The sequence below is a fragment of the Balaenoptera acutorostrata genome, chromosome 5, assembly GCF_949987535.1.
Source record: "Balaenoptera acutorostrata chromosome 5, mBalAcu1.1, whole genome shotgun sequence".
NCBI lineage: Eukaryota > Metazoa > Chordata > Mammalia > Artiodactyla > Balaenopteridae > Balaenoptera > Balaenoptera acutorostrata.
Window position 1 is genome coordinate 137,432,647 of NC_080068.1, and position 144,179 is coordinate 137,576,825.

The following is a 144,179-nucleotide window of genomic DNA, read 5'->3' on the forward strand; positions in this document are numbered from 1 at the left end:
TCTCCTCTGGGAAAATGTTTAGATCTTCTACCCATTTCTTAAGTGGGTTATTTGCCTTTTTGATTTTAAATTGTATGAGTTATTTATAAATTTTGGATATCAACCCCTTATTTGAGATATCATTTGCAAAAGTCTTCTCCCATTTGGCAGATTGTCTTTTTGTTTTGTTACTGGCTTCCTTCAGTGTGCAAAAGCTTTTTAGTTTGATGTCATTCTATTTGTTTATTTTTGCTTGAAGAGACTTTTTTTTTTTTTTTAAATACTGTTAAGACTGATGTTAAAGATACTACTGCCTATGCATTCTTCTAGGAGTTTTATGGTTTCAGGTCTTACATTTAAATCTTTAATCCATTTTGAGGTTATTTTTGTATATGGTGTGAGAAAGTGTTCCAGTTTGATTCTTTTGCATGTAGCTGTCCAGTTTTCCCACCAACATTTACTGAACAGACTTTTTCCCATTGTGTATTGACTCCTTTGTAGATTAATTGACCATTTAAGTGTGGGTTCATTTCTGAGCTCTTTGAAATGAAACTTTTTTTTGTTATCACCATACTGTTTTGATTACTGTACCTTTGTAGTAGAGTTTGAAATCAGTTTGAAATCCAGGTTGGTTCTTCTTTCTTAAGATTGCTTTGGTTATTCAGGGTCTTTTGAGGTTCCATGCAAATTTTAGGATGATTTGTTCTCATCCTGTGAAAAATGCCATTGATATTTTGATAGGGATTGCACTGAATCTGTAGATTGCTTTGGGTGGTATGGATATTTTAACAATATTAATTCTTCCAATCCATGAGCATGGTATACCTTTCCATGTATTTGTACCATCTTCAATTTCTTTCACCAATATCTTATAGTTTTAAAGTACAGGGTTTTCACCTCCTTAAATTTATTCCTAGGTATTTTATTCTTTTTGATGAAATTGTAAATGGGAGTATTTTCTTCATTTCTCTTTCTCATAGTTCATGATTAATGTATACAAGTTTCTGTATATTAATTTTATATCCTGAATATTACTGAATTCATTTACTAGTTCAAATAGGTTTTTGGTGGCATCTTTAGAATTTTCATATCTGCAAATATTAACAGTTTTACTACTTCCTTTTCAATTTGGATGCCATTTATCTCTCTTTCTTGTATAATTGCTATGGTTCAGACTTCCAATACTATCTCAAATAAAAGTGGTGAGAATGGGCATCTTTGTCTTCTTCCTGATCTTCGAAAAATAGCTTTCAGCTTTTCACAGCTGAGTATTATGTTAGCTGTGGGTTTGTCATATATGGCCTTTATTATGTTGAGGTACACTTCCTCTATACCCACTTTATTGAGAGTTTTAATCAAAAATCGATGTTGAATTTTGTTAAAAGCTTTTCTGCATCTATCGAGATGATCATATAATTTTTATCTTTTGTTTTGTTAATGTGGTATATCATGTTGATTGATTTGAAGATGATAAATCATCTTTGTGTCTCAAATAAATCCCACCTGATTATGGTGTATGAGCCTTTTAAAGTATTGCCGAATTCAGTTTTCTAATATTTTCTTGAGGTTTTTGCATTTATGTTTATCAGGGATATTGGCCTGTGATATTCTTTTTTGCAGTGTCTTTGGCTGGTTTTGGTATCAGGGTAATGGTGGCCTCCTAGATGAGTTTGAAAGCATCCCCTCTGCTTTACTATTATGAGTAGTTTGAGAAGAACAGGTATTAACTCATCTTTAAATGTTTGGTAGAATTCACCAATGAAGCCATTTGGTCCTAGACTTTTGTTTTGTGGGGAGTTTTTGATTATAGATTAAATTTCATTAGTGATTGATTGGTCTGTTAAGATTTTCTACTTCTTCCTGATTTACCCTTGGGAGACTGTTTCTAGGAGTTTATCCATTTCTTCTAGGTTTTCTAATTTGTTGGCATACAATTTTTCCTAGTAATCTCTTACGATCCTTTGTGTTTCTCTGGTGTTGCTTGAAACTTTTCTTTCATTTCTGATTTTATTTATTTGGGTCCTCTCTCTCTCTCTCTCTTTTTTTCTGATGAGTCTTGGCTAAAGATTTTTCAAAAAATTTTTTAAACTATTCAGAGAACTATCCCTTTGTTTCACTGATCATTTCTATTGTGTGAGGGTTTTTTTTTGGTCTCTATTTCATTTATTTTCATCTTGATCTTTATCATTTCCTTCCTTCTACTAACTTTGGGCTTTGTTTTCTCTTCTGTTTCTAGTTCTGTTAAATGTTAAACTAGATTATTTATTTGACGTTTTTCTTGTTTCCTGAAGTAGGCCTGTATCACTATGAACTCCCCTCTTAGAACTGTTTTTGCTGTATACCATATATTTTGGAACTTTGTGTTTCCATTTTCATTTGTCTCTAGGTATTTTTTTATTTTCTCTTTGATTTCTTCATTGACCTACTGGGTGTTAAGTAGCATGTTGTTTAGTCTAAACACATTTGTGTTTCTTTCCAGCTTTCTTCTTGTACTTTATTTCTAGTTTCATACCACTGTGGTCAGAAAAGATGCTTGATATGATTTAAGTCTTCTTAAGTGCATTCAGCCTTGTTTTGTGGCCTTACGTGTGATATATCTTGACCAAATTTCCATATGCACTTGAAAATAATGTGTATTCTTCAGTTTTGGGATATAATATTCTGGACATATCTAATAAGTCTAACTTAAGGCCAGTATTTCCTTATTGATTTTCTGTCTCAGTGAAATACCCCATTGATGAAAATAGAGTATTAAAGTCCCCTACTATTATTGTATTGATGTCTATTTCTCCCTTTATTTTTGTTAATATTTGCTTTATATACTTAGGTTACTCCTATGTTGGGTGCATATATGTTTACAAATGTTATATACCCTTGTTTTATTGACCCTTTATCATTATGTAACACCTATTCTCTGATTCTCATTTCAGTCTTTGTTTTAAAGTCCATTTTGTCTGATATATGTATAGATATACCTGTTTTTTTTTGGTTTCCATTTGCATGGAATGTGTTTTTCCATGCCTTATCTTTTAGTCTGTGTGTCTGCTTACATTTAAAGTGAGTCTCTTATAGAGAGTCACATACAGAAGTATCTTGTTTTTTAATCCATTCAGCCATCCTATGTCTTTTGGTTGGAGAGATTAGTCAATTTATATTTAAAGTAATTATTGATAGGTATATACTTATTTCCATTTTGTTAAGTGTTTTCTGGCTGCATTTATATTTCTTCCCTATTCATTTTTTTTTTTTCTCTTTTTCTCTTGTGGTTCGACTGATTTCTCTAATTTTATATTTAGGTACCTATCTCGTTTTCTTTTATGTATTTACTATAAGTTTTTTCTTTGTGGTTACCATGAGATCACATGTAACATCCGATGTATATAACATTCATTTTAAGTTAACAGTAACAATTTTAAAGACATTCCAAAATATTATATTCTTGCTCACTGCCCCCACACACATTTTATGTTTTTGATGACACATTTTGCATCTTTTTATTTTATTTATCCCTTGACTAATTATTACATTTTTAATTGATTTTACTACTTTGGTCTTTATCCTTCGTACTTTTTTTTTTAATATTTATATATTTATTTATTTATTTTCTTATTAGTCATCCATTTTATACACATCAGTGTATACATGTCAATCTCAATCTCCCAATTCATCCCACCACCACCCCCACCCCCCGCTGCTTTCCCCCCTTGGTGTCCATCCGTTTTTTTCTCTACTTCTGTGTCTCAATTTCTGCTCTGCAAACCGGTTCATCTGTACATTTTCTCGGTTCCACATATATACACTAATATACTATATTTGTTTTACTCTTTGACTTACTTCACTCTGTATGACAGTCTCTAGATGCATCCACGTCTCTACAAATGACACACTTTCTTTCCTTTTTATGGCTGAGTAATATTCCATTGTATATACTGCTTTATCCATTCATCTGTCGATGGGCATTTAGGTTGCTTCCATGACCTGGCTATTGTAAATAGTGCTGCAATGAACATTGGGGCGCATGTGTCTTTTTGGATTATGGTTTTCTCTGCATATATGCCCAGTAGTGGGATTGCTGGGTCATATGATAATTCTATTTTTACTTCTTTAAGGAACCTCCATACTGTTCTCCATAGTGGCTGTATCAATTTACATTCCCATCAACAGTGCAAGAGGGTTCCCTTTTCTGCACACTCTCTCCAGCATTTGTGATTTGTAGATTTTCTGATGATGCCCATTCTAACTGGTGTGAGGTGATACCTCACTGTAGTTTTGATTTGCATTTCTCTAATAATTAGTCATGCTGAGCAGCTTTTCATGTGCCTCTTGGCCATCTGTATGTCTTCTTCAGAGAAATGTCTATTTAGGTTTTCTGTCCATTTTTGGATTGGGTTGTTTGTTTTTTTAATATTGAGCTGCATGAGCTGTTTATATATTTTGGAGATTAACCCTTTGTCTGATGATTCTTTTGCAAATATTTTCTCCCATTCTGAGGGTTGTCTTTTCGTCTTGTTTATGGCTTCCTTTGCTGTGCAGAAGCTTTCAAGTTTCATTAGATCCCATTTGTTTATTTTTGTTTTTATTTCCATTACTCTAGGAGGTGGATCAAAAAATGTCTTGCTGTGATTTTTGTCAAAGAGTGTTCTTCCTATATTTTCCTCTAAGAGTTTTATAGTGCCCGGTCTTACATTTAGGTCTCTAATCCATTTTGAGTTTATTTTTGTGTATGGTGTTAGGGAGTGTTCTAATTTCATTCATTTAAATGTAGCTGTCCAGTTTTCCCAGCACCACTTACTGAAGGGGCTGTCTTTTCTCCATTGTATATCCTTGCCTCCTTTGTCATAGATTAGTTGACCATAGGTGTGTGGGTTTATCTCTGGGCTTTCTATCCTGTTCCATTGATCTATATTTCTGTTTTTGTGCCAGTACCATATTGTCTTGATTACTGTAGCTTTGTAATATAGTCTGAAGTCAGGGAGTCTGATTCCTCCAGCTCCCTTTTCTTCCCTCAAGACTGCTTTGACTATTCAGGGTCTTTTGTGTCTCCATACAAATTTTAAGATTTCTTGTTCTACTTCTGTAAAAAATGCCATTGGTAATTTGATAGGGATTGCATTGAATCTGTAGATTGCTTTGTGTAATATAGTCATTTTCACAATAATGATTTTTCCAATCTAAGAACATGGTATATCTCTCCATCTGTTGGTATCATCTTTAATTTCTTTCATCAGTGTCTTATTGTTTTCTGCATACAGGTCTTTTGTCTCCTTAGGTAGGTTTATTCCTAGGTTTTTGGGTTTTTTTTTTAAATTTTTATTTATTTATTTATTTATTTATGGCTGTGTTGGGTCTTCGTTTCTGTGTGAGGGCTTTCTCTAGCTGTGGCAAGCGGGGGCCACTCTTCACATCGCGGTGCATGGGCCTCTCACTATCGCGGCCTCTCTTGTTGCAGAGCACAGGCTCCAGATGTGCAGGCTCAGTAATTGTGGCTCACGGGCCCAGCTGCTCTGCGGCATGTGGGATCTTCCCAGACCAGGGCTCGAACCCATGTCCTCTGCATTGGCAGGCAGATTCTCAACCACTGCGCCACCAGGGAAGCCCCATATTCCTAGGTATTTTATTCTTTTTGTTGCAACGGTAAATGGGAGTGTTTCCTTAATTTCTCTTTCTGATTTTTCATCATTAGTGTATAGGAATGCAAGAGAGTTCTGTGCATTAATTTTGTATCCTGAAACTTTATCAAATTCATTGATTAGCTCTAGTAGTTTTCTGGTGGCTTCTTTAGGATTCCCCATGTATAATATCATGTCATCTGCAAACAGTGACAGTTTTACTTCTTCTTTTCCAGTTTGTATTCCTTTTATTTCTTTTTCTTCTCTGACTGCCGTGTCTAGGACTTCTAAAACTCTGCTGAATAATAGTGATGAGAGTGGACATCCTTGTCTTGTTCCTGATCTTAGAGGAAATGGTTTCAGTTTTTCACCATTGAGAATGATGTTTGCTGTGGGTTTGTCGTATATGGCCTTTATTATGCTTAAGTAGGTCCTCTCTGTGCCCACTTTCTGGAGAGTTTTTATCATAAATGGGTGTTGAATTTTGTCAAAAGCTTTTTCTGTGTCTATTGAGATGATCATATGGTTTTTATTCTTCAGTTTGTTAATATGGTGTATCATATTGATTGCTTTCCGTATATTGAAGAATCCTTGCATCTCTGGGATAAATCCCACTTGATTGTGGTGTATGATCCTTTTAATGTGTTGTTGGATTCTGTTTGTGAGTATTTTGTTGAGGATTTTTGCATCTATATTCATCAGTGATATTGGTCTGTAATTTTCTTTTTTTTGTAGTATCTTTGTCTGGTTTTGGTATCAGGGTGATGGTGGCCTCATAGAATGAGTTTGGGCGTGTTCCTTCCTCTGCAATTTTTTGGAAGAGTTTGAGAAGGATGGGTGTTAGCTCTTCTCTAAATGTTTGATAGAATTCACCTGTGAAGCCATCTGGTCCTGGACTTTTGTTTGTTGGAAGATTTTTAATCACAGTTTCAATTTCATTACTTGTGATTGGTCTGTTCATATTTTCTATTTCTTCCTGGTTCAGTCTTGGGAGATCCTTGCCGGGTAGAGTAATCTTGGTTGTAGGTTCTTCCCTTTCATCACTTTAAGTATATCATGCCACTCCCTTCTGGCTTGTAGAGTTTCTGCTGAGAAATCAGCTGTTAACCTTATGGGAGTTCCTTGTATGTTAATTGTTGCTTTTCCCTTGCTGCTTTTAATATTTTTTCTGTTTATTTAATTTTTGCCAGTTTGATTACTATGTGTCTCGGCGTGTTTCTCCTTGGGTTTATCCTGTATGGGACTCTCTGCCCTTTCTGGACTTGGGTGGCCACTTCCCTTCCCATGTTAGGGAAGTTTTCTACTATAATCTCTTCAAATATTTTCTCAGGTCCTTTCTCTCTTGTCCTTCTGGGACCCCTATAATGTGAATGTTGTTGCGTTTAATGTTGTCCCAGAGGTCTCTTAGGCTGTCTTCATTTCTTTTCATTCTTTTTTCTTTATTCTGTTCCACAGCAGTGAATTCCACCATTCTGTCTTCCATGTCACTTACCTGTTCTTCTGCCTCAGTTATTCTGCTGTTGATTCCTTCTAGTGTATTTTTCATTTCAGTTATTGTATTGTTCATCTGTTTGTTTGTTCTTTAATTCTTCTACATCTTTGTTAAACATTTCTTGCATCTTCTCGATCTTTGCCTCCATTCTTTTTCTGAGGTCCTGGATCATCTTCACTATCATTATCCTGAATTATTTTTCTGGAAGATTGCCTATCTCCATTTCATTTAGTTGTTTTTCTGGGGTTTTATCTTGTTCCTTCATCTGGTACGTAGCCCTCTGCCTTTTCATCTTGTCTCTCTTTCTGTGAACGTGGTTTTTGTTCTACAGGCTGCAGGATTATAGTTCATCTTGCTTCTGCTGTCTGCCCTCTTATGCTCTGTACTTGCTTTATAAGTAACAAAGCCTCTACCTTTATTACTTTATTTGCAATTTATGTTGAGATTTTTTACTTTTCTGTGTTTTTTTTTTTCCCTTCCAGTTTTGAGAAATGATTGACATGCAGCACTGTATAAGTTTAAGGAGTACAGCATCATGTTTTGGCTTACATACATCATGAAATGATTACCACAATAAGTTTAGTAAACATCCATCACCTCACATAGCTATAAAAGAAAAAGAAAAAATATTTTTCCTTGTGATGAGAACTATTAGAATTTACTCTCATAACAACTCTTGTGGTTTGACTGATTTATCTATTTTACGTGTAGGTTCCTATCTCATTTCCTTTTATGTATTTACTATAAGTTTTTTCTTTGTGGTTACCCTGAGATCGCATGTTACATCCTAGGTATATAACATTCATTTTAAGTTAATAGTAACTTAACTTTGAACACATTCCAAAGCATTGTATTGTTGCTCACTGCCCCCACACACATTTTATGTTTTTGATGACACATTTTACATCTTTTTATTTTATTTATCCCTTGACTAATTATTACATTTTTAATTAATTTTACTACTTTGTTCTTTATACTTCATACTTGCTTTATAAGTGTCTTTCATATATAACATGTAGCAGGGTTAATTATGTTAGTCATGTTGTACATTACATCCCTAGTACTTACTCATCTTATAGCTGGAAGTTTGTACTTTTTGACTGCCTTCATCCTATTTCCCCTCCCCCACTCCCTGCCTCTAGTAACCACAAATCTGATCTACCCTTGCCATCAGAACCAGGCACTTTGTGGGCATCACTCATGTGGGCTGCATGCATCTGCTGGCTGTGATATGGCTATGGCTGCTATGTGGGGAAGGCAGGGTTTGGGACAATTGCCTGGCAAGGTTGTGGCTTGGCCTTTGTGCAGGGTGGGCAGAGCTCAGGACACTCACTAGACCCAGTTATGGGTCAGCTACTTTGTGGGGATGGTGAGGCTCAGGGCACTTGCTGACCCAGTTGTGGCCCTCTACTGCACGGAAAGGGTGGGACTCAGGACATTTACCCACCCCAGCTCTATGTCAGGTGCCACCTAATTAATTCTTGATATGCTCCTGCTGTTGAGGGCATGCTGAGGCCTGTCAGTGTCCCAAAGGGGGAAATCTCATTGAGCACCTAGTTTCAGGCTGATTAAATACCACACACTCAAGCAGCAGCTTTTAAAGTATGCGATATATACAGTCTTGTGCAGCTTGTCTGTGCATGTGCACTGACTTTAGTCCAGAAGCAGAATGCTGCAACTGCTGGAGCAGTTCCCAGGTTCCTTTCAGAGGGAACTGATCCATATGTAGGAGTGTATTTGTTGTATCCATGAGGGGAAGTAAATTCAGGCTCTTCCTACACCACAGTCTTGAACCTTCTCTCCTTGGCTTTCAGATGACCACATTTTCTCTGTGTGTTCACATGGTCTTTCCTCAGTACACACACACCTCTGGTATCTGCATGTATTAATCTCCTCTTATTATAAGGACACCAGTCAGATTGGGTCAGGGCCCACCCCAATACCCTCATTTTAATTTAATTACAGCTTTAAAGACCCTATTTGCAAATAGTCACATTTTGCATCTGACTCTGGTTAGGGCTTGAACATACGAATTTTGAAGGAACACCATTCAATCTTTAACACTAACTTAATGCTTAGTTACATGATTTATTTTAATATTTCTTTTATACATCAGGAGAATAATAGAAATTTATAGAAACCACTTGGTAACAGATCTTATTATATCCACTTATTTGATTACACCACAACTATTCTCATTTTATAATGTGCTATTTGACCACATACCTAAACAAAATTTTAGTGGCATTTCAAAGTGTTTTATATGTGAACTATATCTTTCATATCATTTAATTCTTATATGAATGAACTATTAGTGAATATGTAAATAGCAAAAAATGTAAGAAATATTTTATTTCACAATTATACTGTACTGGAAATCTCATATAACTTTATATTCTAGAATTTCCTAAGGCTGTTTCATCTTCAATATAAAGTTAGCTGGAGGAATTTCAATGAAATACTTACATGAAACATTTGTATGTAATTATACCTCTTCCCTCCTAGATTTTAAGTCTTTGATTTAAAAATAGAAACTCATTAAAAGAAAATATGTAAGTTATGTTGAAAATACATCAACTTTTGGAATAATGAAAACCTGCTACCTTGATACTATTTCCTCTTAGTTATTAGTGATAGAACTCTTAATATTAGTGTTTTAATACGTCACTTGAGATTCTCGAGGTTTAAATCAATCCCTAGAAATTGTCTGCATAATTAGTGTTTGCATATGTGTGTTTCTGTTTTTTCTTCTTTTTGGTGAGTCTCTAGAAATTATTCCATCAGCAAAAAGATTTGAGGAAAAAGATTAAATGCCTCTGCCTAAATGTGAAAATGACTTGTGTTCTTTTATTTGGGGGCTGTCAGGAAACTGAGAATTTTGGGGGAAAATGGCTTATTTTTTTAAACTGTGGGTTGGAGAGGGAAAAGGATAAAGGAAAGAGAGGATGGTTGCTGCTCCAAAGGTAGCAGCCCTTGAAGGTCTATAAGTAAGCTATGTCACCTTCTAAGGTCCACTTAAATAAGGAAAGTGGCCTTATCTGCAGAAAAACAATACTTCAACAATATAAATATCATGAGCCTCAGGATCTTTGCACATGCTATTTCTACTTTCTAGAATATACTCATTCCCCATAATATATCCATTATTTCAACTCCTTTATTATTTTCTACCACATATATGTTCAATTCATCATAGTGTCACAACTAATAACCATGTATTTATATATGTTTATTGAATGAATGATAATAACTAGTATGTACACAGTAAGAAAAAGATATTCTACTTTATAATATTAGCATTTGCATCTGGAGTTAGCAATGATTATCTGTACCCACAATCAATTATTTATAGTGTAACCACAGATATCTTCCAAAGATGTAAATCTGATTTTTTCACTGTCAGATTGACCTACTTCAGTGATTTTTGAATAGGCTTTAAAGTAAAAGCAAAGACCTGGGCTTAGCACACCACACTTTCAATTCAGACTCATATGTTAGAACTCTAAAACTTGGCTCCCCCAGAGAGCTCTCCCAGACCTCCCCTCTTCCTGTAATGTACCTGCCCATTCCCTGTGCTCCAACTGCATCCTATGCCTACCTCTAGTATAGTATTTACCTCACTGAAATTTCTTTGGACAAGACCTGTCCTTATTTGCTCCTCTACATCCACTGCCAAGATCCAGCACTTTGCACATCGTTATTATTCAATAACTTTCTGACGAATAAATGAACTAATTACTTACACCTACATTTCAAATGTAATTAAAATATGAATTAACCATCTTGCTCCTCATAAATCAACTTCTTTTACCCACCCTTGTTATATTAAAGATATTCTCCTTATCACTTAGAATAGAAAATTTGGGAAAATTTTCTTTAACTCTCCCAAACCCCCATTCAAACAAAATCACAATTTTACTTGTAAATAATCTCTCTCACTATCCTCTTCTTTTTACATTTATTTCCACTTCTTTAGTGCTGTACCACTTGGTACCCATTGTATCATATTAAAATAAATTTGACTATCATGATCTTCATGTTATTGTATATACTTCCAGACCCATCACAAATAGCTTTGCCTTACAAATATTCCTTAAATTCTCCACCTCCCCACTCAACGTGTTTGCCAATACTGAACTCTGCTTCTCAGTCTCCATTTTACTAAATGTTAAGAAATCAGCTTAATTACTAAATTCCTGAACCATTGCCTTTTCTTTTTAGCTTAATCTGTTCAATTTAATCTCTTCTCTCTAATCTGAAATCCCATAATTCTCTGTTGTATCACTGCATATATTTTAGTTTAGTTTAAGGGCTGTTTTTCTTTCTTTTTTATTTTTTTATACTTGTCCTTCCACTTACAATGTTATAACATCTTGAGGAGTGAATATGCAGCATTTTTATCTATCTACCCACTGCATTGTCTAGCATTTTCCCTTGCACATAGTAAGTCTGAACAACATCACTCAAGTAGGAACATGCGAATGTTTTGTGTATATTGTAGTTGACACAAAGTGACTTGTAAGAAAAAAGGAGCAAAAACAGCAGCCATTTTTCTGGTAACTTTCACCTACTCAGCTATAAATATTTCTTGGCTTTATTTAAATAAAAAGCTTTAAATTACTGCTATACAGACATGTATATTTTTTGACTGTAAAATGTTTAAATAAGTCAAATAAATAACTAGTTACCAAATTTAAAATTGGTAGACTTCATTTAATTTCCAAAATCTTTTGAAAATTGAGAAGCAAATATGGCAGTACTGGGAAAGTATTATTACATAGCCAGAATTTGCTGGAGGTGACTGGCAATTGACCTATTTAGCTGAGAATGCTGTATTTCCATTTTTGAGACTTTCAAATGGCCTATTTACCTTACTTAACACCTTATTTATTTGGGCAGGGGTGGAGTCTGGCCTGTGTAAACATTTAATTTTGACTTTTTCTTCTGTATTCTTGACCTCTTTACTGATAAGCAATAAGCTTTCAGGACTTTCATTTGGAACAGGGTTTAAATACACATGTCCACCAGCTATGCCAGCCAGCTGAGCAGGAGCAGAAAGAAACTGACAACAGTGAAGGTAATGAAGAAACAGAAAAAGAATGAACCAAGTAAAGGCCACATGCCAGTACATTAAGGCAGAAAAAAAATAACAAAAATATGAAAATATGACAGACTCCAGGCTACACACTTAGCATATATTATCACATTAGTTAACCTTTACTATAACTCTGTAATAAATATTCTCTAGTTCTTTCCAGTGAAAAGGCCCGGAACAACTGACACCCCAATGACAATGACTATGTCTATTACTCATATCTCAATTTCTATATACCATTTTCCACCAAAAGGAACCAGCATTCCTCAGAGAAATCGCTGATCACAAGGCTGGTTCAGCAACTTTTTTCATATGAAACTGGAATAACTTGTTCACAAAAGAAGGAAGTGTTTAAAGAATAACTGCATGTGAAATTAGGTCAGAGAAGCCAGATTGAAGGGTTCCACTGCCTAAATCTAAGACAATTTAGCACCCAAATCAATAATGATAGTAAAAGATTCTAACATACTGAACTAAACAGAAAAGCTTTAGCCCATATGAGTATCAATTTTTAAATTAACTATTTGAAAATTCAATAAGAAACGGCGTATTAGAGGTATTTAGGTTCCTCCCTACAGAAAACTTATTGAATACCAGGGAAAAGAGATTAACTTTACAGTGGAGAAAATTTACTGATACCACTGTGATTGTATTATCAAAATTAACATCACCATAATGGCACAAATTGGTATAGAATACAACCTAAGAAGATGCAGTAAGTGGAGAAGATATCACTTCTGTAATTATTCTGTGGAATCTAATCAAGAGAAAACATTAGAAAGCCCAAACTCCAGGGACATTTTTTTAAATTACCAGCCTATAAGCCCCAAAAGTGTCATGAAAGTCAATGAAAGACTGAGGACCTGCTCCACATTCAAAGAGTCTAAAGAGATACAGAATCTAAATTCAACAAGTGATTCTAAACTGAATAATTTTACTATAAAGGACACTTTGGGACAGTTGGTGACATCTGAAAAAAGCTTGAGGATAAATGACAGTAAAATATCAATGATGACTTCCTGATTTTGATTGGTTGTATTGTGGCTTTATACAAGAATGTTGTTGTTTTATAGAGTATCAGATTTGGCAACTTACTTTCAAATGTCACAGGAAAAAAAATCTTTTGTGTTGTGTTTGAAAATTTTCTGTAGGTTTGAAACTATTTCAAATTATCTAGAAAGAGTATTATTTTTATTGTAAATGAAGAATAATACCTAAATTTTAAAAAAACATGAATTTATATACATGGAAGGGAATAATTTCTAATTGAAACAAAATATATATATATATATATATATAAAGGGTAAAAAGAGAAGGAGACTAAGGGTATGTGCAAAGTAATTATTTATATTTAACTAATTGAAAAATGGTATTCAAGTGGATCTCAGTGCATATATAAAGAAGTCACCATGATTAATTATTTTAAAACTCTTCTATTGTCTTTTGTCGCACACGTGATTTAATATTTTATCCTTTGAGTAAAAGACAAATTCCCTTAAGGTGTCTCCCGGGAGAAGTCTGTTCAGAAAACCAAGCTTTTGAGAAGCTTTATCTTATGCTTCTCAAAACTGGCAGAAATACCAGAAAATAATATCAGAAAGAAGCATAATACCTTGCAATTAGTGGCATTTAAAAGAATTTTATTGTTGAATCAAAGAAACTGACAAAGTCCGTGGCAAATGGCAGAGGATGACACAAAGAGTCATGAACTTTGCAGTTTGACATATACGAGTTTGTTTTACTACAAATTGTCCATCATATTTAGCTATGAAATTATGGGCAAGTTGACAAACCATTCTGAGTTTGAGTTCACGTCTGGCAAAACAAAAATATAATCTGTCAAAGAAATGTTTAGAGATTTAATGATATTATAAATGTAAAGCACAGGACTATTTGATTTGTTGATTTTCTGTTTTAAATGGATGTGAATTACTGATTAACTTTCAGTTCAATAATCTATTTGACAAATAGACTGCATTTCCTCATGAACTACTGGGCTGTGGATCAGTGGAATGCCAAAATTGAGGATTATGCAGAGTTTGTCAGATAAATTATATACAGATACTTTCTTAGTACTGGAGATTCAAATGCATGATCTCAATGGCTCCTGAAAAATCTGGTAGGATGGTTTGCTAAACAAGTGCTATAAAAGTGCCATAAACATCACTGCACGCTTTCCCTTAAGCATTTAGCCTAGGCTCAAGGAATATACGTTGATCTTCATTTTTCATGGATTCTGTGTTTGCAAAAGCACCTATTCACTAGCATTTATTTGTAACCTCAAAATTAATTCTAATGGTATCTTGTGGTCATTTGTGGCCCTACACAGTGAAGCGACAACCTTCACACGCTTGAAATGTACGATTTCAGCTGAGGACAAACAGGGCAAAGCTCTGCCCTCCTGTTTGAGTTCTCATATTATAAACAAGTGTCTTTGTTAAGGTCAATTTTTTACTTTTTTTTCTCACAGTATTGTGTCTTTTCTTGGTGATTTTGTTGTTTAAAATGGCTCCCAACTATAATGAAATACCCCTCTAACTCACTCATATACAGATACATGTATTGGATTTAGGGCCCACCTGGATAATTCAGGATGTTATCCTCATCTCAAGATCCTTAATATAATTATATCTGTGGAAATTCATTTCCAAATAATGTAAAATTCACAGGTTCCAGCAATGAGGACATATCATTTGAAGGACCACCATTCAACCAATTACAATCTTCCTTGTGGTCCCTCAAATTCACACCCATTTATAAGTCACAAACTCTAAGCTATTATATTGTATTCAGTTAGTCATGTATATGACAATCTCTAGATCAGAACTTCAACAAAGAGATAGAAAATACAAAATGAACTAATCAGAGCTGAAGAATTCAATAGCCAAAGCAAAAAATACACAGATGGAAGCAACAGCAGAATAGATGATGCAGAAAAATGGATGAGTGATTTGGAAGACAGGGTAATGGAGATCACCCAAATGGAACAAAAAATTTTAAAAAGAATTGAAAAAGTTAGAATAATTTGATGGAAAAACATCAAGCATACTATATTCACATTATAGGAGTCCCAGAAGAAGAAGAAGAGAGAGAAAGAGACAGAAAAATTACCTGAAGAAGTAATGGCTGAAAACTTTCCTAACCTGGAGAAGGAAATAGGCATCCAAGTCCAAGAAGCACAGAGTCCCAAACAAGGTGAACCCAAAGAGGCTCACAATAAGACACATTATGATTAAAATGTAAAAATTTAAAGATAAAGAGAGACTCTTAAGCAGCAAGAGAAAAACAACTAGTTACATACAAGGGAACCCCTATAAGACTATCACTGGATTTTTCAGCAGAAAGTTTACAGGCCAGAACTTTAAAATGCTGAAATGAAAATTAAAAAAGTACAACCAAGAACTCTCTACCCAGAAAGGTTATCAAAGAGTTTCCCAGATAAGCAAAAGCTAAAGGAGTTCATCACTACAAAAAAAAAAAAAAAACAACAGAATAAATGTTAAAAGGTCTTATTAAAATGGAAAAGAAAAGGCCATAACTAGAAATAAGTAAATCATGAAAGAAAGTACCTCACTAGTAAGGGCAAACATATAGTAAAGGTAGTGGATCAATCACCTAGAAAGCTAGTATGAGCAATAAAAGACAAAAGTAAGTTCATGTGTATCCAAAATAACTACTTAAGCAGTACAAAAACACAAAAAGATGTAAAATGTGATGTTCGAAACATAAAACATAGAGAAGTGAAAATATATTGCTTTTAAAATGTGCTCAAACTTAAGCGACCATCAACTTGAAATAAACTGATATATACATGGATTGTTATATATGAACCTCATGGTAACCAAAAATCAAAAATCTATGAGAGATACACAAAAAATCAAGAGGAAGAAATAAAAACAGTACTAAAGAAAGTCATCAAATCACAAGGGAAGAGAAAAAGAGAAGAAGCAAGAAACATAGAATAACTACAAAAACAACTTGAGAACAATTAACAAAATGGCAATAAGTAAATACCTATCAATAGTTATTTTAAATGTAAATGGACTAATTGCTCCAACTGAAAGACACAGAATGGCTGCATACATAAAAATACAAGGCTCATCTATATGCTCCCTACAAGAAACTCAGATCTAAAGACCACACAGCCTAAAAATGAAGGTATGAAAAAAGATATTCCATGCAAGCAAAAATGAAAAGAAAGCTGGGGTAGCAATACTTATATCTACAAAATAGACTTTTTTAAAAAAGCTGTAACAAGAGAAAAAGAAGGGCATTACATAATGATAAAGGGACTGATTCAACAAGAGGATATAACACTTGTAAATATTTCTGCACCCAACATTGAAGTACCTTAATATAAGAAGCAAATATTATCAAATATAAAAAAAAGAAATTTACAGTAATGCAATAATAATAGAGGACTTTAATACCCCACTTACAGTAATGATTAGGTCATTCAGAAAGAAAATCAATAAGGCAACAATGGCATTTAATGACACATTGGACTATTATAGATATATAAAGAACATTCCAACCAAAAATGGCAGGATACACATTTTTTTCACATGCACATGAAACATTCTTCAGGGTAGATCACATATTAGGCCACAAAATAAGGCTCAATAAACTTAGGAAGATTGAAAGTATATCAAGTATTTTTTCCGATCACAAAAGTATAAAACTAGAAATTAACTACAAAAAACAATACAAAATATACAAACACATAGAAACAACATGCTACTAAACAAACAATAGGTCAATGAGGAAATCAAAAAATACCTTAAGACAATGAAAACAGAAAAACAAAATTCCAAAATCTATGGGATGTAGCAAAAACAGTTCTAAGAGGGAAGAGCATAGTGATACAGGCCTACCTCAAGAAAACAGAAACATTGCAAATAAACAGCCTAACTTTACACCTAAAGAAACTAGAAAAAGAAGAAAAAACAAAAGGGAAAGTTAATAAAAGGGAGGAAATAATAAAAATTCGAGAAGAATAAGTGGAATAGAGACTTAACAATAAAAATGATAAATGAAATTAAAAGCTGTTTCTTTGAAAAGATAAACAAAATTGAAAAACATTTAGCTAGACTCATCAAAAAACGACCCAAATAAATAAAATCAGAAATGAAAAAGGAGAAGTTACAAGTGACACCACAGAAATAAAAAGGAACATAAGAGATTTCTATGAATAATTACATGCCAATAAAATGAATAACCTAGAGAAATGAATAAATTCCTAGAAATGTGCAATATTCCAAGTCTGAATCGGGAAGAACTACAACATATTAGCAGACTGATTACCAGTAGTGAAAGTGAATCAGTAATTTTAAAGACTCCCAACAAACAAAAGACCAGGACCAGACATCTTCACAGGTGAAGTCTACCAAACATTTAAAGAAAAATTAATGCCTAACCTGCTCAAACTATTCCAAAAATTTGAAAAGAACACTTCTGAACTCATTCTAGGAAGCCAGCACGACCTTGATACTAAAACCAGACAAGGACATCACAAAAAAAGAAAATTACAAACCAATATCACTGAAGAACACAGACACAAAACTCCTCAACAAAATATTAGCAAACCAAATTAAACAATACATTAAAAAGATCATACACCATGGTCAAGTGGGTTTTATCCCAAGTATGCAAGGATGTTTTAATATCCACAAATCAGTCAATATGATACACCACATTAACAAATTGAAGCATAAAATCACATGGTCTTCTTAATAGATGCAAAAAAACGATTTGACAAAATTCAACATCCATTTGTGATTAAAAACTCTCAACAACGGGCTTCCCTGGTGGTGCAGTGGCTGAGAGTCTGCCTGCTAAGGCAGGGGACACGGGTTCGAGCCCTGGTCTGGGAGGATCCCACGTGCCGCGGAGCAGCTGGGCCCGTGAGCCACAACTGCTGAGCCTGCGCGTCTGGAGCCTGTGCTCCGCAACAAGAGAGGCCGCGATAGTGAGAGGCCCATGCACTGCGATGAAGAGTGGTCCCCACTTGCCGCAACTGGAGAAGGCCCTAGCACAGAAACGAAGACCCAACATAGCAATCAATCAACCAATTAATAAATAAATCTTTAAAAAAAAGAAAATAGGCTTACGGTATTAAAAAAAAAAAAACTCAACAAAGTGGGTGTAGAGGGAATATACTTGAACATAATGAAGGCAATATATGACAAACCTACAGCTGACAAAATACTCAATTGTGAAAAGCTGAAAGCTACTCCTGTAGGATCAGGAACAAGTCAAGGACACTCACTCTTGCTGCTTTTATTCAATATAGCAGTGGAAGTCCTTACCACAGCAATTAAACAAGAAAAAGAGAAGAAAGGCAACTAAATTGGAAAGAAAGAAGTAAAAATGTCACTGTTTGCAGATGAGATGATGCTATATATAGAAAACCTCAAGACAACACCAAAAAAATTTAGAACTAAAAAAATATGAATTCAGAAAAATTTTAGGGTACAAAATTAATATACAAAAAAAGTTGCATTTTTATACACTAATAACAAATTATCAGAAAGACAAATGAAGAAAACAATCCCATTTACAATTATTTCAAAAACAATAAACCTAGGAATAAGTTTAACCAAGAAGATCTGTACCTTAAAACTATAAGACACTGAAGAAAGAAACTGAACACAACACAAAAATATGGAAAGATTTATCATGTTCATAAATTGGAAGAATTAATATTGTTAAAATGCCCAAAGCAATATACAGATCAATGCAATCCATATCAAAATACTAATAGGATTTTTCACAAAACTGGAACAAATAATCATAAAATTTATATGGAACCACAAAAGACCCTGAATAGCCAGTGCAATCTTGAGAAAGAAGAACCAACCTAGAGGCACCACGCTCCCTGATTTCACACTATGCTACAAAGTTACAGTCATCAAAACAACATAGTACTGGCACAAAAACAGACACATAGATCAATGGAACAGAACTGAAAGCCCAAAAGTGAATCCATGCTTATATTACTCTACATCAAAAGAGGCAAGAATATACAATGAGGAAAAGGCAGCTTCTTCAATAAATGGTGTGGAAAAAACTGGACAGCCACATGCAAAAGAATAAACTGGACCAGTAGCTTACACCATACACAAAAACTCAAAATGGACTAAAGACTTAAATGTAAGATCTGAAATATACCTCCTAGAAGAAAGCATAGGCAGTCAGCTCTTTAATATCAGTCATAGCGATATTTTGGGGGATTGATCTCCTCAGGCAAAGGCAGCAAAAGCAAAAGTAAACAAATGAAATTACATCAAACTAAAAGTTTTATCCACAGTGAAAGAAACTATCAACAGAGTGAAAAGGGAACCTACTGAATAAGAGTAGATATTTGCATATCATATATCTGATAAGGGTTTAATACAACTTAATATCAAAAAAACTAATCAGATTAAAAGTTGCATAGGGGACCTGAACTGATATTTTCCCAAAGAAGACAGACAGACTGCTACAAGAACATGAAAAATGGCTCAAAATCATAAATCATCAGGGAAATGAAAATTAAAACCCCAGTGAGATACCACCTCACACCTGCCAGAATGGCTATTATCAAAAAGACAAAAAATAAGTGTTGGCGAGGATGCGGAGTAAAAGGGACCCTTGTTTCTTGTTCACTGTTGGTGGGAATGTAAATTGTTGCAGTTGCTATGGAAAACAGTATGGAGGTTCCTAAAAAATCAAAAATAGAACTACCACACAATTCAGCAATTTCACTTCTGGGTAATATTTACATGAAGATAATGAAGAAAACTAATTCAAAAACATGTATGTGCCTCTATGTTCATTTCAGTACTATTTACAATAGCCAAGATCCAGAAGCATCCTAAGTGTCCATCAATAAATGAATAGACAAAACAGAAGTTTTGTATTTATATATATAAAGCAATATTACTCAGCCATAAAAAAAATGAAATCTTGCCATTTGCAACAACATCAATGGAACTAGAAGGTATTATGCTAAGTAAAGTAAGCCAGACATAGAAAGACAAATACTCTACGATTTCACTTATACGTGGAATCTAAAAACCAAAACATACGAAGAAACAAAACAAAACAGAAACAGACTCAAAGATACAGGGAACAAACTAGTGGTTGCTGGTGGTGGGGAGAGGAGTGGGTGAAATAGGTGAGGGGACTTAAGAGACAAACTTCAGATTATAAAATAAGTGTCATGCGGATGTAATACACTCAATACGGAATACAAGTAATAATACTCTAATTGGTAACAGACGGTACCTAGATCTATCGTGGTGATCATCTCATAATGCATATAAATGTTGAATCACTAGGTTGTACTCAAAAACTAATATTATATTGTATGTCAATGATTCTTCAATAGGAAAAAAATTTTTAAGCAAAATACATGAAGCACTAAACTGATATAACTGAAAGGAGAAATATAAATATTTCCAAATTTAGTGGGAGACTTCAACACACCTCTCAAGAATTGAGAAACAGAAAATCAGCATGTATTTTATACTCTGGGATGTAGTGCCTGTAGTAGTGACAAAAAGTTGAGGTAGGAAGAGTCCCATTTTAGCAACCTAAGAAATATATGTTTGTATAATTATGTGTGTATGTAAATGTCTATGTTGAGATAGGAAGATGAAAAAAAATGAGGGAATGAAGAGGAGAAAAGATAAAGGGAAGAAAGAAGAAAAAAAAAGAATGAATAATAAAAGAAAGATTTTTAAAAGCATAACTACCAAAATATTAAAAGTAAGTCTGGAGACAGTGATAAAATATTTGTTCCATTATTTATTAATCTTTGTATCACATGAACATTTTATGGTAATTATAGAGTTGTATAAATTCTGAGAGAAAATCTATTTCCCTTCTGAAAACTGTTGATATGACTGTTATCTTCTGGTGATATTATTAAATTTAATAATATCTTGCAAGTGTTAAAAATGATCTTTTTCCCATGTTAAATTTTAACTAATAATGGTTTTTTGTAAAGAAAACTCAAAATTATACTAAATGGATATTAAGAATGAAAAGATTCATTTTTTGTTTTATTCTACTTCCTTGGAAATACATGTATTGAAAAGACATTTACCACATAAGGTAAGTATGCTTCTCAACCATTCTCTGTGAAACATTTAATCAAATATGGAACAGAATAGTCCTTAAGCAGTATAACATAGTTATTTTAAGCACGGGATGATTTTTCCTTTTTTTTTCTCCTCCTTTTGTAAATTTCTACAGAAGAGTATTTGCTTATATCAAAGTTAAAATTCATTCAGTTTCTAAAATGTTTGTTTCACTTTTGTACAGCCCATGCTCATTGGACTAGAATACATGATTGATTGTCCATGAAGACAATGCCTAATGGAATAATTAAGAAATATTCATCATGTCTTATGAACAAGAATGATGTTACATTAGAAGACAAAAACAGCAGGAATAAAATTAATTATATGTAAGATGTTTATCTTATTTTAAAACAGAAATGAAGCTGCAATATACATCATTTTTGCTAATAACTCCAGTTAACACCACTACAGGGCTGATACCAGTTTTTGTTAAAATTAGCACATTTTTTTTTAACATCTTTATTGGAGTATAATTGCTTTACAATGTTGTGCTAGTTTCTGCAGTATAACAAAGTAAATCAGCTATATGTATACATATATCCCCATATCTCCTCACTCTTGCATCTCCATCCCACCCTCATTATCCCACCCCTCTAGGTGGTCACAAAGCACCAAGCTAATCTCCCTGTGCTATGCAGAAGCTTCCCACTAGCTATCTACTTTACATTTGGTAGTGTATATATATCGATGCTACTCTCACTTCATCCCAGCTTACCCTTTCCCCTCCCTGTGTCCTCAAGTCTGTTCTCTACATCTGCATCTTTATTCCTGTCCAGGCCCTAGGTTCATCAGAAACTTTTTGTTGTTGTTGTTAAGATTCCATATATATGCGTTAGCATATGTATTTCTTTTTCTCTTTCTGACTTACTTCACCCTGTATGACAGACTCTAGGTCAATCCACCTCACTATAAATAACTCAATTTTATTTCTTTTTATGGCTGAGTAATATTCCATTGTACATATGTGCAACATTTTCTTTATCCATTCATCTGTCGATGGACACTTAGGTTGCTTCCATGTCCTGGTTATTGTAAATAGTGCTGCAATGAACATTGTGGTACATGACTCTTTTTGAATTATGCTTTTCTCAGGGTATATGCCCAGTAGTGGGATTGCTGGGTCACATGATAGTTCTGATTTTTGTTTTTTAAGGAACCTCCATACTGTTCTCCATAGTGGCTGTATCAATTTACATTCCCACCAACAGTGCAGGAGGGTTCCCTTTTCTCCACATCCTCTCCAGCATTTATTGTTTGCAGATTTTTGATGATGGCCATTCTGACCGGTGTGAGGTGATACCTCATTGTAGTTTTGATTTGCATTTCTCTAATGATTAGTGATGTTGAGCATCTTTTCATGTTTGTTGGCAATCTGTATATCTTCTATGGAGAAATGCCTATTTAGCTCTTCTGCCCATTTTTGGATAGGACTGTTTGTTTTTTCTGATATTGAGCTGCATGCGTTCCTTGTATATTTTGGAGATTAATCCTTTGTCAGTTGCTTTGTTTGCAAATATTTTCTCATATTCTGAGGGTTGTCTTTTTGTCTTGTTTATGGTTTCCTTTGCTGTGCAAAAGCTTTTAAGTTTCATTAGGTCCCATTTGTTTATTATTGTTTTTATTTCCATTTCTCTAGGAGGTGGGTCAAAAAGGATCTTGCTGTGATTTATGTCATAGACTGTTCTGCCTATGTTATCCTCTAAGTTTTATACTGTCTGCCTTACATTTAGGTCTTTAATCCATTTTGAGTTCATTTTGGGGTACAGTGTTAGGGTGTGTTCTAATTTCATTCTTTTACATGTAGCTGTCCAGTTTTCCCAGCACCACTTATTGAAGAGGCTGTCTTTTCTCCATTGTATATTCTTACCGTCTTTATCAAAGATAAGGTGACCATATGTGCGTGGGTTTACCTGTGGGCATTCTATCCTGTTCCATTGATCTATATTTCGGTTTTCGTGCCAGTACCATACTGTCTTGATCACTGCAGCTTTGTAGTATAGTCTGAAGTCCGGGAACCTGATTCCTCCAGCTCTGTTTTTCTTTCTCAACATTGCTTTGGCTATTCGGGGTCTTTTGTGTTTACATACAAATTGTGAAATTCTTTGTTCTGGTTCTGTGAAAAATGCCAGTGGTAGTTTGAAAGGGATGGCACAGATGTGTAGATTGCTTTGGGTACTATAGTCATTTTCACAATGTTGATTCTTCCCATCCAAGAACATGGTATATCTCTCCATCTGTTTGTATCGTCTTTAATTTCTTTCAGCACTGTCTTACAGTTTTCTGCATACAGGTCTTTTGTCTCCTTAGGTAGGTTTATCCCTCAGTATTTTATTCTTTTTGTTGCAATGGTAAATGGGAGTGTTTCCTTAATTTCTCTTTCAGATTTTTCTTCATTAGTGTATAGGAATGCAAGAGATTTCTGTGCACTAATTTTGTATCCTGCTACTTTACCGAATTCATTGATTAGCTCTAGTAGTTTTCTGGTAGCAACTTTAGGATTCTCTATGTATAGTATCATGTCATCTGCAAACAGTAACACTTTTAGTCTTCTTTTCAGATTTGGATTCCTTTTATTTCCTTTTCTTCTCTGATTGCCGTGGCAAGGACTTCAAAAACTATGTTGAGTAAGAGGGGCGAGAGTGGACATCCTTCTCTTCTTCCTGACCTTAGTGGAAATGCTTTCATTTTTTCACCACTGATGGTGCTTACTGTGGGTTTGTCATATACGGCCTTTATTATGTTGCGATAGGTTCTCTCTATGCCTACCTTCTAGAGAGTTTTTATCATAAACAGGCATTGAATTTTGTCAAAAGTTTTTTCTGCATCTATTGAGATGATCATATGGTTTTTAATCCTTCAATTTTTTAATATGGTATATCGCATTGATTGATCTATGTATATTGAATAATCCTTGCATTCCTGGGATAAACCCCACTTGATCATGGTGTATGATCCTCTTAACATGCTGTTGGATTCTGTTTGCTAGTATTTAGTTGAGGATTTTTGCATCTATGTTCATCAGTGATATTCGCCTGTAGTTTTCTTTCTTTGTGACATCTTTGCCTGCTTTTGGTATCAGGGTGATGGTGGCCTCGTAGAATGAGTTTGGGAGTGTTTCCCCCTCTGCTATATTTTGGAAGAGTTTGAGAAGGATAGCTGTTAGCACTTCTCTAAATGTTTGATAGAATTCGCCTGTGAAGCCATCTGGTCCTGGGCTTTTGTTGGTTGGAAGATTTTTAATCACAGTTTCAACTTCAGTGCTTGTGATTGGTTTGTTTATATTTTCTATCTCTTCCTGATTCAGTCTCGGAAGGTTGTACATTTCTAAGTATTTGTCCATTTCTTTCAGGTTGCCCACTTTATTGGCATACAGTGGCTTGTAGTAATCTCTCATGATCCTTTGTATTTCTGCAGTGTCAGTTGCTACTTCTCCTTTTTCATTTCTAATTCTGTTGATTTGGGTCTTCTCCCTTTTTTTCTTGATAAGTCTGGCTAATGGTTTACCAATTTTCTTTAACTTCTCAAAAAAACAATCTTCAAGTTTTATTGGTCTTTGCTATTGTTTCCTACATTTCTTTTTCATTTATTTCTGATCTGATCTTTATGATTTCTTTCCTTCTGCTAACTTTGGGTTTTTTTGTTCTTCTTTCTCTAATTGCTTTAGGTGTAAGGTTAGGTTGTTTGAGTTTTTTCTTGTTTCTTGATTAGGATTGTATTGTTATAAACTTCCCTCTTAGAACTGCTTTTGTTGCATCCCATATGTTGTGGGTCATGGTGTTTTCATTGTCATTTGTTTCTAGGTATTTTCTGGTTTCCTCTTTGATTTCTTCAGTGATCTCTTGGTTATTTAGTAGCACATTGTTTAGCCTCCACGTGTTTGTATTTTTTACAGCTTTTTTCCTGTAATTGATATCTAGTCTCATAGCATTGTGGTCAGAAAAGACACTTGATACGATTTCAATTTTCTTAAATTTACCAAGACTTCATTTGTGACCCAAGATATGATCTATCCTGGAGAATGTTCCATGAGCACTTGAGAAGAAACTGTATTCTGTTGTTTTTGGATGGAATGTCCTATAAATATCAGTTAAGTCCATCCTGTCTAAAGTGTCATTTAAAGCTTGTGTTTCCTTATTTATTTTCTGTTTGGATGATAAGTCCATTGGTGAAAGTGGGGTGTTAAAATCCCCTATTACTACTGTGTTACTGTCAATTTCCCCTTTTATGGCTGTTAGCAATTGCCTTATGTATTGAGGTGCTCCTATGTTGGGTGCATAAATATTTCCAATTGTTATATCTTCTTCTTGGATTGATCCCTTGATCATTATGTAGTGTGCTTCCTTGTCTCTTGTAATATTCTTTATTTTAAAGTCTATTTTGTCTGATATTAGAATTGCTACTCTGGCTTTCTTCTGATTTTCATTCACATGGAATATATTTTTCCATCCCCTCACTTTCAGTCTGTATGTGTCCCTAGGTCTGAAGTGGGTCTCTTGTAGACAGCATATATATGGGTCTTGTTTTTCTATCTATTCAGCCAGTCTGTGTCTTTTGGTTGGAGCATTTAGTCCATTTACATTTCAGGTAATTATCAATATGTATGTTCCTATTACCATTCTTTTAATTGTTTTGGGTTTGTTTTTGTAGGTCTTTTACCTCTCTTGTGTTCCCTGCCTAGAAAAGTTCCTTTAGCATTTGCTGTGCACCTGATTTGGTGGTGCTGAATTCACTTGACTTTTGCTTGTCTGTAAAGGTTTTAATTTCTCCGTTGAATCTGAATGAGATCCTTGCTGGTAATTTTGGTTCTAGGTTTTTCCCTTTAATCACTTTAAATATGTCCTGCCACTCCCTTCTGGCCTGCAGAGTTTCTGCTGAAAGATCAGCTGTTAACCTTATGTGGATTCCCTTGTATGTTAATTGTTGTTTTTCCCTTGCTGCTTTTACTATTTTTTCTTTGTATTTCATTTTTGATAGTTTGACTAATATGTGTCTTGGCGTGTTTCTTCTTGGATTTATCCTGTATGGGACTCTCTGTGCTTCCTGGACTTGACTGACTACTTCCGTTCCCATGTTCGGGAAGCTTTCAACTATAATCTCTTGAAATATTTTCTCAGACACTTTCTTTTTCTCTTCCTCTTCTGAGACCCCTAAAATTCGAATGTTGGTTCGAATGTTGGTGATTTTAATGTTGTCCCAGAAGTCTCTAAGACTGTCCTCAATTCTTTTCATTCTTTTCCTTTATCCTGCTCTGCAGTAGTTATTTCCACTATTTTATCTTCCAGGTCACTTCTGCCTCAGTTATTCTGCTACTGATTCCTTCTAGAGAATTTTTAATTTCATTTATTGTGTTGTTCATCGTTGTTTGTTTGCTCTTTAGTTCTTCTCGGTACTTGTTAAACACTTCTTGTATTTTCTCCATTCTATTTCCAAGATTTGGATCATCTTTACTATCATTATTCTGAATTCTTTTTCAGGTAGACCGCCTATTTCCTTTTCATTTGTTTGGTCTGGTGGGTTTTTACCTTGCTCCTTCATCTGCTGTGTGTTTCTCTGTCTTCTCATTTTGCTTAACTTACTGTGTTTGGGGTCTCCTTTTCACAGGCTGCAGGTTTGTAGTTCCCGTTGTTTTTGGTGTCTGCTCCCAGTGGCTAAGGTTAGTTCAGTGGGTTGTGTAGGCTTCCTGGTGGAGGGGGCTGGTGCCTGTGTTCTGGTGGTTAGGGCTGGATCTTGTCTTTCTGGTGGGCAGGGCCGCGTCCAGTGCTGTGTTTTGTGGTGTCTGTGAACTTAGTATGATTCTAGGCAGCCTCTCTGCTGATGGGTGGGGTTGTGTTCCTGTCTTACGAGTTGTTTGGCATGGGGCGTCCAGCACCAGAACTTGCTGGCCGTTGGGTGGAGCTGAGTCTTAGCCTTGCGACGGAGATCTCTGGGAGAGCTCTCGCCGATTGATATTACATGGGGCCAGGAGGTCTGTGGTGGTCCAATGTCCTGAACTGGGTTCTCCCACCTCAGAGGCTCAGGCCTGACACCAGCCTGGAGCACCAAGACCCTGTTAGCCACATGGCTCAGAAGAAAAGGGAGAAAAAAATAAAATAAAAATAGAAATAAAAAATAAATAAAATAAAAAAATAATTATTATAATTATAAATAATAAATAATAAATAATAAATTATTAACATAAAATAATAGTTTTTTAAAAAAAGAGCAACCAAACCAACCAATAAACAAATCTACCAATGATAACAAGCACTAAAAACTAAAGCAAGATAAACATAAATATCAGAAACAAATCAGTCGCAGACAGCAAACGCCAAGTCTACAGTTGCTCCCAATGTCCACTCCCTCAATTTTGGGACCAATCGTTGCCTATTCAGGTATTGCACAGACGCAGGGAACATCACGTTGATTGTGGAGATTTAATCTACTGCTCCTGAGTATGCACAGAGAAATTTCCCTTTCTCTTCATTGTTTACACAGCTCCTGGAGTTCAGCTTTGGTTTTGGCCACGCCTCTGCGTGTACGTTGCCCTCAGGCATCTGTTCCCAGCTCAGACAGGAGGGGGTAAAAGCAGCAGCTGATTAGCAGGCCCTGGCTCACTCAGGCCAGGGGGAGGGAGGGGTACGGTAGTCATAATTGGAATGCGGGGCAAGCCTTCGGTGGCAGAGTCTGGCATGACATTGCAACAGCCTGAGGCGTGCCATGTGTTCTCCCAGGGAAGTTGTCCCTGGATCACGGGACCCTGGCAGTGGCAGGTGACACAGGCTCACGGTGGGGGCAGGGAGAGTGACCCGCGCTAGCACAGAGGATTCTTGGTGGCAGTGGCAGCAGCCTTTGTGTTTCATGCCCGTCTCTGGGGTGCAAGCTGATAGCCGCGGCTCACGCCCATCCCTGGAGCTCATTTAGGCAGTGTTCTGCCTTCTATGGGCAGATGAGGAAGGAATCCCCTCTCCTCGTGCACCCTGAAACCATGGTCCCTTGTCTCTTAGGCAGGTCCAGAATTTTTCCCAGACTCCCTCCGGCTAGCTGTGGCACACTAGCCCCCACAGGCTGTCTTCACACAGCCAACCCTAGTCCTCTCCCTGGGATCTGACCTCCAAAGCCTGCTCCCAGCCCCCATCTGCCCTGGTGGGTGAGCAGACAAGCCTCTCAGGCTGCCAACCAAAGGGTCTGACATTTCTAGAACATTTCACCCAAGAACAGCAAAATACGTATTCTTTAAAAGTCCCATTGAAAATTATATTTTCTATCCTAGTGGATCTAAAGGAGCTTCCATGTTCTTCAATGTCCCTGTTCATTATATTTGAATATTTGACCCCAAATGGGCCAATCATAATTCCCTTAATGCCTGGAATTTTGGACATTGAAAGAGCCTTGAACTCAAGAAATAGCAAAGTCAGTTATTCTTGAATAAACAAGTTGATTTAATAAAGGTTGATTATGTTTTACAGAAAAAAAAAAAAGTCCCATTGAAGCAGTCAACAAGATAGGTCACATGACAGATTCCAAAACAAACTTAAAAAAACTTTAAAAAATTGAAACTATACAAAGTATGTTATCTGAATATAAAGTAATCAATTGATCACTCAATAAAAGAAAGATAATGCAAAAATCTCCAAACACCTGGAAATTAAACAACAGACTTCTGAATAGTTTGTGGGTCAAAAAAAAATCTCAAGGGAAAAGGAAAAAAATAAAATTGAACTGAATGGAAATGAAAAGTATAACATACTAAAATTTGTGGGATGTAGCCAATGCAGTTCTGAGAAATTTATAACACTAAATGTTTACATTAGAGAGTACGAATGGTATCAAATCAAAATATAAGCTTCCACCTCTAAAAACAGGAAAAGAAGAGCAAAGTAAATCCAAAGCAAACAGAAGAAAGCAAATGTTCATTCAAGGTAAAAGGAATCACTAAAATTGAAAACAGAAAAACAAGAGTAAAAATCAATCAACTCAAATGGATCATACATCTAAATGTAAAATTGGTGAACAAACTGTGGTTTATCCATACAATGAAATATTACTCACCAATAAGTAAAAACCAACTCTTAATATATGATACAATTTAGATGGATCTCAAGGGCCTTGCACTGAGTGAAAAAGCCAATCTCAATATGTAACATATTTTAAAATTCTTTTATACAGCATTCTCAAAATGACAAAATTACAATATGGAGACCAGATCAATGATTACTGGGGTAGAAGAGATTATAAAGGGGAAGTGTGACAGAGTGCCTTTGGTGAGGTGGAACAGTTCCATATATTGGGTCTAATGTTGGTTATAGAAATCTAAACATCATTGGGGAAGTTGAGTGAAAATCACACAGGAGATCTCTGAACTATTCTTGCAACTTTTCAAAATAAAAAAGGATCCAACACACACACTCACACAGACACCCCACAGATTAAAATGTTTGGATACACATGCATGCACTCAAGGAGAACACTATCTGAAGATGAAGTCAGAGACTGGGGTGATGCTTCTATAAGCCAAGGAATGCCAAAGCCTGTCCGCAAATCACTGGAAGGTGGGTGACAGGCATGGGACAGATTTCCTCTCACAACCCTCGGAAGGAAAGAACTCTGTTGACACCTTGATCTTGGACTGCTAGTCTCACGAACTGTGAGACAATAAATTTCAGTTGTTTAAGTCACCCAGTTTGTGGTGCTTTGTTAAGGCAACCCTAGAAAACTACAGTCGATGTAAGAGGCAGTCAGGTTTTCAGACTATACCATATTCCCAGGGTAAGACTGGACACATATTTTCTGGTGAGGATAAAACAGAAAATCTGTGTAGTGGCCTGTCTTAGTCTGCTTGGGCTGCCATAACAAAATGCCATAACACTGTGTGCTTTAAACAACAGAAATGTATTTTCTCACAGTTCTGGAAGCAGGAAGTCTGAGATCAGGGCGCCAGCACAGTCCAGTTCTGTTGAAAACTATCTTCCTGTCTCTCAGATGGCCACCTTCTCTCAGATGGCCACCTTCTCTCAGATGGCCACCTTCTTGATGTCTTCACGTGGCGGAGAGAGGGAGCTCTCTGATGTCCTTTTTTCATAAGGGCACGGACCTCATTATCAGGGCACCAATATTATGACCTCATCTCAACCTGACTATCTCCCAAAGGCCCCATCACCTTAAACCATCACACTGGGAGTTAGGGCTTCAACATATTAACTTAGGCGGCACCGAAACATTCAGTCCATAGCAGGCTCAACAGGCACAACTGAGTTAAGCAGGACTATACGGAATGCTGGAAGACTAAGTGACCATTTATAAAGGGAAAGGATTTACTCGCCACCACATTAATCCCCAAGGAGATTTTAACAATGTGTGACAGCCATAAACTTGATTTGATCCTTGCTGCCAGGCTAGGATTAATTGGTTTTCATCTCTCAACTACCTTTTCAAATTTATGTCCTATGATTTAAAGTCCTGAAGGAGTTGCCCTTTCCAGTCCTGCAAAGCCTTCCCTTTCTTGCTCTACTCTCTTTTTTTCCAGGCAATTGTTTTCTGAGTTCATCTTTTTTCATAGAAAACCTTGACAAAAGCAGCCAAAAGCATCTAACACACACCACTAATATCCATTTGTTACAGAGTCGTCTACTTCCCAAGTTATTGCTGAACAGTTTTACCAGATGTTTTGCTACTGTGTACCATACTCACTATTTTTCCAACCACCACTACCCAACTACTAAGTTGATGACACATGAGAAGGTATTTTTTAGGGTACGGCCATAACTCTATGTACCGATGTCCATATCAGTCAGAACAGGCTTAATTAGGCTGTGATTATATAAACAACCCCTGAATCTCACTGGCTTAACAATAAAAACAGCAAAAAGTTTATTTCTTGTACGTACTGTGTGTATAATGTGGTTGAGGTAAGGGTCTCAGCTTCAGACACTCACAGGCTAAGGCTGATAGAAGCTTTTGCAGCCTGTGACTGCACCATCTGGAGCACTAGACTGACTCAGGCCAGTTCTTAAACTATGTGTTAGATTTTACTGCAGACATAAAACATATTCTATATTTCTTGTGTATTTCCCATAGCACAAAGAAAATACTGAATATAATTACTGCTTTATTGAGCAATAACAAAATAAAAGCCAAATGAAAACAAAACAAAAAATATTGAAACCGCTCCCTCCAAATATGAAATCTACATGCTTAAGTTGCTTATATAGTATTAGATAAAAATAATTGCCTACGTTTTCCCAAATAAAAGTGAAATGTTTCGATTTCTCTTTTCTGCTCTGTTTAGACTAAATAATAAATTTATTTATGAATTTATCATCGGTAGATAATAAAACCATGCACTGATCACCCGTCATATTCCAGATATTATATTACAGGCACTATAAATACATGAAGAATATAGAGGAGTATTAAGACATTACTTCACAAGAAAAAAATATGAAATATATATCCTAATTCTCAATTCCTAAAGACCTTAAATCATTATACTTGTTTTATTAAGAAAAGAAGGTAAGTATAAAAAGTATACAATTAATCTGTGATTTTAGGAAGGGCTAATCTTAGGGAAAAAATCACTAAGTAAATAAAGGTTATTCTTGTATCATCTTTTCTCATTTTCCCTTACTGAATACTCTTCCTGCCTTTCTACCCCATCAGCCTGGATTCCCCAGAATTATATCTTATTGTCCAAGGTAATTACTGGAAGCTGTGCTAGACATTACTGCCCTGCAGTGAACCATTGTGAACTTTCTTTAATTCTAACCAAAACATGCCCAGAAAAATTCCAATTCCTACCTTATGACATAAATCCACAAGAATGCGAGCAATTGCAATGTGATTGCTCATGAGTTGCTTTTGATTAATTTAAACAAAGACCATCTATATTATTAGAAGAAAATATATCACAAACATAAAATATATATATAGGTTCTCTCAATCTAAAGAAGTCACCAAGAGTTATGTTTAGGGTAGTAGGGCAGATAATTTTGTCCAGAAAAGGAAGATGAAAAGGAAATTGATTTTATTATGCACATGTGTTTCAAGTTGTGTTATGCTACTTTTACACAGATTCTATCAATTCCGTGTAGACATTATTGTCACCAAATGACAGATGAGGAAATTGAAGATTAGAAATTTGTGCAATAATTAACAGAGCTAAGTTGTTTAACTGTTATTGACAAGTTTTAAAACTTTTATTTCTATTCCATTACACTATCTTTCGGCCCTTATGAGACTATGTTATATAGGCAGTTAAATAGCAGGCATTTTATAGCAAATAATTCAAGATTATAATATGTACCAATACCTCCTTAAAATTTTAGCCAGTAGAAAATACATTTTGATACAAGAAATTCACATAAGAAAAGCTGAAGAAACGTATTAGTTTTCTATTAGTACTGTACCTAATTACCAAACATTCTGACACTTAAAACAACACAAATTTATTTCTCACAGTTTGGTAGGTCAGAAGTCCGGCGTTCTTGGTTGGTTTGTCTGCTCTGTCTCACAAGGCCAAAATCAAGATTTCAGCAGAGCTGTGCTCCTCTCTGGAGGCCCTCAGGAAGAATCTGTTTCCAAGCTCATTCAAGTTGTTGGCAGAATTGCACCTTGCAGCTGAGGTCCTGTTTCCTTGCCGGCTGTCATCTGAGACCCACCTTGGCTCCCAGGGGCCTCTTTCCCTGTACTTATAAGTGGGTCCCTACATTTCAGAACTAGCAACAGTGGGTGGAATGCTTCTCACAATTCTCTGTCTCCTCTGCCTCCCATTCTTCTGCATCATCTCTCTCAACCTCAGCAGGAAAAGGTACTTCACTTTAAGGGCTCCTGTGATTGGATTGGATCCCATAACAACCCAACTCAAATTCTATCATCTTAATCACATCTGCAAAGTACCTTTGGGCCTGTTTACTGTATTAACAGGTTTCAGGTATTAGGGTATGGATATCTTTGGGAGATGAGTATTATTCAGTCTAACACAATTTCACTAATAACCATAAAATGGGAACAGTGCAATCTTTTCACACTGCAAAGAAAATCACCATTCAGAATTATTCCAATTCTCCCTCTATAATAGCATAACATCCTATTCTTGTGTCTTTGGACAATTCTTTTGAATCAGTTGTCATGATTACAACTGAAACTCATTTAAGTGAATTAAAAAATAGTTTGGCGTTTGCTAAATATATTCAAAACAGACTTGACTACATATTATTGTAATGAACTCTTTAATGTGCTAAATTCTGGGTCACAAATATTATTTTTTCCTTCCAAGTATGTTTAGCACCCAATTTTCTACATTGCCATTTAAAAGGAAAGGATTTGATTAGAACTGTATTATGATTTCTTTAGATGTAAATTTCAAACATAACTTCTGTTTAGTCTGAATGAGAGATGTATATGTCATGAAAGTTACCCATCTTCATTCTATAAATAAAAGGGAATAACACAACTATAATGGAATAAATGCCAGAAGATGTTGCTTTCAAAAACAGTAGATTAGTAATTGACCTTTTTCTGAATTTATCCTACTATTTATCATTTCAGCAGTTAGCTACCTTTCTGACAAGGGAATTTCTTAAAAATGTGTATGACATTTAACTGGATAGAGTTATTTGTCATTGAATAATTTAATGTCATTTCTTATTGCCTCAGTTTAAATGGTTGATCTAATTTTTATTTGCAATGTACAATTTAGATGACTCATTATATTGGTTAATGTCTAAATACTTTAAAGATTTAGATAAATGTGCTTTCAATTGTCAACATAATCTAATGGGGCATATGGTAAAGAGATTAAACAGTTGATTACATCCCATGATAGAATACATTTACTTTATACTCTCCCTTCCATCTTGTTTATTCACATCTCCTCTAAATCTTTTCTAGAGCCCACTTTACACCTCCATATCTACAGCAATTTCATGAAATTATCAGTTGAGCTCCTTGGATTGATATCCCAATTTTTTTCTTTGTTTTATTCTAAGTTCCAGGGTTTATATTTATTTCCTCCTTTTATCTTCTGCATTCAAATTACACCTCCTTTCGTAGATTGCACTGAAAATGAATTTCAGTGTTCTTTATGAAAGCTATAGATAACGCTCTCTTATTTATGTACCTTTTACTCACTATAATTTCCATGGTTTATTAACATTTATGTATATTAATAGGTAACTTACTTATATCTATCCATTTCTCTTGACATTAACTTCTTCAATACTTTTCAATAGTTTGTATACTACTTTTCTGAAGATAACACACATCTCTATCACCCTTTTCTGATGTATTTCCCATTAAATATAGTTTTTTAAATTGCAGATAAATTGTCACAATATTAAAAGTGTGTATGTGTGAGAGAGACAGAGAAAGAGAGAGAAATTGCTGAATAAATCTGATTAATCAGTTTTGTTCTGCACAGAGAATGCTGCTGTAAGTTATTTCACTACTAAATATGATAACTCATTCATTTATTTCCTCTTTGCTACTTTGCTTATATCCAGTAACATTCAGGCCAAATCATAATTTTTCATGGCACCATTACATTCCTCTTTCAACTTTTTCTTTCTTGGAAGACTGACTTATACTGGCCACTCTCACTAAACCAAATCATCATTGGTTGCTAACATGAACTATGTCTGTAACTCCCAAACGTGACTTGACATTTCTCTTTCCTCAGTCTTCACCCCTACCTATTAATTTGCAACGCAAATAGCTATACCCTCCATATGGGAAGGATCTTATCCCTATTTATCCTCACACTCTCTGTCCATTCAACCTCTCATTTTTCTCATATTAGTGGGTGTATATAGTCACATATATTGAGAAAAATATTATTTTATAAGGTGTTATCTTCTTACACAAACGAAGAGAAATGGCTTACAAAAAATATGTATGAGCATTTAACGAACCACAAAAACACAGAAATAGTAAGTTGGATCAAAGGAAAGATAAGTTGCTAAGGTTAAGCTGCAAATTTATTTCTGATTTCCTGAAAGTCAATATGAAAAAAAAAATTCTATTAGTTAGTGGCTGTATAGCCTAGGACTTTGTCCTCAGAAATGTCCACTGTTGACCATGAAGTTTTATCTCTTTTTTTGGATAAAACTCATGGACTTTTTGCATATATGATGGGTTGAAATCCATTTATTAATTATTCATTTTTATTTTGCTGTAATTATCCTATTTTAGTTTAGCAGGAATATCATAAAATTGTCATTTTGATTTCTTTCCTTTGTAACTGGGCTTTCCTTTGCACATCTTTGTGTTGGGTTATTTACCTTTTCCTTCTTAATTAGTAGGCTCTCTTCATCCATTAGGAATATTAAATCTTCATTTATATTATGAAAGTATATTTTCCAGTTTGTCAAATCTTATTTTTATTTTTGTGTACTTTTGTGTACTCCTCTTTGTGTATTTCTTCCCATGCAAATGTCTTTTTTAATGTTCTACACTGTCAAATTTATGTTCTACACTGTTTTCTTTAGTTCCTTCAAGTAGGATAAAAGTTATGGCTAGAAAAATCCTCCCTATACCTAGGCTGTAAACAATTTCAGTTTACTATTATGATTATTTTTAATACTTCTACATTTACTTTTTAATCTCAGATCTATTTGAAATTTATCACAACATGTTTAACAAGGAATGTATACAACTTTCTCTTTACCATATGGCCAGTTACCACTTCCAATATTATTTATTACTGAAGAATTGATCATAGCACCAGTTAAATATTGATCTGGTAGGTACTCAGACCCACCCTATAGGATGCAATATATATTTACCTGAATCTGCAAACAATATATGATACCATTTCTCCTTTAGTTGGAATACATAGGTATAGGAACCAAGAGATGGAAAAGAAAGTAGTTCCTCTCACCTGTCTCTCCAGTGTCCCTTCACATTTATTTCCCCGTTTTTATACTTTCACCTCTGTTAGTTTAGAGATCTAGTTCTAAGAGAATAAAGTTTCTGCCCAGGGGCACAATAATTGTTCCATTTAGCTTAAAGTCAAGACTTCCATCCTAGCCATTTGAACTTTTTGAGTCTCTGAGTCAGGGTAAGAGGAGAGTTTACTACACTGATGTGGGTGATCAATCCCTATTATCAAGGGGAGTTTGGGTTTCTGCTACATAATAGAAAAAAAAGAGAACAGATGGATTCTAGAGGATTCTCTAGGGTACCTTTGGTACTGTACATCCAATGGTCCAAGTTAGTGGGAATCTATATCAACTCAATACAGGCAGGAATACTAAAGCTCAAAAGTTTTAGGAATAAGGGTTTTGAGTCACCCTATCAAGCACAGAGCCCTGAGTTGGTATTTTGCTGAGAGCAAAGGAAAATATAAAGGTTAGTGGATGAAAGAAGTCATAAATAACCGTGGGAAGATGATAAGAACTGCCTCAACGTCCAAATTCAGGGTACTATTTAGACACCACTCACACTGAATTCTATGTAAGTGGCACACACTTGGAGCAGAGGACTCGTCATAGAACAGTGTGAAAGGTAACCCCTGAACTATGATTCCCTAGCTAACAAGGACTCTGATGACGACACAATTTTCTTCCTTGTTGTATATCGTGTATATGCCACACTGGTGCCAATAAAAATTAAATTAATAGGTCACAAGATAACAATTTGAGATTGTACCTGAACCATAGGAAAAATGATTACCACCAAAAGGTGAATGCACTCTTTCGTAAGGACAAAGTGAACCATCTCTGTTTGTAGGATAAATACAGACATTATGTTGCTCTTGCCATTTTGGCTTCCTATTAAACTTTTTTTTGTTGAGTTTCCTAATGAGTGAATTTGGGCAGAGTCTGTGGAATGGTTCATTCAAAGATGATTCCAACTCCTACTAAGTATGCCTTCCAGTGTTGCAGATTCTGGAATGCTAATTTCTATCTTTCCCAGATTCCCACGTAGCTAGGGTCATGGATATGATTCAGAGTCCACAAATCAAATACTCTCATGGGGGCATTTAGCTGTAAAACGGGGTTAAATGTGAAGAAAAGCAAGACGTGAAGCATTGCTTTGCTGGGACTGATACTGTCAGAAGTGGCATGGTTCTGCTCTCAGTACATGCCTGAAGATTTCATACCTTTCCAGAGGGGTTATGGAGGCTTTAACCATCCTGCACAGGCAGAGTGACACTTGGGTCTGAAAGCTATTTCTGGAGGCATGAACTATAGCCTACTATTCTGACCTTCAAAAAATTCTGTGAAAGACCTAATATGTGACACTAAATATCTTCAAGCTTACTAGTCACTATGATTTCTGTTGTGTGAAACCAAACCCTGAGTGAAACAGACAGTATTTTCTCTTTATAAAATTTGTACAGCCTTTACCAAAACAAATTTCTTCTAGAGATACCATACTAAGCAAAGGAAGAAAATATTAACTATTAAATTCTAATTTTAAAAAAATAATAAAATACACTGAAGAAATTAAAGAGGAAATTACAAAATACCCAGAGACAAATGAAGACAAAAACACGATGATCCAAAACCTGTGGAACACAGCAAAAACAGTTCTAAGAGGGAATTTTATAGTGATACAAGCTTACCTCAGGAAACAAGGAAAAGCTCAAATACACAACCTAACCATACACCTAAAGCAACTAGAGGAAGAAGAAAAAACAAAACACAAAGTTAGCAGAAGAAAAAAAATCATGAAGATCAGAGCAGAAATAAATTAGAGACTAATAAAACAATGGAAAAGATCAGTGAAACTAAAAGCTAACCAGCTTTATCTGAAAAGATAAACAAAACTGATAAACCTTTAGCCAGACTCATGAAGAAAAAAAGGGAGAGGGCCCAAATCAATTAAATCAGAAATGAAAAAGTTTAAGTGACAACTGACACCACAGAAATACAAAGAATCATAAGAGACCAGTACAAACAACTATATGCCAATAAAATGGACAACCTAGAAGACATGGACAAATTCTTAGAAGGTACAATCTCCTAACACTGAACAAGGAAGAAATAGAAAATATGAAAAGACTAATTACCAGTAGTGAAATTGAACCAGTCATTTAAAAACGACTGACAAACGATAATTCCCAACAAACAAAAGTCCAGAACCAGATAGCTTCACGGGTGAACTCTACCAAACATTTAGAGAAGAGTTAATACCTATCTTTCTAAAATTATTCCAAAAAACTGCAAAGGAAGGAACACTTCCAAACCCATTCTATGAGGCTACCATCACCCTGATAACAAAACCAGACAAAGATATCAAAAGAAAAAAGAAAATTACAGGCCAATATCACTGATGAACATAGATGCAAAAATCCTCAACAAAATATTGGGTGGGCCAAAAAGTGCCTTCAGTTTTTTAAGTAAAAATAAAACACACATTTTTCATTTTCACGAAGAACTTTATTGAACAATGTATTCACCCTTTTGTTCCACTACCTTCTGCTATTTTTCAGGCAACTTCCATTATTCCATCTTCCAAAAACTTTTTATCTTTTTCAACAAAGAACTGTTCCAGGTGCCTTTTACAGTCCTCCGGGGAATTGAACTGTTTTCCATTAAGAGAATTTTGTAAAGACCGAAATAAATGGAAATCGGAAGGTGCAACGTCTGGTGAATAGGAGGATGAATCAGAACTTCCCAGCCAAGCTATAACAGTTTTTGCCTGGTCATCAAAGAAACACGCGGTCTTGCGTTATCTTTTTTTTTTAATTTAATTTTATTTTATTTTATTTTTCTTCTTGCATTATCTTGATGGAAGTTTTCTGTTGAGTAACTCTGGACGCTTTTCGTCAAGTGCTGCTTTCAGTTGGTCCAGTTGGGAGCAGTACTTGTTGGAATTAATTGTTTGGTTTTCTGGAAGGAGCTCATAATAGAGGACACCCTTCCAAACCCACCATATACACAACATCACCTTCTTTAGATGAAGACCAGCCTTTGGTGTGGTTGGTGGTGGTTCATTTTGCTTGCTCCATTATCTCTTCCATTCCACATTGTTCTACAGTATCCACTTTTCATTGCTCATCACAATTTGTTTAAAGAACGGAACATTTTCATTCCGTTTCAGTAGAGAATCGCATGTGGAAATATGGTCAAGAAGGTTTTTTTCACTAACTTATGTGAAACCCAAACATCAAAGCTATTAACATAACCAAGCTGGTGCAAATGATTTTCAATGCTTGATTTGGATATTTTGAGTATGTTGGCTATCTCCTGCGTGTTATAATGTTGACTGTTCTCAATTAATGTCTCAATTTGATCGCTATCGACTTCAACTGGTCTACCTGACCGTGGAGTATTGTCCAGCGAGAAATCTCTAACAGAAAGCTTCTCAAACCACTTTTGACATGTTCAATCAGTCACAGCACCTTCTCCATACACTGCACAAATCTTTTTTTTGTTTGTTTCAGTTGGGTTTTTACCTTTCTTGAAATAATAAAGTATAATATGCTGAAAATGTTGCTTTTTTTCTTCCATCTTCAATATTAAAATGGCTACACAAAAATTCACCAATTTTGATAAGTCTTGTTTTAAATGCACGCTGATATGACAGCTGTCACATACAATCTAACAAAATTGTTTCGAGTGAAGTTAAAGACAACTAAGTGCTACCAGAGCCATCTTATGGAAAAAATGAACAAAACTTTTGGCCCACCCAATACTAGCAATTCTAATAATACATTTAAAGGATCATACACCATGATCAAGTGGGATTTATCCCAGGGATGCAAGGATTTTTTTTTTTTTTAAACATTGTTTCCTTTTCTTTTTCTTTTTTTTCTTTTTTTTAACTTTTTGGGTTTATTTATTTATTTATTTATCTATCTATGGCTGTGTTGGGTCTTCGTTTCTGTGCGAGGGCTTTCTCTAGTTGCGGCAAGTGGGGGCCACTCTTCATCGCGGTGCACAGGCCTCTCACTATTGCAGCCTCTCTTGTTGCGGAGCACAGGCTCCAGACGCGCAGGCTCAGTAATTGTGGCTCACGGGCCTAGTTGCTCCGCGGCATGCGGGATCTTCCCAGACCAGGGCTCGAACCCGTGTCCCCTGCATTGGCAGGCAGATTCTCAACCACTGCGCCACCAGGGAAGCCCCACAAGGATTTTTTAATATCCACAAATCAATCAATGTGATACACCACATTAACAAATTGAAGAATTAAAACCATATAATCAGCTCAATAGATGCAGAAAAAGCTTTTAATAAAATTCAACATTGATTTATGATAAAAACTCTCCAGAAAGTGGGCACAGAGGGAGAATACCTCAACATAATAAAGGCCATATATGACAAAACCATAGCTAACATCATACTCAATGGTGAAAAGCTGAAAGCAGTTCCGCTAAGATAATGAACAAGACAAGGATGCCCACTCTCACCACTATTATGCAACATGGTTTCAGAAGTCCTAGTCACAGCAATCAGAGAAGAAAAATAAATAAAAGGAATCCAAACTGGAAAAGAAGAAGTAAAACTGCCATTGTTTGCAGATGATGTGATGCTATAAATAGAAAATGCTAAAGACACTACCAGAAAACTACAAGAGCTCATCAATGAATTTTGTAAAGTTGTAGAATATAAAATTAATATACAGAAATCTGTTGTAATTCCATATACTAACAGTAAAGTATCAGACAGGGAAATTAAGAAAACAATCCCATTTACCATCACATCAAAAAGAATAAAATACCTAGGCATAAACCTAAAAGGAGGTAAAAGACCTGTACTCAGGAAAGAATAAGACGCTGATGAAAGAAAGTAAAGTTGACACAAACACATGGAAAGATAGACCACATTATTGGATTGGAAGAATCAATATTGTTAAAATGACCATACTATCCAAGGCAATCTACAGACTCAATGCAATCCCTATCAAAATACCAATTTTTCACAGAACTAGAAAAAGTAACTTGAAAATTGGATGGAAACACAAAAGACCCCGAATAGCCAAATCAATCTTGAGAAAGAAGAACAGAGCTGGAGGAATCATGCTCCCTGACTTCAAACTATACTACAAAGCTAATGTCATCAAAACAGTATGGTACTGGCAAAAAAAGAGACACATAGATTGATGGAACAGAATAGAGAGTTCAGAAATAAACCCACACACTTATGGTCAATTAACCTATGGCAAAGGAGGTAAGAATATACAATGCGGAAAAGACAGTCTCTTTAATAGTGGTGTTGGGAAAACTGGACAGCTACATGAAAAAGAGTGAAATTAGAACATTCTCGAACACCATATACAAGAGTAAACTCAAAATGTATTACAGACTTAAATGTAAGACCAGATACTATAAAACTCCTAGAGGAAAACATAGGCAGAATACTCTTTGACATAAATCGCAGCAATATTTTTTTGGATTTGCCTCCTAAAGCAAAGGAAACAAAAGCAAAAATAAACAAATGGGACCTCATTAAACTTAAAAGCTGTTGCACAACAAAGAACACCACTGACAAAAGAGACAACCTACTGAATGGGATAAAATATTTGCAAATGATATGACTGATAAGGGATTAATATCCAACTTATATAAACAGCTCATACAACTCAACATCAAAAAAACAAACAATCCAAATAAAAAATGGTCAGAAGAACTGAACAGACATTTTTCCAAAGAGGAAATGCAACAGGCCCAGGGACAGGAAATGCAATGGCCAACAGGCACAGGAAAAGATGCTCAAAATCGATAATCATCAGGGAAATGTAAATCAAAACCACAATGAGATATCACCTTACACCCTTCAGAATGGCTATCATCAAAAAGAACACAACTAACAAATGTTGGTGAGGATGTGGAGAAAAGGGAACACTTGTACCCTGTTGATGGGAATGTAAAGTGGTGCAGCCACTGTGGAAAACTGTACGGAGGTTTCTCAAAAAACTAAAAATAGAACTACCATATGACCCAGCAATTCTACTCCTGGATATATATCTGAAAAAAATAAAAACACTAATTGAAAAAGATACATGCACCCCAATCTTCATAGCAGCATTATTTACAATTGCCAAGGTATGGAAGCAGTGTAAGTGTCCATCAATAGATGAATGGATAAAGATGTGGTGTATACACACACACACACAATGGAATACTACTCTGCCATAAAAAAGAACAAAATTTTGCCACTTGCAGCAACATGGATAGACTTGGAGGGCATGGTGCTATGTGAAATAAGTCAGACAGAGAAGGACAAATACTGTATGATATCACTTATGTGTGAAATCTAAAAATTACAACAAACTAGTGAATAAAACAAAAAAAGAAGCACACTCACAGATACAGAGAACAAACTAGTGGTTATGTGGGGAAGGTGGGAGGGGCATTATAGGAATAAGGGAGAGTGAGTTATAAACTATTGGGTATAAAATAGGCTAAAGATGTACTGTACAATACAGAGAAAATAGCCAACATTTTGTAATAACTCTTAATGGAAATTAATCTTTAAAAATAATGCAAAAATAAAAGATTTTTTAACATAAATTTAAAAAAGAAAATACAGTAACTACTGGAAACTGATATCTAGTAAAGAACTGCAAGGTGCAATAAATATTCACTAAAACTTTCATACTGACACAGTCATTAAAGTAATATTTTTAACAAAGCAAAGGATATATTATTTGTAAAGCATATTATTATTTTGCTAGGGGTAATATACCAAATAAGGCTGTTCAGCAAAGGATTTTTGTTATAACTTATTAGTGTCAAGTCATTTTTTTTTCTTTTCCAAACTTTTACATTTTTATTTATTTCCCAAGCCATCCCTGATTGTTTCTCCCTCCATTGATTCCTAGTTGATATAAGAGTTGGTTATACTGTGACAACATGGATGAACCTTGTTGAGGGCATTATGCCAAGTGAAAAAAGTCAGACAGAGAAAGACAAATAGCATTTGCTCTCACTTATATGTGGAGTCTAAAAAAAAATTAACAACAAAAAGCCAAGCTCATAGATACAGAGAACAGATTGCCGGTCGCCAGAGGCAGGGTATGGGGGGTTGGGCAAAATAGGTGAAGGTGGTCAAAAGGTACAAATTTCCAGTCATAAAATAAATAAGTCATGGGGATGTAAGGTATGGTACCTTGACTACAGTTAATGATACTGTATCACATATTTGAAAGGTGCTAAGAGAGCAATCTTTAAAGTTCTCATCACAAGAAAAGACATCCTGTAACTATATGGTGACCGATATTAACTAGACTCACTGTGATGATCATTTTGCAATATATACAAATATTGAATCATTATGTTGTACACCTGAAACTAATATAATGTTGGATGTTAATTATACCTCAATAAAAAAGTAAATTAAAAGAAGAGTTGGTTGTAAATTTGTATTACTTTACCTCTTAACTGTCATTTTATGAATCAAATTTTCCAAATGTAAAAAGGCAAAGCATTCTCATGAAAAAAAAAAAATCAAGCATCCAAATGTCTCCTGAAAATCACGGATCTTTGCCAGGTATTTATAACGCATTTGTTTTATAGGTGGAACCTTCTATATAGGCTTTAAAATGGCATTCTATATTAGAAAACACTTATTTGGAGGGAAGTTGTTCATTCTTTCCAAGGCTGATAATTCAGCCACTATTCACCAGCACTGGCATTTATCCTAGGTACTCAATGTTTTACCAGTTGTTATTTTGAATATACCCCTGATCCTTTCTAACTATAGCAGAACCAACCTGCTACCCATGATGATACGATCTATTTATTATGGCTATTGCTCATAGTTTCACTTTTAACAGATTTTAACAAAAATATTTATCAAAAATTTTGAATTAAAAAAAAATACTCAGAGAAACTTAAACTCTGGAACATTCTGACAAGCAAGGGTTTGTTGATCCCACTTTCTGTATTTATTTGGGTTAGTTTCAATCTTCATCCAGGGATTCATCCTATTTTTATTCCATAAATTCCTAACAATCCACTTCTCAATTCAGTGACCTGTGAAAAATATTCAGCTAAGATATCACTAGTGAAATGATCCACCTTTGCTCTTGACATCATACATCAGTTGATGAAAACACTGATGGATTTTGGCCACCATGTTCTCATTCCTGGCAAGGGTGCCACACTCTCCAGTACGCCAGAGGGTACAGTTTTATATGACATTTTTGATGATGTGAACTCATGGAGTTTCCACATTGATTAGACTGGTCAACACTCCTGAGCCTTGCCTAGGGTCTCTTCAATAATATTATAGGTGCCAGTAGATGACTGGCCCCTATCAGGAGTTCAGGCCACCAGTCCATGACTTGCTGCACAAACAGAAAGGAGAATGGTCACACATTTCCTTTTGATGTTGACCTGACCCACTATGCTATGGCCCTGGTTCTACAGCGGGCATAACATATGCCGAGGTACCTTCCACAAACACAAACAAGAGCAGCAGTCATTGGGTCCACCATGCCATAGATCTTGCCCCAGATCCCACTCAGGACCACGCTAATCTCAAGTTATTTTTTGCATAATAAAAATACCACTTTATGTAAATGGCAAAAGGGATTTTTAAAACCAGATAGCTATATATACTTTGAAATAAGTTTAATATATAATAAGCAAAATTTAATATCACACATTTCTGCTGACTTCAAGCACCTCAATATTAAGGGAAAAAAATATAAAACAAGAATCATCCTGCAAACTGCCCCCAAAATGCCTGGAAAATACAAGAGTTGTCCATATTTTTTAATTTATAAGCATAAACCCATAAGTATCCTCCAAAACTTGAGGAATCTGTTAATATTTTCAGAAGGTGTATTTTAAACTCAGACAAACCTTTTAAATGGTTCTCTATTCCATCTACAATGCAAGGTAATACATCAGAATTCTACCTTGTTGGCTACATTTAGTTTCTCCTTCTTTAATCTCAAGAATCACAGAAGAGAAAAAACACTGAAAGCAATTCACATAAAAATATTCCAGAGAGTATTAACAGATTTACACTATATTTTCATAGACTTTAGGGTGAAAAGTAAAAAATCAAAATTATTTTAATTGTATGATGAAAAGGTGAGACTTAAAGTGCAAAACTTGAGTATTCCTCATCTCATCTCTGGGACTGTACTAAATCCATACACACACCTATGCTATTTTGTTTATCTTTAATATGATTTGGATAATAATACAGACTTCTCCTGAAGTGTTGTGAAGAATAATTAACAGAAAGAACTCCCTGAAGATTAACAATATGCTTGGGTTCCCAGCTAAAGTTACATAAACACCACATAGAAGGAATGCAAATAAATCTATCATACATATTTTATACTGGACAACATAGCCATCTGGGAAGATGCAGGATTTATTGTACCATAGTTTCTCACCCATTGTAGTTAAATGTCTAAGTTATGATCTAAGACATCTGGATTAGACATTTATTACACCATTCACTCAGGTTGTGGACATTTTTTATTGCTTTGAAATCTATTGTAATAAGCATTTATATAACAAATTTAAGCCCTAAACGTTTTACTTATATTCTTTCAATAATCTGCTCAATTTCCCTGTTTGTATATTATTATTCTTAGTGTTTTCCTGGTTTCAGAATTCATAGATAAATTTATGAAAATCACACTTAATGAATGTTCTTAATAAAATGGAACTTTAACTTCCATTAAGATTTCATTTTCTATAAAGGATTTTAGAAAAATGGTACTGTTAATTACTGTTTAAAGCAAATCTTAAGTTATGTTTTTTACACTTTATGTATTTTCCTAATTTTTCAAAGAATGTATATACCCAAGAAAAAAATAGAAGTCTTTAATGAGTATCTTTTACTCACTGATTCCTTTTATTGTATCACTAGTACTAGAACTAAATACTAAAAGAGATTGATTTAAGGTAAATCTAGGAATCTAGAAGAGATGACTACTAATTCTATTAAAAAAGAAATAGATTGGGGATTTCACTCTGGTTTATAAGCACACCAACTTTCTTAAATTTGTGTCTTTTTTACAGTTTATACTGACATGCTCAAAGGTGTCTGTTAATAACCATGGAGAAAAAAGACAATACTTTTAAAAGAGCTGAAGAATTTTAAAAACTTGTATTAAAACATAAAACCATTTCTAGAGTGACAAATGAATGTATCTGCACACACATCTTGCATTTCATTATTTTTTTCTTGTGTGATGACTAGAAAGACGAAAATTCCTCTCTCCTATAATCATGAAGAAAAGAGCATGTGTCTTGTAAGAAAAATAACAGGAGGCGGAGTCAAGATGGCGGTGTGGGAAGACACGGAGTTAGCGTCTCTCCACAACTAGAGCGCCTGCGGGCCAATGGTGGGGGACTCTGACGCCCAAGGAGGCAGGAGGAACCCGCAAATGAACTGGTAGAACGTGGGGGGACTGAGGGGGAAGGAGAAGTGGAGGCCAGACAGGATAGGCACCACTGAGGCCGGGGAGATCAGGAGAGGAAGGCGAGAGGGACTCTCCAGGAAGAGCGGGTGAGGAGTGGAGGGCGATCTCCTGGCCCACTCGGGCCAGGGAGCCTGCTGAGCTCCCAAGCCAGTAACACCCCTCCAAAGCCCCATCACACCACATGGGTCCTGGGGGCATAGGAGGGAGGCTGGGGTGATCAGGAGAGGCAGGTGGGAGGAGCCATCCAGGAGGACTGGGAGAGAAGCAGAGGGCAACTGCCCCACCCACTTGGGCTCAGGGAGCCTGCTAAGCTCCCAGGCCAGTCCCCTGCCCTCCAAAGCCCACTCCAGGTTGCGTAGGTACTTGGCGGCATAGGAAGGAGGCCGAGGGGAAAACAGGAGAAGCAGGAGGGAGGGGCCCTCCCAAACCAGAGGAGCAAGAGAGGAGACAAGGGTGTTTGCCCCATCCACTTGAGCCCAGGAAGCCTGCTGGGCTCCCAGGTGAGGTCACCTGCCCTCTGAGACCAGGGGTGTGGGGCACACCTGGGCCCGTTCTGCTCCTTGAGCCTAAGCCCCACCCCCCATAGCCCCCCGGGCCTTTTCTAGCCTGAGGGTCATAAGCATAGGCCCCGCCCACCACCCAACCCGCACCCTTGCTTAGGCCCTGCCCTCAACAGCCAAGGCCTCTCCACTCCTTTTTTTTTCTTTTTCCCGCCTCCTCTTTTTTTACTATTGTGGTACTGATGTACCTTCCGGTTATTGATTCATCTGTATTTTTATTTTTATATTCTTTCCAACATATCTGTTACTTTCCTAACCTAATTTTATTTTTTACTTTGCTATTGTTCTTTTTTGTTTTTTGCTGCCCCACACAGACTGTGGGATCTTGGTTCATGAGCCAGGGGTCGGGCCGAAGCTCCCGTGGTGGAAACTCTGAGTCCGAACCACTGGACTAACAGAGAATCTCAGACCCCAGGGATTATCCATCGGAGTGAGGGCTCACGGAGTTTCCCATCTCAGCACCAAGACCCAGCCCTACCCAATAGCCTACAAACTCCAGTATCAGAAGCCTCAGGCTAAACAACCAGAAAGACAGGAACACAATCCCACTCATTAAATTAAAAAAAAGACAGCAAAAACATGTCACAGATGAAGGAGAAAGGTAAAAACCCAAAAGACCAAATAAATTAAGAGGAAATAGGCAATCTACCTGAAAAAGAATTCAGAGTAATGATAGTAAAGATGATCCAGAATCTCGGAAACAGAATGGAAGCATGCATTGAGAAAATACAAGAAATGTTTAACCAAGATCTAGAAGAACTAAAGAACAAACGGAGATGAACAACACACTAACTGAAATGAAAAATACACTAGAAAGAATCAATAACAGAATAACGGAGGCAGAAGAACAAATCAATGAGCTGGAAGACAAAATGGTGGAAATAACTGCCAAGGAGCAGAATAAAGAAAAAAGAATGACAACAAATGAAGAGAATCTCAGCGACCTCTGGGACAACATTAAACGTACCAGCATTTGAATTACAGGGGTCCCAGAAAAAGAAGAGAAAAAGAAAAGGTCTGAGAAAATATTTGTAGAGACTATAGTCGAAAACTTCTCTAACATGGGAAAGGAAATAGTCACCCAAGTCCAGGAAGCACAGAAAGTCCCATACAGGATAAACCCTAGGAAAAACACACCAAGACACATATTAATCAAACTTAGAAAAAATTAAATTCAAAGAAAAAACATTAAAAGCAGCAAGGGAAAAACAAAAAATAACATACAAAGGAATCCCCATAAGGTTATCAGCTGATTTTTCAGCAGAAACTCTGCAGGCCAGAAGGGAGTGTTACGGTACACTTAAAGTGATGAAAGAGAAAAACCTACAACCAAGATTATTCTACCCAGCAAGGATCTCATTCAGATTTGATGGAGAAGTCAAGAGCTTTTCAGACAAGCAAAAGCTAAGAGAATTCAGCACCACAAGACCAGCTTTACAACAAATGCTAAAGAAAGTGGGAAACACAAGAGAAGAAAAAGACCCACAAAAACAAACCCAAAACAATTAAGAAAATGGTATTAGGAACATACATATCAATAATAACCTTGAATGTAAATGGATTAAATGCCCCAACCAAAAGACACAGACTCCCTGAATGGATACAAAAACAAGAACCATATATGTGCTGCCTACAAGAGACCCACTTCACACCTAGGAACACATACAGACTGAAAGTGAAAGGATGGAAAAAGATATTCCATGCAAATGGAAATCAAAAGAAAGCTGGAGTAGCAATATTTGTATCAGATAAAATAGACTTTAAAATAAAGACTTAAAAATAAAGACAAGAGATAAGGAGGAACACTACATAATTATCAAAGGAACAATCCAAGAAGATATGACAATTATAAATGTTTATGCACCCAACATAGGAGCACCTCAATACTAAGGCAAATGCTAACATCCGTGAAAGGAAAAATCGACAGTAACACAATAATAGTAGGGGACTTTAACATCCTACTTGCACCACTGGACAGATGATCCACACAAAAAATAAATAAGAAAACACAAGCTTTAAATGACACACCAGACCAGACAGATTTAATTGATATTTATAGAATATTCCACCCAAAAGTGGGAGAATACACTTTCTTCTCAAGTGCACATGGAACATTCTCCAGGATACATCACACCTTGGGTTACAAATCAAGCCTTGGAAAATTTAAGAAAATTGAAATCGTATCAAGCATCTTTTCTGACCACAACGCCATGAGATTGGAAATCAATTACAGGAAAAAAACTGTAAAAAACACAAATACATGGAGGCTAAACAGTGCGCTACTAAATAACCAAGAGATCACTGAAGAAATCAAAGAAATGAAAAAATACATAGAAACAAATGACAACGAAAACCCGATGACCCAAAGCCTATGGGATACAGCAAAAGCAGTTCTAAGAGGGAAGTTTATAGCAATTCAATCTCACCTCAAGAAACAAGAAAAATCTCAAATAAACAATCTAACCCTACACTTAAAACAACTAGAGAAAGAAGAACAAAGAAAACCCGAAGTCAGTAGAAGGAAAGAAATCATAAAGATCAAAGAAGAAATAAATGAAATAGAAATGAAAAAACAATAGCAAAGATCAAAAAAACTAAAAGCTGGTTTTTGAGAAGATAAACAAAATTGATAAACCCTAGCCAAACTCATCAAGAAAAAAAGGGAGAGGACGCAAATCAATAAAATTAAAAATGAAAGGAGAAATCACAACTGACACTGCAGAAATACAAAGGATTATAAGGGATTACTACAAACCAACTATATGCCAATAAAATGCACAACCACGAAGAAATGGACAAATTCTTGGAAAGGTACAATTTCCAGGAAGAATTAGAAAATATAAACAGACCTATCACAAGTAATGAAATTGAAACTGTAATTTAAAATCTTCCAACAAACAAAAGCCCAGGACCAGATGGCTTCACAGGCGAATTCTATCAAGCATTTAGAGAAGAGCGAACACCAATCCTTCTCAAACTCTTCCCAAAAATTGCAGAGGGAGAAACACATCCAAATTCATTCTATGAAGCCACCATCACCCTGATACCAAAACCAGAAAGAGATATCAAAAAAAAAATAAAATTACAGACCAATATCACTGATGAACATAGATGCAAAAATCCTCAACAAAATACTAGCAAACAGAATCCAACAGCACATTAAAAGGATCATACACCATGATCAAGTGGGATTTATCCCAGGAATGCAAGGATTCTTCAATATATGCAAATCAATCAATGTGATACACCGCATTAACAAATTAAGGAATAAAAACCATATGATCATCTCAATAGATGCAGAAAAAGCTTTTGAAAAAATTCAACACCCACTCTCCAGAAAATGGGCAAAGAGGGAACCTACCACAACATAATAAAGGCCGTCTATGACAAACCCGCAGTAAGTATCATACTCAGTGGTGAAAAAATGAAAGCATTTCCACTAAGATCAGGAACAAGACAAGGATGTCCACTCTCGCCACTCTTACTCAACATAGTTTTGGAAGTCCTAGCCACAGCAATCAGAGAAGAAAATAAATAAAAGGAATACAAATTGGAAAAGAAGTAAAACTGTCACTGTTTCTGGATGACATACCATACAGAAAAAATCCTTAAAAATGCCAACAGAAAACTACTAGAAATAATCAATGAATTTGGTAAGGTTGCAGGATACAAAATCAATGCACAGAAATCTCTGGCATTCCTATACACCAACAGTGAAAAATCAGAAAGAGAAATTAAGGAAACACTCCCATTTACCACTGCAACAAAAAGAATAAAATACCTAGGAATAAACCTGCCTAAGGAGGCAAAAGACTTGTACTCAGAAAACTATAAAACACTGATGAAAGAAATCAAAGATGACATAAACAGATGGAGCGATATACCATGTTCTTGGATTGGAAGAATCAATACTCTGAAAATGACTATACTACCCAAAGCAATCTACAGATTCAGTGCAATCCCTATCAAACTACCAATGCCATTCTTCACAGAATTAGAGCAAAACATTTTACAATTCGTATGGAAACGCAAAAGACCCCAAATAGCCAAGGCAATCTTGAGAAAGAAAAACAGAGTTGGAGGTATCAGGCTCCCCAACTTCGTACTATACCACAAAGCTACAGTAATTAAGACAGTATGGGCTGGCACAAAAACAGAAATACAGATCAATGGTACAGGACAGAATGCCCACAGATAAACCCACGCACATATGGGCACCTAATTTACGACAAAGGAGGCAAGAACATACAATGGAGAAAAGACAGCCTCTTCAATAAGTGGTGCTGGGAAAACTGGACAGCTACATGTAAGAGAATGAAATTAGAACACTCCCTAACACCACACACAAAAATAAACTCTAAATGGATTAAAGACTTAAATGTAAGACCAGACACTATAAAAGTCTTAATGGAAAACATAGGAAAAACACTCTTTCACATAAACCACAGCAAGATCTTTTTTGACCCACTTCCTAGAGTAACGGAAATAAAAATAAACAAATCGGACTTAATTAAACTTAAAAACTTTTGCATAGCAAAGGAAACCATAAACGAGACAACCCTCAGAATGGGAGAAAATATTTGCAAATGAAACAACAGAAAAAGGATTAATCTCCAAAATATCATGGAGCTCAGTATCAAAAAAAAACAAACAATCCAGTTAAAAAATGGGCGGAAGACCTAAATAGACATTTCACTAAGGAAGACATACAGATGGCCAAGAGGCACACGAAAAGATGCTGAGCATCATTAATTATTAGAGAAATGCAAATCAAAACTACAATGAAGTATCAGCTCACGCCTGTCAGAATGGCCATTATCAAACAATCTAGAAACAGTAAATGCTGGAAAGGATATGGTGAATAGGGAACCCTCCTGCACTGTTGGTGGGAATGTAAATTGATACAACCACTATGGAAAACAGTATGGAGGTACCTTAAAAAACTAAAAACAGAGCTACCATATGACCCAGCAATCCCACTACTAGGCATATACCCTGAGAAAACCCTAATTCAAAAAGAGACATGTACCACAATATTCATTGTAGCACTATTTACAATAGCCAGGACATGGAACCAACCTAAATGTCCATTGACAGATGAATGGATCTGATACAATGGAATATTGCTCAGCCATAAAAAGAAACGAAATTGAGTTATCTGTAGTGAGGTAGATGGACCCAGAGTCTGTCATACAGAGTGAGGGAAGTCAGAAAGAGAAAAACAAATACTGCATGCTAACGCATATATATGGAATAAAAAACAAACAAAAAAAAATGGTACTGATGAACCTAGCTGCAGGGCAGGAATAAAGAGGTAGGCATAGAGAATGGACTTGAGGACATGGGGCGGGAGGGGGAAGCTGGGGCGAAGTGAGAGTAGCATCGACATATATACACTACCGAATGTAAAATAGTTGTCTGGTGGGAAGCAGCAGCATAGCACAGGGAGATCAGCTCAGTGCTCTGCGATGACCTAGAGGGGAGGGATAGGGAGCATGGGAGGTAAGCTCAAGACGGAGGGGATATGGGAACATGTGTATGCATATATGGCTGATTCGCTTTACTGCACAACAGAAACTAACACAGTATTGTGAAGCAATTATACTCCAATAAAGATCTACTAAAAAAATAATATAGTCTATGTCTTGGGAAAGGGATTATGATGCATGATTTGAGAGGGAAAGATAAGTATATGGAAGTGTTTGAGATCTGAATTGTGGTTGGATAAATTGGAAGACATCACTTCACACGTCACAGAGAACTGACTCAACCAGAGCTTGATAATTTATTGCATTACTCTCTCTCAGATGGGACTAGACTTTGTGGAACAAAAATGAATACAAGATAATTCCTAATTTCAAGGAATTTATTATCTGATCATTCATGTACCCACATTTCACAATAGATTAGCTTAGTATCACAAGAAATATACAAATAGAGAACTACAGATTAGAGTGCGATTTTATTTTTCTGTTGATGAGGAAAATATCAGGGAAAACTTTAGGTAAACTTCAAATGACCTTGAAAGATAAATTAGATTTTGGCAGAGAAAAGACTTTCCAGGTGGAAGACTCAGCACGAAGATGAACAAAAGATACTGTCTAGAAAGAAATATGGTCACAGGTGCATAATATAGCAGCAACTTGAATAATGAATGTGGATATACTTCTGGGAAACCTGTGCATTTTATCTTATTTTCTGAATTAAATTTAAAACCTTAAGAATTACAAAAGGCCTACTATGAAATGTAAGTCTCTCTTTTACATCCCAAGCCAGAGAACCAAGTCACAAGGTTCTTATATAGCTTTCCAATATATTCTTTGTACACACAAGCACATACATTATTAATTCCTGTTTTAACTTTTACGCAAACAGTAGCGTAAGACATGTTATTCTCAGTTGTGATTTTAAATACAATATCTCTCTCAGATTGATTGTTCCTTATCAGTTACAGTCTTCTATAATCTATGTAAAATGAAAGTTGAGTTAACTAGTTTTAGTTAAGTAGTAAGAGTTACAGTCTGATTGCAAGGATCTGTAGACTGATTATTTGACCAGAAAGTGGAGGCATCTTGTGTAGACTACTATCAAGTTGTGGTGGTGAAAGGGAGAGGCAAAATGAGATAACTGCTCAAAGAGCTATTTTAGAAGATAGCAAATACAATTGAAGTAAACCAGCTTTGGTGGTAAAAAGGCTTCTATCCAACTCCAGATTCCACCACTTATTAAGTCTACAACTTTGGGATAATTACCATTCTTGAGCTTCAGTTACAACGTGTGTACAATGGAGAATAATAATAGCTAATTCGGGACTTCCCTGGTGGTCCAGTGGGTAAGACTCTGCACTCCCAATGCAGGGGGCCCAGGTTCGATCTCTGGTCGGGGAACTAGATCCCACATGCATGCCGCAACTAAGAGTTTGCATGCTGCAAGTAAGAGTCCACATACCGCAGCTAAGATCCTGCATGCCACAACTAAGACCCGGCGCAGCCAAAATAAATAAATTTTTTAAAAAATAAATAAATAAATAAGCTGTTTAAAAAATAATAACTAATTCACAGAATCTTTGTCACGTTTAAGTGAATGTTTAGTTCCTGGCCAATAACAGGCATTTTATGTATTTCATCATTATTTACTAATTATCATTTTAAAACAGAAGCCTATGTTATTAATGTCTCTTAATTATATATGTGATATACTCGTGTTTAGCTTTTAATATTGTTTTATATATGTAATTTTTTATTTAATGTTTTCAGTTATATAAAGTAGAATACAGTGATTCCTGGTTTCATTAGGGTGATGTTAGCTGCTGGAACAAGCAAACTCCAAGATATCAGTGTTTTCATACAATGGTTTATTTTTAACTTATGAAGTAGCCTAAAGCAGCCCAATGTTCCTGATTAGTGAGTGCCTTTCCCCCACATAATGACTCAGAGACTCAGATCTTTGACATCTTGTGACTCCCCAATCTTCTTGGCCTTAGAGTCCTCTGCTTCTAAACAGCAGAAACAGAAGCTGTGGAGAAGCCTCATCTGATCCTTAAATGCCCTCTTTAGAAAAAGATACTCTTTATTGCTGTTCATACTTCACAGGACTATAAGTGCATGTGAGAAGCCTAGCCACCTTTCAATGACACTCTGCACTCTCCTAGAAGAAGGATCATACGTTTTCATCAACAGCTAGCCATTTCGATCATAATAGTCCAATAACATCATTCACAAATGAAGAAACTTAAGACCTAGCAATTGTTAGTTCAGCAGAGATAGTTGTTTGCTTATGGTGTTTCCTTGATCTAATGTTCTTTGGTAATGCAATGGGTAGAATCTCATTAAACCGTGGACGGTATGAAAGGAGAAAAGGTTAGATTATTGTAATAGGCAAATAATAATGTTGGTCAATATATTTACATTTAATTATAGGATATGGAGTTTCATTTTTCCTTTTTAAAAATAATTATTTAGTTATTAAAGAATTATCATAAAATATGACATTGTTAAGAAGCTCTGTGATTTTGGTGCTGTGTCTTCATTTAGGAATTTAGCACCTAGGTTGCATACATCATGATAATGAAAAAGCATTATTCTTTTTTATGCTGCCTGCAGAATAAACAGTAGAAAAATGGGAATTGCCTGTGCTGCATGAGCCATAATGTAACTATGAACAGTACAATCTAAAAGGAGGGAGTTTAACATTTTCAAAGCCATATTTTTAAAATTTATCCCGAAGTTCTCCATTTGTCAGCACAAATATTTTTCTAAGTATACATTTGAAAGCCTTTACATCTTTGCATCTACAATCATTGAGGCAGCAGGAAAATTATGCTCTACATGTACAAAATAATGCTATGTTATTCAAAGAAGACACTATAAAGCTATTTAAAGAGGATATTATGATATAGGAAAAAGATCTCTTATGTACAGGTGTCAATCACTGGTATCATCACTATATCTATTGAGTTATTTATTATGAAGATGAAATTGTTTTCAAATCTTGGTTGAAAAAATGGACAAGGAATACTGAATTGTATAAACAGAAATATTTATTTATTCAACCACCAACTGAACACTCACTACATGCCAGGTACTTTTTTGGACACTAGGGATACAGCAGGGAACAAAATACATGAGCTCCCCACTTGCCCATTTTCCTTTTATTTTATAAAACTAGAACTCTTTCTTTAAGTAACAAACTAAGAAATACTAATCAGACAGCTATCTTTGAGGAATGAATTTTCTTGGGTTACCTACTTTGAACATCAGAACTTTCACCAAGAGTGAAAACAGAGATAGACAACATTAATTAGAATAGCCACCAATGCCAGCAGAGAGATTGCACCAAATGGCGAGGGCCAACCCTGTCATACAAAGGCAGAGCCAGAAGAGGGAGATGAAGCAGGTTTGTGAGATGCGCTGAGAAAATATCCTTGAACATACTATGCTTCCAAGTACTAGGACTTCCAGAAATACTTATTGTGGACTTTTTAAAAACTGTAAAACATTATGAATTTTTGATTATAAGAATTTACCAGTTGCTAAATATATAATTTTTAAGTTATTTTTCTTTGAAGACATTGTCTTATGATATATGGTAGGTAGTGTATTTAGAAGTTAAGTGAGTTGGTGCCAGGTTTCTAGTGGAGAATTTAGTCAAGACATGTGTTACCTCTCTATAAAGTAATCTTGGCTTTTTGAGTAATGAGTTACACATATTTGGGTTATAATTCAAAATTACTAGGCAATTTAAAAGTGAATTATCCAAAAAAAAAAAAAGTGAATTATCCTTTAACAAAACCAATTTTGAGGGGATAAGTCAGTTTTTAAAGTTAGTAACATAAGGGCTCAATATATTTTTAGAAAGTGGAAGACTGGGTGAATGAAGGATACTATAATTTCTACAAAATTCATAAGTATAAAAAAATGTTCCAATTGTGACTTGGCTTACACTTAATACATACAATTGAAAAATCTTTTATACATCAAAAGTTTATAAATACTTTTCACTCATATATTATGCTATTGCTTATATATTCTATTCCATTATTCACTGGTAAACTTTAAGTTTATGTGCCTGTGTGGAAAATAAATACAAGTGATATTTAACTATAAAATGATATTATATATATTGAAAAACATCTACTTGTTTGGTTTATGGGTCTATTGTTGCAAAGGAATTTACATTATTATATTGTGGTTTTTATATCTCCACATCATCATCAACACCCTACATAATTTGAAAACATCACTAACAAAGCAAAAAGGGAATATCATAGGATTAGTATCTGAGGCGCTATAGTCCATAGTTTGTGTCCTTTCTATTTTGTGTGATCCACAAATTAGCAGTATCAACATCACCTGGAAGCATATTAAAAGTAAAATCTGCATTTTAACCAGATCCCCAGGTGACTGTGTGACCATTAAAATTTGAGAGGTCCCAGTCTGGTCTATGCAATAATCTTTCTGTTTCCTCTTTGCTAATAGGACCCATATTTTGTTCACATTTTGGGTGGTCATGTTAATCATGATCCCTTCCTAGCCCTGGGCAACAAAGGTTGATTAGACTAAGCCAAGCATGATAATTTAATTTCCTTTTCCTCTGAGTACAGGCATGTGACGCAACCCTAAACAAAGTGCTGTAGGAAACATTCTGGGGGCTTACAGTAAAACAATGTCATTACCCTCAAAAAGGTACACAAAACAAGGACATGGCTACTCTTTTGCTTCAGATATTTTCTTTCTGCAAACAATGTCTGCAATGGCCATCACCCTCTTAAGACTGTGAAGAGAAGACAAGGAAATAGCAGAGAAGCTGAGCTCCAGTCTTTAAGATCTAGAGTTCTTTCATCCAGCCCAGGAACCCCTCGGCTGCTAGCATGCTTGTTAATGAGATAATGAACACTTTCTTGTTGATGCACCTTCAGTGGGCCTCTGTTACTTATCCAAACAGATATATTAACTTAAAATAACCATTGGGATCAATAGCTTGATAACCACATTACTTGTCTTTAAATCTCCACTTCTAAATCCACAGATAGGATAATTTTTGTGGATATGTGTTAGTGAACTACACACAGATCCTGAGATACTCCCAAAAGAATGTCAGTCTCTAAATCAGAAGATTCAGTTGCTGGGTTATGACTGAACTAGAAATTCAGTTTAAATTTCCCTATGTGGATTTTCCTGCTATTTAAAGATTAAAATTAATTGGTGTTCTATATTCTGTTCTATCGACTTGGAAAAAAGAGCAAAACAGTAGCCCAAATTTAGATTATGTTAGTTTTGATTGAATAGATTAAGTTTTTAGTGACTTCCCTAAATAGCTCATAATAATTTAATTATTGCCAAATTTACTTTCTTATAAAAATCATTCTGGGAAAGCTCAATTTAAGAGCAAAACTAGGGCTTACTTTCTACTTTTACTGTACATAGCTGATTAGGGTTTTTCAATAGAAATATGTTTTCATTAGATGTATGTTCATTAGATACGTATAATATAAATTCTACTGGACAGTATTGATCTAATTATTATACAAGGCCTTTAGGACATATTTTATTCAGGAAAACTTCATAAATTTTTAGCACACTAGGCCACTGCATGTTCACTTAGTATTTATATATGTATCTGATTTGATTAAAATTATTATTATTTATAAAAGTATGGCAGATGGTATCCTCCAAAATTTGCCACAGGATTATTTCTGGTCCCAAATGCTAGTTCAGAATATTTTCACTTCCCTTTAAGAGGTACAGTTCATCTCCTCTTCCCTTGAACTCAGGTGTGCTTGCGACCGCTCCAACCAATAGATTAAGGAAGAAGTGATACTCTGTCACTTGTGAGGCCAGGTCAGTAGAAGGACATGCCTCTCTTTGACCCTCCCTCTTTCTTGATATGCTTACTCCAGGAACTCAGCTACTTACTGTAAGGAAGTCCAGGCTACCTAGAGGGACCCCAGGTAGGTCTTGGACAATAGCCAGCATCAACTGCCAGAAAAGCGAGTGAGCAAGCTTTCAGCTGACTTCAGCCCTCAGCTTAGCTGTCTTGCCCACTGACTGAAGCCCCAGACATTTTGGTGCCCAACCCCACGGAGTGTGACCTGACTGAATTCCCGACCCACAGAATCTGTGAACATAATAAATGGATGTTATATGCCACTAAATTTTGAAATGCTATGAATGAATTAAATGCACTCATTCAAATCGTAAAAAGAAATTTCATTCAATGTGTATGTTAATCTAAGACCCCGCTAATAGTGAAATCAGTTGGTCAATAGAAAGAAGCTAGGCTTATTGTCAGATGAAATCAGATATGAATTCTGATTCTATGGGTCTTGTTCAAATTACTTCAACTTTCTGAGCTACAGTTTCCTTACTTTAAAAATAGAGATAAATATTCCTATTTCAGAGTTGTGATGAGATTATGATTAAATATACAACATATAACTTAGTGCCTAGCACACAGTAGATAATTAATATATGTTTGTTACTGTAACATGTTTTGGATAACTAGGAACTTTATAAGAATAACATCAATAGTAAGTCTGAGCGTTGACTTGAGTGTTTACTATGTGCCAGGTACTAGGCATGATGCTCGGCATGTGTTGTCTCAAGTAGTAGTTAATTTATTTAATATATTACAGCATTTTATACACATTTGATTTATGTCTTAGAAACTCATACAATTAATTAATTCAATAGATAAGCATGGTTTTTTTTCCAAATGCTGTGTCAGCTATTGCTAATTAAAATTTATAGGATTATCTTTAAAATACAATTGAAAGATCAAAATATAGAATACTGACAGAAAATCTTAAATTAGTTTAAATATCCTTTTTACAGACAAGGAGTTCCAGTTTAAAGAGTAAATCTATATTTCTAGTAACATAAGAGAGTAAGTAATACTAAATAATTTCAATGTGGTACAGCCAGTGGCTGTCTTGTGCAAAAAATATGTATTACATAACCTGTAAATATTTGGGTTTAAAATATATAATTAAATACCAAAAAACAATTGGTTAAGTTTTAATATACTACATATATTAGTATGGACTCTATTGATAAAGACTCAAAATACTGCACTAATGGTCCATTATTCCTTCATTTCACATTTGAAAGCATAGGCTGAGAAAACTAATCACATGAGCACAAGCGTTTTCAGAAACTTGTAACCATCTGGAGTACCTTAAGCAGCAGAAACCGATATCTGTGATGTTATTTTCATCACAGGTCTTTCAACGACACTCTCTCCAGACAAGCCGGGAACTAAGAAGAGAAATTAGTGGCCATTCAAGGACATGGCTCAAAGACAATTCTATTCCATTAGTGTATGTGTTGCTTTTCTTAAAGTTGTGATAAATTTCCCCAAAATGTGGTTTGTTGAAGACCAACATCTACTCAGATCATAAAATGGAGGAAAAAAAAAAAACTCTGCAGTTCATTTAAACAGCCTTCTTAATGTCAGAGAATGTTTAGCTGGAGAAAGACATTGCCTTTATTGCTAGCTTATGTTGAATGAATAATTCAGAGTGAAAGCAGTTGCGGCATAATGATAAAATTACATAAATCAAAGGGTAGATGTTCAATCCAAATATCTGTAGAAAAAAGTCACATTTCCTATTCTTCTGTTTACTTACAAAGTTATTTTGTTTATACAGATGTTCCAAAAACTATCATCACATTTCTTTGCAATATTTATAACCTACTCGAAATGCTTGCTCTAAGAAATTTTTCTTCTCTATTCAATACATCCTTAAGCCTGATTTGTCTCCTGTTGTCCAGCAGAATCTGTATATTAACGACAGGCAAAGTTCAACGTAAATGACCATTTGATACCAGAATAGAGAGTGAGAAGAAGGGAGGGAATTGATAATTATCAGATGCCTCTTTTGTGCTAGGTGGCAGGTGGCCTACTATTTCATTTTTTTTCCTCACAACAGCTTCCTGGGTTATAATACTTATTCTGATTTTTAGATAAAGATAGCTTAGTGTAATTTTTATTGTCTAAAATCACACAACTACAAAGAGGTGGAATCACATTTGAAATAAGTCTGACCCAAACCTCCTGCTCTTTCCAATACATGAGAACAACCTGAACATTTTAAGTCATCATATAAGCAGAGTAGCTTTAAGACAAAATGTTTTTTAAAAAACAGAAATTACAAAGTTTTTAGGCCCAGAGTTTAAAAATAAAATGTCCAATACTTGGATGATTTAAATAAAGTTTATTTTAAATGTCATGACTTTTGGGGGTACTTTTCAACAACATGATTTTTCCCCTTGTTAAAGCAGAGTCACATTTTAATACATGGATTTCTGGACTTACCTGCACAAGAATCTTAGCCTGAAACTCGCTGCTTGGAAATGGGCCTCTCCTCTGATTAGAATCACGTTAAAATCCACCACATGTTAAATTGACTTAAGAATAAAAAGTCATATCTGCACAACTGCCTGAATAGCTTATTGATTCAGATTTTTTAAAATAGTGAGTTCAGCAAAATCAGAGGGGCAACAAAACCAATCATTTCAGCCCAAATGGTTCATTCCCTAGCTGCACGCAGTCACAAATAGAAGAGAGGGCTATCTCCATCAACATAAGGCTGCGCATTGTCACTTGCTGTGTGCATTACCTATTTCCTTACTGAGGAAGAAATCAATGCTGCTACATTTTGCCCAGCATTGCTTGAAATATTCATAGAAATTTATTTTAGAGCAGGTCAATTTTGATGTGCAAATTTTTATATTCTAACTGCTTACATATTATAAATTATACTGTTTCTGCATAAAATAGTCGTTAGTAATAAAATATTATTGTAGTCACTCTTGGTTTTTAAAATATACTAAGTTCTATACTGTGATTTTCTTTTCATGAGTCTGTAACAAGGCAAATAATCACACAGAATTATTAAGCTTTCAAGTAAAAGAGTGTATTAAAATTCACCAGAGCCAAAATTCACATGGGTGCATTAAGTAAAGAAATATCTTAGAAATTATCTCTATTATATATTTTTTCAACTTCTGTACGATGCTCCATGTAAGAAAGTATGTTTCTACCTATATAGCAAACAGATTCTTTGAGTGACTTTTGAAATCTTTAAATCCTTTCCCTCATACCTCAACTCTTTAGACCTATAATGTATTTACCATTAAAGAGGTCTACATCCTGATTTACATGCCAAAATATACTTGATTTGCTATAAGCTAAAAATAAGAACTTATTGGGGTTGGAAAATTACCATATTTTTGACCTGATAAACAAAATACTGACATAAGCCACTTTCATTATTTCAGTACAGAAAATTATTATTTTATACAGAGGACCATAAGCAGTAGAGGATCGTTATTTAGAACATTAGGCATCTGAGTGTCAAAGAAAAAGCTAGAAAACAAGGGGGAATTCAATTTTCATTTAATATATGACATGACTGTAGCTAAAATAGAACTAGACAAAATCATAATTTCTTTATCTTCAAAAAACCTCAAGCAATTATTGCCCAGACAGTTAACCTTTAGCAGAAGATAGAAATGACTTTCTGGCAGCTAATATGTATTTTTTTCAAAATTTTGTTGTTAAAAATTGGTGTAGTTAATAATAAATAGACTATTAGTCCAATTCTAAATTATCACCAGTAAGAACAGTTATCCCTTTAACTGATCTATATTTTTATATTACATGAGATACATTTATATCTGCTACATCAAAATAAAAAATAAAGAAGCCAGTATATAACCTGTTATTTTATACATTCTTGTCATTTGAAAATTCATAGAAAATGAAGACTTGCTGCTCTAAATTTGAGATGCAGTTTCCATGACAACCAAGAGGCACAATACTGCATACCACTATTCAAATGGTATTTGAGTATCAGAAAGAATCTACTACGTTATGTATTATTCTTTCTCTGGATTTAAATAATAATAATTTAGTCCTTTGTTTTTAAATAGGTATATTTGTTATAATTTTAGCACAGGAGGTTGGTTTAAGATAAAGTATGTAGATAGGTAACAAATGAATCATTACAACAAATTCTATGCTTTTTCTGAAATTTCTGATTTGCATACATAAGCCACAGTGAAACATTTCTTCTTTGTATAAGATAAAGATGTAAATAAATATAATATTCAGTGATTTAAATGGTTCTGTGATATGATATTCACCATTATGTAAAGTTTTCAATGCACATATCTAAGCCTAACCTCTCCTCAAATCTTTATGATCACACTTCCAACTATGCTTCGTTGTCTCCACTGGAGTGTGCTCATAAGCACTTCAACCTATTTCCAAACTGAATATATTAGCTTTCCCTAAACCTGCCTCCTTGCATATTCCTTAGATTTTGCTACTGGCAACACTGTCTTCCCAATTACTCAAGCTCAAATATCAGAGTCATATTTGACTTTTTCTTCTCCTTGTCATCATTATTTAATTCATTGACTAATCCTATTGAGTCTACCAGGAGAATAATAATCTATTGTTCTTTTAATTTCAATATTGGTTCAATATTTATCTTGTACTGTCAGAAGAAAAATTAGTTTTATATATTAATAAAAGTTTACCTATTTTATGTTAAATACATGTACTCCCTAAAATAGGAGCTATTGTAGTGACACAGGAATGGAGAGATGGAGCAGTGGAAGAGGTCAGAGGGGCAGGTGACCACAAGGCTGGAAAAGCATCCATATTATGCTGCTTGGTTTTATTCTGTGGTTATGAACAAACCAAGAGAGATTTTTCAGAAGAGAAATTGCTTAAGAAAATTTTGGAGAAATTAATTCTCATAGCAATATGGAGAATGACTTAAAGAGAGAGTTTAGTGGCAGAAAACCAGACAGAAGTCTCCTACTATAGTTCAAGAAATAGACAATGAGGATATGAAAAAGGTATTAGTAGTGAGATTTTTAAAGATTTGATGAATTGAAAACTTGTCTTGGTGCTTTAAAGCAAGAAGACACATTGAGTAAAGAAAGGAAGAGAGCAGTACTGTATCTTGAAATATAGCATTTTGATAGAGAAATGGGGAAAATGGAGAGTCCTTGATACAGAAAGGAGAAACACACAAAAGAATTGAATGAGCAGTGCAGTGCTTATTTAGGGACAATAAGATTATTTTTATAAATGAGGAACCTAGAAAAATAGGTAAACTGGAAAAGTAAAAATACACTTAATATCTGTATTAAAAAGTCAGATCATAAAGAGACTTCTCATAAAAATCAATTGTGAAATATCACACACTCTTCTTTAGGATTCTGAATTATTTTAATATAACAGAATTTGATTAAATGAATAACTGGTAATCTAATTTTACTAGGCAATTTTGATATTTTGAAATTTTGATAATTTGAAATTTTACTAGCTATATTCATGTAAAATAAGAACTGTACAAAATAAATGTGTACAGTTAAAATTATCCATTTTATTTATGGATAATTTTAGAATAAACATGAACACTGAACACAACTACAATAGATGAAATTTCAACATTTTTTCAAGATGAAATGAAGAATAAAGAGGAAAGGAAATGGAGAAAAGCTGAATACCAACTGACTACAGAAGGGGAAGTCAGTGAGAAGCATGGCAATTCATACAGCCGAATTAGAGAAAGGCTTAGGAACTGAAGGCACTAGCTAAAGGTACAAGTAGAGGAAAAGCTAGATACTGAAATGAGGATTGCTCAAAATTGTGTAATAAGGATTATTTAATGGAACAAATATGTCTTAGTCATGATACTAGAGTGTGATAATTATTGTTTTATTAAAACTACTTCTGACATCACTTTGGATATCTAAACACAATACTTATTATTGTTGAAAAGGCATCCTAAAAGATGGAGTCATTTTCCTTAGGCATTATATATGCGCTCATTAATGAAAAACTAACTCCTTTGAATAAAAATTTTGTGATAAGTAAATTAAGATTATTCTGTTCATGAACACAATATCACAGAAGTGGTAGTACTAATGATAATAACAATAGTAAAAGCTAATATATAAAGATTAACCACTATGTTCCAGTAATACATTACTTCAGGGGTCCCCAACCCCCTGGGCGGCGGACCACTACAGTACGCGGCCTGTTACGACCCGGGCCGCACAGCAGGAGGTGAGCGGCGGGGGAGCAAGCAAGGGAAGCTTCATCTGCCACTCCCCATCACTTGTATTACCGCGTGAACCGTCCCCCCCACCCCCTGTCCACGGACAAATTGTCTTCCATGAAACCGGTCCCTGGTGCCAAAAAAAGGCTGGGGACCGCTGCTTTACATGCATTATAAACAATCCATAATAAGATATTACTATCTTCAGTTTACAGAAAAAGAAACTGAGGATTAAAATAATTAAGTGAATGGCCCCAGATCACACAGAATTTTAAATACCTGCAGTTCAACTTTAGAAAGGTCTCTAAATAAACTTTTATTGATTGTCAGGATGTCATCAGATTTATTTTTTGTTTCAAACTTTTAAAAAATCCAGAGCAGCCTTTAGAACAGGACATACCATGTCATTTCTACATGTTAAAAGATACTATTTTTTTAATGTATGTGATTGCCCAAGATTCAAAATTTAATATGCACTGTTTTGGACAAAGGAAACAGGTATTGTCCTGCATTGTCAATGAAGTGTAAGTTATTTAGACTACAACAGGTGGCAATTTGGCAATTTGACGTAGCAATGTTACTTTTTAGTACTACATTTCATTGATTCTAAGATGCACAAATTGTTACCATATCTCATTGATTCAAAGACATATTTTAACATCTCTAAAATCCAGGTGCATTTTATAACTGATATCATATATTATTTTTATGATGGTGTCTTTCTCTTTCTTCATGATGCAAAAATTAGCAGCTTATCTTACAATCAATAGTAAAGATTTGGTGAAATGTGTCATTTACCTACAGATATATTTACCTAGGAAAACACATACACACACAAATACAAGTTAGTACCATCATCAGTTGTAATGCCAGAATATTAGAAACGATAGAACTCTAAAAAACATTGTGATATACACAATGGAGTACCTTGCAATCTTTAAAAAGAATAAGGCAAAACTATGTGACCTTTATGTAAATATTTTACATTATAATATGTGGAAAAATATGTCAAAAAACAATGTTTGTATAAAAATGCTATCATGACTCCTTCTGGGAGGGGAGAGTTTAGGTGATCAGAACAGGGGAAAAACTGATTTTCAACTGTATACCATTCTGTAAATACTGAATTTTTCTCCAACTGCAAGTTTACCTTTCAGGTAATCAAATACATATTTTAAAATACTTTTAAGCTATTATATCCATAACAACTTACTTCTAATTTTTAAAATTCCTTCTAATTTTGAGATTGATTACTGTCACATGCTCCTGAAGAAGTAAAATTTATTCTTCTTAAAATTAGAGTATAAAATTATTACTTTTCTTCTTCTTTGCATGTTTTTCTAAAGCTAGGTTAAATTAACTGTATGTGATGTATACTACTTATCCCATAAATATTTGGAATGCTTTGTTACATATAGTATTGGGTTTTATTTGTTCAGTTAGTCAGCTAAGTATGATGACATTGTTTGATATGATTTTATTTGGAAGAGCAAAATATTTTTCTTAAATTATTTCTGTTATGACTATCCTTTGGAGATAATTAAGTTTTTATTTCAACACTGGCCAATGTGATATCACTTTGCCTTTAAATTATCTGGGATACATTTTATATCTACGGCTTTTATTGACTTTCTCCCAGATCTCTGAGGAATGCCTACTTCATTTTTTTTCTCTAGTTTTAAATTTTACTTATAATGTTTCACTTGGAAATAGTCTGATGGTCCTCAAAGGGTTTTAATACATCTTTTTGAAATCTACTCTGTGGTATCTGGGAATCACTTATTTTCTTTGAGAAAGTGAAATGTACAGCACTGAATGATTATCAATAACTTCAGGGCCAAGAACCTCAAGAATTAATCATGTATATGATGTTAACCCCAAACAGGCATCAGCAAGCTTCTAGAGCCAGAGAAGCTCGAGAGCAAAGTCTTTATACATGGAAAAGAACGGATGTTGTCTCGGCCACACTGTTGCCTTCCACTTCTATTGCTTGTCTAGGAAGTACTAAAAAGCCTCTGTGGATACATCCTGGAGCTGTTTACTATCCCCTAAGAAGACAGAATCTTAGTTTACAGACTTATCTAAACTTCTTCATTGACACTTTATAGTATGTGCTCCAGTGGACAATAAAAATGCTCAGTTCATTGTAAAAAGACACATCTGCTTCTTTAGGAGGTTTGTTTTACCCAGAGTTTTATATGACTATCGTAACTTTCCTCATGTTGTTCAGTGCTTTCCATTTTTATTTTTCCTTTGGAATCCTTTGGAAAAATAGAAGTTGGTGTCCTTAGGTTTCTTTACATTTTTACTGTTGGCTTCCACCAAAAAGTGGCAATGATAAAATCATGCTGAGGTTACTTATTTGGAAAACTAGAAGTATATATAATATTTAAAAGTTTAAATTAAATCTGAGGAATCTCGCAGAAGTGACTTAGCACAAACAGAAAGCTATAATCACATGTTGAAATGAAAAACACAAAGAAAATGTCATGCACTCCTCTGCTGTATTTAAGTGTAAGTGTTCCACAGAAAATGAAGTGCTGGCATTAACATCATCAATGTGTTTATTCTTGTGAAGAGTGAACATCTTAATGTCATCCTGAATAAATAATGTGGTTTGTGCTGAATTGATCTCTGAAGAAAGTACAAGGAACATAGCTAGAGGGGCCTCATTTACTCTGGTGAATAAACTTGCATGCTTGTGTGAGTGTCATATTTATATGCAGATGAACTGAACACCTGGAATGTTAAAAATAAACCTTAAGCTACTTACAAACTTCTCATTGCATTTAGTGTACTGGTATATAAATATCTGCTGAGGAAAAATCATCCCTTAGAAACTAACATTTTGTAATTAGATTTTCTAGTATACAAGAACAGAGACTCTCACAGGATTCAGAGGAATTACACCATAAAGGTTTAAGTATAACCTTTCTTTCATGTCCTCCTTACTTATTTTTTAATTGAAGTATAGTTGATTCACAATGTCACGTTAGTTTCAGGTGTACAACACAGTGATTCAGTTTTATATATATATATAAAATTTTCCAGACTCTTTTCGCATATAGGTTATTAGGTATTGATTAGCGTTCCCTGTGCTATACAATAGGTCCTTGTTGGTTATCTATTTTATATATAGCACTATGTATATGTTAATCCCAACCTCCTAATTTATCCCTCCCCCACCTTTTCCCTTTGGTAACCATAAATTTGTTTTCTATGTCTTTGGGTCTCTGTTTTATAAATAAGTTCACTTGTGTCTTTTTTTTTTTAAGATTCCACATACTTATTTATTGAATTATATATAAATCCTTCATTTTCCAGGAGTGGTACAGAACAAACTGTATGATACTGACCTTTCCCTTTTCTAAAATTCCTAATGCAACTTCAGTAGAATGATTCAGAAGCAGGGACAAAACCAGTCCTCTAAGATGTCTGAATGCAATTCAAAATAGTCACCATCAGATGGTGATGGAAGCTGAAGAGCCAAGGAGTTTACTTTTGATACTAAACATACAGAGCTCTGGATATACAGGCACCCAAATTATAAACAATCTGTGAATAACAAGACATGTCAGGTAAGCCCAAGGTCTATTGTTAGTCATATTTGGAATTGGTTACATCCAATTGGATACTCCAGTATCTACATTTGAATTTGATGCTTAGAAGATGTTAGCAAGATGGAGTTTCTCTTTTCCTTGTTTTCCTTGTTTCTACATATTGATTTGTATCTGCTAATTTACATTATCAGCTGAAGAGTCCTTTGGAGATAGAGAGGAACTGGACTCAACCCACAATGAAGCTGTATCATATAAACATTTTGGAGGTGAACCTGAACTGACACCAGTTAAACATACTACAAATTAGGGCTCTGTTCTGATGACTGAAATTCTACCAAGATTAGAAGGTTTAAAGAAAACCAGTAATATGTCCAGTATCAAAACTAAATGTCATCAAGTCACTGGGTGACATATTTTGGTGGTGATGCCAGTGCAACTTTGGGATAATATCTGTGTCTTTTTTTGTGTGCCAGTGACTCTGTGAATTGAAAGGAATGCACCATTTACAGCTGTAATTTTTTGGTCCCTAGGCAATTTTGCTGTGGAATGCTTCCTGACTGTGTGTGACACAGACCTACACAGCTTTCAACCTCTTTCATTAAAGGTAGCGGTGATGTGTATTAATTGAAACACCTCTAATATTCATGGTTTTTGGGCTTGGTAAGGGGGTTGCCGGGGGGGGGGGTGGGGTGGGGGGGGAGGACCAATGGCTCCTAGTTCTGCCACATTACAGAAGAAGCCTGGAGCAGCTAGTATCAGTGAGATCAACAGTGTCTTGGGGGCTCATTGTTCCTTCAAGCCTTTGTGAAGAAGCTTGCTTTACCACTGTAATCAAAGCTGGTAAACAACAGCTTAGTTTCATTTGCAGCAATTTTGGAGATTTCCAGAAATTTAAAGGCAGAAGTTTCTGGTTAAGGATTGCATCCCTATTGTCAATCAGGTGGAAGACCAGCACATAGAGATTCAGATTATTTCTGTAGATGTAGCTTCTTCTACATCCATGGACATGTGAAACTTGGGATTCAGAGGCTATCCATAAATACAAATAATGATTAAAATATTCAAGTGGGGAATTTTTTCCTCTATATCCCAAGTGAAACTATCTTCTGTTTCTTAATTCTGAAGCACCAGTGAACACAACTTAATTAGGTTTTCTTTCTTTCTCATATCTGTGAGTACTTTTGTTGTTTGAATTCTGAATGTTATTTGAATGAAGACCAGTTTCTGTTCCAACTTAAATCTCACACATCCTTTACCCCTTCCCTCACCTCCCAAATGGTGAAGACACTAATTTCCCTGCTAAAACTTCCCAAACTGAGTATCAGAATATGTTTAAGTATTAAGAAAAGGTTGATTATTTGCCTTTAAAATGCCACTGAAATAGGGCCACAATGGACACATATGCTATAGATCTAGCTAAAGAGCTAATTTTAAAAGACCAACAAAAGAAAGACAGGATTAGAAATACATAGGACATAAAGAATCAGACATGAAGAGATCTATGGGGGCAAGAGGAGCTGGAGCAACACACAGTATAGGACAAAATGCCCCAAGTGAGATAACTGAGAGAAAGAAACAGAATCTCACAAAGTACTAAGATTCTAGTGTTGAAAATGAAGAAACAGAACAGAACTAATAGGCATACCCATGAAGATTATTGGTTTCAGAGATAAAGTCAGAAAGGATGATCATATATGGGTATATAGGTGAACAGAGGAAAAAAGATATCAATCAATCAATCAATCAATTTGAAGGAGGAAATTACTGTGAATTAGAAATTAGAATTAAAACTTTGCACATATTTATATATTAATCTATATATAAACATTTGTAAATAACTAGCACTTTATAATGACCATAATGTACTTTTAGGATGTAACAAGCTCTATATAGACTATAATGAATATTAACTATTATCTGGATATAAGTACTATTAAAAATGGTGACAAGAGACACTAGGAATTACTTTTATATATAAAAAATGGAAGATTCTTCTATTTATAAGATATTCATATAATTATAGGCTCAAAACGTATGAATTTAGTATGAAGATTCCTTTTACTATAGTGCCAAAGAACTTGCCAGAAGTAACAATGTAATGTTCACACCAGTGAATACTGCCAAAACATGTTTTTTAGCATCTAGTAATGTATTTTAAAGTTTTTCCAATTTCTGAGGTGAACGTGATCTTGTGACTATTTATAACAGCATTTCTTTAACTCCTAGTGAGCTTGAAAAATTTCTCAAATGCATATTGGTCATATGTATTTCATCTTATAATTGTATGCTACATATTTTATCTTTTTAGATTTTCATATTTAAAGTGTAGCAGATAAGCAATCATTAACAGTATCTACTGTTTTTGGAAATTTTTCATTTAGCAAAATGTCTTGAAAGGTCACCCAGACAACACGGCTTGGAAGGTAACAATAAAATGATAGTTAAACTACTCTGCATAAGAAATGAACAGTTAATAAGGGGAAGGTAAAGCAAAGAAGAAAGGAAGGGGGAGTAAAAGAGAGAAGGAAGAAAAACAGGATTAGGAAGCTCTAGCTTGAAAAAAAGGTGGCAAGCAACAATCTTCTACTATCAGGATGACCTAGGACTCTTTTAAGAATAGAGAACTGGGGCTTCCCTGGTGGTGCAGTGGTTGAGAATCCGCCTGCCAATGAAAGGGACACGGGTTCGAGCCCTGGTCTGGGAGGATCCCACATGCCGCAGAGCAACTAGGCCCGTGAGCCACAACTGCTGAGCCTGCGCGTCTGGAGCCTATGCCCCGCAACAAGAGAGGCCGCGATAGTGAGACGCCCGCGCACCGCGATGAAGAGTGGCCCCCACTCTCCGCAACTGGAGAAAGCCCTCGCACAGAAACGAAGACCCAACACAGCCATAAAAAAATTAATTAATTAATTTTTTAAAAAAAAGAAAAAAAGAATAGAGAACTGTTCTCATATTCACAGCTTCTGTTGCCATACGGAATACCACTTCAACGAATCAAAAGCAAATAATAAGCGCCCCCAAATTTGCGTAACATTGGGGACAGCATTGGCCTTACCATTAGAAGCAGGATTATAACTTTAATCTCTAGCTGATTATATTTTTATCATGAAGAGTAATCCCAGTTAACCTGTAAATTGGCACAGTAATTAAGGTTCTGGACTCTCACTACTTTGTACATATCCTGGATTCCACAATAAGTAGTCTTATGAACTTTATCTTTCTAAAACTCATCTTATCTGTCAAATGAAGATAATATTGGTACCTACATTATAGGGTTCTTATGAGGATTTAGTGAAATAATCCTGATAAAATCCTCAGCTCAGTGTCTGAAACAAAGTAAGCACTCATTAAATGTCAACCATTATTTACATCTTTCTGCATACATGTTTATATTATATAATTGGGAAAAAAGAATTTGTCACAGAAGAGAATTTTGTATCCTCTGTTTTTCCCTAAATATTCCAATATGTGTCTTTGTTATGTGTTTCAACATTTTTCAAAACTACAATTTTGATATTATATGGATATAACTTATTTAAATGTTGTAAAAACTAACTTACTTCTCCAACTTTTATTATGTGTGTATATATATGCAGACATAGACATATATATTTGCTTGTAATATAAATTAAATTATTTCAATATGTATTTGTTGGATAACTAATAATAATGAAATGTTTTTATCAATTACTGGCATGGGATTACTTCATTTTTGAATTGGCTATTCATATTCTGTTTTTGTTACTTTTTTAAGTTGGGCTATTGGTATTTAATCAATATTTTTAACATTACCGAAATAAGAAAATATGTATTATGCTCTAAACAAATAACTAACAGATGTACTTGCTGTATTCCATCTGCTGACAATGTGAGGATTACCTGATTTTCTCTTTCTTTATTCATTTATTTATTGGTTTGTTTATATTCCAGAGATTTTTACAGACATAATTAAGGCAGCTTACAAAAATGTTAGCATTAAAATTATAGATCTATTTTTAAAACCTTTCTTCTTTTGTTCTCTTCTCTTGTGATTTGATGACTATCTTAATGTTAAGTTTGGATTAATTTTTCTTTTTTGTGTGTATATCTAGGACAGATTTTTGGTTTCTGGTTACCATGAGGTTTTTATATAGCAATCTGTATATACATGATTGTTTTAAGTTGCTGATCTCTTAATTTCAAATGTATTTTTAAACTCTGCATTTGTAAAAAAAATAAAAAAATAAAAAAAAAATAAAATAAAATTATAGATCTAAAACCAAGTTAGGACTGAGTCTAAAATGAATAACATATAATATAACAAATGGATCTAAACTCTGGCAGCCAAATTGGGAAAAAAAGTTCTGATCAAGTAGAAAACTTGCAAACTGTATAAAGCAAAAAGAAAACAATTCCTGTAGATGAAAACAAATATTGAAAAGCATATAATTAAAAAAATATATGCTCTATTTTTTTCTAAAGGATTATACATTTTGCTTTTTTTATGCTTCTTGTTTGTCTACTGCAATAGAATGCAAGCTCCATGAGAGCAGGGAATCTTAGTGTATTCAGTAATGTATGCCAAGATACTACAAGAATGTGTGACACAAAATTGTTGCACAAAATATACTTTTGAGTGTAAATTTTAATGCAAACAAAAAATAGAGCAATGAATAAACATATATGCACCATCCAGCCACAACTGAGCTGAAGTGTCTAGTATACACAAACACTACTGAATCCTCCTCCTTCTCCTGCAGAAGAAAGGACTATCTCAAATGTTTTATTCTTATGCAGTTATTTACAAGTTTACTACACATTATTTTATTCCTAAGCAATAAATATTATATATTATTTCCCATATCTAAAAAATTTATGATACTTGTTTTTTGTGTTTAACATTTATTTTATTTGTTAAGTTCATCTTTATTGATAGTTCATTTACTGTCACTGCTCTACAGTAATCCACTACATGAATATGTAAATGTTATGGACTGAATCATGTCCCCCCCACCAAATTCAAACCCTAACCCCTAATGTGACTGTATTTGGAGACAGGGCTTTCAAAGAAGTAATTAAGTTTACTTGAAGTCATAAATGTGGGACACTAATCCAACAGGAGTGATGTCCTTATAAGAAGAGAGACAGACATCAGGGATGCACACACACAGAGAAAAGGACATGTAAGGACACAGGAAGAACATGGCCATCTGTAAACCAGGGAGAGGCCTCAGGAGAAACCAAACTACCGACCAACTCCTTGATCTTGGACTTTCAGCCTCCAGAATTGTAAGAAATAAATATCTGTTGTTTAAGACACCCAGTCAGTAGTAATTTTTTTATGGCAGCATTAGGTTAACTAATACAGTCACTATTTTTCTATTTTCATGTTACCAGACATTGGTATTGGATTGTTTCTAAGTTTCATCACGAAAAACAATAGTATAATTATCTTTCTTTTACTTGTTATTTTGTATATTTATGCAAAAATTTCTCTGGGCTGGGTACCAAGAGGTGAAATTGTACCTTGGAATCTAGTCATCTTCAATTTTATCCTATATTACCATATGTTTTCTAATGTGATTGTGTCAGTCTACACTCTCATCATGAGCATATGATTTCCCTGTTGCACCATATCTAAAACATTTGGTATTGTCAGAATTTAATGTTTTCCCAATCTAATGACTGGGGAATAGTATCCCATTGTGCTTTTAATTTGTATTTTCCTAATTAGCAGTAAGATTGAATAATTTTACATAGGTTAGTGTCCATTTACAATCCCTCTTATGTGAACATCTTTCTCTTTTGTCCATTTTACTACTGTGTTATCTTCCCTTACTGAATGGTCAAAGTTTTCTGTAATCTGAATACTAACCGTTGGTCAATAATACAATACAAAGGTTTTCTTTCTGTAATTTGCCTTTTATATTTTATGAGGTCTGCCACAGAATAGATACTTTAAATTTTGTCATAGTTATATTTATCAATAATTACCTTTGTTGTTTATACTTTTAATGATTTTAAAAACCTTTTATTATACCCAGTAATAAAAATAATCAAATTTATTGATAACATTTGTTAAACTGTGATTTTAATTTAAGACTTTCATCTACCCAGAGACTGTTTAAATATTGTATGAAGTGGGGGACCCAATTTTATTTTTTAACTTTCTAATCTAATACATAGCAACATTTATAGTTCATATTTTCCCACAATTGTACATTTAACATTTTTTTGAAAACTACAATTCTTGTGTTGCTGCTTTCTAACTACAATTTATTTTTGAATATTTATTTTGCATCAAAATCTCTTAATCAGTATTAATTTATTAATTTTCATAATTTGTCCATAGAGCCCCTTAGTTTTTCCATATTTGCAATTGTTTGCAAATAATTAAATTTTTGTTTTATTTATTACAAAACTTTTGTTGAGATCATATTATGTGAGATGATACCATGAACTCCATAATGATCAACAGTGATTAAAAAACAACAAAAAGGGGCTTCCCTGGTGGCGCAGTGGTTGAGAATCTGCCTGCCAATGCAGGGGACACGGGTTCGAGCCCTGGTCTGGGAAGATCCCACATGCCGCGGAGCAACTAGGCCTGTGAGCCACAACTACTGAGCCTGCGCGTCTGGAGCCTGTGCTCCACAATAAGAGAAGCCACGATAGTGAGACGCCCGCGCACCGCGATGAAGAGTGGCCCCCGCTTGCCGCAACTAGAGAAAGCCCTAGCACAGAAACGAAGACCCAACATAGCAATCAATCAATCGATAAATAAATAAATCTAAAAAAAAAAAAAAAAAAAAAAACATAAAAACAACAAAAAGATGAAAGTCCTTTCCTGAAGATTACATTGACTTCTTTTTTCTGGTTAATTATGCAAGGGTTTTTCCTTACTTTATTAACCTCCCCTGCATCACTTCTCCTATTAATAATCCTGACCTTCCTTTGGGGTTCCAATTGTTTATGGTTCCATTTGTTTCCATTTATTTCCAGGAATAAATAAGAGAAGAACCAATCAGTGTTTTCAGTTTCCTAGGAAGCAGTAATTGTTTCACAGGTTGCAGAGAATATATCTAAGAATTCATTTTCACTCACTGACTTAGCTGGTGTTTACTAAATCCTTACTAGTGAAGGAAGATACAAAGATTTTAAGTCAAGATATGTGTCTTGATATTAATCTCTATAGTGAGAAAAGTAAACAAGTATCAATAACGTTATTCACCAACTGAAATAGGAGCCAAGCAAGTGGGGCTACAAATGCTGCCTGAGTATATCAAGAAATGTTTCAAATAAGGGGTGACAGAAGAATAAAAATTCATGCATATTTTAGATATCAGGAACACTGAGAGGGAAAAAAAAGACACCTGCTTTTAAAAATGCCCTAGTGGGCTTCCCTGGTGGCGCAGTCGTTGAGAGTCCGCCTGCCAATGCAGGGGACACGGGTTCGAGCCCTGGTCTGGGAGGATCCCACGTGCCGCGGAGCGGCTGGGCCCGTGAGCCACAATTACTGAGCCTGCGCGTCTGGAGCCTGTGCTCCGCAACAGGAGAGGCTGCGATAGTGAGAGGCCCGCGCACCGCGATGAAGAGTGGTCCCCGCTTGCCGCAACTAGAGAAAGCCCTCGCACAGAAACGAAGACCCAACACAGCCATAAATAAATAAATAAACAAAATACTTAAAAAAATAAAATAAAAATGCCCTAGTAACTCAATCAGAAGACTTTTCTATTAACTATGAGTAGAAACGATGAGCTGTGGAATATACATATCTTCAACTTTACTAAATTTTGTTCAATTACTTTCCAAAATACTTTATTCTTTATTTATTCTCATCAGCCTAATATCGAAGTTTTCTTTGCTCCATATCTTTGATAACAGTTGGTACTTTCAGAATGTTAGTATTTTGTTTCCAGCCTGACAATTAAATATTTGACATTACTTTGAATTTGCAATTTTGTACATCATTCATTTTTTTTTTCATAAATGTACTGGCTCCCATAGTTTCTTCTTCTCTGAATTCCCTTTTAATATGTTTGCCAATTCTTCTACTACTTTTTTTTTTTTAATTTTCTTACTGGTTTATAAGATCTATATACACTTGACATTTAGATCCTTTTTGCTTTATATTTGTGTAACACATATTGTCTTTAAGCAGTCATTTAAATTTGTATTTGATGGTGTGTTATTTTAATAGTCATATTTATCTATTCTCTCATTTATGGTGTGCATTTCAAAATTTGTTAAATAAATTTATCATAGGATATATAAAAGACATAGGTTAGATTACACAACAGTAAAAAAATAATCCGCAATGATCTAACACTACAGTGGATATTCCATACTCACGTAAAATACACTGTGAGACACAAAGATACTGTGGGTAGTTCTCTGTGTAATGACTGCGATGCAGGCTGTTTATGCCAGCTAAAATGACATTATTCTTCTGTAACTCCTTTGTTACATTCACACCTCATGACCTTTTAACCAAAATACTTCATTGTAAAAGAAAAAAACACTATAAATTGTTGCCTAAATCTCTCAAATAATAACAAAAATAGCTCTTTGCTATGTACAAAACACTTTCAAGTAAACCATCTATTAATCCTTTCAAAATTCTCAGAAACTAATGCTACTTCCCCATTGCATGGCTGGAAAAATTGAAGCTAAAATCATTTAAGCAACTTAGCACAGGTTATTCAGTTGTTAAGTAGCAGAGTTATGATTCAATCATGTCTTCTGACTAGTCTTTCTAGTACGTCGTAGATGAAATAAATAGTCTAACACTTATATCTTCTTACAAAAGAGTGATGTGGATTTGCGGGATCCAAAGTAGTAACTCAAGAAAAAAAATTCCGCATTTTTATAATTGAACAGTACGTAAGATTATGTCAAATATATTTCCTAACTATATTTGTTGGCAGGTACATAGCCTGCCCAAGATGTTATTTAAAACAGCAAAGCATATTTCAATTGTGCTGATTTAACTGAGAGAGGCAGGAACCACCCATTACATAGTGTAACTCTACGATCCTTAGCAAACAAAAAAATTGAATATCCATTTATCCCAACTAGCTTGTCTTTGCTGTGCTGAATCAAAGTCATAGCAATCACTGAGAAGAACTCTGCCTCTTCAAAGTATATTAGCAGAGAGATACAAGCAGACCATGAACTGAAAAATGGTTGGAAAAAAATCAAAGTGGTTAGTCCTACATAGTAATTTTTTTTTTTTTTTTTTTTTTTTTTTTTAGTTAATTTATTTTTGGCTGTGTTGGGTCTTCGTTTCTGTGCAAGGGCTCTCTCCAGTTGCGGCAAGCGGGGGCCACTCTTCATCGCGGTGCGCGGGCCTCTCACTATCGCAGCCTCTCCTGTTGTGGAGCACAGGCTCCAGATGCGCAGGCTCAGTAGTTGTGGCTCACGGGCCCAGCCGCTCTGCGGCATGTGGGATCCTCCCAGACCAGGGCTCGAACCCGTGTCCCCTGCATTGGCAGGCGGATTCTCAACCACTGCGCCACCAGGGAAGCCCCATAGTAATTTTATTTATCTATATTTCCTTCATTTCAAATGTTCCCTCCAACATATAACAGAAACATGAACAGCATGTGAATGTTATCATATGTCATGTTTCCATTCTAAGAAAAGGTACTGATGATTTTCCTTTGATGAGTAAGAACACAATATATTTTATGCTCTATATTTCTCCTTTATACTCTATAACTGAGTAACTTTTAGTCAGAAAGAGTTGTAAAACGGTTTCAAAGCAATAGTCTGAGGTTTGCTAACACATACTGTTTCGTGAGCTTTGGAATCAGATATTTTTTAAAAAAACAAGACAGAAAAAAATTCAGGCATTCCCTAAAATTCTTCAAAATCTCTAAAGAGCAGGTGAACTTTCCTATAAGGTAAAAAACTGAGGGGTATTTATTGCAAATTATAGACTTCAGTATATTTACACAGAAATATTTGTTTTGCATCTGGTGATATTACCCATTCACTTTTCTCCTGAAAATTATCCCTCATTTCCCAGATCATAGTGGTCAGATGATATAAGGGCTAATAAAACAATTTAAGAGTGTTTAACTTCATCCTAATGACAATGAGAAGTCACTAGAAGGTTAAAAAGTGAGTAACATGACTGGATTTAAGTTTTAAAAATATCACTTGGGACTATCTAGAGTATAGAAATCGGATCAGCGGAGCACCACGCAGTTGTGAAGAGCCCGGTGAAGAGGTATGCCTTCAGAAAAGATGGCTACCTGGGGGAAAGAGGCTTTGCCCCGGAGTTGGAAAGGCTTGAAGAGAACTGAAAGCAATTCAGTTATGCCCCCTATCCTCATCCCCTGCTCTCTGACTGTATAGAGATCAGTGATTGACACATTTGGTTAAATCAGAGAACAACTTCTCAAGCCGCATCCTTCAGTATCACAGAAGGACTGGCTGTGAAAAAATTCTCCCTCTTCCTCTGCCACCAATTTCAGTGAGCTGTTGGTAACAGTCTACAGGTTAAGTCAGAACCCCTTTTCTTTCCATTAGAACTTCAAATAATCAGATAGGATCTAGTGATCACAGCTCACAAATGGTAGAGATGAAGAATCTTAAAGTCTCAAAAAATACTTCATATCCTAGGGGTAATATATATTTAATTTTCTTAATTTCTAAGTTTTTTGTGTGTCTTGTGTATGTGTGCGTACACATATGTGTGGTCTAAAAAATAAAGAACACACACCTCATAAAATTACTGTATTCATTTTTTTTAAATGTAAAACATATAATACAGTACCTGGTACAGTGGAGATGTTCAATAAATACCTAATCCCTTCTTCCCAACTAACCTTTTCTTAGCTAACAGCCAGAAGATCAGGGTTCTTGTAGAGATACTAGGTAAAAATATATACTGGTAATCCCTAAAGAATAGAGACCATAAAGAACTATAACTTTCAGTTTGCCTTAGAAGTGTCCAAGTCTAATTTATCATTCTAAATATATCTAGATTCTTTGTTTTAACCAAATACAGAGTTGATGTTCTTTCTTCTTTAAGCCCCTATATTTAACTAAGGAGTAGCAATGCTATAGCGACCTTTTCATATATTGAAATCCTGGAGTAAAATATTTTAACTTCTCTTCCCTGGGAGTTTTAAAACAAAATTCTAATGAAAGAGAATGGAATAGAAAGTTAAAACCTAATCAACCTCCGTACACGGCCAAAAATCCGATTCTCAGACACATTATTATCCTCCATACTCAGGGAGTTCCCAGAAAATCCAAGTAGAGATACTAATTCGCCACAGATCATAGAGTAACTCTGGCAAAAAATTTTTAAAAGTCACAGGCAGATTGCAACTAGGCAATATAAAGAAAAGTGAACAAAATAAGGCTGTCATTTTTTAACAAGATGGCAAAGACACTGATACTCAGTGATTTGGAGATGCCATAACAGTTTGCTTCCTCTGCTCCATCCCATCTACACCCCTCTGTTCCAACTCAAAGGTAATCAGATCACTTCCTTGGGGGATGTGGGTAATGGGACAGAGTTTCCATCCTATTTATACCAGATAAAACGACCTCTATTCCACTGTCACTGTGATTAAACTTGTTATAGCTATGAAACAAGAGACCAGACTTAAGTACTAGAAATTGGTAAGAAATTCTTCTTTACATACCACTTTACTCTTGAGATTCTTTGACACTTCTTTCCGTGAATTTCTTATGCCTATTTTCAAATCATTTACTTTTCCTATTAAAATAATTAAAGAGATTACTAAAAAGGTCATAAGGATTTAACAAAAGAACTACTTGTCCTCCATTTCTCTTGTTACTGTGGAGTGGATAGGCTCTGCTTCTGTGCAATGCTGAAGAGATACTCAGGAGGGAGTGGATACTGAGTGCCATTCACTTAGCATAAAAAACATGTCCAGGCAGCTTGCAATTGGACTTCTGCCCCTTTATTTACACTCTCCTTCCCCACCCCCCAACGCCGTCCCCACTCTCTCTCTCTCTCAGGCTACATCTTAAAGGGTACTGGGGGCATGATGTTTATATCCAATAATTTCTTTGTTACAATATAACATATCACTCCTGTAAATTCCCTCAGAATGCTGGGAATTAATTAAAACCCTAGTCTACAACACTTAATTCTCACAAAAAGTCCCTTCAATCTGAACTGTGAAGAAGAGAAAGGGGAATTTCTAAGCTAGACCCATCCTCCCAACTGCATCTCATTACCACTCTGTTCTTTCTTGGGGGTAGGATTACCTCACTGTTATGAACTCCCCATCCAATATATGAATAATTTTATATCATAGTGGGGAAAAAAGTCAAGAAGTACCACTAGGCATACAAGCACTAGGAAACTAAATAAAATATGCAATTTACATCTAATAAAAGCTAACAATGACCTTGAACAAGTCATTAACTCATTGTTAACTGCCTCTGCATCTGAAAATGAGTTTGACCCTGGCCTCTAATATCCCTTCAAAATGTTATAACACAAACTATATCATTAAATTTCAGTATCTTATTGATATATTGGCAGTTTCCTGAAATGGTTTTCTTTCCTTTGGTTGAAAATTCATAGTAGGCCAGAAGTTTATCACACATCCTAATATTTAATAATGGTCAGTCTCTAGTGTGAGAAAAAAGCATGGCATATAGAACTAGAATTCAATCTTCAAATCAGACATGCTTAACTCAGTGTGCAATCCTTTCTCATTTCTCAGTCTGATTTGAAAGCTTCCCTTTCTGCAGCTGATGTCATTTGGGAATTATCTGAAGAAGTGAAGAGGAAGATAAAGAAGCTAATTTGGTGTTTATTAGTTTACAACACTCTGTGCTGCTAGGTGAAAATTCCCACATTATCCCTGCCTCCACCACTACTACCATTTCCCAGATATGCGGTTGAGTTTGAATACAATAAAAGAAGCGCTTTGACTCCTTTCTTTCGTATTTAATTCTTATGAAAAAATCAGTATTTTTTTTCTGACAGTTAAGGGAAAGGAATGCAGATTATGATAAAAATATTTCCAACACAGGGCTTTTCTGAAGGTCACAATCTTCTCTTATGTTACATGAATATACATGAGAATTTATTTTTATACTTGTCACATGAGACTACTTTTATAGTGCTAATATATGCTACACGTATATTCAAAACATGTATCTTCAAAACTAGTTATGTAGTGGTAAACTGTTAAGTAATATTTATATTTTAACCCTCATGGATACATATTTTATGTTACTTCTTAAAGTGATAAGAAAGTACTAAAAATGACTTCCATTGTTAGGATCAAAAATAAAAATTCTTATATAATTATGTTTGAATAATTAAATGGCATGTTGTTGGAAATGGAGCATGGTGGGGAGAAGTGTGTTCCAGAAACTTTTTTAAGAAGGAGGAAGATTAAGTGTCTGAAGTCATATATGTGAGCTTTTTACAAATTTCCTATTAAGTATATACATAGTTATAAAAAATATATATTTATCCACTATAAATACTCCTTCAACATAATTTTTTCACATATATGTACATTTGAGGGCAAGAAATACTCATTTAAATTTCTACAAAGGACTTTAAAAAAACTTAGACTATTCTAATGATGTGAGCTTATACCAATCTGAAAATGCAAACATTTGTAAATTTTTTAAATGGTGCTAAAGATTAAAAAGAAGTTTTGTAACAAGCAAAGTGAAATATCTAGGGTTTAAAAGATCCTATATAGGGGCTTCCCTGGTGGCGCAGTGGTTGAGAGTCTGCCTGCTAATGCAGGGGACACGGGTTCGAGCCCTGGTCTGGGGGGATCCCACGTGCCGCGGAGCGGCTGGGCCCGTGAGCCACAACTACTGAGCCTGCGCGTCTGGAGCCTGTGCCCCGCAGCGGGAGGGGCCGCGATAGTGAGAGGCCCGCGCACCGCGATGAAGAGCGGTCCCTGCACCGCGATGAAGAGTGGCCCCCACTTGCCGTAACTGGAGAAAGCCCTCGCACGAACTGAAGACCCAACACAGCCAAAAATAAATAAATAAATAAATAAATAAAGTAGCTATAAAAGATCCTATATAGCACTGTAACCTATCTATACTTTTAATTTTCTTTTTTTAAAGTGGTATGTAACAAATAATTCTACCATTATAAATAACCTTCTATACAGAGTCATGCTAAATGATGTCGTAGAAGTATTACTTGATATATTTGCTACATTTTTCTCTCCTTTGTTTTTGAAAAGATTTACAGTTATTTCTCTATTTAGCCAGCAGATGTGAAGTGATTTCAGGATGATCTGTATCCATCAGAAAGTGCCACATGTTTCTTATTTAACTCCATTTCCGTGGAAACCTGAAGATGCCTCATGCATCGTCTCTTCAGTTTCCTGAAGAAAAATAACTTTCATTATTTTGGCACAAGACACCCTTAGAATGTCCTATATCAAGAATAATTAGAATTTCACTTTTCAGCATCTCTCCTGCAGTATATTGACTGTCTAAAGGAGCCCTGCTCTCTGGTGTCTGATAAATGTGTTCTTGAGTGTATGAACTGAAGCAAATCTGAATCAAACCAGTTAGAGCTGTCCATGTGAAAGTATTTAAAGATGCACAAATGTACATACTGAGACATTCATTAATTTACTTCATGACTATTCTACTTATTAAAATAGAGGTTACTTTGACAGACTAGCTCAAATGCTATGTCTATAGAGAATAAGAAAATATATCTAACTACATGGTTACCACGGTGTTTGCAAATTGAGTTTTACTATCATTTCATGAAAAATAAAGCATCAGATTAGTATTGGTTCTAAAGACTTCTGCAGACTGTAAGGGTAACAAAGGAAAGTTCATATGAAATACTGGAAGAAACAAAGACAGTAAGGGGGAGAGAGCAAATACTTCATACAAAGTCATACTCACCACGCCTGACCTCACACTGCTTTTCCACAAGTACCTGCCATTTTACAAGTGATCATTCTGCCTAAAAGGTTTGTGCCGTTTCTCCTTTCAGACAATCCCATCTTCTCTTTTCCCCTTATAGCATTTCAAAACTTCTGAAGGTTATTCTTTCATAGCATTTCCACCATACCTTAACTGTGATATTTATCAGCACTGCATGTTAATTTTATATTTATTTTCTTGCCCCATTACACTTAAGCATTTTGAATACAGTGACATCTTGTTTTTACATACATTTAAAAGGTTTTGATATAGAGATCACCCTCAAAAAACTGCTTGATGAATGAGTGAATGACTGAAAAATGATTGAATGAAGAAAAATACAACCAACAGCACCTTTACAACACTGGATAAAATGAAAACTCCGCATTCAGTGCTACTGTCAGAATGGATAAAGAGATTCCACTGATCCTTAAGTCAGAGATGGACGGCAAATTCTTAAGAAATTCATCCCAGATATTATTTTAACATTAGACCATATTTCTGTAGAAAAACTGTTCTCCATTTTTATTATTTAATTTGTAAAATTACAGCACTTACAGATATGGCAAACAAAACGATGCTGGACTTGGCTGAGCAATATAACATAAGGATTGTGGAGCATATAAGATACAATTGATAAATCAAACTAAGGAGCCATTGGAGAGAAAAATGGAAAGAATTTAATAGCTGAATCTATAAGTAAGTATTGAAAAGTGAAGGGCTTTTAAATTAAAGAGGTTAGAACTTAGAAGTAACAGGACAGAATGGAGGAAGAACATATGGAAAGCAAAGTTTGTTTAAGGAATTCTAAGATGTAGCTATATTACAATAAGGTGAGAATAGAAAACAAAAAAGATTAGCTTTTATCAATTAGCCGAATGTAAATTATGATGACTGATGAAAACAGTATCTGCTTAAGTAGAAAAGGAAGAAGAAATTAAGATCCTTATCTGAAAAAGAAAAAGTGGAGGTTGAAACTGGTATGAACACAGCAGAAGTAAAAGAAGGTAAGTCAAAATAGCTCCAGGGTTGCTTTCAACCCATGCCACTCTGAGTAGAGACTGGCATTATGGTAGGATAATCCCAAATCAAGAATTTTCAAATGATATATTTCTTAGAGAAGCTAAAAAAAATCAGTCTTGACTTGCTAATTTTGAGGAAGAATTTACAGATAAAGGTGGAGAAACCCTGATGCATTTGAAAGCTCCATCGTAAAGAGAGGATAAGAATATTTGACACTTTTTTTATTTTTTAATTTATGTAGTTAAACCATTATGGATTTGACCATCATTAAGAGCTGAAAGTTGCAGGCTAAAATACATCGGGCCAGAGCAGAGGTCTAGGTGACTTCCAAAGTGCTCTCTTTTTGTAAAACATGCTCTTGCTGCTAAACACCACACACACACACGTACATTCAAATGTGAAACAAAATACGTTGCAAGCAATGCTCCATATGGATTGAAAAAGTTCTCAAGATCATTTCTAAATGGATCTGATGCATTTTTAAGTACCAGGTTCATTTAGAAACAAACCCCCAAAATAGTTAATTAAAACCTTGCCTTGCAAAACAGAAAAATCTGCAATAAGATCAGTACCTCTTTAAAATAAAAAATGATGTCAGTTTTGAGAAATGATGTCCAGATTGGCAATGTGTTTCATGGTGGGCCTTCCATGGGGACAGTTCCAGGGATGGTCTATCTACCGCATGTGGGTGATGAGCTGCTTCATCTCATTTGTGTTAACAGCTTAAAGTACACACTTGAATATATGAATGGTATAAAGGAAAGAATTGGAAAGAATAGGAAGTAAAACAAACATAGACTTGAATTAAATATGGGGCTAATTAGTAAGGCAACAAACAGAAAAACAAGCCAAAAAAACACACGAGGCAGAGAAAGAAGATCTAAGAATCATGAAAGTATAAACACATGTTTCCAAAGAAACATCCAAGTAGAGGAGTTAGACAACTTTCAAATGAGAAGAGGAGCTAATCCTAATAAGAACTGAGTGAGCATAGTAGGTATGTCTACGGTATCATTGATAATTAGTGCTAGAATAGACAAAATTAAACATAAAGGAAAAAAAAAGAAGAGAGGAAATTGAAATCTGGTATGTGCTCAAAAGGGGCTTAGCCAATATATATACTTATTTAATTCTCACAACTTTATGGGGTAAGCATTGGTTAAGACTGAAGGCCACAATTACCCACACAATGGATCCTCTTATGTTGCTGGACATATGGAAATCAACAGGGGAAGACAGGCTCTCTGTGGCTTATCAAAATTCAATTATGAAGGATAAGAGAACTTAAGATATAAATTATCCAAAACTATCACAAGCCCAAGTGAAGTTTTTGTTCTGGACTTTTTAATTTAAGATAAAGCCAAAGTTGGCGAATACCGGAAGGCAAGTAGACATTTGGTAATACAATTCTGGGACAAGAGGGAATAACAATTTATTGTTCTCACAAAAATAGTTCTTGAAAACCTATAGTTACAGAATAAACTTTGAAAAGAAAGCTAAATGCAAAGGCTTTGCAATTTAGACAGAGAAAAATGTTTTATAGCAAGACATTCAAAATGCTACCTCATATCTAAGCATGAGCAAGTCATATTGCTGAGGTATGTAAGAAAGCCAGCTCCATCAAGGCTTCTGTTTTTATAAAAAATAAAACTGAAAACAACAAAAAAATGAACAAGCAATTCCTGGCTTTTCGTGATAAAGTAGATGATTCTGAAAGTTGTTCAAAATACCAGCTAAGGTTGATAGGTTCACTGGAAGGTTGGAAGTTAGGAAGCTGGCCAGTTTTATAGAGGTATACCATTAATGATATACCAGCAAATTCTCCACAGTTATTTATGTTTTTTGTTGTCAACAGAATGTGTACATCAGATGCCAGCTTCCTTCATATCACTGAGAACTTTCCTAGGATATTTCTTTTATAGTTTACTTTCTGGTTGATAATCAAAACAATTAAACCAAATTTACTATACTGAAGTAGATGATGAGTGATAGTATTAATTATTTGCATTTTGGAGCTTTAAACATTTTGAAGAGTTAACAAACTTTTACTAAGGGTACAGGCATTAGAAATAGCTTAATCATGATTTTGCCACTTAGCATCTTGAAAATTTAGTTCATTACGCGTAAAATGAACATAGTAATACCTACAGTGTTGAGTGGCTCTTAGAATTGAAAGGACCTGTAAATCTACTTGAATAGAACCTGCTACACAGCAGAATTTGAAAAAAATGACACTAAGGGCTTGAAAGACAAATTGAAATGATATGTATGTCAGTAACATAAAAGCATAATCTTGAAATAGGTAAAACCATGACTCTCATCTAAATATAATATGAACAAATTTCAAATATGTAATTTAATTCATTAATTAATGAGAGAGCTTAAAAGATGTTACAACTGGTCAATGGATTATCCTAAAAGCAGATACATATATTGTATAAGCAAACAGGAATACTGAAATTAATGATTAATAGATAAAAGAATTTGACTCGTCCACAGGGTTTGTAGAAATCAACTGCACCTCCACTCATCAAAATGCATCTGTATGTATATGAACAAGAATTATTTGCACCACTAGCAGTTATCTACAATTTACAAGGTTGTAAAAATAGCTCAAAGATAATAAAAGACAGAGTTAAGTAGGATCTGTGCACTAAACAAGACATCCAGTAATAATTTCTGCCCATTTCCATTTGTCCACTCACACTGATTTTTCTGACAGTCTTCCCACCTTATGTTCATCATAATATCAAATAAATTTTACTATTGGTCACAGACAAATAGACTGGTCTTGTTAGGTTTGATCTGGTTATTTATGTAGATCCAGTAAGTTTTTATTAATCCTGTAGGCTTCCTTTAGAGTTCTTTTGCAAATCAAGTGCCATAGAGTATTGAATAAACCCACAAGAACACAAAATTCATTTCCATGAAACAGTTATCATAAAAAAAAAAACCTCAGATCATACTTCTAAATATCTCTATTTATTTGCTATCCAGAGGATAGGAAAACAAACCCAAGAAACTGTCTCCAGCAAATTTCAACTACAGTGCCTCTACATTTGAGTGAATTCTTCTCTTCCAGAGATCCTCAAAATTTCCTAAGGCTCCTGGCCTATCAGGAATTTATCTTCCTTACCACCTCGAAGACTCAGCCCTGTAACCCAGGTATAAGGCCAGTTTTCCTAACCCAGGTATTGGCTCTGTCAATAAAGCAAGCATTGTTATTAAAAACCGGCTTGTCACACCGATTCAATGAGCATCACTGAATCATATGACACTCCAGGTGTGGCTGTAATTACACAATTTGTCAATTACGTACTGGTAAAAAGGAGAAGAGATTCTTACAAAACTAATGCAATCTATTTTTATTTTTCCATAAAAAGTAAAGAGACTCAGATTTTAAGAATTCTGCAAGGTCAGTGAGAATCAGATATCATTTTAAATGTATTGTTTCAATTATAAATGCAGAGTTACCGTATTGTTTTGAGTTGCTAATAGCTTAAGAAAAAAGAAAAAGGACTTCCATACATATCTGGAAAATGGCACGTTCAAACAACACCAACAATATTGAAAATAAACAGACACAATGTAATTTCTCTCCTTGGTTCACTCAATCCTATGTAATTAGTTGGGTTTTTTAAATTTGTTTGTTTGTTTGTTTTTCTGCTGGAGCCTAGGTTACCTATATGCTTGCAGGTAGCTGACTTTTTCTGGATTAAAATGAGCCTTGGAAATTCTGATTCTGGTCACTGGTATGGTCTGAAAGTTATCTGAGTGATGTCTGCTCAGAGGCTCTACCTGCGAGTCTACGCTTTAGTGTCAATAGTTTGAAGTGCCTGATGGAGTACTTTTCCACAAAGCTCTGAGACTTTCTTTCTTGAAAGCACATTCTCTGGGGACTGCCCTGGTGGCGCAGTGGTTAAGAATCCGCCTGCCAATGCAGGGGACACGGGTTCAAGCCCTGATCCGGGAAGACCCCACCTGCCAAGGAGCAACTAAGCCCATGAGCCCTAACTACTGAGCCTGCACTCTAGAGCCCACAAGCCACAACTACTGAAACCCGCACGCCTAGAGCCTGTGCTCTGCAACAAGAGAAGCCACCGCAATGTGAAGCCCACGCACCATAACGACGAGTAGTCCCCGCTCCCCGCAACTAGAGGAAGACTGCACAGCAAACAAGACCTAACGAAAATTTAAAAAAAGAAAACACATTCTCTGGCCTATAGCTTGTAGGAGAGTCTTCAAGAAAGCCTAATAGTAAAATAAAAACTAACTGTAGATGATATTGGATTAATTTTTGGTTGTAGTTAGTTTATTTCTATATGTAATACTATTAGGAGAGGAGACTAAAATTCTCTATGGCAGCATAGTACATAACTATCTTATAAGAACTGATCAGTACCTTCCCTGAGGGTAAATACACATTATGGAAAGAAGCTTACTGACAAATCTCCAGAATCTTCCCAAAATGCATACAGTTTCTAAAATAGTTATATTAATAATACTTTACCTCTATAAACTTAGGGAAGACTGAGCATATCTTCTGGCCTGACAATTTTCTCTGCAATTCTTACAACAGCACAGCACATCAAACAAACCTAATGATTTCTAGCTTCTCCCTTTACATAAAGAGGAAAAGGAAGTATGTATGATTTTCCAGGAGCTGACTGGAAAATCTCAAAGAAAACTTTAAGTGGACTTTTTACAAGTTTTAGTGTAGATTTTGGAAAGCTGAAATCAAAATAGTTGTCAGAAATTTGGGCACTTGATTAGGATAGAATTGTGGTTGCCTGAGAAGCAGTAGTTGGTTTTATATTTAATCAAAGTGACAAGAAAACATTTTAAGGACACATGGAAAATAACACAGTTGTAAAGAACTACAGCTTTTCCAAAAGTGAAGAAACTTTGGTCTTTTCTTCTCATTTCTTTAAGTAGTAAAGAAGATTACAAATTCAGCATAAGACACAGAAAATTAATCTGATACAACACAGAATCTCTACTACCTAGGCAGACTGCATCAAATTGAAAAATAACCTCTCTTATTGTAGCTACAGGCACTAATTAGAAACTTCGGAAGTAAGTTCACCCCCAAATTGAGTGAATCCAAATGTTATCCTTCATTACGCCCTTTTATTCTCTGGAACCAATGGACACTTTAGGACAGTGGTTCTCTCATGGGGTCTGCAAGGTCAAAACAATTTTGATAACAATACCAAGATGCTATTTACATTAAAATGTAATGTGTTCATTATCACTATCTTCAAATTAATCAATAAGTGTTAAAAATGTCAGTTTCTATTTCTAATACAGTAAATATAGAGAGTTAACACGTAAACAAAAGCTCTTTGAGGTCCACAAAAGTATAAAAGGTTCAGAGACTAAGATGCCTGAAAACTGCTGCATTAAGAAAACACTATACTTTTTCTTAAATTGATAAACAAAAACAGACACATAATTGTATTTCTTTCTCACCACTGCTCCTAGTATAGTTTCATAACTTTTAACAAAAGTAACTACTATTTCATAGAAAACGCAAGGAATTGGATAAATGAGAACTGTCTTACTAGCCGCTCCATGAATGTACACAATAAAACTTTCTAATGTCACACGTATCTCTTTTACACATTCATCACCCAAAGCTATAGCCTCTCTATAGAATATTAAAGTAAAAGGGCATATAGAATCAAAATGATGCTTAGTAACTAGGCTTTGGTAATCTTATTTAAAAATTATTTAGGTATACAATGAATATCCATTAAGTAACTTAAGGTAATATGAGACTATGATTTTAAATTATTTAAAGATCTCAGAAATTTCCTTTGAACTGACGTACTACAAAACATAATTACTGTAGGAATAAAAAGTTTGACAAAATATTCAATTTAGTTGAACAAATTTAAATTTTTCTTAATGTTAAACATTAACCCATGAGTAATCATGGCCTTATTTGATCAGTAAGATTATAAAAGTTTGGGAAAACAAACCCAAGTAGAATAAAATGTATGTTTTTATTAAATTTAACAATAATAAATCAGAGAAAAGATCAATGAAACCAAGAACTAGTTTTTTGAAAAGATAAACAAAATTGATAAACCTCTAGCCAAGAAGGCTCACCAAAAAGAGACGACCAAATAAAAAAATAAAAACTAAAAGAGGAGAAATAACCACCAATACCACAAAGATACAAAAAAATCATAAAAGAATACTACAAACAGTTATATACCAACAGATTTACATATATAGAAAACAAAGTAGTGGTTACCAGTGAAGAAAGGGAAAGGGTTAGGGGCAAGATAGGGGTATAGAGTTAAGAGATATAAACTACTATGTATAAAACAGATAAGCAACAAGGCCATATTATATAGTACAGGGAATAATAGCCAATATCTTACTTTTAATGGAGTATAATCAGTAAAAATACTGAATCACTATGCTGTGTACCTGAAACTAATACTATAAATCAACTATACTTCAATTAAACAATAAAAAGTAAACATGGATAAACTATAAAAAAGAATAAAATCATAACTCTCATACAGAAAATGAACACATGTCAACATTTTTATTTAACTCATTAATTAGTGACAGAACCAGTAATATATTGCAAAACAGTTCAAGGAAGAATTAAGAGACACATATTAAGTAATCAGGAATGTTGAAATGAATTTGATCAATAGATGGAAAACTGACTTCTTTGGGAGAGAGGAGAAGGAAATCAAATGGTACCTCTATAGAAGAAAATTTATTTTACCTGCCTATGAGAAAATTATATCCATTGCTATCAATTATCTACAACTTAGAGTGGTTACACAGCTCAAAGGTAGTGAAGGATGAGCTAGACAGAACACCCCATGATTTCTGTGCATTTCAAAGTCATTCACAATTATTCCTGAATTTATCATTACGAACAATTTGCCAAATTGTTCCTATTAAATGAACTGATCTCTAATCTTAGATACAGAACAGATGAATTTAATCAACAAAATTCATAACAGAACCAATTATAACTCAATGAAGAACTTAATGAAATTTACAAAATTAATACACTCAGTTTATTGAAAAATTGGATGTGGTAGAATGCAATCAGGGAGAAACTTTATTCTTCCTCATAACTTCTCCTTCCAGTGCATTCTGTAGATTGATTTTCTTTCCTAATTTTAAATGAAACCTCAGGAAAATCTCATAGATTTCTGGTTCCTTTCAGATAATATATATCCCTGTCTGTCTAACATCAAATCTCTAACTTCTCTTCAAATCTACAATTTCCCTCTCTTCAGCTGATAAGCAATCAAAGGAAAGGAAACGCATATTTGCTTTGTCTTGATCTCCTGCCCCAAACTTTAGGGAACCCTCCAAGCTGAAACAAGAGAAGTGGGGAGAGATAAGGGTAAGAAGTCTCCGTTGCCTGGAAAGGTTGTAAATCAGCACTAGTACCATCTGGATTGCCAAAAGCTCTTTCTCTTGTGAGACCTTCTTCATAGTTGCATAGCTTCCTGGAGTTCCTAAAGTGGCTGACGGTGTTCCTTCTGTCATGTGGTTGTTTATGTCCCCATCACTCATGTCCCATCTCTTATAGGCCACGCTAGACTTCCAGTCTTTCCTGTGGAGGTTGCCTCACTCCTGGTTGGCAGTCCTCTTGGAAAGGGTCTTTTAGGGATGACTCACTATTGTTCAGTATTCTCTAGCACATGAAAAAACCAATACATCTGCTTGGCAGCCAGTGGAAGTGCAGCTCTCTCTCAAAGCAGTACTTCTGACCTTGTTCCAAGGAAACTAGCTCTGGTGTCTTGCATTTAGACTTTCAGACTTGGTTGACTTGAAGTCCACTCTCATTTGGCTTGAGATAAGGAGGAGATACTGCCTCATCATAGGAGGTCAGAGGAAACCCACAGTATACCAGCAGCTCCTTCTCTCTAAAGAAGACCTCCATTACAAATTATAAATTCAGCTTTATATTGCATGTTTTCCCCTGCTCTTTTATAGGCCACAGGTATAATATACAGGCTTATACTGGCCAATGTTTTTTCACAGTATCTTAGAACCTGCATAAATAGAAACTCCATTGATAATTTCCTCCTATACCATTTGCCTTCATAACTTTCTGCTAAAACTTAGAAAAAACCATTCAAGATCACATTTAACATGTTACATGTATTTAATTTTCTCATGTCATGATTTATATTGAAGTAATTTTTGTAAAGTCCTTGAGCTATTTACCTTGCTTATAAAAAATTCAGGCAGCTTGAATTATTTAATCAAATTTCTTTGGAATAACACACATTACAAACGTTTATTCATATGTCACCTTTTCAGTGTGGCCTACATTCAAATTCTTATTTAAAACTGGAGCCACGTCCACTTCTAGAACATACCTACTGCCCTTCCTGGCTTAATTTTTCCCCACAGCACTTGTCATGACATAACAAATCTAACTATGCTATATATTGTACTTATTCCTCTTATTTATCTTATAGCTACATAGAAAAGAGTAAGATTGTATCCCAGTGGAGATAATGATTGTAGAAATGGAGAAAAATCATCAGATTTAATATATACTTCAAACATAGAGGGGACAGGACTTATTGATGTATTGATGTAAAAGTGAGGGAAAGAAATCAAATATGTGTTCTATATACTTTTTGAGCCAGAACAATTGGGTGTTTTTGTTGTAGCTGGGTTTTTGTTACTGTTGCACAAAAATTTACTGAAAAATTGAAAGAATTAAAAATCTGTGAACTTTGGTGAAGACATCAAGAGTTCCCGAGAAACTAGAACATTTAAAAAAAGCTTTGAAGGATGAGGCAAGGAGACTAAGAAGGACCAGCCAGAAGGCTAGGGGGAAAACAAACTTGGGACACTGATGTCATCGGTGAGATATCGAAAATAGAGGAAGTAGCCAATTCTGTCAAATGCCACTAAAGTAGCACAAGAAAAAGCTGGGAAAATATCCATTGTATCTACAGATATGAAGATTATGGAATTCTCACATGGATTTGAAGGGAAAGATTAGGGCCAAATCCAGAATGAAGAAGTGAGTGTGAGGTGGGGCATAAGGAAATCAAGCACAGTAATTTTTTCGAGAACCTGAGATGGTGCCGGTGCAGAGAGGCAGAAGGCGACAATTGGAGGCCAATGCAGGTTAGGAGAAGGGATCTGTATTTGAGGAGTATTGTACTGCTATCATTAAAGAAATCTGGTCATGTTTATACACACATGGAAATGGATCAGTGTAATTACAGAATATACAAGACAGAAATAACACTTTTAAGTGCAAGTATTCTGAGCAGAAATACAATCTATGTGCTTTATAGGATAGAGCTACTGTCTATAAACAGGGAAAAGGTATATCTTTATTACAAATCATACATGTATGATGATGATAATCATAATAATAGAAATCATACTGAGTACTAACTCTGTGTAGGAAGGAACAGTAAACATTTTACCTCTCTTATCTCAATTACTCATATCATTAAAATGTGTTAATCAATTATGGTTATTATTTCCATTTATAGTTGGAGAAACTGATATTTAGAGTTTAAAAGATTTGGCTAATCCTGTCACCCAGGAAATGCCTGGATCGAGGATTTAAATATAAGTTCTTGACTGCAAAACACAAACTCTTAAATCCTTGAAGTATAACATTAAGTAAAGCTAAGGAAAAAAAAGGAAGGGAGACTTTTCATCTTCATAACCAAGTCTAACTGATAATGGTATTTGACATGTGGGGAGAATAACTGGGGATTATGAAGTTTTATTTTCTTTTATAATTATATTAGAAAGCTAAGTATCACTTGGTGGATCATAATTACTCTAATTCAGATAATTTCTGGAACTTTATGAAAATGTGTGCCTTCATTTTATAACGATTACTCTTCCAAAATGACTCTCTTGCTTCAATAAAGTTAGAGTTTCCATAAATAGAAACAACATTTACATTGGCAAATGTATTATGCATGCATATATATGATAATGCATCTTACTTCTTGTTTTTTGATCATGTATAGGAATATAATAACAGAGTGACAATCACTGAGCAAATTTCTACAATCTAGTTTACTAGTTTAATAAAAACAAGCCCATGGAAAGCATACATTGAAACATTTCACCTATTAAAGTGCACAGAACTGAAGCAGTATCTAAAGGCCATTCTACAAGCAACAAAAATTATCATACATACATATTAATATGCATGGCATTGATAAAGTGAGCCAGATTTGCATTCCATACATAAAACTGTCAACTCACATTTCCATGATAAATTATGAAAAGAATAAAGGGGTATTCAGGCACAGGTGCACTGCATATTTTCTGGGCTGGCAAAGACTTTATCTCGGTGTGTCATTCATTTGTTGGGCTAATTTTCAGAATACCTGACATTTTACCAGAAAGTTAATATGATAGGTATACCTTAAAACTGTCATTGTGAAAAATACGGCATGTTTTCACAAATCTACAGAATATGGGCCACAAAGTGTAAATTTTTTAAATTCTTATTTCCTAATACATTACAGAATTAGTAAAATTTTTACCAAAGAATAAGAAATTAAAGAAAAATATTTACTCTAGCTCTGAAAGTATTAAATTTACTACCTTAGGACAGAACATAAACTTCTCTTATTATCTAATAATACCATTATATGAAGTAAGAAGAAAATATAGTGATGTTTTTATTTTTGCATAGCTAGTTCCTACATAATAAAGAACTAGGTGTAAACAACACTTAGCAAAAGAATGTGTACCTACTCACATATTTATAGAATGTCTAATAAACATCAACATCTCTTAAACTAAACTCCTTATAGTCTCCTCCAAATCTATCCATTGCAAATTTCCCTGGAATATCTCCACTTACTACTTACAGATACTCTGTGATCTGAGATAACGTCATCCCTCTTCTGCAAAATCTTCTTAGTCTCCCTGCTCTAACCCTGGCACTGCTAATATCTATTCTCAATACAATCATTACACTGAGACCTTGTTTCCACATTTTTATTGGAGTATAAATGCTTTACAATGTTGTGTTAGTTTCTACTGTACAACAAAGTGAATCAGCTATATGCATACATATATCCCCATATCCCCTCCCTCTTGAGCCACCCTCCCACCCTCCCTATCCCATCCCTCTAAGTCATCACAAAGCACCGAGCTGATCTCCCTGTGCTATGCAGAAGCTTCCCACTAGCCATCCATTTTACATTTGGTAGTATATATATATATCAATGCTACTCTCTCACTTCATCCCAGCTTCCCCTTCCCCCTGTGCCCTCAAGTCCATTCTCTACGTCTGCGTCTTTATTCTTGCCCTGCCACTAGGTAAATCAGTACCGCTTCTTAAAATTCCATATATATGCATTAGCATACAGTATTAGTTTTTCTCTTTCTGACTTACTTCATTCTGCATGACAGATTCTAGGTCCATCCACCTCACTACAAATAACTCAATTTCGTTCCTTTTTATGGCTGAGTAATATTCCATTGTATATATGTGCCACATCTTCTTTATCCATTCATCTGTTGATGGACATTTAGGTTGCTTCCATGTCCTGGCTATTGTAAATAGTGCTGCAATGAACACTGTGGTACATGACTTTTTGAATTACGCTTTTCTCAGGGTATAGGTCCAGTAGTGGGATTGCTGGGTCATATGGTAGTTCTGTTTTTGTTTTTTAAGGAACCTCCTTACTGTTCTCCATAGTGGCTGTATCAATTTACATTCCCACCAACAGTGCATGAGGGTTCCCTTTTCTCCACACCCTCTCCAGCATTTATTGTTTGCAGATTTTTGATGATGGCCATTCTGACCGGTGTGAGGTGATACCTCATTGTAGTTTTGATTTGCATTTCTCTAATGATTAGTGATGTTGAGCATCTTTTCATGTATTTGTTGGTCACCTGTACATCTTCTTTGGAGAAATGTCAATTTAGGTCTTCTGCCCATTTTTGGATTGGGTTGTTTGTTTTTGTGACATTGAGCTGCATGAGCTGCTTGTAAATTTTGGAGATTAATCCTTTATCAGTTGCTTCATTTGCAAATATTTTCTCCCATTCTGAGGGTTGTCTTTTCGTCTTGTTTATGTTTTCCTTTGCTGTGTAAAAGCTTTTAATTTTCATTAGGTCCAATTTGTTTATTTTTGTTTTTATTTCCCTTACTCTAGGAGGTGGGTCAAAAAGGATCTTGCTGTGATTTATGTCATAGACTCTTCTGCCTATGTTTTCCTCTAAGAGTTTTACAGTGTCTGGCCTTACATTTAGGTCTTTAATCCATTTTGACTTTCTTTTTGGGTATGGTGTTAGGGTGTGTTCTAATTTCATTCTTTTACATGAAGCTGTCCATTTTTCCCAGTACCACTTATTGAAGAGGCTGTCTTTATTGTATATTCTTGCCTCCTTTACCAAAGATAAATGTGACCACCTGTGTGTGGGTTTATCTCTGGGCTTTCTATCCTGTTCAACTGATCTGTATTTCTGTTTTTGTGCCAGTACCATACTGTCTTGATTACTGTAGCTTTGTAGTATAGTCTGAAGTCAGGGAGCCTGATTCCTCCATCTTTGTTTTTCTTTCTCAAGACTGCTATGTTATTTGGGGTTTTTGTGTTTCCATACAAATTGTAAAATTCCTTGTTCTAGCTCTGTGAAAAAATGCCATTGGTAATTTGATAGGGATTGTATTGAACCTGTAGATTGCTTTGGGTAGTATAGTCATTTTCACAATATTGATTCTTCCAATCCAGGAGCATGGTATATCTCTCCATCTGTTTATGTTATCTTTGATTTATTTCATCAGTGTTTTATAGTTTTCTGAGTACAGGTCTTTTGCCTCCTTAGGTGGGTTTATTCCTAGGTATTTTATTCTTTTTGTTGCAATGGTGAATGGGATTGTTTCCTTAATTTCTCTTTTAGATTTTTCTTCGTTAGTGTATAGGAATGCAAGAGATTTCTGTGCATTAATTTTGTATCCTGTAACCTTACCAAATTCACTGATTAGTTCTAGTAATTTTCTGGTGGCATCTTTAGGACTTTCTATGTATAGTATCATGTCATCTGCAAACAGTGACAATTTTATTTTTTCTTTTCCAATTTTCTTTCTTTTTTCTTCTCTGATTGCTGTGGCTAGGACCTCCAATACTAAGTTGAATAACAGTGGCGAGAGTGGACGTCCTTGTCTTGTTCCTGATCTTAGAGGAAATGTTTTCAGTTTTTCACCATTGAGAATGATGTTTGTTGTGGGTTTGTCATACATGGCTTTTATTATGTTGAGGTAGGTTCCCTCTGTGCCCACTTTCTGGAGAGTTTTTACCATAAACGGGTGTTGAATTTTGTCAAAAGCTTTTTCTGCATCTGTTGAGATTATCATATGGTTTTTATTCTTTAATTTGTTAACATGGTGTATCACATTGATTGTTTTGTGTATACTGAAGAATCCTTGCATTCCTGGGATAAACCCCACTTGATCATGGTGTATGATCCTTTTAATGTGCAATTGGATTCTGTTTGCTAGTATTCTGTTGAGGATTTTTGCATCTATGTTCATCAGTGATACTGGTCTATAAGGTTCTTTTCTGTGATATCTTTGTCTGGTTTTGGTATCAGGGTGATGGTGGCCTCAAAGAACGAGTTTGGGAGTGTTCCTCCCTCTGCAAGTTTTTGGCAGAGTTTGAGAAGGATAGGTGTCAGCTCTTCTCTAAATGCTTGATAGAATTTGCCTGTGAAGCCATCTGGTCCTGGGCTTTTGTTTGTTGGAAGATTTTTAATCACAGTTTCAATTTCAGTGCTTGTGATTAGTCTGTTTATATTTTCTAATTCCTCCTGGTTCAGTCTTGGAAGGTTGTACTTTTCCAAGAATGCCCATTTCTTCCAGGTTGTCCATTTTACTGGCATATAGTTGCTTGTAGTAGTCTCTTATGATCTTTTGCATTTCTACGGTGTCAGTTGTAATCTCTCGTTTTTTCATTTCTAATTTTATTGATTTGAGTCCTCTCCCTTTTTTTCTTGATGAATCTGGCTAAATGTTTATCAATTTTGTTTATCTTCTCAAAGAACTGGCTTTTAGTTTTATTGACCTTTGCTATTGTTTTCTTTGTTTCTATTTCATTTATTTCTGCTCTGATCTTTATGATTTCTTTCCTTCTACTAACTTTGGGTTTTCTTTGTTCTTCTTTTTCTAGCTGCTTTAGGTGTCAGGTTAGATTGTTTATTTGAGATTTTCCTTGTTTCTTGAGATGAGCTTGAATTGCTATGAACTTCCCTCTTAGAACTGCTTTTGCTGTGTCGCATGAGTTTTGGATCGTCGTGTTTTCATTGTCATTTGTTTCTAGGTATTTTTTGATTTGCTCTTAGATTTCTTCATTGATCTCTTGATTATTTAGCAGCACACTGTTTTACCATCATGTATTTGTGTTTTTTACTGTTTTTTTCTGTAACTGATTTCTAACCTCATAGCATTATGGTCAGAAAAGATGCTTGATACGATTTCAATTTTCTTAAATTTTCCAAGACTTGATTTGTGGCCTAAGATGTGATCTATTCTGGAGAACATTCCGTGTGCACTTGAGAAGAAAGTGTATTCTTTCGCTTTAGGAGATCCTTTTAAAGCAGTCAGATCATGTCACTCATCGGCTAAAATTCCTGCAATGTCTGCATATTTCACCTAAGTAAAAGGCAAAATCTTTTAAAGGGCTTATAAAGTCCCTAATGATCTAGCCCCTCATTATCATCCTGACATCACTTCCTACCTCACCCCAATCTTCCAAACAGGTCCCCATCCAGTTATACTGGCCTCTATAATTCAGATTTGTCTTCCATGATCCTGCATTAGGATCTTTGTACTGGCTGTTTCCCCTGCCTGGAGCACTCTTCCAAGTTCCCCCAACCCCAGGGAAGGATATGGCTAACTCCCTAATCACCAGTCTAGTCTTCACAAAAATGTCACCTTCTCAGTGTGGCCTACCCTGATCACCTTATTTTACTTTGCAACTCCAACTTCCTGTTGCTTCCATTTCTCTTACATTGTTTTACTTTTGCTTATTCTAATCATATTAATTATTTTCTAACATTCTGTTTAATTAGCGTATTTATTACATTTGCCTACATCAATTAGAATATAATTTCCACCAAGCAAAGCATCTTTGTCTCTTTTCTTCAAGGATGCAATTCGAAAACCTAAAGTAGGACCCTAGAAGATATTCAACAGATATTTTGAAGAGAATAAATTATTTTAATTTAATGCTAGTGATAAAGCATACACATACAAATTTAATTCTAGGAAGAGAAAGATAAGCAAGATAAGAAACACATAAAATATTGTTGATTTGAAAGGAAAAAGAATATACTGATTTGGATGGAAAGAAAAAATAAGTGCTTTACAAAATATTGTATTTGAGATAAGCCTTTAAAGCTTGGCATAATTTTGCTAAGTAGATAATCAAGGTGTGGGAACTATAAGAATTAATTAAAAGAGGAATTAAGAATAAAACTAAGTATCATTTGCTTTGTATGTTTTATCACTCTACTTAACAATAGGAAAACAAATATGAATAACCTGATCACTGACTTCAAATCATTTGCTGCTAGTGAACTTTGTGTGTGTTTTAATTCTAACAATCAATAGTAAAATAATGTGCTAAAATAAAGAACATTTAGATGACACCTCTGAGAAGAAGTCTTCTCAGAGGAAGCTGCAAAAGAACAAAATCAAAACATCAATTTTTCTCCATAGTCAATGAATAGACTTTATTTATATGGAATATTTATTTGATAATACTGCCAAGGAAATAAAATGGCATAGTGTCTAGAAAGGATCTCAGTTCATCCTCAGATGGATGCTCAGTTGCAGCTGATTTTATAAAGCTTATTTACCTAATGTTCAGTTTGGACATAATGTTGACACCATTGCAGATTCCAAATCTATTTTTTACCCAAACAATAAGGACTGGCAACCAGGAAGATGAATAAAAGGGAAGCTTCAGACAACTCCATGACTTCTATTCTTTGACATAAAATTTCTACTATCTTCTCTCCATTTGTCCTACTCCAATAAAAGTGGTTGAGCAACTTAGAAAAAGACAAAAGAACCCCTAGCATTACTCACAGCTAAATTCCAGGCCAATCCTAAGCTTTCCCTCTTCTAAGTAAGTCTCATTTCATCAGAATCTTCTAACATTCTAAAACAAATTACTTCCTAAAGATTTTCCACAGATGAAAGAAAAAAATGGAGAAATGAGAATGACTTACATAATGCCTCAAGACCCCACAAATAGCAAACCCATTGTACCACACACCCAAAATTCTGCAATCAATCCCCAAAACTGCATAGAAGAAAACATTCTACCTCTTTTGCCTGCAGTAGATCTGAGTTTCATTTTGATTCATTTGTTCTTTCTACCAAAGCTAAATCTTTATATGTGTGTTTTCAACTCCCAGAAGTATTAAAGGAAATGAAAATAGAGCAACAGCTTCCCTTTCATTTTTTGTTGTGGTTAACCTATTTTCTCTCAATATGCATTCCGTAAATTCTGAAAGAATAAATAGAATCACTGTAAAAGAAAGAAGATGCTTCCCTTCAACTTGTATACGCAAAGTGACCAAATTCTCTTTTAAAGAGCAGCTGCTACATTTTATCTGTACAAGTTTTATTATTGATAACATGGATATAATGAACTTATAGGTCTTTTTAAGTTGAAGTATTTATAAATACTTTAAATAAATAATTATGATCCTTATAATAATTCTATAATATCAATGAGTTGGTGCATAATTACCAAGGTGAATATCAACAAAATATTTCAGTGAGGGCATTTTCCCTTGGTTTCCCTCCCTTTTGGTATCAGCTGAAAGACACCATTTTCTTCTGATAGCCATCTGTTCTACTACCTTTGCGCTATATTTTGCAGAACAAAAACTAAAATTTACATGCTAACTGGCCAAGTATTTTTAAACCATGTTTAAACTTAGATGAATTAAACTAATATTGGAGACAGGAAGAAAATAAAACTCTTGTTTTACCATCTTATTTTCCACTGAAGAAGCTGAAGACTAGAACTACTAAATTACATCCAAAAGAATCAGGATTAGAACCTTTGTTTCCTACATTTGTTCTGTATTCTCTTTCCATTCTATCACATTCCACAGTGCCTCCCTATATTTTATGAATTTAAAAAAAATCATCAAAATAGAATACTCCATAAAATTATAACTGCTCTTAAATTTTTACACATCAATATAATCTTTTTAAAAAATTTTTGTTTAATCTGTAGTCCACCCTTTTAGCTATTTTAGACACTGGAGGTACTATGTAAGATCTTTAATTATGCAATACTGAACATTTTACATAGAAGAATAACATATTTCTGGAGCTTTCAGGGAAAAAAAAGAAAAATTCATTTAAGACAGAACTGAAAAATTAAACAGAAAAGCTCTCTTCAAGAGGAACATAATATTTTAGACTACAACTCTAAGTATCAAAAGGCCCAAAATTTCATGCACTGCTGCCTTGACATTTTGAACCATACAAGGCTCCTTGCTCTCATCAGGTATGCTTCCACACAGGGAGAAAAGTTGCCACCTGGCCAGATCTTCTATCAGCTGAACCAGCTGGACCCCACCTGATCCTCCTCAACCTAATGGGTTTCACTTGCTTGCAAGTCCTCAAAACTGTTCAAATAAGCCAATCATACCCTCCCACAGGTACCCACCCTCTTTTTACTATAAACCGTACCTCCTAAGGACCCTGTTTATTCACTGTATTCCTGAGTACAACCCTGTATCCTTGTGTGGAATGCCAAGTCCTCCTCTGGGATGTGAGTATATTTGATTAATAGACTTCTGTTTGATTGCTGGGTGGTATGTATTTGGCCATGAAACTGTGGGTGAAATCCAATTCACCTGACTTCACTAATCAACGTCATTTTTAAGAATTGCTTGTCCTCCAAGCGGCAAACAGCCTAAACAATGAGATGTTTGCTCAAGTTATTTTCCAGGAACTTGGAGTCAACTGCATCTAATTCAAGCTAAGCTGGTTAAGACAGAGAGGACCACCAACCATTCAACTGGGCATTTACAAGTGTCCTCAGTGACTTTTGACATCAGAAGGCAGAAAACCACCCTCAGAACATGCAGAGGCCTGTAGTCCAGTTATGTCTGCAATAGGATGATTACCACACTTTTTCCAATCACCTTTCCCCACACTCCCCATGCCTCAGACTACCATGCTTCTTTATTCTTTATCCCATAAATTCCCAGTGCCCCTTGCCTTTAGGGAGGCGAATCTGAGATTTGTTCTCCTGTCTCCTCGTTTGGCTGCCTTGCGAATAAACCCTCTCTTTGCAGCAACCCTCAGTGTCTCAGCATTTTGGCACGTGTACATAGGGCAAACAAACCTGATTCGGTATCAGCCATTTCATACTATTTAGAGCAGAGAATCCCTTACTCATCAGCAGCGTTAATAGGAGGTGACCAAAACACCCTATAATATGGTACAAAGAAATGACAAAACAAAATAATTTCTCTAAATCTACTTTGGGGCAACAACTGCTATACTTTAAGCTCCAAGTATCAGATTTTAATACCTTTTTCATCATCTAAGGTTGCATTACCTAAACTTAAAAACGATTCCAACTACAAAAAAAAAAAAAAAAGAAACCTGAATTGCATAAAATAGGAGAGTAATAGACAAGAGCAACAGAAAATTCAGATCTTTCCAGATCTGCCCTAAACTCCCACAACAAGATACACAAGTCCAGCTTGAAGATTTCCATATTCATCTAATGCCTTGTAAACATTGGTGTTCCATACAAATGATACTATAAAAATTAGGATAAGAAAACACAAAAGAGCAAAAGAAATTTGGTTTCTGTCCATTTTACTTATTCCTTGATTCACTGTATTATAATTTTAAAAAAGTTAGCTTGATTTAGATTAAGGACCTGAATTTATGATAACAATGAAATACATGTTACAGAAGTGTGGCCAAAAAAAAAAAATGCAACTCGTTATGACAGAGAGCATGAAAATGCCTGATTTTGATATGAAGAAATTTTTCATATAATACTAGAGTGATTTAGAAGAATATAAACCAAATTAAATTGAGGCTAATGATTTTAAAACTTTTAAAAGTCAATAGACAACATTTTATATTATAAATTTCACATTCATTTTAAAAATATTCAACAACTCTAGATCCTAAGACGTTTGTGGAAGAGTCATTTGTTTTATTCATTTTATTTATACTGTTCAACTGCATTGTAAGTTTTCACTGTGTTTAATAGCACAATCTCACTTCACAAAGCATACATTTTAAACTTGAAATTATGGAGTAAGCCTTTTTATTTAAAAAATGAAAAGTTTTTCGCAATTCTTAAAATATTATTCATTTTATATCAAACTGTATAATTTATCGAAAGCAAATGGCTTATATCTATAAATTTCCTTTCTCAATAAGCACAACCAAGAGCATACAGATTTGTTTCTCCTCACAAACTACACATCTTTATGAGGGATGTCTCCACATGTTATCATACCTCCTTAAATCTTTTTTCTTACTTCATCCTTGTAGATTAACTTTATGAGTTTTATTTTGACCTATCACATTTATAATATATGGTACTTTGAGAAAGGATGCAAATGCATTTCCATCTTGACCCTGCACCTGGATAAGCATATTTTCTTGACACTGCGGCCTCTGTTAGGACTGAACTGGTAGAGATGTCTTAGAAAATCTATTCAGAATTTCAGATGTTACCAATGTACATTACTTCAGTTCTAATTTGGGATGCATTACAATCTAGCTTAGTGAACTTAACCAAGCCATTAAGCCTTCTAAACCTCAACATTTTTTTTTCACCAGTGAAGTGAGGAGTCTGGAACTATTTCAGCAGCAAAAAAACGTTATGAATATATAATTTTGACTCACTGACTTTTACATATTTATTTCTTCATACATTTACACAGTTCAAAAATCCGAAAGACAAAATTGTAAACAATGAGAAGTTTGACTCACCCAATCAAGATCAACCTAATTTACCCCACCTCATTCCATCAGAGGCAACCACTGTTGTTACTTTTGGGTACATCACTCTGGGGTGCTTTGTGCAAATATAAATATATACTTATTTTCCCTTTTTATTAAAAAAAAAAAGTAAACTTGATATAGACAATAACCTGAAAACTGCTTTTTTACTTGATGATATAGCTTGAGTTCTGTAATATCAGTATATAGAAAGTTTCCTTATTTTCTTTTCCTGCTTTACCAGAGTGGTATATTACTAGTTCCCTATTGATGAACACTGGGTTGTTTCCACTCTTCTGGTGTTACAGACAATATTTTAGAGAATTACTTTATAGCTATGTCATCCCATCTATGCAGAAATGTGTATCAGATAAATTCTGGGAAGTGAGATTAGTTGATCGTAAGATAAAGGCAAATATTTTGATGTATTATTATAACTCTTTTTACTGGCATTATACCACTTGTTAACCCACCAGCAATATATGAAAGTACCTGTGTCCCCTTAGCCTGGCCAACAGAACATTTTCTTATTTTCTCATCCTTTGGATTATTGCTAATCTGAGAAGTGAAAAATGTTATCTTGGTTTTTTTTTTAATTTGCATTTCTCTTTTGAGTGAGGTTGATACTTTTTTAAATTACTCTTTAAAGTATATTTAAATTTGTTTTCTTGTGTTCAGTTCCTTCTTTCATCTTTTCATATATATCTGTGAGATATTTACATAATTAGTAAGATTAGACCTGCTTCTGATAGAAGAGTTGAAAATAATTTTTCCTAGTTCGTCACTTGTTTCTACAGTTCACTTACAGTGTTTTTTTTCCTTTATTTTGCCATGCAGAAGTATCTGACTTTGGCATAGTCAAATTTATCAATATTTCCCTTTATGGATTCTGAATATTGAATCATATTTGAAAAAAGCTTCCATACTCTAAGCTTGCAAAAGAATTTGCACATATTTTATCCTAGTATACTTACTATTTTATTTTTTACACTGAATTCTTACTCTCTTCTAGCACATTTACTACTGCATTAGTACTTCTAGTACAATTTTGAAAAGGAATGGTGAGAGAAAACATCCTTGCTTTATAACTGATCTTAGTGAAAAAGATCAAAAAAGATTTTGCAAGGTTATTATTTATTGATTCAGTTTAACAGATATACACATATTCAAATTGTCTATTCTTGTATAAGTTTTGGCAAATTATGTCTTTCAACGAATTGGTCCATTTCGTCTAAGTTATCAAATTTGTAGGCACAGACTTATTCATAGTAAATCCTTTATTATACTTTCCATGTCTTTGGGATCTGTAGTGCTGTCCCCTCTTTCTCACTTCTCACATTAGTAATTTGTGTCTTGTTTCTTTTTTCCATCGTTAGCCTGGCTAGAGCTTATCAATGTTATTGATTGGAGTTGGGTATTTCTTTCCCCCCCAGATCACTTAGGCTCTGATAATACACCAGCAAGTTAGGCTCAGGTTAACTAGCTTCCCCTGAAGGTAGGCATTGTTAACAAGAACAGAGAACTCTGGACTATTTTTAAATGGGTTCCTTTTCCCCTTTCTCCGTGCCAAAAGCTTGAGGATATTTTTCTCTGAGAAGTAATGTGGGAGGCTGGTAGAGCTCCTCGAGGTAAATCCCAAAATACTGGAGGGGCCTCCCTATGAGAAAGAAACTCCCTGGCTTTCTCTGGAGTTGTTAATTCTCAGACTTGTCCATACTGGGTCTCCAACAATTTGTCAATCACAGTTCAAGTCTTGCTTCCCCACCACTGGTTCCTATAGTGGTTTCTGCTTCTGTGTCTCTGCTCTGGTAAGCCGTGACTCCCTGTATTCACCTGTCTTTCTCTCCAACCCTGGGGACAGCAATTTGCCCTGTGATCACCCCTCTCTTTCGGATACAAAAAGAGGTGTTGATTTTTCAGTCTGTTCAGATTTTTACTTGTTCTTAGGACAGAGTGGTGACTTCCAAACTCCTTACTTACTCCTTACAGAAACTGCTCCAATCCTTACTCAGATTTTTTACTATCCGCTTCACTTGCTGCTCCTGGCCAACAGTACTGATGTCAGAGCTCCTAACAGTTTAATATTTTGATAACTATCTTAAATAATTTTCTTTCCAATATAATAATTTTCTTTTTTGTTAAAAACTTTTTTCAATATAACTTTACCTCCTACATACATTATACCTAAAAAATGAAGAAATAAAAGTAGTTGGGAGGGAGGGGACAGTGGTTGGGCACCAACATCCATATCCTTGCCAAATGCTTTCACTTCCTAAGAAAGTTTGGTAAAAACCATCGTTAGAAAAACACCTCAAGAGGATGAGAAAAGAAAAAAAGTTATTTTCCCAAGGACCTTGGGATTGGAGAAGCTGGGCATATTTCCAGCCTCTCCCACTTATCTCTTTTGGCTCCAGTGCAGCAAAATATCTTCCCCTAAACACAACCATGCTTGAAGGACAGAAGTTAGTTAACTCTTTGATCACCATATATTTAGACCTATTTAGTACACATCATTTAGTATACATCATGAATCACTCTGGTAATAGTGAAATTGCTTTAACATGTTACGCAAATAGACACTCTCAGAATCTCCCTAACTGGCCATGTAGCATGCATTCACTTCTATCATTCAAAGAGAAATTTGGGGGTAAAATATAATGTATTATATAATGTATACATTATTTAATGTATATTATATACATTTTAGTAATGAAAATGCTATTACTAAAATGTATATAATATACATTAAATAATGTATACATTATATAATACATTATATACTTAGTCACCTAAGTACTTCTAACTCTGCACTGGAAGAGACATGGTCCAAATACGAAATCATTTCTGACATCCTGTATTCTGAAGATAATTTTTAAAAAGTAAAAAATGTGTAGTGTGTATGCATGTGTGCATGTGTGTGTGTAATAATTAGTTTAAGTCATAAAGCTGCATATGTGCACATCATTCCAAGAAAAGCCTGTAACAACAGATAAACTACTCATCCCATACTTGAAATTTTCTTTTCCTGACTCTGTAGTCTGGTTCTCTCTTTCTTTTCCCTTTTTCAGAGAGCTTCAACTTGGTTGAAGTCAAAGAACTTCTCAGCTCTTGTATGTTTTTACTTACAATAAACTTCTATTTCAGAGAGGATGGGGTTGAAGGAGTTCTCTGAACACCAACATTTCTAACATTAACACTCCAAATATTTAGTCACAAAAACATAAGGATCCACAGTTTTAGTTCTTGTTTTACTTACCTATAGATTTCTGATTTAGGGCTTCTTAGTTTCAGTCTCTGTTGGAAATTCTCAGGCGTCTCTACTCCTTTGGTTAAAGCCAATGAACTGCAGAATCTAAAGGAAAAATATACACTTTACCATTTTGAACTATAGTTTGTTTTTAATCCAGCATGATAAACTTTCTCAAATCTTGGGATATAATGGTCATATCCTACTGAAACAATCCTTTATCACTGGTAAATATATATAGGGTATTTGCTCAGAATGGTCTGGGTGCAACCCTAGCCTTCTAGTATCATTTTCTTGCCCAAAGATTTTTTTGTTGTTTTTCCTAATTCCTCCAAATCAACCTAATATTTAGGTTCTAGGTCTTTGTGCTAATCCATATTCGGACACCAACCTTTGAGGTTGATGAAAAGATCGATGGAAAGATGTCAACTGACAAAGATAAATGATATAAATTTTCTTAAATGAAAAAATAAGTGAAAAACTACTAAGACAACCATACAAATTGGGAAATCCAGCATCTTCAGGCTTTCTAAGTCCCCAGTTCCCTATGAGGGTCTATTATTTCTGCAGAAGACTCTTCCAGTTGTAAGAAACCTGCTTTACCATTATGAAGAGGAATTTGTTCTGGTGACTCTTCTGGAAAACTTGGCTATGATCACGGTATAAATAACTAATGTAAATAATCTCAATCCATTTTAAAAGTTTTCTTGGACACTGAATGAATCTGAATAATCAGTCTTCAAGGCAGTCCAAGGCTTTATACTTGCTTGAAATAAATAACTTGCCTGGGGATCCACAGATGAAGCCAAACCTGGATTCAAAACTAGGTCACTATCCTTTACACACTCTGCTTTCCTGCCTGTGCACTGTATTGTCACTAACTTTTACAGAACTGATTTCACCTCATTAAGCTTTGAAATTTCACCTCAAATTATACTGACAGAAAGATAGACACAGATGTAGAGCTTGCTATGCATTTATTAAAAGTCCATGAAAGAAATTACTTTAAAATATAGGTATTTAAAATTTTTGTCTCTACTTAGCACACCTCATTTTCTCATGGACACAGAAAATTATGTTAATAGTCATACTTTCTTATTTTGTTTTGGCTATCAAGAGAGAGTCAAATTTGGGAACACATTTTGCAATGCATAGGAGATTCTGGCCTCAATCCATTTATACTTTCCTTGAAGTTGTCAATTTAACAATTTTTTTTAACAATGTTTCATAAGACCAAAAACATCCATAACTTATATGTGCATAATAATAATTTAATAACTAACAATAACTGATTTTATTCTGTTACACATAAATTATCTTATTTAATTCTCATATTATCCTTAGGAGATATAGACCATTACTTTTCCACTCAGTAGAAATAAAGAGACTCAAGGGCAACCTTCTTTAAGGCTGCCTGCATGCAACTGGACTCAATGTATCCTTATAAGCATAGACTAGGGATGCAGATTGCAGACCAGTGGCAATCTATTTGTATAACTAAAAGTAAAGAAGAAATAATGAGGGATGAGGGATGGAAGACTCCATTAGACCTTCTTATGACAAATGAAAATAAATAAAAAAGCACCTGAATTGATATTTATTTAAATATGAAGTAATCTGGCCTGAATTACCCAGTTAGACTATTTACATTGCTCACATAAACCAGTAAATTTCTCCATTTCCCTCAAGTTATTTCTATATATAAGATTAAATTATGCCCTATCAATCTTTATTCTAAAATATGCAATGATATAACAACAATGATTTAAAATTGCTTGAACATAGTACAAATTGTTTGAAGAATATCCTATACTTAATTTGAAAACGCCCGCATCTCCACCCAGGCACTTTTACTATAATTTTAGCTTCCTTTCCTATAAAAAATGCAGACATGCCATTTACTGATTAATATTTTATATTGAATATGATTTATAACATTCTCTTTTATTGGGGGCATGTCAAGCACATCAGATTTTAATGCATTGGCTATCTTGAACCATGGCACATAATTTATTTTTATTCCACCAGTCATAAATTTGACTGTAAATTTGTGTCATGAAGCTATTTTTAATAAATACACTGAAATTAATTTGTATTGACCTCAATATATAAGAGGGTTTCTGAAATATGTTATAACTGTAGATCAATAACTAATAAAATTCAAAATCACTCTGTTTGGACAAGTTTTTCCTTACTGATAGATCTTATCAAATCAAATATTTATTGGGTACTGGGGGTGATATCTTTTCTATGTCTTAGTATTCTCTTAATTTCTAGATGGTTATAAAAACAGCAGGAACCATAGCCTCCTTCCAGAGATACTTAGAGACTGAAGGCTCCTGGGAAGTTAGACCAACTTAACCAGAGACGTCCTGGCCAGTTTGACCGTGTCTGAGTATGGGGATGGGGTACTTTTCAAAAGGAAAACAGGGAAACCGTCAAGATGGGGGAGGAGTAAGACGTGGAGATCACCTTCCACCCCACAAATACATCAGAAATACATCTACATGTGGAACAACTCCTACAGAACACCTACTGAACGCTGGCAGAAGACCTCAGATTTCCCAAAAGGCAAGAAACTCCCCACGTACCTAGGTAGGGCAAAAGAAAAAAGAAAAAACAGAGACAAAAAAATAGGGACGGGACCTGCACCTCTGGGAGGGAGCTGTGAAGCAGGGAAAGTTTCCACACACTAGGAAGCCCCTTCACTGGCTAAGACAGGAGGTGGCAGGGGTGGGGGGGAACTTCAGAGCCACAAAGGAGAGCACAGCAACAGGAGTGCAGAGGGCAAAGCAGAGAGATTCCCGCACAGAGGATCGCTGCCGACCAGCACTCAACAGCCTGAGAGGATTGTCTGCTCACCCACTGGGCTGGGTGGGGGCTGGGAGCTGAGGCTCGGGTTTCAGAGGTCAGATCCCAGGGAGAAGACTGGGGTTGGCTGCGTGAACACGGCCTGAAGGGGGCTAGTGTGCCACAGCTAGCAGGGAGGGAGTCCAGGAAAAAGTCTGGACCTGCCTAAAAGGCAAGAGACCATTGTTTCAGGGTGCGCGAGGAGAAGGGATCCAGAGCACCACCTAAATGAGCTCCAGAGATGGGTGCGAGCCGCGGCTATCAGCACAGACCCCAGAGACGGGCATGACACGCTAAGGCTGCTGCTGCAGCCACCAAGAAGCCTGTGTGCAAGCGCAGGTCACTATCCACACCTTCCCTCCTGGGAGCCTGTGCAGCCCGCCACTGCCACAGTCCCATAATCCAGGGACAACTTCCCTGGGAGTACACACGGAGCGCCTCAGGTTGTTGCAACATCACAGCAGCCTCTGCCGCCGCAGGCTCAACCCGCATTCCATACCCCTCCCTCCCCCCGGCCTGAGTGAGCGAGAGCCCCCTAATCAGCTGCTACTTTATCCTCATCCTGTCTGAGTGAAGAACAGATGCCCTCAGGCAACCGACATGCAGAGGTGGGGCCAAATCCAAAGCTGAACCCCAGGAGCTGTGCGAATAAAGAAGAGAAAGGAAAGGGAAATCTCTCCCAGCAGCCTCAGGAGCAGCGGATTAAATCTCCACAATCAACTTGATGTACCCTGCATCTGTGGAATACCTGAATAGACAATGAATCATCCCAAAATTGAGGTGGTGGACTTTGTGTGACTTTGTCTGTATAGCTTTGATTTTACCATTTGTCTTAGGGTTCGGTCTGTCTGTTTTTTGGGGTCTTTTTTAGTATAGTTTTTAGCACTTGTTATCATTGGTGGATTTGTTTTTTGGTTTGGTTGCTCTCTTCTTTCTTTCTTTCTTTTTTTAATTACATTTTAATTTTTTTTACTTTTAATAACTTATTTTTTTATTTTAATAACTTTATTTTACTTTATTCTCTCTTTCTTTCTTTTTTTCTCCCTTTTCTTATGAGCCATGTGGCTGACAGGGTCTTGGTGCTCCAGCCAGGGGTCAGGTCTGTGCCTCTGAGGTGGGAGGGCTGAGTTCAGGACATTGGTCCACCAGAGACCTCCCGGCCCCAGGTAATATCAAACAACGAAATCTCTCCCAGAGATCTCTATCTCAACGCTAAAACCCAGCTCCACTCAACAAACAGCAAGCTACAGTGCTGGACACCCTAACAAACAACTAGCAAGACAGGAGTTGCAACCCCACCCATTAGCAGAGAGGCTGCCTAAAACCATAATGTCACAGACACCCCCAAAACACACCACCGGACATGGTCCTACCCACCACAAAGGCAAGATCCAGCCCCATCCACCAGAACACAGGCACCAGTCCCCTCCACCAGGAAGCCTACACAAACCACTGAACCAACCTTAGCTACTGGGGGCAGACACCAAAAACAATGGGAAATACGAACCTGCAGCCTACAAAAAGGAGACCCCAAACACAGTAAGTTAAGCAAAATGAGAAGATAGAGAAACACAAAGCAGATGAAGAAGCAAGGTAAAAACCCACCAGATGAAACAAATGAAGAGGAAATAGGCAGTCTACCTGAAAAAGAATTCAGAGTAATGATAGTAAAGATGATCGAAAATCTTGGAAATAGAATGGAGAAAATACAAGAAACGTTTAAAAAGGACCTAGAAGAACTAAAGAGCAAACAATGATGAACAACACAATAAATGAAATTAAAAATTCTCTACAAGGAATCAATAGCAGAATAACTGAGGCAGAAGAACAAATAAGTGAATTGGAAGATAAAACAGTGGAAATAACTACTGCAGAGCAGAATAAAGAAAAAAGAATGAGAAGAATTGAGGACAGTCTCAGAGACCTCTGGGACAACATTAAATGCACCAACATTTGAATTATAGGGGTCCCAGAAGAAGAAGAGAAAAAGAAAGGGACTGAGAAAATATTTGAAGAGATTATAGTTGAAAACTTCCCTACTGTGCTAAAGGAAATAGTCAATCAAGTCCAGGAAGCACAGAGGGTCCCATACAGGATAAATCCAAGGAGAAACACACCAAGACACATATTAATCAAACTATCAAAAATTAAACACAAAGAAAAAATATTAAAAGCAGCAAGGGAAAAACAACAATTAATATACAAGAGAATCCCCTTAAGGTTAACAGCTGACCTTTCAACGAAACTCTGCAAGACAGAAGGGAGTGGCAGGACATATTTAAAGTGATGAAAGGGAAAAAACTACAACCAGTATTACTCTACACAGTAAGTATCTCATTCAGATTCGAAGGAGAAATTTAAACCTTTACAGACAAGCAAAAGCTTGAATTCAGCACCACCAAACCAGCTTTACTACAAATGCTAAAGGAAATTCTCTAGGCAGGAAACACAAGAGAAGGAAAAGACCTACAATAAGAAACCCAAAACAATTAAGAAAATGTAATAGGAACATACATATCGATAACTACCTTAAATGCAAGTGGATTAAATGCTCCAACCAGAAGACATAGACTGGCTGAAAGGATATAAAAACAAGACCCGTAAATGTGCTGTCTACAAGAGACCCACTTCAGACCTAGTGATACATACAGACTAAAAGTGAGGGGATGGAAAAAGATATTCCATGCAAATTCAAATCAAAAGAAAGCTGGAGTAGCAATTCTCATATCAGACAAAATAGACTTTAAAATAAAGAGTATTACAAGAGACAAAGAAGGACACTATATAATGATCAAGGGATCGATTCAAGAAGAAGATATAACAATTGTAAATATTTATACACCCAACATAGGAGCACCTCAATACATGAGGCAAATACTAACAGCCATAAAAGGGGAAATCGACAGTAACACAATCATAGTAGGGGACTTTAACACCCCACTTTCACCAATGGACAGATCATCCAAAATGAAAATAAATAAAGAAACACAAGCTTTAAATGATACATTAAACAAGATGGACTTAATTGATATTTATAGGACATTCCACCCAAAAACAACACAATACACATTTTTCTCAAGTGCTCATGGAACATTCTCCAGGATAGATCATATCTTGGGTCACAAATCAAGCCTTGGTAAATTTAAGAAAATTAGAATCGTATCAAGTATCTTTTCTGACCACAACGCTATGAGACTAGATATCAATTACAGGAAAAGATCTGTAAAAAATACAAACATATGGAGGCTACACAATGCACTACTAAATAACCAAGAGATCACTGAAGATATCAAAAAGGAAATCAAAAAATACCTAGAAACAAATGACAATGAAAACATGACAACCCAAAACCTATGGGATGCAGCAAAAGCAGATCTAAGAGGGAAGTTTATAGCAATACAATCCTACCTCAAGAAACAAGAAAAATCTCAAATAAACAACCTAACCTTACACCAAGAACAATTAGAGAAAGAAGACCAAAAACACCCTAAAGTTAGCAGAAGGAAAGAAATCATAAGGATCAGATCAGAAATAAATGAAAAAGAAATGAAGGAAACAAGAGCAAAGATCAATAAAACTAAAAGCCGGTTCTTTGAAGATAAACAAAATTGATAAACCATTAGCCAGACTCATCAAGAAAAAAGGGAGAAGACTCAAATCAATAGAATTAGAAATGAAAAAGGAAAAGTAACAACTGACACTGCAGAAATACCGAGGATCATGAGAGATTACTACAAGCAACTATATGGCAGTAAAAAGGAAAACCTGGAAAAAATGGACAAATTCTTAGAAAAGCACAACCCTCTGAGACTGAACCAGGAAGAAATAGAAAATATAAACAGACCAATCACAAGCACTGAAATTGAGACTGTGATTAAAAATCTTCCAACAAACAAAAGCCCAGGACCAGATGGCTTCACAGGCAAATTCCATCAAACATTTAGAGAAGAGCTATCACCTATCCTTCTCAAACTCTTCCAAAATATAGCAGAGGGAGGAACACTCCCAAACTCATTCTATGAGGCCACCATCACCCCGATACCAAAACCAGACAAAGATGTCACAAAGAAAGAAAACTACAGGCCAATATCACTGATGAACATAGATGCAAAAATCCTCAACAAAATACTAGCAAACAGAATCCAACAGCACATTAAAAGGATCATACACTATGATCAAGTGGGGTTTATCCCAGGAATTCAAGGATTCTTCAATGTATGCAAATCATTCAATGTGATAAACCATATTAACAAATTGAAGGAGAAAAACCATATGATCATCTCAAAAGATGCAGCAAAAGCTTTTGACAAAATTCAATACCCATTTATGATAAAAACCCTCCAGAAAGTAGGCACAGAGGGAAATTACCTCAACATAATAAAGGCCATATATGACAAACCCACAGCCAACATCGTTCTCAATGGTGCAAAACTGAAACCATTTCCTCTAAGATCAGGAACAAGACAAGGTTGTCCACTCTCACCACTATTATTCAACAGAGATTTGGAAGTTCTAGCCGTAGCAATCAGAAAAGGAAAAGAAATAAAAGGAAGCCAAATCGGAAAAGAAGAAGTAAAGCTGTCACTGTTTGCAGATGACATAATACTATACATAGAGAATCCTAAAGATGCTACCAGAAAACTACTAGAGCTAATCAGTGAATCTGGTAAAGTAGCAGGATACAAAATTAAGGCACAGAAATCTCTTGCATTCCTACACACCAATGATGAAAAATCAGAAAGAGAAATCAAGGAAACACTCCCATTTACCACTGCAACAAGAAGAATAAACTACCTAGGAATAAACCTACCTAAGGAGACAAAAGACCTGTATGCAGAAAACTATAAGACACTAATGGAAGAAATTAAACATGATACAAACAGATGGAGAGATATACCATGTTCTTGGATTGGATGAATCAACATTGTGAAAATGACTACACTACCCAAAGCAATCTACAGATTCAGTGCAATCCCTATCAAGCTACCAGTGGCATTTTTCACAAAACTACAACAAAAAATTTCACGTTTTGTATGGAAACACAAAAGACCCCAAATAGCCAAAGCAATGTTGAGAAAGAAAACCGGAGCTGGAAGAATCAGGCTCCTGGACTTCAGACTATACTACAAAGCTACAGTAATCAAGACAGTATGGTACTGGCACAAAAACAGAAATATAGATAAATGGAACAGGATAGAAAGCCCAGAGATAAACCCACACACATATGGTCACCTTATTTTTGATAAAGGAGGCAAGAATATACAATGGAGAAAAGACAACCTCTTCAATAAGTGGTGTTGGGAAAACTGGACAGCTACATGTAAAAGAATGAAATTCTATACCTAACACCACATACAAAAATAAACTCAAAATGGATTAAAGACCTAAATGTAAGGCCAGATACTATAAAAACTCTTAGAGGAAAATATAGGCAGAACACTCTATGACATAAATCACAGCAAGATCCTTTTTGATCCACCTCCTAGATAAACAGAAATAAAAACAAAAATAAACAAATGGGATCTAATGAAACTTAAAAGATTTTGCACAGCAAAGGAAACCATAAACAAGACAAAAAGACAACCCTCAGAATGGGAGAAAATATTTGCAAATGAAGCAACTGACAAAGGGTTAATCTCCAAAATTTCCAAGCAGCTCATGCAGCTCAATATCAGAAAAACAAACACCCCAATCCAAAAATGGGCAGAAGACCTAAATAGACATTTCTTCAAAGAAGATATACAGATTGCCAACAAACACATGAAAGGATGCTCAACATCACTAATCATTAGAGAAATGCAAATCAAAACTACAATGAGGTATCACCTCACACTGGTCAGAATGGCCATCATCAAAAATCTGCAAACAATAAATGCTGGAGAGGGTGTGGAGAAAAGGGAACCCTCATGCACTGTTGGTGGGAATGTAAATTGATACAGCCACTATGGAGAATAGTATGGAGGTTCCTTAAAAAACTAAAAATAGAACTATCATATGACCCAGCAATCCCACTACTGGGCATATATCCTGAGAAAAGCATAATTCAAAAAGAGTCATGTACCACAATGTTCAGTGCAGCACTATTTAAAATAGCCGGGACATGGAAGCAACCTAAGTGTCCATCGACAGATGAATCGATAAATAAGATGTGGCACATATATACAATGGAATATTACTCAGCCATTAAAAGGAACGAAACTGAGTTATTTGTAGTGAGGTGCATGGACCTAGAGACTGTCATACATTGTGAAATAAGTCAGAAAGAGAAAAACAATAGTATGCTAACACATACATATGGAATCTAAAAAAAAAAACAGTTCTGAAGAACCTAGGGGCAGGACAGGAATAAAGACGCAGACGTAGAGAATGGACTTGAGGACACAGGGAGTGGGAAGGGTAAGCTGGGATGAAGTGAGAGAGTGGCATGGACATATATACACTACCAAATGTAGAACAGCTAGCTAGTGGGAACATAGCACAGGGAGATCAGCTCAGTGCTTTGTGACCACCTAGAGAGGTGGGATAGGGAGGGTGGGAGTGAGACCCAAGAGGGAGGAGATATGGGAATATGTGTATATGTATAGCTGATTCACTTTAGCAGAAACTAACACAACATTGTAAAACAATTATACTCCAATAAAGATGTTTAAAAAATAATAATAATAAAAATAAGAGGTTTTTAAAGATGAAAAAAAAACCAAAAGGAAAACAAATTGCTTAGCCTTGTTTATGGAATTATATGGATGTTGTATACTTTACAGAAAAGAAATACTGATGGCTTTTCTTTTCTAATGTAGTAGTGCGTTTGAAAATGAAATCATCTCTTTATATCTTTGTCTCTTATTATCCCCTCTCTGTAGCTGGAAATCTAGAGTCTTGTGAAAATAACTACGTCAGGAATGACTGAGGACCTCCAGGTTTGCTGCTCATGCTGGACTTTTGCTGAGCACTCTAAATTAAAAATGCTGAATAGTTGCCGAGTTGCCAAAAGGAAAGAATAATGCTGAGAACTGAAGTTTTCCTGCACTCAAGAAAACATACTTTTCCGTAGCAACGAATGAGACGCAGTCTATAACCCAATCATATGTACAGAACAATTTTACCCTCCAATCCAAATTCTTGGTAAACAACTTATGTAAGCCTGCATTAACTTCCCCCCTTTTCCCATAAAAACCCCTACCCATTTTCCTCTGGTAGGACACTACTATGCGTTCCTCCTGAATCTGAGATCCCCGAATTGCAAATCAGACTCCAAATAAACTGCCTTTCTACCTCCTTATAGTTCGTGGTCCTTTCCGTTGACAGTCTTAGCACCGATTGAACTCAATTTTCTGTTTTATAAATGAGTAAACAAAACTTCAAGGATATTGAATTACTGAATTGGAAATTGCAATAATTAACGAAGAATATGTCTGTGTATTAATGTAACAGTATTTACTGAATACCACTATACCAGATCCTCGAGCAAGTGTGGAGATAATGTGTGAAACGGAGCAGATACGTTCTCTGCCCTTGTGGAGCTTCGGGGTGTAGTGAGGAAGCGGGACGCGTCAACGAAATACCTTGCCATATGATTACAAAGTAATCTCTCTCTCTCTCTCTCTCTCTCTCTCTCTCTCCCCGGGTCTCTCTCTTGCGGGCTACCGCCAGTGCAAGCGTGCTTTCTCGCGAAATTGCGACCTCCTCACTAGTTCTCGCCTGCGCAGGCGCGTTTTCTCGCGAGATTGTGATGTCCGGCTCTCCCGCTCTCGCCACACTCTCTCGCGAGCTTATGTCTCTCAGTCCTTCGGCCCTCACTTCTCAGCTGCCCAAAAACTATTATTATAAAACCGAAGTAAAATATCGCTATGCATCTATCAAAATGGCTTTAAAATGATCTGAAATGCTGGCAAGGATACAGAGGAACTTGTTCACTTGTACGTTGCTGGTGGGAGTGGAATATAAAATGGTAAGGCACTGTAGAAGAGGTTTAGCCGGTTTCTTATAAAACGGAACATGCACTAACCCTGTGACGCAGAAATTGCACTTTTGGGCATTTAATCCAGAGAAGATGAATGTGTCCTAGCAACTTTATAAGTAGCCAGAAACTGGAAACAGCCCAGATGTCCTTCCGCCCCTGAATGATTAAACAATGATACGCCTATACTATGAAATACTACTCGTTAATGAAATGGAACAAACTACTATTGAAACATGTATATACTGAGGACACCTAGCACTCAGATATTTGTTTCTAATACCATTCTCTGCTATGAGGAGCCAGGGATCCTTGGATAAATGGCTGATTCTAGAACTGATGAAGTAAATGTAAAAGATGAGCCTGGAACCTCTCGTGTTGTCAGCAAGTGAGGGACTTAACAACAATAAGGAAGCGAACAAAACAGTGACGGGAGGGTATGTGAAAGGGACCCAAGAGCCAATTAGATGAGCGCCCAAAGCTGGAACAATTTAAACAACGAAATAAATAGTATTGGAAGAGAATCTAAAGTATAGAATAAGTACCCATGAGTCTATAATGATTAAGTAAATGATCGAATAAATAAATGTGGGAGAAGAGACAAATCTGCAGAAGAATTCCATGTAATTTATGCAGACACCTCACCCTCAAGGAAGTGGTGCATAACTCCCACTTCATAAGTATGGACTATGGCATAGCGACTTCCTAAAATTACCATTTTGGAAAGGGAGAAAAAAGACTTCACTGGAGAAACCTGACCAATACTACCTCAGGTGATCAAGGTTAATATCAACAGTGATAAGTCATATCGATAGCCTGTGCTATCCCTGATAATGAAAATGAAAATGACACTTTACCTTTGTGGTCTTCTTCCCCAAAACCCATAACCCCAGCCTGATCATGAGAAAAAAGCATGAGACAAATCCAGTTGAAGGACATTCATCAAAATACCTTAACAGCACTCCTCAAAACTGTCAAGGTTATTCAAAACAGAAAAATTCTGAGAAACTGTCACAGTCACGGGAAACCTAAGGAGATTTGATAACTAAACGTAATGTGGTATTCTGGGTGGGGCGGTGGTACAGAAAAGATGACATTTAGGTAAGTACTAAGAAATATGAATAAAGAATCTACTTTAATGATAATGTATCGTATTTTTCACTAATTGTAACAATTATCCTGTATTAATGTAAGGTGTTAATAGCGGGAAACTGGGTGTGGGGCATGTCAGAACTCTCTGAACCGTCTTCACAGTTTTCCTGTTAAGCTAAAGGTGTCCAAAAATTGTAAAATATATTACCAAAAAAAGTAAAAAAGAGAAAAAAATTAAAAGCTTACATGCATTCCATTTGTACAGTATCCTTGAAATTACAGTACTGTAGAGATGGAGAGCGATTAGTAGTTGCCAGGAGGAAGGGAGGTGGCTATGGCTATGAAAGAGTATAACATGGGATCATTGTGATAGAATTGTTCTGTATGTTGACTATGGCAGTAGTCACATGACTCTACCCATGATAAAACTGTGTGAAAATACACACAAGTGAGTGCATGTAAAACTGGTGAAAACTGAATAATGTTGATGGGTATAATAAACACTGAATAATATTTGTATAAATATTAATTTCCTGGTTGTGATATTGTACTGTAATCCTGCACGGTGTTAATTGGCAGGAAGTAGGTGAAAGGTTTACAGGAATATCTCTATTATTTCTTAGAACTGTGTGGAATCTTCAGTTATCAGTAAAGAGTTAAATTAAAATGTTATTGTGCCTTACAATCATGGCAATAGATTTTATGGTGTACAATATGAAAAGTAGGATAGGGACACAAGGTTGTGAAGATCTTTCCGGAGAGAAAGAATATCACATGCAAAAAGACTTGACCTGGAAGAGATTATGTTGCATTTATTGAACAGACATGAAAAAGAGCCCATGTGGCTGGGGTTTGAGTCTAGGAGATAGTGGTTCAATATGAGATTGGTGGGAAATAAATGGTGACCATCTTGTTGAGTCATTTAGGACACATCAAAATTTTGTTCTTAGTTTTAAGTGCCTTTGTCAGCCATGAAAGTGGAAAAGGTTGTTTAGCATTAACTTTTCAGTCAGTGCAGCCAGGGATAAATTTATATTTTAGAAATGCTCTGATACTTAGAAATTCTTATTCTTGTAAATTGATTATATGTGCTTCTTGGCCAGGTTTTTCTATATTTACACCACAGATCCATATCCTTACTGGATATTTGACCTTGAGCTAATTACTCAACCCTTTTAAACCTCAGCTTTTCACATTATATTTACACAGACTTGCCTACCTAGTGATCACCAAACCCTCATGAGTACGTGACCAGGACCAAACAAAATAATCCATATGCAGCACTTAGCATAGTGTTTGGCACCTATTAAGCTTTACGTGATAGCCATTAATTTCTGTTTCTCATAGACTTTTAAGAATTATACTATTATAGATTAATTACATAAAATGTCAGAAAATAAGGATGAAATAAAATAAAACACTTGTTATGGCACCTGCATCCATATCACCCTTAAACGGCCATGCACTAAACTCAGTTATAATGAAAAAGGAGGATCGTGGGGGACAACCAGGAGTCTGCCACATCAGTCTTCCTCACTAACTGTAAGGGCCTAGAACAACACTTTTTACTGCTATATATCCAAAATAGCAAGGAGCCCAAAAAATATTTGCTAAATGGATGGGTAAATTAAAGTCGATATATAATGGCCTTCATTTTCCCTGTGAAGTAAGGTAAGGTTTTCAACAAAGAAAGGAGTGAGGGAGAGAGAGGATTTGAGTGGTGACTCTTTGACATAACAGCTACAGAGACGTAAAATATAGCAGACACAAAAAAAGATTAATGCTAAAAAGTGCTGAAGTCCCAGCTGAATGTGAAGCCCATACACGTGCAGTATTGCATATTAACTAGTTTTCTGTTATGTTCTCTCCAGTTAGAGCCTAGGATTAAAATCAGAGAAATGTGTAGCCAAATTGAGCCAGTTGTAAGAGCAGGCAGAACAAGAATGGTGAGAGTGGAAGAAACCAGACATATGGGTATTGATTAAGGAGTGTATTCCACATAAAAAGAGGGTGGAGTTGAGGTGGGGTAGACTGTAGAGGCTTAAAAGAAAATATATAAACACAGTATTGATGTATACACAGAGTCATTATAATAGGACTAAGTGAAAGAACAGAACGTCAGAATGCTGAAAATGGTATATTCAAATTGTTCTACACCTCATCTTTCAACAGGACGATGATAAGGTTCAGGTAAGGTCTCAGATGCATTTTGTTCACTTTATTATCTCCATTTATTGTCAATTATGTGCCTTGTCTCATATATTATTAAATAAATTATTCGTATCTTGGCCAAGTTATAACTTAGAAACAACTGGTATGAGCACAATAATTATTTAGATGTGCATTTTTATGTTTACTTAATCAATTAAAATTTTGAGAGCATGCTTCATATTGTATAAATGTATTTGTATAGTACTATATTATCAAATATATAAATAAGTCAATATAAGTATAATGGGAATACGAATCATGATATGTTTAAGAATTGGTTGCACAGTCAAAACAGATTTGAGATTAGTATCCAAGAGGATGAAAGAGCAGATGTCGGCATGTTTAATTAGGGTAAAAAATTAAACGGAAACGTCAATTAAATAGAGTTGAGCGACCAGAAGGGGGAGCTCTCACACCCTGAGATGAAAGCAGAGTCCAACAGGAAAAAGATTCCTCTTCTTTCCTGGCAAGTACCCAGCCAGTGAAAAGCCATGGACTTTTTGTTTACTACCTCTCCCAACTTTCTTTTCCTCCTTATAAAAATTTTCTCTTTCCTTTGCTATGAGAGGACTTGAACGTGTCTCACCATGGTTGCATATCCCTATCTGCAATTCTTTGCTGATCCCAAATAAATCCATCTTTGCTGGAGAAATATCTAGCAGTCTTTTTGTTTCAGGTATACATTAGACATTAATAAGAAAATAAATATTAGAAAATAATTGGAGATATAGAATAGTTACTGGATATTAACCCTTATTTTAAATTTAACCTGATATATTTGTTTAGGAAACATTTATGCTTTCTTTAATGATTAGAGAACATCTTTCAGAAGAATCATAAAAAGAAAAAAAATTAATTTAAAAAGAGGGCCAGCCTGGGCAATATAAACAAATATAAACAAACAAACAAAAACAAAAATGCACATGCCCCTAAAGAAAACATTTACCCTGAGTCTTATTTTTCTCATCTGGAAATGAAAATAATTGGTTTCTATTTCTAGTCAGAATTTTTTTCCCAAAAGTTCTTTAAGAAAACATAGGAAATATATATGTTAAAGTGATTTTTTTTTAATTTAAGAAAAATCTGTATAAAGGGACAAAAGAAGGAAGGCAATTAGATGAAGCCAGAAGAAATAATCCTACCTATGAGGAATATGTAGCCAAAATGAGCCTATGAGTAGGATTATTAGTATATATATATATTTTTTTTTAATGTGAAATTTTTTGTAAGTCATTGTCTATACAAATGCAAAGAATTATTTTTGTTACCAAACGTGAAAGAAGAAAGATCAGATGCTTTGGTATGCAGAGAACTGATGTTTCTTACATCAGCCCTAAAGTATCAGCATGACTTAAGCTTCTATTAATGCAAGAAAGAAGTGAAGGTTTTAGGAAGATGCTTTTAGTCCTTTTTGTTCTCACACACAAAAATGACACAATTCTTTAAAATGAAGTAAAGGTTACTGATGTAGCAGATCACCTCTAGAGGAAAGGGATAGAAAGAGCAATGAAGCAATAGTGCCAAAGGAGAAAGACTTAGATGGAATGGCCAGGTAAGTCACAAGTTTGAACCAAAAGATATTTATTGGAAGAGACTGAGTCAGTCTTTTATCTTTTACGAAGCTGGTCAAAGGAATAAACCACTTCTAAAAATATAATCACTGGCTATTTTTATAGAACTTGTAAAAAGAGGAAGACTTTTCAAGTGGCTAAGATCCTTTTCAGACTTTCAATCCCATATTATCAGACATTGCTTTTTTATTCATTTACTTTAACTCTTTATTGAGATTGAACTTTCTGTCTGTATATATTTTTTCATAGTAATGTATACATAAAACATTGTGTAGCACACAAATATAATTAAATTATATTCACTTCTTGGTGTCTTTGGAAATGGTGCCTGTAGCCAAAAAAAAGTGTAATTCTCATTACTAGCATTTTTGGTATCATTTATTCATGTAGTTGAACTGTAAAAAAAAGGAGAGATCTTAAGACAGAGTCTATAAAGATGTGACAGTTTTAAATCCAAAAATAACATTTAATAAAATGTTATTTGCATTCTTTCTTTCCCTTTCTGACTTGTAATAAATAATTTTATCCAGCTAAATACTATATTAGTTTTATAATCATTTATTTACCATTACTTTATAGTTATATTTTATATAACTTTACTATCCATTTATTATTACTTAAAAGGACATTATCACTGAGCACCACTAAAGCATTTTTCTATAGTATATATACATACCTATTTGTCTTTTTGTGAACTTGTAGTTATAATCTAATTGTGAGCATTATTTGAATGAGCTAAACTCTGGAAATGATCTCAGATATTTTCCTGCATTTTTTTTTTCTTTCTCCTGATTGTACATTGAAAAATAGGACTGACAATTCTGAAAAAATTTCCCAGAGTAGCTCTTCAAATGTAGCCAGCAGATGTCTTAGACTCATCCAATCAATACATTGTGTTCCTTTCTCCTCCTTGAGTTGGGACACACCGTACAATGCAACTTTGTTTGGGACATTTGGATATAATGTTACTTACCTGCTACTTGTTCCTTGAGGTACTGTCAGTATAATTTGAACAGACCTCTAAATGTTGACATGACCTAATTTACAAAGCAAGGGGGAAAATAGTAGTTCTTTTATCTTTAGAGAGGTAACTCTGCCTGGTTCAAGAATAAAACTATTAGACATAGTGAGGCTGAATGGTTAAAAGTAATGGCAGCTAAAGCAATAAAGATATAATTCACATCTGTGAAGAAATAAACAATACGTTTATTAAGGAAAAAATATAGCAAGTGCCAACAATATATACAGCATTGTGCAATATTTGGGTACATACAGATCTGGTATGCTCTGAATTTACTAAATTCTGATTTATCAAATAATGAAAAAAATTGCAAGGATTAAAATTATATCTGTAATCAATTGTATGTACATACAATATGGTGGTTAGAATTTAAAGGCATGTTCAACTTTTTTTTATTTGTAGGTAGTTTATTTATTTTTCAATTTTTTTAATTTTTATACAATCTTTAAAGGTTACTTTCCACTTAACAATTATTACAAAATATTGACTGTGTGCCCCCGTGTTGTACAATACATCCTTGAGCCTATCTTATACCCAATAGTTTGTACCTCACACCCCTTCATATTGCCCCCCCCACTCTCCCCACTGATAACTACTAGTTTGTTCTCTATATCTGTGTGTCTGCTTCTTTTTTGTTTTATTCACTAGTTTGTTGTATTTTTTAGATTCCACATGTGATACACAGTATTTGTCTTTCTCTGACTTATTTTACTTAGCATAATGCCATCCAAGTCCACAAGTCCATCCATGTTGCTGCAAATGGCAAAAGTTCATTCTTTTTTATGGCTGAGTAGTATTCCATTTGTGTGTGTGTGTGTGTGTGTGTGTGTGTGTATGATATATATATATCTTCTTTATCCATTCATCTATTGATGGACACTTAGGGTGCTTCCATACCTTGGCAATTGTAAATAATGCTGCTATGGACATTGGGGTGCATGTATCTTTTCAAATTAGTGTTTTTATTTTTTTCAGATATACACCCAGGAGTGGAATTGCTGGGTCATATGGTAATTCTATTTTTAGTTGTTTGAGAAGCCTCCATACTGTTTTGCACAGTGGCTGCATCAATTTACATTCCCACCAACAGTGTACAAGTAAGTGTTCCCTTTCCTCCACATCCTCGCCAACATTTGTTACTTGTGTTCTTTTTGATGATAGCCGTTCTGACAGTTGTGAGGTGATATCTCATTGGGTTTTGATATGCATTTCCCTGATGATTAGCAATGGTGAGCATCTTCTTATGCGCCTGTTGGCCATCTGCATTACCTCTTTGGGAAAATGTCTATTCAGTTCTTCTGCCCATTTTTGAATTGGGTTGTTTTGGTTTTTTGATGTTGAGTTGTATGAGCTGTTTATGTATATTGGATATTAACCCCTTATTGGTCATATCGTTTGCAAATATTTTCTCCCATTCAGTAGGTTCTCTTTTCATTTTGTCAGAGGTTTCCTTTGCTGTGCAAAAGCTTTTAAGTTTAATTAGGTCCCATTTGTTTATTTTTCTTTTTAGTTCCATTATTCTAGGAGACAGATCCAAAAAATATTGCTGCAATTTATGTCAGAGAACGTTCTGTGCATGTTTTCCTCTAGGAGCTTTAGAGTATCTGGTCTTACATGTAGGTCTTTAATCCATTTTGAGTTTATTTTTGTATATGGTGTTAGAGAATGTTCTAATTTAATTCTTTTTCATGTAGCTGTCCAGTTTTCCCAGCACTACTTATTGAAGAGACTGTCTTTTCTCCATTGTATATTCTTAAAGGCATGTTCAATTCTTCATGTTCAATTTCTTCCCTCTGTAGATGTCTCCACTACTTTATTATAAGCAAAGTAATTTAGTCCATATGCTCCCTTTGCACTTATATCGTGTCATGAACTGTAATCAAAATTAATAAATGAGGATTCCTATTTATAAAATTATTGAAACTATACGAGTCAGTTGTTAAAGTTTCACAACCTTCTATGTATCATTTTTTAAGGTTTATCCATTTTTTGTTTTTATTATTGGTTATAAATCCCTCCAATTAGCTTTTGAAAAACCTGACACCCAGATATGCATGTACTTTTCCAGAAGTGGAAATAGCAAATTTTTTTTACAAATACTATAGTTATGTTAAAATTGGCACTGATCTTTAGATCTGAGTTGGCTCATTCTATATGCTGGTTTTAGCGGTCATTTTTTTTTTAATTAATTAATTTATTTTTGGCTGTGTTGGGTCTTCGTTTCTGTGCAAGGGCTTTCTCTAGTTGCTGTGAGCGGGGGCCACTCTTCATCGCGGTGCACGGGCCTCTTACTGTCGTGGCCTCTCTTGTTGCGGAGCACAAGCTCCAGATGCACAGGCTCTGTAGTTGTGGCTCACGGGCCCAGTTGCTCCGCGGCACGTGGGATCTTCCCAGACCAGGGCTCGAACCCATGTCCCCTGCATTGGCAGGCAGATTCTCAACCACGGTGCCACCAGGGAAGCCCCAGTTTTAGCAGTCATTTTTAATCATTTTCACAAACAGAGCTTATTGTTTCCTATAACTCCTGTGCTTGTCATTAAAATTTTGTTTGTTTTACAGCTAAAATTTATTTCATCCAGCCCTGTCATTTTACAATCAAAATATTTATAAATACACTTGTAATATGACGCTATATAAGTCGAATGGGTAATATATACTTACGGAAAATGTTAAATAACATTGGCTTATTTATTGATTGGCTTCCCTCCCATTGCTATCTGCCATTTCTCCAGTTTCTCTATCCATAGGCAGGGTTTGTTACTTATTTTTGCTTTATGAAGGTATTGGATACATTTTAAGCATATTTAACCTTTTGAATAAAAATGATGGAATACCACATTGTAGGAAAATAAAAACTAACAATCACACAAAGACCTGGTTAAATCCAGATCTTCACTTTTTCTATACATACAGCTGAGCACCTGGAACATGGCTGGGGAGAAACATACAGTCATACTCACTGCTCTCACTTTACCAAACTCAACCGAGCCCTTAATTGTACTTGGCAAACATACATTTTTCCTTAGTCCAGTCACTTTCTCAATCCCCAAGGTGACTATTTCATCCTTGCTTCTGCTCCATAAATTTCCAAAATCATCTCCTTCACTCTCAGCTGATGACTTTGTTTCCTATTTCACTGAAAAAAACAGAAATAATGAGAAGAGAATTTTCCACCTTTAATAGCCACATCTACACCTGCCTTAGGTACTCTGCCTTCTTTACTATTATTCTAGATGAGTTCCCTGCACTCCTAGCAAATATTTATTACTCATTTGTGTAGTAGATAGTATCCGCTCTTGTCTACGTGTCTACATGATGTCTACATGTCTACATGGACTAGAATCTGGTAAATCTCTTTTTCTACTATGTTACTAATTGTTCCCTTTCTATTGGATTATTTTCATGATATTATTTCTGTTGTTTAAAATGATTACATAAGCAACCAACCTCTCTTGATCCAGGTTCCTCTTTAACCGTTGCCTCATTTGTCTCCTTCATTTACAATGAAGTTATTTGTCACCAAGTTTACCCTCCTCTTCTGTCTTGAATCTAATTATATATGGTAAATATAATTATATTTCTTATATATTATTGACTAATATATGTTCGGATTCAGTGGAGATTGGAAAAGAAGATATTTCTAGCATCAGGTTGATTTGCTATGTTAATCATGTTATTTAGGTATTTTATATCCCTAATTATTATTTTGTGTTTATTTGATATTTCTGTAGTAAAGAGGTAAAATGATGCCTATTATTATTCTCCTTGTATTTTCTGAAGGCTTTGCTTCATGGTGTTTGATGCTGGGTTCTTTTCTCAGAGTTATTCATAAATGCTGCTCATAATTATCTGTCATACTGTATTAGTTGCTAGCATCGCCATAATAAAGTACCACAAATGGTGAGTTAAACAGAAGAAATTTATTTTCCCACAGTTCTGGAGGCTAGAACTTTGAGATTAGGTGCCAACAGAGTTCATTTCTTCTGAGGCCTCTCTCCTTGGTTTGCAGAAGGCCACCTTCTCCTTCTGTCTTCATATGGTCTTCCTTTTTACCTGTCTGTGTCCTTATCGCCTGTTCTTAAAAGGAAACCAGTCATATTGGATTAGTGCCCACTCTACTGACCTCAGTTAACCTGAAATACCTCTTTAAAAGCCATATCTAAAAAAAAAAAAAAAAAAAAAAAGCCATATCTAAGAGATAGTTTGGGATTAACATATACACACTACTATATATAAAATAGATAACCAACAAAGACCTACTGTATAGCACAGGGAACTATATTCAATATTTTGTAATAACCCATAAGAGAAAAGAATCTGAAAAAATATATATATATACATGTATGTATGTGTGTGTATATATATATATATATATATATATAACTGAATCACTTTGCTATACACCTGAAACTGACACAACATTGTAAATCAACTATTCTTCAATGAAAAAAAAATTTTTTTTAATGCAAAAAAAGCCCTATCTACAAATAACAGTCACATTCTGAGGTACTGGGTGGTGGGGGTTAGGATATCAATATATGAATCTGGGGGGGACATGATTCAGTCCATTACGTATACTTTTCATAATTAAAATCTTCCCTCTTTGCCTATTTAATTTAATCATAAAATTCACTTTGTTCATGTTAAGATCTCATATTCTCCTGCTTTCTGGAGGCTTTTTTTAAGCTACACTTATGTAACTTATTTTAAAATGTTGGCTGTTATTATTTTCCCTGATTATAAGATCTATAAGGCCATATTATAGAGAACTGGGAAATATAGAAAACTAAAATTATGATGACAATATTATCCATAATTCCAGAAGCATGTTAGTGTTAATCAGACACTTTCTTTCACATAAACTCACATGTGCATGTATACACACAGATACAAATTGAAATCATAGAGAAAATTCAGTCTTGTTTCATACTCTTGTTCAGTTAGATGCTAGCAATCATCCCTATGATTGCTTTTCTTAAAAAATCACAGTGTTAATACATGAATACCGTTCTTGTATATGACTGTAATTTTGCTGATAATTTAGATTTTCTACTTGTACATTGAATAAGCGTCACTTGTGGAGTATATCTTTACATTTGCTTTCCTGTCACTGAATACATATTGAGCAGGCTTTTGGCTCTTCTCAGAACTCTCAGTAATAAAAATACCCACAGTAATGTATCCTTGTAAAATACTGCCCTGTCTTGATAATTATTATGTCCAGTGCCATGTAATATCAAAACTCTGAAATTGTTTAAATATTAACTGAGGGGCTTCCTCAGAAAGTAGTAGAAATATAACCATTTTTTTTCTTCTACCTTTTCCAACCTAAACATCTACCTCTCATTTTTCATTATCATAATCGTGGTTTCGGACCAGCTCGTGGGAGAATGAGTGGAATGGGACTCCTTACCACTGCTGGCCTCTCCCTGTGGTTTCCTTTGGTTAGGTGAATGCATTCTTTTCTTTAAGTCACCTACTCCCTCCTCAGATGCTAAGAATCCAGCATTTCACTTCCAGTTCCTCCTTTGCTGAAGCCTATCGCTCCTCTTGATGGTTTATAGGACAAAATTAGAAAGGCAGTAACCTCCCCCAAATTTTCTTTCGATGTAGTTCATGGATAACTTTGAGATTCTTTGTATGGACACACTGTGAGAGTGGAGGCTGATCCCAAAGCATTATTGAATGTGATCCCAAAGTATCTGGCCAGTATGTCATCTTTTGCTCTGGATTTCCACAAGTGCAAAAAGAACCACAAATCAAACTGCCACTTCCAAATAATCTTGAGGAAGCTCTGCTTTTTTGACTTAAGATTAGAGGAAGTCACAACCCACCCTTCCTGGTAGGTGGGCTGGAATTTCAGAATACCAGCATCTCTCTCAAAAAAACAAAAAACCCAAAAACATTCTTCTCCTGAGTTAAATCCTGTCTCATCTATGTTTATGATCTTTTTGATTATTGTGGTAGTGATTGTTGGCATAGTGATAGATAGGAAAAAATGATAAGGAATAAAATAAACTTTAGCTATGTATGTAATATTTAAGTATTTAATGAAAACACAGAAATTAAATGTGATAAACTGTTAACAGCTCTTAATATTGGAGGATGGATTATATGCATTCATAATTTAGTCTTTGTTCTTGAGTGCATTTTAAAATTTTCTCAATAAGATAGAAATAAAAGGTTGTTAGTCCAGGTCAGCATTTCTCTTGCCAACCTCTATATTATTTAAAAATAGTTTAAGAAGACTGTCTTTATCCCCATCCTAAGCTCACTATCTTAGTAACACAAAGTAGAGTTTTCAATGGTAAATATTGTTATTAAAATTTTATAGAGGATTTTTTTAATGTTTTCTTTATTATTTCTCTTCTTCTCAAAACTTCAACTGAAAGAAGAGAGGACAACATGATCCCTACACCTTCTATTCCTTACCCTGTACAGTATTCCAAGGCACTGAAGATGCCATGTAAACTCTTTTTGGCAGTGTCATTCTTTCTCACTTTAATTCATAAGACTGAAATTAAGTCAGCACCTTTCTAAATTACTGGCAAGTTTTTCACCACACCCTGGGATAAACTGTCCTAGTCTATGTTATATTACACCACACTATTCTAATATTTCTTTTATCCAATCAAAAATTATAATTGAGCACCTACACTGTACCTAATACGATTCTATGTATGAGAATATAGCAGTAAAACCAATATAAATTAAATTAATTAAAGCTAGAAATCATACAGTCTAACAGGTAATATAAGGTGCTCCTTACAGCTGGGTAGTCAGATCCAGAGATAAACTTGACATTAATATTAAGACTTAGCTGCAAAAATTGTATTTCAGGGGCACTGTTTCAATTCCTGGGAGAAGTGACCCTTGACAGAATCTTATTTCTGGATAAAATAATGCACTTAAATAGGACGATAAGAACTCAGATATCAGGAATATCCATGGACTGTGTTATAACTTCTGAGAGAGAACGAGAGAGAGAGAGAGAGAGAGAGAGAGTGTGTGTGTGTGTGCGCGCGTGGGATGGGTTCCAAGGAATGGAATGCAAGGACTCATGAAGCAGGACTAACAACCTTATTGATTCAGTGCTGGGAAGATGACCTGTTTTCCCGTTTCAGTGATGCAAAGTTTATTTCTTAATACAGGTTTGTCAAGCACACACAAGATGAAACCAGTCCAAGTCCTGACTGATTTTATTAGTAAAGATACAGGGAGTCGCTTTTAGATTCAGAGACTTTATAGAGAAACAAAAATTAGCAAAAGGTGCCAGCTTCCCATGGTCTTTGTCCCAACACCAAAAAGGATGACTCGGAAACAAAAGGGGCCAAATGACTACAATATGAGTAGTGGGATACTATATTGCTGAGGAGCTGATTCTTGACTGCTGCTGAGCAGTTTTATGTTTTGAAGCTTTATTCTGAGTGTGGAGTTCCAGAAGCCTCCTATCTCATCAGAACCCAGGAGGTGATGAGAAACTGTCTCATGATAACCTCCCAGGGGAGATGGAGGGGAGTGAGTAGGAGATGGCCTTGTAGAAGCTCTTTCTTTATATGTCTTTTATCCTCTGGTGTTCTGGGAATATCACCAGGCAGCTTCCAAGACTCAGATTAGCTGTGGATATGTGCAAATTTGCCAAGGTGTCATGTGGCATGACCAAAAATTTTGGAAGACATCGAAAATGCTTAATGTGTTGCTTTTTCATTTTTGTCCCTATAGATAGTTCTAACATGCTATATAAGAGAAATTGGACCAACTATCACTTACTACGTGTGCTATGTCAGTTTTAAACATCTTTCAGATAATCTAAAAGGTAATGTATAAAATAACATTACTACTAGGACTCCACTTTATTAAATGTCATTGGTTATAGACCACACTCACCCACTATTCAGAGGATCTGTTTTACCTAAATGTAACTGAATATTAAGCTCCACTTCAGGATCACCTTTTCAGCTTTTCCAACCGAGTAACAGCTATCTCTTGCCCACCATATTATTTGTGTTGCCATTACTATGCCTCAAACATAAGTCCTAAAAATGGCTAGTACAACCCCCAACAAGTAGTTTTTTCTGTATGAATGATGTTTAGCTAGTCTGATTAGCCAATACTTTATTTTTTGCCTCTTTTTAAAGAATAAATAGCTTTGCAGTGTTTAAAGTGTAATCCAAAACTGGTTATTCATCATAGATTTTAATGCCTAGTAGTCTAGTATTTACTGCTACACTTTTTACAAAGCTTTAAACTTAAATAAAATTGAATCATGCAATTTGCACAATGCATATTGTAAGGACAGTTAATGGACTCTTATCATTGCGGTGCTAACAGCTGTTTTCTCCTCATAAATTCTGTTCTTAGACTCCATCCACACTACCAACCAAAATAAAAGCAGGAAGTTAGAGGAGAGAAATAGAGCAATATAAACATTTTCTTAGTCTTTCAAAATCAAGACCACTGTCTACTGACCAATGAAAAACAACCAAATAATTCAGGTATATTTGAAAAAAATGTCTCTTTTCCTGTAGAGAGAGAGAAAGAGAGAGAGAAGAAGGAGGAAGAGGAGAAAGAGAAGGAGGAAAAGGAGGAGGAGGAGGAGAAAAAGAAGCGGGGGGAGGAGGGGAAAATATGCCTAGTACATTAGGAATAATAACTCAGATTTAATGATGTAGACATTTTGACATATGCAATTCTAATATTTGTTAAAGTACTAATATTATAAGAGAAGCTGAAGTCTCTTAAGTATCTTTACAATCCCATTTCTCACCTTTACTCCACTAAAGTGAACATTTTTTCAGTTTTGTGATGTTCCTGCTCCTGCTAGAATAAGTTTACCATGTAAGTATCAATAAATTTTCTTTTGTGTATTACTAATATTTATATTTTTGTAATCTTACAAATACCTTCATTTCAATAAGTGTTGATAAAGCTCCCCTTTACTTTTCTTCTTTACCAATGTTTTTGCTAATCTTGGCTTTTTTTTTTCATTTTTGCATACATTTTAGTAAGCGTTTGATCAAATTCTGTGAGATACCATGGATGAATAGAATTGCTTGGCCAGAACTGGCATGTTTGCAATGCTGAGGTGTGCCACCCACAACACAATATATATCTTCACTTATTTAGCATTCTTTTATTTTCAAAAGCTTTATAAGCATTTTCCATAAATATATTATACTTCCTTTGTTAGATTTATTCCTTTATAAGTAGTATTCTTACTACAGTTATTGACTTTTTTATTAAATATCTTCTCTTTTAATTTTTGCTTTATTTTCTCACAATTTTACATATAGTAAACTTGAGTATTTTAAAATAATCCCCAAACTCCTTCTAAAAACCAAATAAGTCAACACGACAGGAAAAAGAAAAAGATATACTCATCACGTCTTTTAAAAATGAGGCAACGAGAATGCCCACAAATCTCAAAATAAGAATGAGGTTGACTGAACCACCAAAGCAGCAGCAATGGAACAGCAGCTGGTGGTAAGAATGGCAGAGTGAAAATAAAATACAAAAATAACCTTAAATCATGTAAACAACTCTCCCCCTCCAAAAAAGTAGCCAAAAAATTATTACCACTTAGTGCGGTGTATTCCAACCTGAGTGGAAACATGAAGAGATGCAATGAGAATGACCAGTGAAACTGGGAAAATTCCTCACAGAGGCTGAATAATTGCAATGCAAAAACGTGTGAGCAGATATAGAAGATTAAATATTGCTATTTCAGCATATCCTACTGAGAATTTCAGATATATCAAGCTAATACTCTCTTACAAAGGAAAATGGCTCACACAGAAACCAAATACTAATTACAGAATTAAAACTGAGCAGGACAAAACCACTGGACCTTCAGGTAGCAAATGCTTGAAAAAGCCATAAGTTTGAAAATGGGCCCCAGCTATTTTCCCTGGAAAACCCTCATCATTTAAACACAGGATACTACAAAAATCAATGAATAAAACAAAATCTAACCCCATGCAAGTGTATTCCAAGAAAAAAAGATAAAAATAAACCAGATGTTTCAATAAATAATGGGAAAACACCAGAAATAAACAGCAACAAAGATTAAAACAATAATTTAATATATATAGGTGGAGAAAAAGAAATTTTAAAAAATTGTGCAGACATTGGAAGATCAGCTAAAATTAGATATATAATAGCTCAGAAATATATATCTAGGAATCCAGAAGGTATAAAACAAGAACTCTCAGGTATCAGGAAAAAGATACGGGGTAGGGATTAGTGGGAAGAAACAAAGCAGAAGATATAGGGAAAAAAAGAGTAAGGGAGAAACCAAAGATGGAAAAGAGAAATATATAACATAACAATATTAGAGCAATGAGAAAAACAGAGAGCAGAGAGGAGAGACACATTTTATAACAATCAAACAAAAATGAAAAGTAAATATATTTGAAAATGATAGCTAATAAAACACAAGCTCTGGCCAAAATATAATAACAGGTAACAGATCTGCAATCCCATTTGTAACAACCGAGGAGCACAGACCAAAAAAAAAAAGAAACAATAGTGGAATTTTTGCATATTTAAAAATGTATTTTCCAGGTTTCTTTGCAGAAACATTTGTGTTAAATTATATTTTTTACCAGTAGTATGTGAGAAAGTCCCTGCCCATTTTAAAGTCTTATCTGATGGGAAAAACTTATTGTTTTAATTTACACTTCTTGATTAATAAAGTTGAAAATCATTTATGTAGTTATCATTCATTTTCCTCCTTTTGTCTCTTTTACTTACCTTTCAGATAGTGTGTCTTTTTTAATTAAGATTTTATTTTTTAGAGCATTTTTATATTCACGGCAAAATTTAGAGGAAGGTACAGAGATTTCTTATATATCCCTTGACTCCACAGATGAATAGCCTCCTCCGTTATCCACATCCCCCACCAGAGTGATATATTAGTTACAACTGATGAACTTACATTGACACATCTTAAGCACCTAAAGTCCGTAGTTCACGTTAGGATTCACTCTTTGTGTTGTTCATTCTATGGGTTTGGACAAATGTTTTTGCTATCATGCAGAGTATTCTCACTGCCCTAAAAAATAGTTTTCAAGACACTGAACACCAGACAACAAAAAACAGTGATAGTCTGAAAGAAGGAAAGCAAGCCAGAAGAGCCTTGCATTTATCCCAGTTTATTGCCTTGAGGAAGGTTCTATGCATGGTGCAGAATCCTGGACACTCCCTGAGTTTAGGAAGCTGAGAAGAGCCCCTAGGGAGAGCTAAGTGGCTATAATTTACAAGAGAAAGTACTGGAGAGGAGAAAAGTGCATAGGGAGAAAATTCTGGATATCTGCAGAGTCTCCCCTGAGTATTCAATAAAGTACAGGGCAGCATGTGCCTGTGAGGGGAATACCTGAGGATGTGAGGGAAGAACATTCGACAAGATTAGAGAGGACAGTGCCTGGTGCTTACACAGGGCAGTGAATAGTACCTGTTCCCATCAGCCAGACTGAAAAATCTCAAGATTTATAAAGCCCCGAATGGAATACTCAGGAGGGTTTTTTCTCAGCAATGGGGAACGATTAGACCAGAACTCAGCACTGTTTGGGAAGCACCTTAAAATATCATAAAAGCAAGACCAAAATGAATCCAGCTGTTTTTAGGTAGCTAAATGAGGCAGTTCGGTTTTGCCTCCTAGAACAAAGATCAAAAATATTTTAGGAAATCAAACCAGATAGCACCATTTAAATGTAAAAATCAAAATGTTTGGCATCCAATCATAGAACTAGGAATGATAGGAAAAAGGAAAATGTGACTTCTAATGAGGGGAAAAAATAATTATTGGAAACTGACAGATAACTGAAATGTTAGAAGTTGTGAAAAAGGATGTTAAAGCCATTATTGTAGCTGTATTTCATATGTTCAAAAAAATCAAAATTCTAGAGACAAAATGCAATATCTGAGATGAAATTATACACTGGATGAGATTAACATAAGATTATACATTGCACTAGAAAAGATGTGGATTTGAAGACAAAACAATAGAAACTGCAAAATAAAACACAAAGATTACTTGCAAAAAAAATAGCATTATCCTTAATATTAAAGATTGTATGCTTTTACCCTATGATTGGGGCCTAGGCAAGTATATCTGCTTTCACTCTGTCTATTCAACGTTGAGTTCATAGTTCTAGCTAGTACAATAAAGAAGGAAAAAGTAAGAAAAACTAGATTGGAAAGGAACACATAACATTTTTCTTATCCATAGACTTCACCACAGGTTTATTTTTGAATATTTATGTTGTATCCAGCAATCTTGGTGAAGTCTGATTTTAAGGATTTGGTTTTTCCAAATGGCCTTTCATATTGGTAAGTTTTATGAGAATTCTATTTATTTCTTTTCAAAGCTAATGCCCCATATTTCCTTTTCTTTTCTTTCTACTGGCTAGAACCCTGAGAAGCTTAAAGAAAAAATCTTATTTTGTTCCTGTTTTCCAAAGAGATAGGTCTTAGTCATTATTTTAAAGTATGATATTTTAAAATAAAATTTGTTACAGTATTTTATCAAATCTAACGTCCTTTGTATTCAAAGAGGTAAATTTATATTTAGGCTATTTCAATCATTTTATTTTGTGTTTTGTCTATCTACTCATCATGTTCATTTTCCTGGTTTTCATTCCATTTTTGACTTCCCTAAAACTGATAAAACGTTTTATATTACCTTTCCCCTTTACAATTTCAGATGTTACATATCCCATATTTTGTGTACTTATACCTAACGTTTTTTACCTCTTTATAGAAGTAGATCACTCTTAATTTTACAACTCTATGAATTTTCACAAAGTGAACATGGCATTCTTAATTATTCTCCAGGATAAGAAGGAGAAGGTCACAAACATCCCAGAAAATCTCTGGTGCTCCTTTCCAGTCACTATCACTAGCTGCATAAGCTTCCTCTGTGGCATGTTAGGTGATTTCCTTAGATCCTCCTCCCAGTTCACCAATTCTCTATTTAGCTCTGTATAATCTTTAGTCTTTCAACTGAGTTTTCAGTTCAATTATTATACATATATTACTTACAAGTTCTATTTTTTTTCAAATTTGTTCTTTTCTTTCTTTGTTAGCTCTTCAAGAATTTTGAGCATATATTTAGTAGTTTCCTTCTTATTTTTAGTTTCTAATGTCACTTTCTGTTTCTTGCATCTACTAACACTCTCATGGAAGGCTTACTTCTCATGTTTTATAATTGAGTTTTAAGAGGTAATTTTCATCAAATTCTTTTTTTACATCTGATTATATTCTTTCAGTTTCCTTATTTCTGACAAAGTTATATAGCTTTCAATGCTCTTGGAAAAATTGTAGGTAAATATTATAAACTTGAATGGTAGGCATAAATTTTTTTGCTGCAAGTCTTTGATTTTTCCCAGCTACCTTTTCTACCTTTAAACTGAAGACTAGACAGAACAGAAATTTTATGTCCACATCTTTGTTTGTGTGTAGTTTTTCTAGTTCACTTTTAATGGATGGAGAATCTCTGTGAAAGGATTTTCAAGTAGTATTTTATGCAAGGCTAGAAAGTAGAGCTTAATTACCTTCAACAACCTGTGGCCATCTCCTCTGTCCTCCTGTATGGGGATTAGAAGGCTAGGCTTCAGCCTTTAACGCCTAAGAGGAGGATAGAAATCACTGTGGATTATAGGGCCATCAGCTCACACCATATTGATTTTTATTATTCTTTATGCTCCTTGAATCTTTCCTTTTATTCCTTTGTGTTTGATTAGACATTGTTTTTAGAGTTTCATTTTATCTATGATCTCATGTTTGTAGCAGAAGGAAACTATCTGAGTCAGCTTAGGTCATTGTGCTTTTAATAAAAGAAAGAAGTATAAACAGTCAACTGAGTTGTCCGATTAAAGACAATAAGCAGCTGGACTCCACATCTGTGTCTCCTTTACTGTAGTTCTCTCATCCTCAATGCTCATGTCCCCTCTTCTCTTTTCCACATTCCTCTGCTACCCTGTCTCTCCCAAAACAACCTGAGACCTAATCTCATCATTTGTTTGTGGCACTTCTACTATTTCACTCAATTTTCTCCAAACACCAGAATTCTTTCTTTTTTATTTATTTATTTATTTATTTATTTATTTATTTATTTATGGCTGTGTTGGGTCTTCGTTTCTGTGCGAGGGCTTTCTCTAGTTGCGGCAAGTGGGGCCCACTCTTCATGGCGGTGCGCGGGCCTCTCACTATCGCGGCCTCTCTTGTTGTGGAGCACAGGCTCCAGACGCGCAGGCTCAGCAGTTGTGGCGCACGGGCCTAGTTGCTCCGTGGCATGTGGGATCTTCCCAGACCAGGGCTCGAACCCGTGTCCCCTGCATTGGCAGGCAGATTCTCAACCACTGCGCCACCAGGGAAACCCCAGAATTCTTTCTTGATCTTTTATTTAGTTAAATACAATTCCTAGAAATAATTTCTGTAATTGTAGGTTTGGGGAAATTAATTTATAGCTCTACTTTTAAAAATTATTTTTTAAATGTTGATTTTCAGTAGCCTGCTCTAGAAGAGATACTTGCTGTTAGAGAAAACCGAAAAACAAAAGATAAAACCCACAAAAATCTATGACTTATAATTCAAAGATAAGAAAAAAACTTGGAAAATCATGCACACACAACTGTAAGGAGACATCAAGCTATCGTGAAAACCATGGCTTTGCCACAACCCTTGATTAGCTGGAGTAGCACTTTATTAGATATCCTAGACCATATTAAAAACAAAGATTGGAATCCTTCTAATACCTATTTCAGATTTCTGTTTTTCTTTCCTTTTGCTTGTTTCTTCTCCAGAGTCAAATATTTTCCCTATCTAGTTTCTTCACACTCTTTGTTTTGATGTTTCAAAGTAATGCTTATTAAAAGTGAAGCACAACATTGTGAATGTACTAAATGCCACTGAGTTGTACACTTTAAAATGCTTAATTTTATGTACTGTGAATTTCACTACAATCAAAAAAAAAGTGGGACTTTTCTCACCACCAACATTGATAGATCAGAACCAATTAATTTCTAAGTACTCACTGCGTTTGCTCCTCAGTCCTTGCGTACATTCAACAGGGGAAATATGACATTTGAGAGATTTCACCTGGCATCCCCTAATTTTTGCACCCAGTTTCCAATCAATATGTACACTCTGTTGAGTTGGAGGGGAATGCCTACCTTAAAGATGCTCTTTCTACCAGCTTACCTCCTATTCACTTTTTAACCCTCTACGATCAGGCTTTCACCAGTGAAGTTCCAGGAATTGTCTAATGACAGTTTCCTGCTGTTTAACAAATCCAATGGGTAATTTTTACGATAAGTTTTCTGCAATATTGAAGATGGAGATAACAGTCTTCCTTTTGAATATCTCTTGTAATTTGGGTTTTTTTTTTTAATAGCTATGTCTGATTCTCCACCTTTCTCATTCCTTAGTATAATTCGCTCATTCTAATTTTTCTACCTGTCCTTTTAATGTGGAAATTTCACATTATTTAGTTAACAGACCTCTTATAGTTCTATGTACATCCTTTATGCAATTTAAGGTCACATATCACTTCTAAGAACACCTATTGTTCTGTTAAACCTCAAAATAATGTAGTACGTTATGTGCAGTCTCTACTGCTATTGACAGACTGCTGAATGCCTCTAGATAAAATTACTCTATTTTGAAGGGTGCCAGTGACATCTCTTCCAACCTCAGCTGTGCTGTCAATTATTCCTTTTTATGTCTTCCATCAACTGCCTACCTCATTTTCCAGAGCAAACATTCTGAACCTCAAACACCCTTCAAGAAAATTCAATTAATGTAAATTTCATGAGAAAAAGGCCATGTTAGCCATTCCATAAATATGTTTACTTAGTGAATTAATGAATGACAGTCTGCATTTTACTTACATAATTGGCATCTATATTTTTATTCAGTACATCAAAAATATTGTCTTCCCTACATTTCTTACGTAATAATAAGACACTCAATATGTATTTGTTAAATGATTCATTTATGCAGTAGGTACATTTTGTATTACAAGATGGTCTGTTCATTCTTCCTTGCATCTGTCAGTAAGCCTTAACTGAGATGCAGCCTAATTACTGCTGACAATTACTTCTCAGATGCATGAAAGCTCCCTTTAGACCAATGTCAGTGTTTTTACTCTAACATTACTTTTTCAAAGGAAAATTACTGCTATCAAACTTATACTTAAGGAAGGAATGCTGTAATCATTTCTGGACATTTAATTAAGCAGTGAGTAATAATACTGCTCATTTGAAAGAAAATAATTTGTACCTGCATGTTTTCATTTGGCTGTATAAAGATATCTTTTAAAAAATTATACAATGATTATGTTTAGTATCTTAATAAAATATCTCAATAATTACAAAAGAGTATAATAAGATCTTTTTTAATTCAGCTACAGTTAAAACCAAATGTTTTAGACAATGTCATAACTTAGAAGATTTTTCCCAACTTATGAGCAACACCATGTGATAGTAAAGTCAGTTCTGTCAGTCTTCTCCACCTAACTTTAAATTAACATCAGTTTGTTTTGCCTTATCATTTTTTATTGCTATCATTTTTTATTGCAAAAGTTTACCTTTATCATCAACTTATTTTAAAACATTTTTCTGCTTCTTAGCCATTATTGGAACACACTACATTTTTTATTGTATTAACATCATTGTCATTTTACTTCTGCTAGTTTTATGTTGCTTCTAAGCTGATTCAGATATTCTGACTTTCAAGCCATTCTATTTTCTCCACTACTTTTCTGAATAAATTATTTGTACCTGCATGTCTCTTCTCCTTTTTTCTTCTTCTCTTAGGCCACTGAAATTGATTAAAAGAAATACAGACATGCTTTTAAATGTTCTCTCTTTAAGCAGTCTAGAGGGTGTCTGGAGGCTGAAGATTTGGTTCAGAGCTTCTGCAAAACATTGAGTAAAGATGAGTCCAGGCAACACAGCAACCCCAGGAGAGAAGCTTCCCCTCAGGAAGCATTGGTCTTCATAGCGTCAACTGCCTTGACCAAGTCTTCTGAGAAACTCTTTTTATTATTGACAAGTAAAGTAGTGAATTCAGGATGACAATCAGTTAGAAGAATACAAATGCAAATATTTCACAATTTGGAACAAGAAGAGGAAATACATAATACAAAGAAAAACATATTACAAATCAATATTAATATCTCTATTTTACGGAGTCACAGACATTTAGAAAAAATTACTGTCACTTAGCTATTTCACCCTGGATTTCCTACTCACTTATAATTCCATAAAATGCCGCATTTTTTCTTGATCATTTTTGCATGTAATTAAACATGCTACGTCTGTATTTTACAAATTGTCTACCTCACGGCCCCCACGTTTTAACAGCATTTACTTTCTAAGCCAACTTTGGTAAAATTCCATCTTGGCAGATTCATTCCAACTAAGTTATTTTATCAACAAGAGAAGTTTGTTTAGCCATATAAATGGTCCTGAAAACACTAATATAAACTTACATTAATGTACATTAAAGAATTAAAAGAATAAGCATGAGTTCAAATTCTAGCCTCAGCATTTAGTACTTGCATAAGTTTACCAAATTATTTGAATTCTCTAAACCTAAGATTCCACAAACTTCATGGGATGCTAACAGTTGTGCAGCCTTGGAAGTAATGTTGGGCAGCCCAAGCAATTTTTTTTTTTATCAATTGAATGTGAATGGTAATACAGACTTTGTTATTGTGTCTTTTTTTTGGTGGGGGGAGGAAGGTTAAATTATATAATCTATGTAAGGTATTTAGAAGAGTGTCTTGAACACAGCACTTTCCCAATGATTAAGGGATATTAGTGTTAATAGTTTTTATCCCTCATCTACCTTTGTTGCACAACTACTTATCAAGTATTTTAAACTATAGTATCCTATATTTCACAAACTTCATCTAATCCATTATCTGCTCTGCCATTCATTTTAACTACTGTGTGTCAGAAGTAGCATTAAAATGTGTCCTGAAATCTATTATAATGTCACAATTAAAAAATCAGAAAACTACTCGTTAAGCAGTAGTTTGTAAAAAATATTTCGCTATCATATGAGGAATAATTAACCATATTGTAATTTCTGTGGATCTATGAGTCTATGATCACTTATTTTAACTTCATCTGACAATATCTTTTTCCAATAACACTTTACAGCTTCAAAACCCTTTGAAAAAGAGTATATACAGACACAACAGAAATCTGCTAAACACTACTTCATTAATCTAAAATAATTCATCATAATTAACACATAATTTCAATATTTAACTTACCCTTGCTCTGCCTCAGTCTCTTCTTGAGTATTTTATGTTGGAGATGAAATTATATGCTCCGTAGAGAAAACTTTTTACTGAAGACAAATTTAATTTGAGATCAAGGGAAGAAAGACAAAAGAAAGTCACAATGTAACCATTAGTGTGAAATTGTCCAATGTCCTTTGCGCTCCTTAGTTGTCTTTCAAAAGTATAAGATTGACAGGAGGTTTGGGGATTGCCTGTGATTTGTAGTATTTGTTCTGCATTGTCTGGCATTCTATTTGTTTTCCAGCCCAGTGCTGACATGGGGTTGATGGCTGTAAGCTTCTTGTCATTATCCCCACAGGATCCTTTTCCTTATCTGCTCTTGGCAGATTGTGACCATCTAAGGAAAGACTTCTTCACTGGTTTACCAACCTTATTTTCATAGCTTCTTATTTCCCAGTGTCAAAAAGTATTATGTACATTAAAAAAAAAAAATGTTCACTCATCCATGCCAGGCAATTGTAAGTAGAATTGTATTTTAAGTGATACAACAAACAAAATTGACCTTGGTAAGCCTCACGGCTTGTCAGAAATACGACCATTTCTTCAATTCGAGTTGTATTTACAGAATGCAAGAGCTAAGCTTAAGGAAAGTGGACTGTTTTACAAAGAGAAGAGCAAAACTATTTCTTAAATACCATGCCATTGTGCCCTATTCAGTAAATGACAGCCTGGTATTTTATTTGTACACAATGACTACAGTCAAGTATTCTGTCCTGTGCTACAGAGGTGATTTCCATAGTGTGGCCCCCTGACCAGCCGCAGCAGCACCGCCAGGGAACTTATTAGACGTTCAGATTCTCAGGCCCCACCTCCCAGAACTATAGGGTCAGAAACTGGGGTGGCGCCCAGAGTCCAGTTGGCTTTAAACAGCCCTCCTGATGATTCTGAAGCTCAGTCAAGTTTGAGAACCACTACACTAAGCAAGCTGTAAGCCATAATTACAAGTGAAATAAGTTCATGTTTTTTAACTGCCATTTATTTCTACAACTTCCCTGGTTATGAAATTCATCATGTGAAAAATTAATTAATTAATTAATTAATTGTCACTAAAAGCAGTTCTTGGGAGAAAACTGGAAAATGAAAGCTTACAAATTTACAGCCCATCAATTCACACTAATAAAAAACCACCAAGGGTGGGGGAAGGGTTACTGAGGTGAAAAAATGCATACACTAAACAGCAAAACAAAACTGTAGAAGGAGAACAGCAAAGTCAGAAAGGGAAGAACCCCAGTCTCAAATCTTGCAATAATCCTCTTGAGTCACTGATAGTCACAAACAATTCCAATGATCTGTTACCAAACAAGGCAAGCATTCCAGACACACATGTTGACATGTTGGGGATTTACTCTATGAAAACAGTGAACCCATTTGCTGCCATTAAAAAAAAAAAAAAAAAAGGTGTGTACTATCCAGAAATTTCTTGAGAAAATATTGCTAGACAGGGTAATAGCTTTATGAATAAGACTGGACAGTAGAAGGCTCTATGGAACTTAATAGTCAAGACCAAATCAGGGAGTTGGAAAAAAATGCATTTTTGTCTTCAGTCATTCACATAACAGCAGTTTTATTTTAAAAGGTTTCATGCTGAAACTAGAAAAGCTCTGAAAAGAGAAACAGTGAGAGTCCCCATTTTGAAATGAGCTGAGTAGGAGTGAAAATATTGCCAAGTG